This window comes from Capra hircus, chromosome 2, assembly GCF_001704415.2.
Source record: "Capra hircus breed San Clemente chromosome 2, ASM170441v1, whole genome shotgun sequence".
Lineage (NCBI taxonomy): Eukaryota > Metazoa > Chordata > Mammalia > Artiodactyla > Bovidae > Capra > Capra hircus.
This window is the reverse complement of record NC_030809.1, coordinates 70,619,707-70,763,885: the sequence shown is the minus strand read 5'-3', so window position 1 is coordinate 70,763,885 and position 144,179 is coordinate 70,619,707. Positions and strand designations below refer to the sequence as shown.

Sequence of the window (144,179 nt, the reverse complement as noted above, 5' to 3'; positions counted from 1 at the left end):
CTGAAGCTTAAGTTATCAGAAAAGAGAAGCTAAAATCAATCACAAGATATTCATAGGGGAGCTGAGAAATCGGCGGGCAGATATAGGAATGGTGGCAGGGCAGATGGAGGGATGCTGAGTCATGGCAGTATGGGCTCTGAACTTGCCAAGACAACAAGATGACTCAGAGCAGCAACTCTTCACTGGATGCCTCCAGTTCCTGAATGACTGCCAGTGTTCACGAGGACTGACTCCATCACTTTTCCCAAATTCCAAGAAGATTCTTGAGAGTCTTTACTTCCACGGATATCCTCACAGTACTTCTACTTCCAGCCCTCAAATGAATCATTGTTCTTTGCAATGAAAGATATTGACAACATCTCAGGAATAATAGCACTGGCTAATATTTATTTAACACCTATGTGACAAGCACTAAGGGGTTAACTATACATGTTCTTGCTTATTTAATGTTTTCAACAATCTATGAGGCACTATTATTATTATTACCAATCTATAGGTGGAGATCCTAGTTTAGAGAAGTGATCTTTCCTACTCAAGGTCACACACTGCTTCTGTGGCAAAGCTGGTTCTGTCTTCAGATTTGTACAACTTCAGAACCCAAACATATAGTTAAATCTAACTCCAGCCAAGTCATTCTCTTTCTTTGGGGTCATGTTGTGATCAGAAAGTGGGATTCAGTTACTTCAAATCATAAAATTTTATATGTAATGATTAGAATTTATAGGGAAGAAAAAAAGATTCATCATGAATTTTACATGCACTAAAATAATATAATCACGCATCTTCTGAAACTTTGGAAACTTCATAAAAGGAAAGTTCTGAAAAATTTGCCCTGAGTAAAACATAGTAAAGGAAAATTAATTACTAATTTCAGATGCAAAATATGTGCTAGTTGTTATTTTAATTACTATTTAAGGAAAATATGTATTTTTCTAGTTTAACTCTGACCTTAATTTCCCTAAACTAATTTTCCTCACAACATCTTAAGCTCCTCAACAATGAATTCTCTACAAAGAGGTTTTTAGAAACCAAACTTGGGTATAGAAGAGAAACTACTTTGCATTAGAAAAAAAAAGAGAGAGAGAGAAATGAAACTGTAGAGTTTAAAATATTTATATGCAAGGGAAAGAGGCTTTGAAACAGAAAGTGCAAGATCCAACTCTTTCAATTATGCTAAAGAAATAACTAAGATTTATTTCTCAAAAATTGAGAAATTTAGCAGAGATGTATATTCTTTCCTTCACTGCTGGAGTCTCCGGCAAAATAATAGATGCTCAATAAAAATATATTAAATAAAATGAAAGATGACCAAACTCAAGATACTGAGATTACTCTCTGGATTCTATCTCTAAATTACATAAGAATTTGAACACGACATTTAGCAACTTTGGGTACAAATCTTATTTATTTATTGTGAGATTTTTTTGTTTATTCAAAACATATTGCAAGAAGATATGTTCTATCAAAATTAACAGCACAGTACCGATTTAGGAATAGGCAAAAAAGTTAATGGAGAAGACTAGAAGACAGATTTTTTTTTTAATTAAAGTATAGTGGATTTACAATGTTGTATTAGTTTCAGGTGTACAGCAAAGTGATTTAGATATATGTATCTATATATATATACACATATATAAGCACATATGTATGTGTTCTTTTTCAGATTCTTTTCTATCCCTCCCTCCCCACTCCTGTCCCCTTTGGTAACCATAAATTTGTTTCTATGCCTGTGAATCTGTTTGGTAAATAAGTTCATTTGTATCATACTTTTAGATTCTACATATAGGTGATATAATATTTATCTTTCTCTCTTTGACTTACTGCATTTAGTATGGTAATCTCTAGGTCTATCCATGTTGCTGCAAATGTCATTATCCTTTCCTGAGGCTTTTCCATTATATGTGTGTGTGTGTGTGTGTGTGTGTATATATATATATAGATAGATAGATAGATATGTCTATACATATGTATATATGTCATGTTTTCTTTATCCATTCAACTGTCAATTGACATTTACTTTGCTTCCATGTCTTGGCTATTGTGAATAGTGCTGTATGTAAATGACCAATAAACATAAAAATCCACCAATTATTGGTATAAGTTTATATAACCTTTTGGAGGCCACTTTGGCAATATGTATCTTTTCAAATTAGAGTTTTGTCTGGATAGAGGAGTGGGATTGCTGGATCATAAGGTACTTCAATGTTTAGTCTTCTGAGGAACTTCCATACTGCTCTCTATAGCGGCTGAACCAATTTATATTTCTACCAACAGTAGAGGTTTCCTTTTTCTCCATACCCTCTTCAGCATTTATTATTTGTAGGTGTATTCAGCATGTATTATTTGATGATGGCTGTCCTGACTGGTGTGAGATGATATCTCATCGTAGTTTTGACTTCCAGTTCTCTAATAATTATCGATATTGAGTACTTTTCATGTGTCTGTAGGCCATCTGTGGAATTAGATTCTTGTATATATGTGTATGACAATTTAATATATATGCATGTGTGTGTGTGTGTGCATCTGTATTTATTATTTCATAAAGGCTGCATACCAAATCATTATGTAAAGTAAAATTGATTTGGGACAGCCGGTTATTGTTTAAAGAAAAAATAATGCTAATTATCTTTCATATCACAAACTAAGCTAAATTTCAGATAGATCAAAGACCTGAAAATTAAAAAAAAAATTTTTTTTAATGTGGACCATTTTTAAAGTTTTTATTGAATTTGTTACCATATTGTTTCTGTATTATGCTTTGTTTTTCTGGCCTCAAGGTATGTGGGATCTTAGCACTCTGATCAGGGATCAAACCCACCCCCTTTATCGGAAGGTGATGTCTTAACCACTGGACCACCAGAGAAGTCCTGAATATTTTTTTAATAAAAAAGAAAGTTATAAAACTACTAAGAACAAAATTCATAGAAATGTTTTTATAATCTCAGGGTGGTAAATTCACTTCTCAGAATAACATTAAGCCCATAACAATAAAGAAAATGAATAAATGTGAAAAATTATAATTGTTTTTCATGTAACAGTACTATAAACAAAGTTAGGAGGTGAATGGCAATCTAGGAACTCAGAATTATAACAAAGAAAATAAATAAATCATTAGCCATAATATAGAGGGGCTGTAAATCAAGAAGAATCATAACTACATATAACATAGTAACAAAACAGGAAAAGGAATTAGCAGCAAATTCAGAGAAGAAATGATAGAGTTAATATATATATGAAAATCTACTAATGGCAAATATGTAAGTGACCAATAAACATAAAAATCCACCAATTATTGGTATAAGTTGATATAACTTTTGGAGGCCACTTTGGCAATATGTCTCAACAGCATTGATCTAACTAAAAATGAAGGTGCAGAGGAAAGAGCACTGGTTTTGAAGTTAGACTGAACTGGGTCTGACACTTGCCTTTGCGATTTACCAGCTGTGTGGTCCAGAGTGAGTTGCTTAACCTATCTGAGCCCTTTTCCCCCTCCTCCAGATTTCCTGCCAGCTTCGATTAGACTTGAGGAATGATTCGAGGCATATACCCTGAGAAAATAATAATTTAAAATGATACATGCACCCCAATGTTCACTGTGGCACGATTTACAATAGCCAGAACATGGAAACAATCTAAATGCCCAATAACAGATGAATGGATAAAGAAGATGTGATACACATATACAATGGAATATTATTTAGCCATAAAAGGAATGAAATTGAGTCATTTGTAGAGATGTGGCTGCAACTAGAGTCTGTTATACTGGATGAGGTAAGTCAGAAAGAGAAAAACAAATATCATGTATTAATGCACACATGTGAATCTAGAAAAATGGCACAGATGAATCTATCTCCAGGGTAGGAACAGAGACTCAGATGTAGAGAGCTGACATATGAACGTGGTGGGGGAAGGGGAGTTCAGGACAAATTGGGAGATGTGGATTGACATATATACACTAATGTGTAAAATAGATAGCTAGTGAGAAGCTGCTATTAATATAAAACTCAGGAAAATCAGCTTGGTCCTGTGATGACCCAGAGGGGTGGGATAAGGGTAGGGGTGGGAGGGAGGCTCAAGAGGGAGGGTATATATACATATATATATATATAGCTAATTCACATTGTTGTACAGCAGAAACTAATACAACATTGTAAAGCAATTATCCTCCAATTTAAAAAAATAATCTATCAGAACCAATTTTTCATGAATGGATAAACAGCTTTCAAAATTTTATATATAGAAATGTTTGCAGAGGGTAAAAATTAAAAGAAAGAAAGAAACAGAGAAAGAAACAAATAAAGGATAATTCTAGGATAACTGAAAAATGAAGATATAAAAATTATTCGCAAGCAGACAATACACCTTAAGAAGTGAATAGTAAATTGATCAGATTATTAAAGAGACATTTTCTTGGGTCTGTCAGTTTATCTGCGTTCATTCTTAAAATATTTTTTCAAATATCAAAGCAGTATATGCACACCTTTATAAAAAAGTATCACTGATGCTGAAGAGCTACTGCAAAAGGTAGGAATACCTGCTGCTACATCCCAGCCCTACCCCACCCCTTTGTCTCTACCCGAACCCTAGAAGACTCAAACTTGAGAATCAACTAAGTTTAACTTTTTAACAGCTACAGTTTATTTTTTATTTTATTCTTTTGGGTGGTTACTTCCCTATCTCTCAGTAATACAGTCATATCAGGACTTTTTGTTTATCAAATAGACTTTTATCTATGGACTTCCTTCACATTTTGATACATGAGTACTTAGCTCGCTTACATCCTCCCAACCCCTCAACAGGAATATCTCATTATTTTTAATTCTACTATTGTAATTTTCAGGAACGCTCTTTAGTTCCTCTTTGCAATTTTCTTACTCTATGTATTTTTGCTTCCTGTTCCATTAACAATGACCTATAGCTCTCAACCCCTCACTTTGTACAGGTCCCCTCCCCTTCCACTTCCAAAGTTCTTTTACTGCTGTCCTCTGTAAGATTTCAATGAAAAAGTTCAAAGGACCAGCATAATGGAATAAGAAGTTCAGGGAATTCCGTGGTGGTTCAGTAGTTAAGACTCAGTGCTTTCACTTCCGTGGGTCTGGGTTCAGTCTCTGGCTGGGGAACTAAGATCCCACAAACTGTGTAGCCAAAAAAAAAAAAAGGGTATTAAAAAAAAAAAAACAAGAAGTTCAAACGACATTACAAAAATTGTGAAACAGTTCATGCACACAGAAAATAATAGAGACTAATATAGAATATTACATATATATATATATATATATATCCACCACTCAGCTTTATCAGAACTTAACACCGTACATATTTACTCCCCTTAAAAAAAAGCACTGCCAATCCATTAAGGGCATCTATACTATTTCTCTTTACTAGTGTTTATCATTACATCAAAAACCTATCTCATTAATTCCATGTTTACCATTCTAACACATGATTTTATATTTTTAACACATAATTTGACATCTATATATATGATAAACATATTTACATATATTCATATATATTATATATCCATGTTTGTTTATTAATGATGACATTTTCAAAGTAAAAATTTGCTAGGAATTCAGGAGCACTAATGTTTCTAAATTCTGAGATTTTGGGGTAATTCTTATTGCAAGGCAAGCAAAAAGTTCCAGGAGCATGACTCACAAGGCACACAGTCTACCATAAAAGGGTAAAAAAAAGTAGCTGGGTGGTTTATGAGGAAGGCTACAGTACCAAAGGACAGAATTAGGAAGGTGATTAAAAAAAAAAATTTATCTATTTAATTATTTATTTTTTGCTGCATGGGGTCTTAGTTGTAGTACTCAGTCTCTCTAGTTGTGGGATGTGTGGGCTTAGCTGCCCCATGGCACGAGGGATCTTAGTTTGCCAACCAGGAATGGAGCCTGCATCCCCTGTACTGCAAGGCAGATTCTTAACCACTAGACCAGGTAACTCAGGTGGTAAAGAAACTGCCTGCAATGTAGGAGACCTGAGTTTGATCACTGGATTGGAATGAGCCCCTAGAGAAAGGAATGGCTACCCACTCCAGTATTCTGGCCTGGAGAATTCCATGGACTACAGTAGGTGACTGATACGCTACTGCAGAAGAGTGGGGAAATAACTCCACAAAGAATGAAGAGACAGAGCCAAAGAGAAAACAATGCCCAGCTGTGGATGTGACTGGTGATGGAAGTAAAGTCTGATGCTGTAAAGAACAACACTGCATGGGAATCTGGAATGTTAGGTCCATGAATCAAGGTAAATTGGAAGTGGTCAGACAAGAGATGGCAAGAGTGAATGTCAACATTTTAGGAATCAGTGAACTAAAATGGACTGGAATGGGCAAACTTAATTCAGACGACTATTATATCTACCACTGTGGGCAAGAATCCCTTAGAAGAATGGACTAACCCTCATAGTCAACAAAAGAGTCCAAAATGCAGTACTTGGGTGCAATCTCAAAAATGACAGATGATTTTGTTTGTTTCCAAGACAAATTGTTCAATATCACAGTAATCCAAGTCTATGCCCCAACCCCTAATGCTGAAGAAGCTGAAGTTGAATGATTCTATGATGACTTACAAGAACTTCTAGAACTAACACCTAAAAAAGATGTCTTTTTCATCATAGGGGACTAGAATGCAAAAGTAGAAAGTCAAGAGATACCTGGAGTAACAGACAAGTCTGGCCTTGGAGTACAAAATGAAATAGGGCAAAGGCTAACAGAGTTTTGCCAAGAGAATGTACTGATCATAGCAAACATCCTCTGACAACACGAGAGATGACTCTACACATGGATAGCACCAGATGGTCAGTACTACTACCGATATCAGATTAACTATATTCTTTGCATCTAAAGATGGAGAAGCGCTATACAGTCAGCACAAACAAGACCAGGAGCTGAATGTGGCTCAGATCATAAATTACTTATTGCAAAATTCAGACATAAATTGAAACAAGGAGGGAAAACTACTAGACTATTCAGATATGACCTTAATCAAATCCCTTATGATCACACAGTGGAAGTGAGAAATAGATTCCAGGGATTAGATTTGATAGACAAGTGCCTGAAGAACTATAGATGGGGGTTTGTGACATTGTACAGGAGGCAGTGATCAAGAAAAAGAAATGCAAAAAGGCAAAATGATTGTCTGAGGAGGCCTTACAAATGGCTGAGAAAACAAGTGAAGCGAAAGGCAAAGGAAAAAAGGCAAGATGTACCCATCTGAATGCCGGATTCCAAAGAATAGTAACAAGAGATAAGAAAGCCTTCCTCTGTGATCAGTGCAAAGAAATAGAGGAAAACAATAGAATGGGAAAGACTAGAGATTTCTTCAAGAAAATTATAGACACCAAGGAAACATTTCATGCAAAGATGGGCACAATAAAGGACAGAAATGGTATGGACCTAACAAAAGAAGAAGATATTAAGAACAGGTGGCAAGAATACACAGAAGAACTATACAAAAAAGATCTTAATGACCCAGATAACCATGACAGTGTGATCATTCACCTAGAGCCAGACATCCTGCTTAGCTATTTCAAATCCTAAAAGATGGTACTGTGAAAGTGCCAGCAAATCTGGAAAACTCAGCAGTGGCCACAGGACTGGAAAAGGCCAGTTTTCATTCTAATCCTAAAGAAAGACAGAGCCAAAGAATGTTCAAACTATCACCCAATTCCACTCATCTCACACGCAGGCAAAATAATGCTCAAAATTCTCCAAATGAGGCCCCAACAGTACATGAACCGAGAACTTCCAGATGTTCAAGTTGGATTTAAAAAAGCAGAGGAACCACAGATCAAATTGGAAACATCTGCTGGATCATAGAGAAATCAAGAGAGTTCCAGAAGAGCATCTACTTCTGCTTTATCGACTATGCCAAAACCTTTGACTGTGTGGATCACGACAAACTGTGGAAAATTCTGAAAGGGATGGGAATACCAGACCACCTTACCTGTCTCCTGAAAAATCTGTATGCACGTCAAGGAACAACAGTTAGAACTGGGCATGGAATGATGGACTGGTTCCAAAATGGGAAAGGAGTATGTCAAAGCTGTATATTTTATCCCTTTTATTTAACTTATATGCAGAGTACATCATGAGAAATGCTGGACTGGATGAAGCATAAGCTGGAATCAAGATTGCTGGGAGACATACCAATAACCTCAGACATGCAGATGACACCACCCTTGTGGCAGAAAGTGAAGAAGAACTAAAGAGTCTCTGGATGAAAGTGAAAGAGGAGAGTGAAAAAGCTGGGTTAAAGTTCAACATTCAAAAAACGAAGATCACTGCATCCGGTCCTATCACTTCATGGCAAATAGATGGGGAAACAATGGAAACAGTGACAGACTGTATTTTCCTGGTTTCTAAAATCACTGTAGATGGTGACTGCAGCCATAAAATTAAAAGACACTTGCTTCTTGGAAGAAAAGTTATGACCAAACTAGACAGCATATTAAAAAGCAGAGACGTTACTTTGCCAACAAAGGTCTGTCTAGTCAAAGCTGTGGTTTTTCCAGTAGCCACTTATGGATGTGAGAGTTGGACTATAAAGAAAGCTGAGCACCAAAGAATTGATGCTTTTGGCTTGTGGTGTTGGAGAAGACTCTTGAGAGTCCCTTGGACTGCAAGGAGATTCAACCAGTCAATCATAAAGGAAATTCATCCTGAATATTCACTGGAAGGACTGATGCTGAAGCTGAAGTTCCAATACTTCGGCCACCTTATGCGAAGAACTGACTCATTAGAAGAGACCCTGATCCTCGGAAAGACTGAAGGCAGGAGAAGAAGGGGACAACAGAGGATGGGATCGTTGGATAGCCGATTCGATAGACATCAGTTTGAGCAGGCTTCAGGAGCTGGTGATGGACAGGGAAGCCTGGCATGCTGCAGTCCATGGAGTCACAAAGAGCCGGACATGACTGAGCAACTCTCACTTTCACTTTTTTTCAAACCACCAGAGAAGTCTCAGAAAGGTAATTTTTAATTTTGCACCAAGACAGATTTTAGACTGGGCCATCCATGCAAAGAAATGAAGTGCTGAAGTTCAAGAGGATGTTCCCCTTTGGGGTTTCCTTGCTATGCTCCCAGGGTGGGTAGAAAGAGAGTATCAGGGAGTGTGAGGCAAGGCTGATCCTAAGGTGCCTAGGATAAAGTACAGCTCACACTTCACAGAAATGAAAATTAAGGAGGGAGCACTGACCCATTTTCAGCTTCTGTGGACCAAAAAAGTCACTATTCATAGCTAGAATGTATCACCAGAGAAGCATAGATAGCATCTAGCAGTTAAACATTTGAACTCATGCTAGAAAAGCAGAAGCGAGAGTCACCAAAGAGAGCCCAAACTCAGTGGCATGGAGGCATAAATGTAGGGACACTCATCTTTCTTCATAGATAAATGGAGTACATTTTTAGAAGCAATTTTTAAAAGTGACCTGAAATTCCCTTACTATATGGTGATTTTGTTTCTTTATGTTCCACCCCAATTTTATCTCTCCATGCCCCCATACACACAATATATATATATTTACATTTTGCTACTTTTGAAATTTAACCTGTTTTCTTCAATACGCCATCAGTCATCAGACTTGCACTGTCAGTGTCTACGTCTGGTGGCTATTGTTTCCAGTTACCTACAATTATAAATATATGCCAACAAGCACAGTTGGTATTCTCAGCATAAGTAGGGGAGGAGATGATAAGAAAAAATTGTAAGAACTTTTTTTAAAAAAGGAAAAAGTTAAATGTGAATGATTTAGAAGTTACCTTTAAGAGCCAGTTGATTCAGCAGAATCGGCTTCTTATTCTTATATATTAATTATGTACATTTTAGCAGGTATGCAGTTTGGCCCAGGGAGGATTTTTAATTTTTGAAATTTGAAAACATTTAAAAATACGAAAAAAAAACCCCATAGATGACAGTGAAAAATTCACAGATACCCAGAATTAATGAACGTTCATCATATTTTTTTCTTAAATACAAGAATATTCCTGAAAAGTTGACATCTCTTTTAGGCTCTTCTGCAGTCACATGGGTAGCCTTTTAATGACTGTAAGGAATAATAAGGCAACTTAGTCCCAAAGTAGTTCACATAAATGGTGATAAAGGACTGATAAATTGGAGTGGTCCATGCAGACAGCCTTTATCTTTTAATGGATCGCTATTTCTAACATAATTACAATAAGACTCTGTGTTTGTATAATGCATTACAGTTTGCTAAGCGCTTTTGTGGTCTATATCATAGAAGGATGTGAGGTAAGCTTCAGCCAAGGATGCTCCATTCCCTCAAAATGGATATGGGATGATGAAGTAGCAGTGGCAAGGGAAAGTTCCTATAGGAACCACACAGAAAGCAGATTTTGGAGTTCAGTTAGGGAATCTTTGCTAGTTTCCAGTACTTCAAGCTCTCCTTCCATTAAAACACGAGCAGGACCAATCCCTTCTCCTTGGATCAGTGTGACTTGGAGACAGCTCAAGGACAGATGGTCTGAGATGAGTTGAAACTGAAAGTTCTATTTTACATACTGTACTAACAGAAAATACTCTTAAAGGTGATCAAGAAAGCAGTGCAGGGCATAGAGCATTTCCTCACAATAAAGATGACAACATGCTCCGAAGTCCAAGCTTACTTGGAAGTTGCAGAATTGCATGGAGCTTTGAAAGTAACAACAGGGGCTGTGTACTCAGACCATACAATATGGGCCTCTCCAGGTATTTTTTGTAAGGGATCCTGGGGCAATGTTGCTGGTTACAGGATGTAGGCTGATGGCAAACTCTATGACAAGTGTGGTGAAAGAAACAGAGCAGAAAATAAGAATGAAAAAGCAAAAGTATTTAGTTGTTCAGTCATGTCTGGCTCTTTTGCAAGTCCATGGACTGTAGCTCACCAAGCTCCTCTGTCTATGGAAGTCTCCAGGCAAGAATACTGGAGTAGGTAGCCATTCCCATCTCCAGGGGAATCTTCTTGACCCAGGGATCAAATATGGGTGTCCTACAATAAAGGCAGATTCTTTACTGTTTGAGCCATGAGAGAAGCCCCAAATAAGGATAGCAGTCTTCAAAAGGAAGAAAGGAAGGTATTTAGGGGATTCAAGTCAAATGGTATGTGTATACATATATAAAATACATACTGATCCCAGTTTCAGCTTATTTAGAAGAAGTCATCATTTATATCTACTAGGTAGAAAAAGCATAGATTCAACTATATTTTAATGCTTGAACTTATGTGAAAGAAGCAGGAGAAAGACTCACAATAGAGCAGAGTATTTGTAATATATTCATGTACATATATTTATATACATGGACATGCACATGTGTGTGTATATATGCACACACACACACAGAGACATATATATTTGTAAAACAGAACTTCATGAATTGAAAAAGTAAAAAAATTAGGACAAACCAGAAATGTCAATAAACTCCATAATATACCTCACATTCACAAAATAACTGCCAGTTAGACCCAACATAGAGATTGTAATTAGCATCAGTATTACCCCTGTTGTGAAGACTTTTCTTAGCTCCCTTTCCTCCCATTAGAGCTGATGATTTCCCCTCTATGTATGACCCAGAGCACTTTTCACTTTGAGCCTTTTTTAGCCTCAGTCACCATCATCATAGCTTGAATCATAGGTTTCTTTTGTTCTTCCAAGTAGGCTTGAAGGATAGGATAAGGAACATGTTCTACTCACTTTAATACTCTGACATCCAATGCAGTATTTGGACAATGTATATATTCTATTCGTGCTTGTTGAAACTGAGCCATTGTCTCTCACAGAGAGATTTTTGTCTTGTGGAAGCAAAATCTTCTGACCTTCCAGTCCAGTTCTCTCAACTTGGTTCTTTCCTTTAGGCAAAGAATCAACATCTATCAAGCTAAGTTATTTGCCTTCTTCTGTAGGGGAATAAAGATGATGAGTTTTTCCCCAGAGGCTAAGACACTAGTTTTTCTTACATGGTGTTAAAGGGGAAAAAAAGAAAGACTATTGGAGACCTAAGACTGACTGATGATTGGAAAACCAGGAAACTCGACTCAGACAGAGGAACAGGCCTTAGGAGCCCCTCAAGGATGAGATTTAGGGAAGGAGAAAGCAGGTGTATCTTTTAAAGCAAAAACACTCCAACTGTTTCCACCCCATATTAGGAAAGCAAAATGTCTTGTGTGATGTTGGTTGGCTGGTGCTATCTGAATCTACTGCTTGTATAATTATGGGGCTGGTCTTCTTTGGGAATATGGTATATATTTGGGCCATTTTGAGATTACGGTATGTAGGCACCTCATGATCTGCCTGATGGTGATGATGGAATCCACTGAGGTGTCAGCAGGCTTGGTGGACTGGTCAGAGTTTAGCAGTGCACACAATTACCCTGGGGGTGTGCAGGTAGCCTTCCCATCTTTACTTTTGTAAAGAAAATCAAACCCAGTCCTTGTCACATAAATTGTGAGTGACTCCACTTTTCAATGGTCTTCCTTCTCTGAGGTAAGGAAAGGAATGGACATTCATTAAGTGCCCACTGTATATCAGGAACACTAGTGTACTTAGAAACTTTACAAATGACATGAAGTAAATATCACCACTTTATGGAGGATGCCACACAGCTATTAAGTGGTAAATTAGGGTTCAAAGCCCGGTCTAGTCTAGCTTAAAAATTTGGTTGATAGTTGATAACCTCTGATGTACTTCAACAGCATCAACAGGCCACAGAACTCTCACACTATTAGTGAATGACCTGGGCAGTAAGTTATAACATAGAGACCCAGAGGTCCATCCCAATGTGGATTTTTTCTAGGTCTTAGAGGCCCTGTGTTACTTTGTTAAGTGCAAGATGAGAAATTTAGACAGTCAAGACAACAGACCAGTAGCATAAAATGCTCTCTAATTAGATGGAAAGTGAAAAAACAAAACTAAAAACAAAACAAAACAAAAACTAAAGTGGAAATAGCAAAACGCTGAGAGTTTTTAGGGCATAAGAATCTAATTAACCATGTCTAATGTTTTATTGATTTTGATGGTAGAAGAGCAGCAAGTAAAAATACATCAAACAGAAAGTGCCCATTATGATGCAACTCACTAAAATTCAAAGGAAGCAATAATGCATCTGAAAGTGTTTTAAGGGCATAAAGTGCTATATAACTGTGAGGGGTTATTTGAACAAGAAAGCTTTTCTAGGAGAAACATGAAAAATTGGTATTTTTGCCTCTCCTCTTAGATCGACAGCAATTTTGAGAGTTGCTCTTTGCTGAAGAAACAACTTATGCTTATTTTCTCAGTTTGGCAGGATCAGGTAGAGAACAAAATTAGCCTTCAGGAGGAGAAACTCTCTGAGTCTATGTGAGGCTTCACAACTGTATTCTGAACTGTGGCCAAAAAGGTTGGTTAGCACTTTTAAAAGTATTTTTAGAAAAAATATATAGTGAATGTGATCATCTAAATTAAACATTAATGGCATGCCTAGAGACTTTCTACAGCGAAATATTTTTACTTAAAAATATCAATTTTTATTTTATGCCGTGTACATTTTCAATCTGCTCTCATCTGAGTTCTTTCTGCCCTGTCAACCCTGTTCTTACTCCCACCCCCTCAATCTCTGGTTCTTTCTTCTCTAGCCTTACATCTCTCATTGTACTTGGGAGAAATGTGATTTTACTCTTCCTTTCTCCTAGAACTGTGTCTTCTGATTCTCTGAAGTGTCTGATCAAACACTTTCCCTCTGAGTCTGAAAGCACATTGTGCCGTCTTCCCTTCTCCTTGTCCCCACCACCTTGGAGCTTCAAGTTCCCACAATTTCAAATTTAGAACATTTTGCTGTTCCTCCTACGAGGGAGCTTAAAATGCCTCTAATTACACTGTTTCCCAAGTCTCTCTTCTCCTTTGCAATTTAGATATAGCACAGCAGAACAGTCTGCCTGACTCTCCTCTCTGATCTGTCATGTCCTTTTGAACAATTTCTGTCCTATGTTAGTCTTATCTCAATAAGGGCCCAGCGCCTCTTCCGTGTCCAAAAGGACTGCTCACAGGTAAAGTCAAAGGGCCAAGAAGCTGCTAAACAGCAAGAGGCTTTGCTGTTTAGCCAGTGCCATGTTGCTATTCAATTCCTGGCTGAAAATAAATTTCAGTCCTATTTACCTAAAACATTTCCTTCTATTTCCTATGATTGCAAGTTCTTATTTCAATCTGGATGTGCCCACAAGTGTAAAGTAAGATAAAAGGTCAACTGTTTCCACTGGTCCAACGTAGCCTTCTTCAAAGAGAATGGGGTCTAGGGACTTCCCTGTTAGGACTCCAAGATTCTACTACAGGGTTCATGGGTTTGATCCCTGGTCTGGGAACTAAGATCCTGCAAGCCACATGGTGCTAGATAGTTGATACATATCCCCAAGTTTGAGAACTACACGAAAAGCTATGGTGAGAAAAAACAACAGACATAAGTGGCAGGACAGTATTTTGAACATTAACTGATATTCTCCTCATTCCCACATGTTCTTTCCTCTTAGCTCTACCCCTCCCAGCACTCTCACCCTCAGGCTAATTATTTTGCCTTTAGGCTTTAAGAAAAGACTAAAAGGAAACACAAAGTTGATACCTGATGTTTTTGTGTTTCAAAAGAGACTTCAAAATCATAAATAGGAAAGAGCTGAAGAGAACAGTCTACTGAAGGTGAAAGATTCAGTTCAGTTCAATTCAGTCGCTCAGTCGGGACCAACTCTTTGCAACCTCATGGATTGCAGCACGCCAGGCCTCCCAGTCCGTCAACAATTCCTGGAGTTTATGCAAACTTATATCCATTGAGTCGGTGATGCCATCCAACCATCTCATATGTCGTCGCCTTCTCCTGCCATCTGTCTTTCCCAGCATCAGGATCTTTTCAAATGAGGATCTTTTCAGTTTTTTGTACCAGGTGGCCAAAGTATTGGGGTTTCAGCTTTAGCATCAGTCCTTCCAATGAATATTCAGGACTGATCTCCTTTAGGATAAACTGGTTGGATCTCCTTGCAGACCAAGGGACTCTCAAGAGTCTTCTTCAACACCACAGCTCAAAAGCATCAATTCTTTGGTGTTCAGCTTTCTTTATAGTCCAACACTCACATCCATACATGACCACTGGAAAAACCATAGCCTTGACTAAATGGGCCTTACTTGGCAAAGTAATGTCTCTGCTTTTTAATATGCTATCTAGGTTGGTCAGAACTTTCCTTCCAAGGAGTAAGCGTCTTTTAATTTCATGGCTGCAGTCACCATCTGCAGTGATTTTAGAGCCCCCAAAATAAAATATGTCACTGTTTCCACTGTTTCCCCATCTATTTGCCATGAAGCGATGGGACCAGATGCCATGATCTTAGCTTTCTGAATGCTGAGCTTTAAGCCAACTTTTTCACTCTCCTCTTTCACTTTCATCAAGAGGCTCCTTAGTTCTTCTTTGCTTTCTGCCATAAGGGTGGTGTTATCTGCATATCTGAGGTTATTGATATTTCTCCTGGCGATCTTGAGTCCAGCTTGTGCTTCATTCAGCCTGCCATTTCACATGATGTACTCTGCCTATTAGTTAAATAAGTAGGGTGACAATATAAAGCCTTGACATATTCCTTTCCCTATTTGGAACTAGTCTGTTGTTCCATGTCCAGTTCTAACTGTTGCTTCTTAACCTGCATACAGATTTCTCAGGAGGCAGATCAGGTGGTCTGGTATTCCCATCTCTTGTAGAACTTTCCATATTTTGTTGTGATCCACACAGTTCAAGGCTTTGGCGTAGTCAATAAAGCAGATGTTTTTCTGGAACTCTCTTGCTTTTTCGATGATCCAGTGGATGTTGGCAATTTAATCTCTGGTTTCTCTGCCTTTTCTGAAACCAGCTTGAACATCTGGAAGTTCACGGTTCATGTATTGGTTAAGCCTGGCTTGGAGAATTTTGAGCATTACTCTGCTGGCGTGTGAGATGAGTGCAACTGTGCGATAGTTTAAACATTCTTTGGCATTGCCTTTCTTTGGGATTGGAATGAAAACTGACCTTTTCCAGTCCTGTGGCTGGGTTTCCAGATTTGCTGGCATATTGTGTACAGCACTTTCACAGCATCATCTTTTAGGATTTGAAATAGCTCAACTGGAATTCCATCACTTCCACTAGCTTTGTTTGTAGTGATACTTCCTAAGGCCTATTGACTTTGCATTCCAGAATGTCTGGCTCTTGGTGAGTGATCATATGATCATGATTATCTGGGTCCTGAAGATCTTGTTTCCATAGTTCTTCTGTGTATTATTGCCACCTCTTCTTAATATCTTCTGCTTCTGTTAGGTCCATATCATTTCTGTCCTTTATTGTGCTCATCTTTGCATGAAATGTTCCCTTGGTATCTCTAACTTTCTTGAAGAGATCTCTAGTCTTTCCCATTCTGTTGTTTTCCTCTATTTCTTTGCACTGATCACAGAGGAAGGCTTTCTTATTGCTCCTTGCTATTCTTTGGAACTCTGCATTCAGATGCTTATATCTTTCCTTTTCTCCTTTGCTTTTTGCTTCTTTTCTTTTCACAGCTATTTGTAAGGCCTCCCCAGACAGCCATTTTGCTTTTTTGCATTTCTTTTTCTTAGGGATGGTCTTGATCCTTGTCTCTTGCACAATGTCATGAACCTCCATCCATAGTTCATCAGGCACTCTGTCTATCAGATCTAATCCCTTGAATCTATTTCTGACTTCCACTTTATAGTCTTAAGGGATTTAGGTCACATCTGAATGGTCTAGTTGGTTTCCCTACTGTCTTCAATTTATGTCTGAATTTGGCAATAAGGAGTTCACGATCTGAGCTACAGTCAGTTCCTGATCTTCTTTTTGCTGACTGTATAGAACTTCTCTATCTTTGGCTGCAAAGAATATAATCAATCTGATTTTAGTATTGACCATCTGGTGATGTCCATGTGTAGAGTTGTCTCTTGCCTTGTTGGAAGAGGGTGTTTGCTATGACCAGCGCGTTTTCTTTGCAAAACTCTGTTAGCCTTTGCCCTGCTTCATTCTGTACTCCAAGGCCAAATACTCCAGGTGTTTCTTGATTCCTACTTTTGCATTCCAGTTCCCTTTAATGAAAAGGACATCTTTTTTGGGTGTTATTTCTAGAAGGTCTTATAGGTCTTCATAGAACTGTTCAACTTCATCTTCAGAATTACTGGTTGGGGCATAGACTTGAATTACTGGAGACTGAATGGTTTGCCTTGGAAATGAACAGAGATCATTCTGTCATTTTTGAGACTGCATCCAAGTACTGCATGTTGGACTCTTTTGTTGACTATGATGGATATTCCATTTCTTCTAAGGGATTCTTGCCCACAGTAGTAGATATAATGGTCATCTGAGTTAAATTCACCCATTCCAGTCCATTTTAGTTCGCTGATTCCTGGAATGTTGATGTTCACTGTTGCCATCTCCTGTTTGACCACTTCCGATTTGCCTTGATTCACGGACCTAACATTCTAGGTTCCTACACAATATTGCTCTTTACAGCATCGAACTTTGCATTTATCACCAGTCACATCCACAACTGGGTGTTTTTGTTTTGGCTCCATCTCTTCATTCTGGAGTTATTTCTCCACTGATCTCCAGTAGCATATTGGACCTACCAACCTGGGGAGTTCATCTTTCAGCATCCTATCTTTTTGCCTTTTCATACTGTTCATGGGGTTCTCAAGACAAGAATACTGAAGTGGTTTGCCATTCCCTTCTCCAGTGGACTACATTTTGTCAGAAATGTGAAAGATTAAGCTTTTGAAATATCAAAGCCCATGCCTTGAAAGGACTATGTACAGTATGTAAGAATCAGACTTTTCTGTTCCTTGGGACTAGGAAGGGTCTGGATCCAGGAGAGCCAGTGAGGAAGTCAGTGGTGAGTAGACTTAAGGGTTTCAGAGAAAGTGGTCTGTGAGGTATACATCCTGCTGAAGAGCAGAGAAGATGTAAGTCCCACGAGCTGAGGACCTATGGCTGATTTATCTTGAAGTCTGACAGAAAACAACAAAATTCTATAAAGCAATTATCCTTCAATTAAAAAAAAAAAAGCAGTAAGATCCCAGAGTTCCCCATTCCTTGCCAGCCGGGAAGGAATGGCTGGAGAGAACTGGGCCAGCTGGGCCAGACTATAACATAAATTGTAGCAATATTTGGGATAATATGTAAAACTTGCTAAGCAATACTTGTTTTTTCTTATAATTAACATAAAAGCATTTTCTATTAATGCAAAATAGGATTACATTCCATGTTGTTAATACAAAGATATGTACTCACAGCCCCTACTGAAGATTACTGTAAATTTCTTCTTTAATATTAATAAGAAATATAGACACTCGTAAAGGAACTGTGGGTTTTCCAGGTGGATCAGTGTTAAAGAATCCTTCTGCAATGCAAGAGAGGCAGGTTCAATCCTTGGGTTGGGAATATCCCCTGGACAAGGCAATGGCAACTGACCCCAGTATTCATGCCTGAGAAATCCCATGGACAGAGGAACCTGGTGGGTTATAGTCCATGGGGTTGCAAAGAGTCAGGCATGACTTAGCGACTAAACAACAACAAAGGAAATGCAAACTTGGTAGCTACTGCTGTTTCATAAGTGATAGGTGAAATTAGGAAGATATTTGAACCACTCAAATGAACAATGGCTTTAAATCTATCCCTTCTAAAATTATTATTAGGAGCCATTTTTGCAGGCATCACAATTTTTTTTTTAACTCAAGAGTGTGGACTATTGATAGCACAGCTATCATATTTAAGAAACACTTATACCAAACTTACAGTGAGAACTAAAAAGATAGGAAAACTGGACTTCATGTGTTGTACTCTAAAATATAGTCAGTTTTCATTATGCATGGTAGTTATATTCTATAAAGTTGCTGTGAACATGAAATTAGTGAATAATGAACCACTGCTCCTACGGGAAATGCAGGGTTAGGTTCATGTTGGCCTCTGGTCACAATATTTTTGTCAACTGAACTCATAACCTTGTTTCATGTGTGTTTCTGTTTAAAGACATATTATTTAATGTTGATTAATTAACATTGAACTCACAGCCAACAATACTATAATTTGTGTCTGAAATAAGTCTATCTAACAATATTTTCTCCATAAAACACATCACAGTCCCCTTTTGCTTAGGAGTGGGAGACAGCACTTTCACGCTATGTTTGAGGGCCATTTTAAATAGCAAAGTCACCACAAAAAGCACAGAAATTTGAAAAATAGCAATAAATAGAGCACAAAAAGGAAACTGGTTTATAGTATGAGACCTAAAACAAGGCCAAGTGTCACCTGTTTGACCTCACCTGGGAATATGTATAATTGGCAACTCAAATATTTATTTTTGCCCCTCTGCTCATCTCTGGGAATGACAGTGAAATGCCATGGATATTCATTTTGGCATTGTAGATAAATTTTTAGTCATAAATACAAAGCCCTGAATAATGAGGTACTTTGACTTGGCTTCCATTGCCATAAACCAAATAAACAAAGTCTTACTTGCTTAACAAAATAGGTTATTTACTTTTAAAGTTAATATTTGTAATGTGAGGCCTCATAGAATGCTGCTGCTGCTGCTGCTGCTAAGTCGCTTCAGTCGTGTCCAACTCTGTGTGACTCCATAGACGGCAGCCTACCAGGCTCCTCCATCGGATAAGTATAATTAATGCCCAAACTTTGCTACTGATTCTGAGAGTGACCTTGGGCAAAGGGGCTGAATTTTTGTGGGTATCAGCTTCTTACTCATAAAGTGATAGTCTTGGACTACATATATATATATGTGTGTGTGTGTGTGTATATATATTCATATAAAGAAATATTTTAAAGCTATTTTTAGAACTCACACAGAACAACAACACACATTTAAATGTGTTTAACATCAGGAAAACATAAGAAATAGCACTCTGGACAGATGGAAGACAAGTGATATTATAGGAGATTCTTTTTTATGCCTTTTGCTTCTTGAGTCATGAAAACATGCTAGCTATATGAAAAAAGTAAACACTAAAATAAAGAAGAACTGGGATTTAAGAATAAGAAGAAAGAAGGAGTAAAGAAGGAAGGAAGTAGGGAGGGAGAGAGAAATTAGAAATTAGTAGGCATTTGATGTTCTGTATGGCAATGGGTGGGCTTCCCAGGTGGCGCTACTGGTAAAGAACCCACTGCCAGTGCAGGAGACATAAGAGACATGGGTTTGATCCCTGGGTCAGGAAGATCCCCTGGAGGAGGGCGTAGCAACCCACTCCAGTATTCTTGCCTGGACAATTCCTATGGACAGAGAAGCCTGGCGAGCTACAGTCTATAGGGTTGCAAAGAGTCGGACACAACTGAAGCAACTGAGCGTGCACACATGGCAAAGGGCAGATACTATAAGCTCAGATTATACGATGATAATTAGGCCTCAAGGTTTTATTTATATATTTTTTAATAAATCAAGTGCTTATTAGGCACTTACTGAATATGAGGAACAGTGCTAGAACATTATTCTAATTTTTTCCTTGTATCTATTAAATAGGTATTAAGTTAAATCATATGAAATTGCAAATATTCACTGATTTTTTTACCCACAAAAACGTCAATTTTATATATTCAACCTAATGTTAACATACCCATTTTAATGATGAGGAACCTAAGGCTCACAAACACTGACTGTCCAGTGGCACACACAGCTTGTAAGAGAGACTCCTAATCTGAACCCAGATTGAGTATCAGGTATACATTTCAGGCCATAAAAGTTCTTGTAAAACAAATGTTTAACTTTCTTTACATATGTGTGTGTTAGTCGCTCAGTCATGTCTAACTCTTTGTGACACCATGGACTATAGCCTGCCAGGTTCCTCTATCCATGGACTTCTCCAGGAAAGAATACTGGAGTGGGTTGCCATTTCCTTCTCCAAGGTATCTTCCCAACCCTGGAATCGAAGCCAGGTCTCCCACCTTGTAGGCAGATTCTTTACCATCTGAGCTACCGGAGAAGCCCTTCTTCAACTATGTGTGACCTTAAATGCCCACCAAATGGTAGAGATTTGATTATAAAAACAAAGGCAAACATCAGGATGATATTTCTGCCCACTAAGGAATACCAAAGACTGTCAGCAAGTCACCAGAAGCTAGGAGAGAGGACTGGAATGGATCCTTCTCTTACAGTCCTCAGAAGCAGCCCTGCCAACACCTTCATCTCATTCTTTAGTTGCCAGAACTTGAGACAACACATTTCTGTTGTTTGAGCCCCCTAGTTTGTGGGTCCTTTGTTACACTGGTGACAGGAATCTAACATACAGCCCATCACTGGTTGAAGAATAAAACTTATCCCCCTTATGGCTTCTCATTCTGCTATATTTCAACAAAACCAGAAAATAATTTACTTAAAAGATTGACATAATGAACTGAATCCTACCCAAGGTTATGAAACCATAGCATCAACTTTTCCCAGAGTACAAAAGTCTGATTTTGAAACCTACCTCAAAGGATGGATCATTCCTAGGCCATCAGGGCCACTGACAACTGTCCTGGACTTCCTTGCCATTAGTGTGGCTGCTTTTGTGTCATGGAAAAATTAATGCAGAGAGAGAGTTTCTTGGGGGGAGAACAGAAGTCCCCATTGTTATTTAACATTAACAATGGTAAATGTATTTTGTTACCTACACTGGGTGCTGTCTTTCTTTCTTTTGTGCAGGCAAATATGCTTGGGATTATTTTGGACTCAACGTGGGCATGGTTCTTTGTTCATTCTGCTTCATTCCCCATGGTTTCCCTATTGATGGGAGATTACTAATGAATAAATATAAGAAATAAATCAAAGTCCCTTAAAAAAACCAAATGACTATGTTTCCATTGCATTATATATTTCCAATAGCATGTTCATTAGCTATTCTAGACCTCTGCTGGATATTTTGGGATGTGAACCTTGAAATACCTACATGAGTTCTGTGATGATGACGATCACTTGGTTCTTTGCCTAACAATCTGTCTAGTATTGTCTCTGGGGACCAGTCAGAAACCAAGTGAGATAGTTCAGTTGAGGGAATTTAATAAGGAACTGGTTACAAAGGTGCTGGATGGGCCAGAAAGCCTAACTGGGGAAAGAGGGGAAGCCCAGTGAGAAGCAATAGCAGAAAGCCTCTACCCTCCACCTCTAGGGTTTGGAGAGACCAACAGAGGGATTGAGTTAACAGATCCCTGGAGTCATTTACCCCAGATTTTTCCATGACACAAAAGCAGCCACACTAATGGCAAGGAAGTCCAGGACAGTTGTCAGTGGCCCTGATGGCCTAGGAATGATCCATCCTTTGAGGTAGGTTTCAAAATCAGACTTTTGTACTCTGGGAAAAGTTGATGCTATGGTTTCATAACCGTGGGTAGGATTCAGTTCATTATGTCAATCTTTTAAGTAAATTATTTTCTGGTTTTGTTGAAATATAGCAGAATGAGAAGCCATAAGGGGGATAAGTTTTATTCTTCAACCAGTGATGGGCTGTATGTTAGATTCCTGTCACCAGTGTAACAAAGGACCCACAAACTAGGGGGCTCAAACAACAGAAATGTGTTGTCTCAAGTTCTGGCAACTAAAGAATGAGATGAAGGTGTTGGCAGGGCTGCTTCTGAGGACTGTAAGAGAAGGATCCATGATGGTCCTAGAATGGGAATCACAGAGGAGAAGCAGTCAGTGCGGGAGAAGCTTCCGGATTCAGAGAAAGAGGCAAATACCTTGGCTTCTCTTCTTCTGCTCGTGTTCCTATTTTATCTTTTTATCTTTCATTATCCTAATTCTTTTTTGGCATGGGCCAGTGAGTCTAAGAAATGAAGTTGGCAGCAATCAGCTTCCTTCCATACAGACAGAATAAGAGAATGATAAAGAATGAATGAATTTGACAGCAAGTAGGCCAATGACTAGGCTTTCCTGGTAGCATTAGTGGTAAAAAACCAAAAAACAAAAAACAAAAAACCCACCTGCCAACGCAGGAGACCTAAGAGATTCAGGTTTGATCCCTGGGTCAGGAAGATCTGCTGAAGCATGGCATGGCAACCCACTCCAGTATTCTTGCTTGGAGAATCCCATTGACAGAGGAGCCTAATGAGCTATAATCCATAGCATCACAAAGAGTCGGTCATGACTGAAGCATCTTAGCACACACATGCAAGCAAATGGCCAGCACATTAAGCCCTTAGTACAGTATGTTATATTGTGCTTTGGGGTAGCAAATGGTCAAAACAGGTCAGAGAAGCCAAAACCAGAGATTGGGCAAAGCCAGTGAGGTATGATAGATACTGCATACAGATTACAGGGTTATGGGACTTCCCTCGTGGTCCAGTGGCTAAGACTCCAGGCTCCCAAATGCATGGGGTCTGGGGTTGATATCTGGTCAGGGAACTAGATCCCACATATCACAACCAAACTGAAAAAAAAAAAAAAAAAAGGAATACAGAGTCATAAATAGGAGTTGAGTCAATAAGGAGAATCAGCACACACACGTCATAAATTATAAGTAGAGACGTATAAAACAGTCTCCTGGAGATCAGAGGAAATAAGAAGCCACAGATTTTCATGATAATTAGGCCATATCATGCGGATAGAACATCAACACACACAGGGTAGTAACAAGGGGTCAAATAGGCTGACAGAGAGTACAATTCATTACCTGCATTACAGCAGGGATCCATTCCAAATAAAAGGTTTGAAAGGTAGACATTCCTCTATTTGCTTGGAACCTGCACTTTGAAATCACTGTATTAGTTTAGTTACTTGTCATTGCTTTCTCATGAGAGTAGATTATAAAGAAAAGTTGTAACTATTTGAGTTTTCTGTTGATTGCAAACTCTACAAGTAGGATGTTCCTGTTAGGTACTCACAAGCCATTTATCTGGAGCAAGGAAGGCAAAGATAATGCGGAATAAACAAAAAAAGGAATCATCCAGTCAATGGATAGAATGAAAGTTTACATATAGAGTTATGTAACCATCAAATTCGTCTTACATTTTCTGTCCTTGTATTATTTCTTTTTCATGAGCTTGAGTAACGCTTTTCTTATTTATTCTATATAGTATCATATGAGAAAAAGATACTTTAACGTGATCATACTACTCTTCTTAAAAATAATGTCTCTGCAATCCACTCCAGTATTCTTGCCTAGAGAATCCCATGGACAGAGGAGCCTGGCGGGCTGCAGTCCATGGGGTCACAAAGAGTAAGACACGATTTAGCGACTGAACAAGAGGTTATTTCTGGGGTTGCAGGAGAGGCCTCCTGGGGAAACGGTGGAGAGAGTCACGGGTTTCTCTGAAAATTGGCAAATGAGCCTCCTTGCAGCCCGCTGACTGGCTCTTCAGGCTATGTTCTCTGGTCGGCTGATAAAAAAAAGAGAAAAATCTCTCTGGATCCACAATGTTTATTTAGATAAAATGAAATGAAAATTGTTCCTTGTCTTTAATTAATTAGATTGAATGTTTTTAAACTATTTTTTTGTTAACCAAGCTCTTTTTTGGTGGAATCTAAATTAATATTTATAGGAGATGCCTGATCCACTAATTATACAGACATTTACAATAATTAATATTTGGAAGAAAGCAGTGTATTTTGCATACTCTCCTTTATCATTATAATGTACATTTTGGAAAATAATAAAGGAAGCATGTGAATTTCAGAAATACTAGTTTATATAATCATACACATACACACAAACACACACAAAGGAGGCCAAAAATCTATACAGATATAATGAGGCTGCTGTAGCTATAATTATAGATATTAATAAAATTCATTCACCCAGAAATAGAGGCATCAAATATGTGCAGGCACAAGGCTAGGCTCTGAGAACATGTACATATACATAATTCCTACCTTCAGGGAGTAAATAAGCTAGAAAGTCTAAGAAGCTACTACAGCAGCTATGAGAGGTGACTATTGCCAGGGCCCACAGGTAGCACAAAGAAGAGAGGTGTCCCTAGGGAGTCATCCACAAGTTTTCAACCTCAAGGTTGGCAAACTGGAAGCTCTGGACCTTGGACAGCCCAGTGCCAAGCTTTGGTCTCCTGCCCATGGCAAGTTCCAGCCTGGTTTCCATCCTGAGCTAACATCACACTGCTATACACAAAGCTGTGCCTCCTGCTCACCTCTCACTCCCAGAACTCATGGGCACCCTTTACAAACTTAATTCCACCCCCTGCCTCCCACAGACAGACATACTTTGCTTCCCACATCAAACAGGTCATCTAGTGCTGATGACTACATTTCTCAGAAACATCTCTGAACATCTGCTTCTGCTACAGTGCAGGTACCTGCCATTTCTTAATTTGTTCTATCACAATGGTCTCCTGTTGGGTCTCTCCATCTCCTGTTTTGATCTGCTCTTTTGCAACTTTGCACTGGCAAAGTGCTCTCTTTCCAAAACACGTTATTCTCTTTCCTGGTACCCTCTGATAGACCTCCACTGTCCACAGACAGTGGCTCTCAGACTTGGATGTACCCCATTATCATGTTAGGGAACTTCTTTTTCCAACAGATTCCTCTTTAACTAAAATTTCCAAAGTGGGGCCTTGGCAATCGGTATTTTTAACAAGCTCTTCAGAAGCTATTTACTGTCAGCCTGGTTCCAGTGGAGGGACCAAGGTTTTGGAACTGCAAGATAAAGTCCAAACTTAGCACACAGTGATTCACATGGACTCTTCCCCCGTACACACCCCATATCATGGTCACGGTTGTAACCCACTTCTGAAACTCCCAGGGTTCTTCTAAAGCCTCTGTGTCACTGCTTATCTATTCTTTCCAGAATTACCTGGCACTCCTTTTTCATCCTGGAAAGCATTTCCTAAGCCCTCTTTAAAGCTTTCCTTGATCTCTCAGCTAAGTGAGCTAAGGGTCTGCCTTTGTTTTGAAAAGCCTTGTGCAAATCTCTTCTCGTAGCGTACTTTAATTTTCACTTGTCTTTCTCTTACTGTACTTTGACTCCTTCAGGGGTGGAACTGCAAATTACTCATCTCTTTAATCTTAAGAGTCCAGCCTTGTTCCTGATTTATAACAGGGACATAACAAATAATGAACAAATAGACTAATGAATGAGCAGAATTCTGGTTACACTATGATAGAAACTGGCTGTGTATTGATCATTACTCTTTATGAACTGAATAATTCTGTATCTTTCAACAGAATACCATTAAGCAAAGCTAGCAGAAGCTCATCAGCATTTGAGATAAAATGGAAATAAACAAATGCTACTACAAAAAATATAATGACTTCTCTCCATGTGCAGGATTGAGGGAATCAATAAACATTTAGATTAATGTATTGTTTGGCAGATGTCCAATGTTTTTTATTTTTCATTTGCCTTTGTGTTCATTTATGGGCTGGCAATATAAATACTGGAGAAGAAAAAGGGCAACCCACTCCAGTATTCTTGCCTGGAGAATCCCATGGACAGTGGAGCCTTGTGGGCTACAGTCCATGGGATCACAAAGAGTTGGACATGACTGACAGTAAACCAATATAAACATAAACATGCAATTCATCTCTTCCTTTTTTGCAAAGTCAAAAATATTTTTCAGTGTATTTCTATTTTTTCGGCTTTTAGTTGGTAGCATTTTTGTTTCAATGAACATACCATGAACCCCCAACCACTAAGCAAGACACTGACACTTAGTTGTATCAGTTTATAATTTAATGTAAGTGCAATTTTTAATGGACTTCATTTGTTTTTTCTTCCCTTACATTCATTCTCTGGGTAGTAAATGCATATTTTTCCCTTTGTGACTACTCCTCCTCCACTTTCTAGACACGTGGTTCTTTTTGGTGAGACTGGTTGGGGACGGGGGACATGTGACCCAGGCTTGGCCAGTTGGAGTCACAGTGAAGAGCTTAGGGAAGATGCATGGTCCAAGGCAGCCAAGGAGAGTTAGTCCTTGTTCCTTTGCCAAGACTATTAGAAAAGATGTTCTCCCTGCACTGGGACTGATACACTGTTAGGACATAAGCCATTTTTGCCACTGTGTGAGTAAAGCTGCCTAAGAATGAAGCCAACATGATAACAAGCAAAGCCAAAAGAGAAAGAGAGGCAATTTCTGATGATACTTTTGAGCCTTTGCATCCAGCTGTGACTAAACTGTTTACTGCTTGAGATTTATACTTAGTTGAGCTCTACTCACTCTGAAGTAAAAATATCCTTTTTATTCTTAAACTGGCTTAAGTTTGAGTTGTCTCATTTACTATCGGAGAAGGCAATGGCAACCCACTCCAGTACTCTTGCCTGGAAAATCCCATGGATGGAGGAGCCTGGTAGGCTACAATCCATGGGGTTGCTAAGAGTCGGGGACAACTGAGCGACTTCACTTTCACTTTTCACTTTCATGCATTGGAGAAGGAAATGGCTACCCAGTCCAGTATTCTTGGCCTGGAGAATCCCAGGGACGGGGAGCCTGATGGGCTGCCATCTATGGGGTCGCACAGAATCGGACACGACTGAAGCGACTTAGCAGCAGCAGCAGAATTTACTATCATATGTGTCTTGATCATAAGACACTATATCTGATTTTATAGCATCACTGAACTTATTATACAAGAATTGCGTGGATTTTCAATAAAGCTCTTCTCGTCTACGAATCCCTAGAGATATACTTAAGTAGAAGGAATCTACCAGTTTGTTGTCAGATCTTAAATAAATCATTTAATTCTCTGTACTTCAGCTTCCTCATTTGCTAAACTGGGGAATTATACAAAGTTCTTTCTGCAGAATTATTATTCTATGGAAAAAACACTGACACAATGTTAGAGCAACTGACTGCTATTGAGGATCATAATTCTCCAACCATAAATGCTGCCATGGCATACAGTTAGTGTCAGGGGCTGGAGGAGGGGGACGGTAGAGAAAGAAGGAGAAGAAAGTCCGATAAACTTCATTTTGGATAAACCCCAAACAGTCAAATATTTATCACAGTATCATTATTAGCTTCTTCTGTAATTGGGAGATGAGTTCCAGAAATGTGAGAACTGTCACAGGTTGTCAGATTTACCAAAGGATGAAAATAGATGTGTCAGGGAAAAAATGCATTCATAATTCAGTTTCTTCTCATCAAACTGGAGCCAAATGCCCAGTTTTCAATTGAGAGAAGCCTAAACATTTTTCAGATATGTGTTTTGAAGAGATGGCAATGCCTGAGACAAACGTAGAAAAAAGCAATGACTATTTAAAAACCTGGGCTGCTCTAAAACCAGGAACAGTTTTAATAAAAACCAACATAATACATTAAACTAAATGTAATGACACAGTGGGTTACATTGCAACTTCAAAGAACTCAGAATGCACTTCTTTTTATCTTTCGCTTAAAAAATAATCAAGGTTCCACTTCCTGAAACATTTTTTTTCTCATGTGCATGTGTTTACATGACTTCCTATTCATCCACACCTAACAAAAATCATTGCAACCTATGATGTGTTTGTGTTTTCTCTCTCAAATTTGTATTTTTAGTTTTAGGTGTTAATACATAGTGATCTGCTCGTAAGACACACTGAACTTGCTCAGGCTGCATTATCCTGAAAGTTTTCTATGACTATGTTGTGATATTTGCATTGGATTTCCAAGTTGGGTAACTCAGCAATTTTCCTCCTGCCTTATTAGATTTTTCTTAAATTACAAAAATTAATGTATATTCATTGTAATTAGAAAATAAAAAGTTATACCAGAAGTTCAATGTAAAATTTAATCTTCCTTCAATCTCATCTGTTAGGTCTCCATTGCTTCATGTGCAACTTTCTATATAGTTTCTGTTTATACCACATATAAACACATACATACACCGGGCTCATTCTTCCTTCCTTTCTCCCTCCCTTAATCCTCCCTTCCCACCCACCCCCCCCACCCCGTTTTCCAAATATTGGATCCCACTATAAATCAATGGTCACAAACTAGCGGCTCACAGTCAGGGAAAATATTTTGTTGGCAAAAGATTAGGGAAATTTAACATGAACAATCTGCACACCCATTCCTTTGTGGCAATGATGTTATTGATGCTGCACAGGGTTTTTAATTTAACATGGTCCTTTCCAGTCCCTATTATTCACGCCTCTAATAATCCACCTTTTTACATTACTGGCCTATTACCTATAAGCATTTGAATTTATATCCTCCTGGTATTACTTACCAAATTGCTTTTTGGATTTAACATTATGTCATGGTATTATCGATTAGAATTAAATGCAGTTGCATATAACTGAAAATGCCAAATGATAGCGGCTTAAATCCTACCGGTTTCTCTTTTTCACATGTAAAATAAGTCTGGAAGTCTGTGGGCCACAGCCTAGATGGCACTTCAGAGTCATAAGCGACCTGAGCTCCTCCTATTTTTCCTTTCCACCTTCCTTGGGACATGGCTTCCAGTCTCAAGCTCAGTTTATCATTCCTACTGGCTAAGAACTCTAGTCACTCAATCTTGATCTGTGTTACAGGCAGTAGAAAACTGGAGGACAAAACACAGAATGATGCTTCTCCTGAAACAGCCTTCTTGAAAGGCGTTTTCCAGAAGTCCTGTTCAAATACTTTCACTTAGATCTCATTAGCCATAACTTTACCACACAGCCACACCTAGCTACATAGAAGGTGGAGCAATGTCCTTGACTGGGAACATAAGCACCAGAATAAGATCCGGGTACTGCTATCAAGGAGAAAACTAACATATCAACCTCTGCTCCATATCCCTGCAGGTTAGTACAGACATATGGCCGAGACTGCCAGGGTACCCTTTAAGTTAAAAGAAGTTTCAGCTTTAACCTGTTCACAGAGGTACTTGAAATGAAGGCTATATTTCTAACTCTTCAAAGTTTTAAATAATACTTCATGATCATAACCTTCTCTTCCTCCATCATCAGAGCTTTTTTTTAGGATTCACCAAATGGGATTCCTAAGACTAACTTAAGCAAAGTTTGTTGTTTTTTTTTTTTTTCAGCTTATTTTTAATTGGAGGATAACTGCTTTACAATGTTGTATTGGTTTCTGCCATACAAAAATATGAATCAGCCATAAGTATATTTATATCCCTCCTGCTTGAACATCCCTGCCACCTCCTACTCCATCCCACTGCTCTAGGTTGTCACAGAGCACTGGGTTGAGCTTCCTGTGTCATACTGGAAGTTTAAGTTTTAACAGATACTGGTGGTTCACTTTGCAGGAGGCTATGGCAATTCATTTTTAAGAACTGACACTATGTTAGAGCAACTGGCATACACTGTTCAATACATGTCCATTTTTTGATATATATTCTCAGCACTGGAATTTTTTTTTTCTTTTTAAATGTTGTGAATCATGGGTGAAAAATGGTATCTGTCATTGTCTGATTTGTGGTTCCCTTACTGTCAGCAATGAAAAGCCTCTTTGTCTATGTTAATTGTCCAGTTAAATTTCTTCTGTAGGGAATTTGTGTTAAAACCCTTTGCCAATGTTTCTGTCGGATTATTTGCCTTGTTCTTACCATTTTGACTTTGTCATACATGATATAAATATTTTTCTAATCCCGTAATTTCTAAAAAAAATCTTTAGCCACTGGAAATTTATGTAACCAAATCTTTCCATGAATAGTGATGGATTTCTACTTTTACTTAAGAAAACATCTCTTCCACTTTCAGATTATTTTCCTAAATTTTCTTCTGATTTTCTAATATATTTTTATCTTTATTATCCAACTCATCCAGTCAACTATTTGTTAACCACTTACTATATGCCAGGTCCTCTTCAAATTCCAGTGGGGATGTTTTCCTAGTTGGTAAAGATGGACAATAATGCAATGAACTGATATAAAACATGAGGCATTTCACCATAGAATTAAAACATGGTGATGTGGTAGGGTGAGGTGGGCTATTTCAGATTGAGTGACCAAGAAAAGCTTCTAAGAGGAGATAAGATATAAACTGATTCAGGAATAACTACTGATTAGCAGAGAAGATGCAGGTGGGAATGGGCTTGGGATGTGTGAAGAGCTGGAAGGCTGATGTGGCCAATGGCTCAAGGAGAGGAGAAAAATTTGAGAGGGAGGCAGGACCAGAACATTGTGGGTTTAGCAGGCCAAAGAGAAGTAAAGATTTTATCCTACATTGAGGATTTATAGTCCATATAGACTTTGTTTTTATATGTAATATGGTATGCGTGTAGGGGGAGTCTAACTGTCCATTTGCTTTCAAATGGAGAGTTCTATTTTAAATAAACTATTCATTATTTGCAGGTGGTGGTGGGAACTAGGGTGATATTCTACAGAATCTCACCCCATTTCAAACACTGTACAGATAACATTACTAAATAAAATATTTTTTCAATTGAAATTAAACATAGAACAAGTGTAATTTTTGTTTTGTGTTGTTTTGCTTTTTTTGTTTTTGTTCTTGTTTTGGATTTTGGCCATGCAATGTGGGATGCAGGATCTTAATTCCCTGACCAGGGAATGAACCCATGCCCTCTGCTGTGGAAGTGCTGAGTCCTAACCACTGGATAATCAGGAAAGTCCCCATGAGTATATAATATTTTTATCTCAGAGCTGTGACTATTCAACAAATCTTTCTAGAACTGCTTTTTAGAAACATGGTCAGAAGCAGTTTTTAAGTCATCTCGAGTTAGTACAGATCAGTCACTCAGTCATGTCCGACTCTTTGTGATCCCATGGACTGTAGCTCGCCAGGCTTCCAAGTCCATCAAAAACTCATGGAGCCTGCTCAAACTCATATCCATTGAGTCGGGGATGCCATCCAACCATCTCAGACTATGTCGTCCCCTTTTCCTCCTTCCCTCAATCTTGCCCAGCTTCAGGGTCTTTTCCAATGAATCAGTTTTTTGCATCAGGTGGCCAAAGTATTGGAGCTTTAGCTTCAACATCAGTCCTTCCAATGAATATTCAGGACGGATTTCCTTTACGATTGACTGGTTTTATCTCCTTACAGTCCAAGGGACTCTCAAGAGTCTTCTCCAACACCAGAGGTCAAAAGCATCATCTTTGCATTCAGCTTTCTTTATGGCCCAGCCCACAAATCCATACATGACTACTGGAAAAACCACAGCTTTGACTAGATGGGCCCTTGTAAGCAAAACAATGTCTCTGCTTTTTAATATGCTGTCTAGGTTGGTCACAGCTTTTCTTCCAAGGAGCAAGCATCTTTCAATTTCATGGCTGCAGCCACCACCTGCAGTGATTTTGGAGACAAAGAAAATAGTCTCTCACTATTTCCATTGTTTCCCCATCTACTTGCCATGAAGTGATGGGACCGGATGCCATGATCTTAGGTTTTTAAATGTTGGGTTTTAAGCCAGCTTTTTCACTCTCCTCTTTCATTTTCATCAAGAGGCTCTTTAGTTCCTCTTTGCTTCCTGCCATAAGAGCGGTGTCATCTGCATATCTGAGGTTATTGATATTTCTTCCGGAAATCTTGATTCCAGCTTGCACTTCATCCAGCCCGGCATTTCACGTTATACTCTGTGTGTAAGTTAAATAAGCAGGGTGACAATATACAGCCTTGACATATTCATTTCCCAACTCAGAACTAGTCCATTGTTCCATGTCCGGTTCTAACTGTTGCTTCTTGATCTGCATACAGAGTTCTCAGGAAGCAGGTAAGGTGGTCTGATATTTCCATCTCTTGAAGAAATTTTCAGTTTGTTGTGTATCACACAGTCAAAGGCTTTGGCGAAGACAATAAAGCAGAAGTAGATGTTTTTCTGGAACTCTTTTGCTTTTTCTATGATTCAACGGATGTTGGCATTTTGATCTCTGGTTCCTCTGCCTTTTCTAAATCCAGCTTGAATATCTGGAAGTTCTCAGTTCACATACTGTTGAAGCATAGCTTGGAGGATTTTGAGCATTACTTTACCAGCGTGTGAGATGAGTGCAATTGTGCGGTAGTTTAAACATTCTTTGGCATTGCCTTTCTTTGGAATTGGAATGAAAACTGACCTTTTCCAGTCCTGTGGCCATTGCTGCATTTTTCAAATTTGCTGACATATTGAGTCCAGCACTTTCACAGCATCATCTTTCAGGACTTGAAATAGCTCAACTGGAATTCCATCACTTCCACTAGCTTTGTTTGTAGTGATGCTTCCTAAGGCCTATCTGACTTCGCATTCCAGGATGTCTGGCCCTAGGTGAGTGATCATACCATTGTGGCTATCTGGATCATGATCTTTTTTGGATAGCTCTTCTGTGTATTCTTGTCACCTTTTCTTAATATCTTCTGCTTCTGTTAGGTCCATACAGTTTCTGTCCTTTACTGTGCCCATCTTTGCATGAAATGTTCCCTTGGTATCTCTAATTTTCTTGAAGAGATCTCTAGTCTTTCCCATTCTAATGAGATCTCTAGTCTTTCCCATTCTAATGCCTTCCTCTGTTTCTTTGCACTGATCACTGAGGAAGGCTTTCCTACTTCCCCTTACTATTCTTGGGAACTCTGAATTCAGAAGGGTATATCTTTCCTTTTCTTCTTTGCCTTTTGCTTCTCTTTTCTCAGGTATTTGTAAGTCCTCCTCAAGACAACCATTTTGCCTTTTTGCATTTCTTTTTCTTGATGATGGTTTTGATCACCACCTCCTGTAGAATGTCATGAACCTCTGTCCATAGTTCTTCCGGCACTCTATCAAATCTAATCCCTTGAATCTATTTGTCATTTCCACTGTATAATCATAAGGGATTTGATTTAGGTCATACCTGAACAGTCTAGTGGTTCTCCCCACTTCAATCTACGTCTGAATTTTGCAATAAGGTGTTCATGATCTGAGCCACATTCAGCTCTTGGTCTCGCTTTTGCTGACTGTATAGTGCTTCTCCATCTTTGGCTGCAAAGAATATAATCAATCTGATTTCAGTGTTGACCATCTGGTGATGTCCATGTGTAGAGTCGTCCTTTGTGTTGTTGGAAGAGGGCGTTTGCTACGACCAGTGCATTCTCTTGGCAAAACTGTTAGCCTTTGCCCTGCTTCATTTTGTACTCTAAGGCCAAACTTGCCTGTTACTCCAGGTATCTCTTGGCTTCCTACTTTTGCATTCCAGTCCCCTATGTTGAAAAGGACATCATTTTTTGGCATTAGTTCTAGAAGGTCTTGTAGGTCTTCATAGAACTGTTCAACTTCAGCTTCTTCAGCATTACTGGTTGGGGCATAGACTTGGATTGCTGTGATATTGAATGGTTTGCCTCAGAAATGAACAGAGATCATCTGTAATTTTTGAGATTGCATCCAGGTACTGCATTTTGGACTCTTTTGTTGACTATGAGGGTTAGTCCATTGTTGTAAGGGATTCTTGCCCACAGTAGTAGACATAACAGTCATTGGAATTAAATTCGCCCATTCCAGTCCATTTTAGTTCGCTGATTCCTAAAATGTTGATGTTCACTCTTGCCATCTCCTGTTTGACCACATCCAATTTGCCTTGATTCGTGGATCAAACATTTCAGATTCCTATGCAATATTGCTCTTTACAGCATCAGACTTGGCTTCTATCACCAGTCACATCTACAACTGGGTGTTGTTTTTGCTTTGGCTCCATCTGTTCATTCTTTCTGTAGTTATTTCTCCACTGACCTCCAGTAGCATATTGAGCACCTATCGACCTGGGGAGTTCATCTTTCAGTGTTGTGTGTTTTTGCCTTCTTATACTGTTCATGGGGTTATCAAAGCAAGAATACTTGAGTGTTTTGTCATTTCCTTCTCCAGTAGACCATGTTTTGTCAGAACTCTCCACCACGACCTGTCTGTCTTGGGTGGCCCTACAGAGCATGGCTCATAGTTTCATTACGTTAGACAAGGCTGTGGTCCATGTGATCAGTTTGGTTAGTTTTTTGTGATTGTGGTTTTCATTCTGTCTGCCCTCTGATAAATAAGGATAAGAGGCTTATGGATGCTTCCTGATGGGAGAGACTGATTGCGGGGGAAACTGGGTCTTGTTTACTGGGCGGGGGCATGCTCAGTAAATTTTAATCTAATTTTCTGTTGATTGGTGGGGCTGTGTTCTCTGTTTTGTTTGACCTGAGGCCAAACTGTTGACCCATGCCTCCACTGAGACTCCTGGACACTCACAGGCAAGTCTGGCTCACTCTCTTGTGGGGACACTGCTCCTTTCTCCTGGTGCACACTAGGTTTTGTTCATGCCCTCCAAGAGTCTGTTTCCCAAGTCCTGTAGGAAGTTCTGTACTAAAATCCCACTGCCCTCCAAAGTCAAATTCCCTTTGTTTTCTCCTTCCCTTTGCCCGATCCCAGGTTATAAATTTGTTTTGGGTCCTAGAACTTTCTTAATAGTGTGAGAATTTCTTTGGTATAATTGTTCTGCAGTTTGTGGGTTGTCTGCTCGGTGGCTCTATGGTCAGGCTAATGATGACCTCCTCCAATAGGGCTTATGCCACATGCTGCATTACCCAGGTCTGCAGCAGCCAGAGCTCCTGTCCTCATGTCAGGCCACTGATGACCTGTGCCTTCGTGCGAGACATGCAAACACTCAAGGGCCAAGATATGCCACCAATGAAGATATTTAAAGGAATGTGCAAAAGGCTCTGAAGGCAAGTCTGAAGGAAACCTTCTAAAAATATCTTGCATGATGGTAGCATTAAAAGAGTAACCAGATGGGCCCCAAGATAACTTCTGTGAAAAGGGGGACAAACTTTAAAACTTTAGGTGTGTACGATAAGTAAAAGAGTCGTTGCTTTATAATTTAAGCATATTCCTTTTGATCTTTTCATATAGTTGTTTTATAATTTGCAACATGCTTTTTAAAAATTTATGCTTTACAACAACTCTGTGAGTTACATATTCCTACCATTTTTTAAAGATGAAGAAACAGATTAGTTTAAGAAGCCGACATTCAAGTCTCTTGATTCCAAGGTCAGTGCTCTCTCTACACACTAAGCTATTTAAGGTCACACAACTTGAGAAAGGAGAAGCCACAGTTCATAGCCATCATCCCTTATGACCACTGGGGTGCATGGACATCCTGACCATTTATCTATCTGCTTTAATTAATGCTCTCTATAGATATGATTGGTCTGACAACTTGCAAATAGTCACCTGTGCAACAAGTACCCAAGTTAATTAAAAAAAAAAAAAAAACATTGTTTCCCACTTTAAAATAATGGAAATGGAGTGCTGTGAATTTCTTGGACATTTTAAAATTTAGAGACATTTGCTAAATTGATGTTAAAGAACAGGAATGACCTAGGAAATCTCATGGTAACCTGTAACCAGTATAGCAGTCAAAATTAAACAGTGCTTGTGGCATTATAACTTAAGAGTCCTGAAAAGGGGTCAGAACTGGGTTTTGATCTGGACTGTGTTCCTTAGTTTCTCTAAGATATTGGGAAAATCATTTAAACTCTCAGGGCTTCTGTATCACTTAGGGCTCTTAAATTTATGCAAGTAATGGAAACTGACTGCTGTTAACTTAGGCAAACGGGGATTTATTGGAAGGATACTGTAAGATGGACAAATGCTTAAAAGGCTAGGAACTGGGTTTGGAAACTGACAAGAACAAGGCACCTGGTTGACCTGAACTAATAGGAAAACCAGGGTACTAATAGGCAGCAACGAATTTAGGGCAGTCAAGCAAATCCCACCCATCCGCCACTGCTTTCCTTTTCATATTGATCAAGGATCATCCCCAAGAGGCCTTCTAGCTCTGACATCCTCTGCTTCTCGGTATTTGGAGAACAGTAAGCAAAGAGCGACTGAACTGAACTGAAGCAGGAAGAGGGATGCATATGCAAACAGGGTGGTCAGAAATGCTTTGGCCGGATATGCCTCAGAAGGTTCTGCATAGCTAAAGAAGGCTGAGCCACCACAGCGGTACAGACGCTGACCAATGTGGCATGTAGCAAGCAGGAAGTGGAAAGGGTCTTAAGCAGGCAACGCGTTTGGGTAGGTGAGTTATGAGGAACCTCCACAAATGACAGTTTTCACAAGTGCTGGAAACTGAAACACTTCTAACAAGTCACTCCCTTTACAGACAAGGGACAGGTCTTGACTCTGTGAAAGAGACTCCAGCAGGTTTCCTCATGCCTACGGAATGACATACAGTAACTACCATGAACACGAAGCTCATATTTGAATGTAATACACTGGTATACATTAAACAGTCTCTTGAATCAAACATTGAAAATGGGTAGCCCATGGGTCAGGTATGCTCTTCAAAAAATTAGTTACCAACAGATAAAAATACAGGTGTTTCCAACTTTTCTTGAAAAAAAAAAAAAAAGGGGGGAGGTTTTGGCAACACAAGGCCTACATTCTTACACAGCAACAATTTTCTACTGTCTTCTGTGGGCTCTCCATGTTGCCACACCCTCCTCATAGCCCTCTTCACTTATGAGGCTGCCTGCCTGGATCATGGGAGCATTCTAGTTTCTGAACACTGATGTAATTACTTCCATGACAACCTACCCAAGGCCAGCATTTTGGACAGCCATTTCGAGGATCTATCACTGCGGGCTTCCCTGACCAGGAGAATTTTCCTGAGTTCAAGTTCCAAACCTCTGTTCTTGAGACCCCTTTGGTAAGATCCCTTTAGTCCAGACATACTACCTGTCATACTGGAAACAATCATTTGCTCAACCCCAACCAAACCACATCTCCGTCTTCTGTCAGAGCCAATCTTCAGGCATTTGCTCTCCCCCCAAACCTTAAATACTCGATGGTGGAAAAGGCAGCAAAGAACCCTCATATACCACCTTCTATGCATAGTGAAAAAACAGAAGGCACCTGAACAAAGAACCAGTTCTGTTTGACTTATTGGAAGACAAATCTCTGAGGAAAGCTGCCCCTGAGAATTATTTATTTGTTTGTTTGTTTATTTCATATGAGTAGCTGTGGATGTGCTGGGCACTAGTGGATGGTAATGATGATGATGCCGCTTAGTAAGTCTCCTTTGTACACATCCAATCCCATCTGGATGCTACTCCTCACATTTTCTATCTCTTAATGCCAACATCATATACGCTATATAAGCATTCACTTCACTCTTAACTTTGTAGAATCCATTCCTTACAAAGCAGGCAGAACATTTCCTTAAGTCTCCGATGGATTCCAAGTTGCTTTTAGGCTAAACTTTAAGATGCTTTAAGAAGTCTACAAATCCTCGCATGATTCGATTCCTCCTTCTCTCAGGCTTTGCCTCCCGTTCTGTCTTCTTCCCTGGCTCACTTCGCTTTGAACACTTAGACCTTCTTTAAATTTGTGGAAGAAAAAGGGCTCATTCTCACCTCAGGGCCTTGACTCTTCTCACTTCCTGGAGGGCTCCCCTTCTTCCTCACTCTCCTCCCTATCTCCTATCATCTTCCAGCCCTCAGTTTTTAAATGCTTCCCCGATAGCTCAGTTGGTAAAGAACTAGCCTGCAATGCAGGAGACCCCAGTTTCATTTCTGGGTCACGAAGATCCACTGGAGAAGGGATAGGCTACCCACTCCAGCATTCTTGGGCTTCCCTTCTGGCTCAGCTGGTAAAAAAAATCCGCCTGCAACGCAGGAGACCCTGGGTTGGGAAGATACCCTGGAGAAGGGAAAGGCTATTCCCTCCAGTATCCTGGTCTAGAAAATTCTATGAACTGTATAGTCCATGGGGTCACAAAGAGTCGGGCATAACTGAGAGACTTTCACTTTTGTCAGAGAAGTCTCTCCTAACTTTTGTTTCCCTCCTATTCACTCACCTCTCCTCCCCATTTCTCAGCGCCCTCTGCATTATAATTTCTATTGCTCTTAATACAGTTTGTATGTTTCGCCACTAAACTGTAAACCCGGCAGTGCAGAGAACTTGTTCATTTTGTGCCTACTGAATATTAATGGTCAGCATAGTCCCTGCCCTAATAGAATGGGTGAGCAATTCTTATTTGCCAAATGAATGAAAAGCTTAAATTCCATTGCCCAGGCTGGTCTAACACCACTCTATGTTATCTTCTGGAGCAATTAGACATCCTTTCTTAGGAAAAATATTATTTCAGTCACCTATAAGTGAATCCACATGGTTTATCAGAAGATAAACAAGAAGAGAAAAAAGCTACTGGGGGGAGGTCCCAGACCAACACCTAGGAACTGGGTAGAAATGCAAATTACTAGGCCCCACTCCAGACCACCTAATCAGACAACTCAAGGGATGTAGCCCAGCAGTCTGTGCTTTAACAAGCCTTCCACGGAATTCTGATGCACACTTTGAGAAGTTTAAATGTCATTGTTCTAGGCTTTCTAGTTTTTAATTTTTTTTAATTAAAAAGTTTGGTCCTTAATCCGTGGTTTCATCCTGGAAGTAGAATAGTACAATCTAAAACTACCCCGGAGAGTACTTTTTCCTCCTCATTCAAAGCCACCAAAGGCTTATTTGTGTAAGGGATTTACCTGTACATTCCTGTGAGGTGTGCCTTCCTCGTGGGCACAGGCCTGCCCTCGGGGCGGCCTACAATCTAACCCTTGTAGTAACACTTGTAATGTGCCACGTTGTAACAATGCGTAAGTGTAACTGAAGAAAAAAAAAAAAAAACAGTACCAAGGCAGAGGAGCCACGGTGCAAGCCTTTGTTCCTCTCTCCTCCAACGGCTCACCCTCCGTCTGATATAGCTCTTTTCCAACCAGAAAAGGAGCCGCTCAAGATATAAAATCGGATGGGTGCCGCTGACAAGGTTTTCAATTAGGCCGTTTTCGTCGGAGCACCGGAAGATAGTTGTGGCTGTGGAATGCGATTCCATCGCTTCCTCAACCTAGCACAGAAGTAATTGCAACGAAAAACCCCTTCCAGCTTCAGAAGGAGAATTGGAGACTCGGGCAGACCTACCCAACCCTACCTGGAGAACACCCGAAGTGGACTATCTCACCTTCGGAATGGGAGCGGCAGCCGGCGGCGCTCCTCAGTGCGCATGCTCTCTCGCCCCGCCCGCTCGGAGCCGGAAGGGGGAGCGCTCGAGGCCTAGGCCTGTCCTGGCCGGGGCGTCGGCACTGGCGGCCATCTTGGCTTCCCGGGGAAAGGCGGTGTGAGGGGAAGAAGTTGTAGGGTGGGGGCAGGAGTGAGGAGGAGGGGAGAGAGAGGGGGAGGAGGCCGCGGCGGGGCAGGGCGGGGACTGCCTGCCTGCCCGGGTTGCGGAAGTGGTAGCCGCTGACCGAGCCTGCTTCTCTCTCGCTACTGCTTCGGCTTCCCGGCTCCCCCCCAGACGGAGAGGGTGGCCCGGCCGTGGATGGTCAGATAGCTTCTACCTCCCGCCGCCCATCCCTGGCCCCAACCGGCACGGAGCAGACGGCGGCAGCAGCAGCAGCAGGCGAGGAGGAAGATGGCGGGACGGCTGCCGGCCTGTGTGGTGGACTGTGGCACGGGGTAAGGGGGCTGATGGGCGGGGGTGGGGAAACTGAGGCGGAGGCAGGAAAATGGCGGGGCCGGGAGGAGGCCGGGAGATGAATGGAGCGGCAAGGTGCTGCCGCCGGCTGTGTCAGCCCGGGCCGCGCCGGGTGGCGAGGGGTGGGGCCCGCAGTCAGGGCCTCCCTCATCCCCCGCGCTTCACCCTCTGGGAGCCGGGCGGCGGCGCGGGGCCCAGAAACCCCCGGGGAGCGGCTTCCTCCGCGCCACCCCTCCCGGCCCTTCCCCCACCGCGGTGGGCAGCGCCGCCCGAGGGGCTGCGGGGACGGTCGCCTCCCCGGGGCCCGCGGTCGCGTGGGGGTGGTCTTCGAGCCCCGCACAGCCGACCCTCCTTTGCCCGGTGCCCTTTCCTGCCCGTAGGTTTGGAGACCTGGGGGAATGGAGCGCGGGGACTGGCCGGGCAAAGGAGCGAGAAAAGAGAAGCGCTCCTTGTAGGTTTTGCAAGATTGCTGTGACAACATTCTACCCGGGGTGTGGGAGGGGAAGGGGAAGAATCGGACCCTGAAAATGGGAACCTAGATCGGGGCTTTCATTGGACCACCCACCTCCTCTTCCTTTTACGACTCCCGGTCTTTTCCATCTCCCACTACGTTCCTACCGGCCAACCAACTCACATTTTAATTTGAGAGAAAGATGTCATGTGTTACTTCTCTTGCCTCAAAAAAGTCCCCCAGTGAGCAAGCGCGCTGCAACTTCCTTAGTTTTGTCAAAGCCGCTTCCTGCTTTCAGTCTTTTATACCCTTATAAGGTAGTTTTTCGTTTCCAACCTGAACACATCTTATTAGAACTTTCAAAGTCAAGCAGTTTTCAAATAGGCTGAGGTACTGGTGCTAGGTATGAATTTCTGTGAACTTAAAAAGTATATTTGCGTTGCACTGAGAGGAAGGAAGGGAAGCACCCAGGAAAATTAAGTTGTATAGGTTCATTCTGTGACCGTGTCTTAAGGAGAGAAGGAAGGTAATAGAGTTGTAAAGGGAGGTACTTGCTTTTCAAGGAGTTATTATGGATCTGCAGTGTAGTTTACTAAAGTATATAACGGTGTGGAAGTGGTCGTTCCTTTTGTATTAATAGGCGTTTATAGCACACTTTATACTATGGTAGAAAATATTGCCTGTGTTTTAATGCAGAGTGACTGCTTTATGTTTCGCTATTGGAAGTGTTTTCTTGTGCTTGTGAATGCTGTGCTGATACATGATTACTTCTCCAATTCCCCCAGTTTTGGAGGGGGTCGTGAGAAGTAGATTGTCAGCCTTTCCCTTCCCTTTTTACTCTTTAGCGAACTATCGTTACTTAAAGGATGGTATACTCACTCAAGTTTGTTCTGTGTGAAATTTCTCTATATTCCTCATGATCATACCTTTATGAAAGTGTGGCAGTTTGTAAAATCCCAGCCGTGCAGAAGGAAATAACCGATTTATTAATATAGTAATAAACCAGTGTCGTTTAGCCATGAAACTTTTATGTAGATTTTTGATGGATGGCTGATTATTTTTCTTAATCCAGTTTTATTTCCTTGAATCAGTATTTTTTTTTCGCGCCTTCCTTCTTATTCCAGTTGGGGAGTAGGTTTATGTTTAGGGTCAGTTTTAAAATTAGATTTGGCAGCTTGACTGAGAAAGAATTTTCAAGTATGTTTTGTTACAGTGAAAAATATTGCTACATAGTTAATATTCTGTGCTTTAGTAATTATTGCCTTGTCGATAAAATTAGTGTAGATAATTGTTGCCCTAATGGTAATATCTTAAGTAAGGTGTTAACTTTTTCTCATTTAATTTTTTCCCTTTTGAAATCTTGGTTACATTTGAATTAGTATGCTGGGTATTTCTTTGAGGTTAACTATCCTTAAGTGTCTTTCTGATAGGGCAGCCTTGAATTTAAAACACAGACTGAGTTACCATGAGGTGTGGGGGAGAGGGGTTCAGTCCGTACTTAGGATGCTGCCCAGTCTTGGTTGTTGAGCTGTGTCCGACTGCTTGCGGCCCGGTGGACTGTAGCCTGCCAGGATCCTCTGTCCATGGAATTTTCCAGACAAGAATACTGGAGTGAGTTGCCGTTTTATACTCCAGGGGATTTTCCCCACCCAGGGATCGAACCTGTGTCTCCTGCATTGGTAGACAGATTCTTTACCAGTGAGCCACCTGGGAAGCCCCTTATACTTAGGATATTTTTGCTTTAATGATCAGTTATTGATTATATTACTACATTAGTTTTATCTCATAGGGAGAGGTTTGTGTTAGCTGGACAGTCATGATTTAAATGAAACTGATCTAAGAATTCTTCTTACTTTCTTTTACCATCTGTCACTGTCTGAAATTCCACCTTTAGAGATCCGTTTATTTATTTGTTTATTTTTAATTTGATTGCCCATGCGGAATGTGAGATGTTAGTTCCCTGAGCAGGGAGCGAACTCTTGCTCCCTGCAGTGGAAACTCAGAGTGTTAACCATCAGGGAAGTTCCAGATATACACTTATTGTGGTTTTCAGAAGGCATTTTGGTCTTTCTTGTTGCCTATTAGTACAAATCCTGGAAAGTTACACCTTCAACTTTAATAGCATATAGAAGATAGCTCATTGAAATTGGACCTTTGATAAACACATGTAAATAAGCCCTTAATAGAGAGTTTTATGTTCCAGAGTACTGTAGTTTTCCAGATGCAAATTATGCACCTACAATGTGTGTGTTCTTTTGTACTTTAGAGAATGCATTCATCAACCACAATTACCCATTTACATAAGTGAAAAATTACAGTGAGTTCAGATACTTATTCCATTTCATTATATAAGATAAGCAAAAGGTGATGAAAAGAGTGGCCATCTATGAAATTTGGTGGGCTTAGGTAACAAAAGTTGTAAAAGTTAGGAAACAGTGACGTTTAATCCCCAAATTTAGAGATCCTCCAGTGATCCTTTATTTCAGCATAAGATAAAGAATCACCTAAGCACAGATCATAGAAGAAAGTAATGCCTTTTAAAGAGAATTTAGAAAAAAATACTTCTTTCATATTGATACCATGTCTACATACTTTTGGGTGGAATCTGTATTGGAATAGTAATGTAAAATAAAATTTGGGAACAGATTATTATTGGTAGAGTGGGTTGCTTACGAACTAAGGTGCAGACTCAAATGGGCTACCAGTGGTGAGGAAAACTTTTTTTTAAGCATTTAAAAGGTATTGTAATACTTGTAAAGTTAAGACTATCCTAAGTTATCTTTTGCATATTTTCCCCCAGAATTCTTCAGCATTCAAGCCATATAGAGGAACTGCTTACATGCTTTTATTTTGTTATAGCTTGTTTGCAGAGCTGTGCATTGTGAAATTTCTTTCCCCTTTAATGTCTTTCCTTTTTTTTCCCTAATAAATACTGTGTTGGTAAATTATTTCCATTGGCAGAGTTGTTATAGTATTATTGTACATATATCCTAGAGCTCTTGGATATATTTGGATTTAGAATCAATTAAGCAGTTTTCCTAGTTGAGTTAAACTTCTTGGTCATCTTGAAATGTAAGCACAAGTATTTTGTTGGAGTTGGTGGTTCGTCTTGTAGTCACATTCTAGCTAGTGTTCATGTTTGAGAGCAGTGAGGAAGAGCTGAGTGGGTGGAAGAAAATATAATTGGGAAGTCCGTGTTTCTTACATAAATTCTGTATGTAGTATGTAATAATAACGCTATTTTTCCAGTTGTCTTGAAGAGCAGAAGCAGTCACAGTATCTAGTTGTTACCAAAACATTCATTAAAAGTCTTACTACTTCATGGGTCTTGTTTTGCATGCTGTTTGCAGTAAACATAACAGACATGCTCCTGTTGAAAAGTCAGATTCTTACTTGGTCTTGTCTAAAATCTTTTCTTTCCTTTCCTTCCAGTCTTCTTCTGCCTGCCAATTTTGTGTTGGAATATTGACTTTGGATTGGGTATATGTTGTATCTAATGAACTTTTCAGCCTTATTGTTAAAGAGTTTGGAAATTTTACTTTTAAGCACAGAAGGGAAAGATCCACTAGTGGAGGATCTGTTGGTCAGGCTTTTTACTTAACTTATTTAATCTTGTGATAGCTATTTTTACCTCATCTTACAAGTGAGAAAATAGAATAGAGAATTTACTTTTTGATATCATGTAGTTAAGTGTGAGAGTTGCTATTTGTATATAAGTTTATTATTATTATTTTTTTGGTATTTAAGCCCCATGTTCTCTCTGTTAATACTGTGGGGACTCTTCTTAGGAACTGTGTACGTTGATTATTTGTATTAGTAAAGTTAACTTTATTCTTTCTTAAAGTAATCTTATTTAAAAAATCCTAGCCCTACTAATTCGGAGAAGGCAGTGGCACCCCACTCCAGTACTCTTGCCTGGAAAATCCCATGGATGGAGGAGCCTGGTAGGCTGCAGTCCATGGGGTCGCTAAGAGTCGGACACGATTGAGCGACTTCACTTTCACTTTTCACTTTCATGCATTGGAGAAGGAAATGGCAGCCCACTCCAGTGTTCTTGCCTGGAGAATCCCAGGGACGGGGGAGCCTGGTGGGCAGCCATCTATGGGGTTGCACAGAGTCAGATACGACTGAAGCGACTTAGCAGCAGCAGCAGCAGCAGCAGCCTTACTAATTAGAGAAATCTTTCTGTGCAAATCTGAATTACTTTAGATTTTTCTTTTTCTGGATATGTGGATTCCCTGACTTAATTGTTTTGTCACTTTTAGAAATGATTAAATTTAATCTCTAGAAAAAATTTACGCCCCAGGTTTTATCAGGAAATACTAACAGCTAACATTTACCAAGAATTACGTGTCAAGCGCTGTGCTAACTGTTCTGTGTTATCTCCTTTACTTTTCATATTGGCTTGAGAATTATTACCTCCGTTTTTAGACTGGAAAATGTAGGTTTAGAGACGTTAAACTACTTGACTCAAGGTATTGTAGCAAATACCTGTGGTAGAGACACTGTACTATGTAAGTCTCCTTACATAGAGGATGAGCTTTTGACAATTTTGAATCATTTTGATATTTTTTAAAAGAGAAATATATGTTGTTAAAAAGGCAGAAAGCAGTGTAACTTAAGAATTACTTGCACAGGTGGAAAAAGTGGTGTTGTCATATCAAGGCTAACTATATACTTAGCAGGAGGCTTTCCTGGTGGCTCAGTGGTAAAGAATCTGCTTGAAGTGCAGGAGACCCAAGTTCAGTATTCTTCCCGGGAGGATCCTATGGACCAGGAGCATGGCGGTCTATAGTCCATAGGGTTACAAAGATCTGACATGACTGAGCAACTAACACTTAAATACTTACCAGGTCAGAAACTCTTGGAATTATAACGAAAATGTAGTACAATCAGCTCTCAAGAATCTTAATGAGAGAAGAGTGAAAAATCATTAAAAAGAAATTAGAGGAGCTTTGTTGGTGGTCCAGTGGTTAAGAATCTGCCTTCTAGTGCAGAGCATTTGGGTTTCTAACCCTAGTTGGGGAACAAAGATCCCACATGCCTTGTGCCATAGTTAAGACCTGACAGCCATAAGTAAATAGATATTTTTTAAAAAAGGAATTTAGAGGATGTATAAGACTGTACTTAATCAAATGTTAAGATATTTCCTTTTCTGGCAGTAGTAATTCCTGTCCTGTAGGTTAGTAAGGAAAGAAGAATTATTGTGGTTAGGATTAGTCAAGGAACTTGCAGTGAAGATAGGGTATAAATTCTTCCTTTAAGGATTTGGATTGAGGCAGGGAAAGGAAAAGCATATGTCGTGGGGAGGGGGGAGCTGTCTGTGTTTAGCCCTCTTGGCATATGTTGCACCACTTCCCCTACCTTATGGATTGAAATCTGTAATGACAGTCCAGATCTAGATCATGTAACGCGAAAAGGTGCGGACATTCACTGAGCTCTTCTTGTGTATCAGGTGTTCATTATATGGCAGGAAAGCTTTGATCAAAATCATTTTACTTGATAGGACGACATAATCTAGTACACAGATAAGTGAATGTTGAAAATAGGGTTTTTAGAGTATTTTTGGAATGGAATTTAGTTGGACCAGGTGTAGAGATATTTGGGGTGAACTTACTGGACTTGCTACATAGTAGGAACCTGAATCCTTGTTGAATGAATGAATGAATGAATGAGTGAATGAGCAATAATTAGGGATATGGTTTTTAAAAAGTGCATCAGAAACACCTTGTGCCCAGTGGTTCAGAATCTTATGGGTTGGGCCTAGGCACATTTATTTAAATGGGCTCCCTGTGTGATTTTTAAGCACTCCTCTCAGTACCTGCTTTGCAGGAATTCTGAAATAGGGTGTTGGCAGTGGGAATGGAGAAGAGATCAATTTGGGAAAAGTTGCTGCTTTTGTACCTTTCTTTTGGCAGTTACATTGTTTTGTATGTTTTATTTATGGTTAGCAAGGGCTTTGAGTCAGAGCTATTTTTGAGTTCAAGCTCTACCATTTTCTAGCTGTGTGACCTTGTACACTTCAGATTGTACAGATACTGTTTTTGTCACTTAGAGATCATAGTATCTTATGGGGTTTTTGTTTTTTGAGATAATGCATGAAGATGGGTCAACCCAGTGCTTGGCATATAGTAAGAGTTCAATACATTGTGATCATTACAGTTATCAGTTCAGTTCAGTCGCTCAGTCGTGTCCGACTCTTTGCGACCCCATGAATCACAGCACGCCAGGCCTCCCTGTCCATCACCAACTCCCAGAGTTCACTCAGACTCACGTCCATCGAGTCATTGATGCCATCCAGCCATCTCATCCTCTGTCGTCCCTTTCTCCTCCTGCCCCCAATCCCTCCCAGCATCAGAGTCTTTTCCAATGAGTCAGCTCTTCGCATGAGGTGGCCAAAGTACTGGAGTTTCAGCTTCAGCATCATTCCTTCCAAAGAAATCCCAGGGCTGATCTCCTTCAGAATGGACTGGTTGTATCTCCTTGCAGTCCAAGGGACTCTCCAGAGTCTTCTCCGACACCACAGTTCAAAAGCATCAATTCTTAAGCACCCAGCTTTCTTCACCGTCTAACTCTCACATCCATACATGACCACTGGAAAGACCATAGCCTTGACTAGACGGACCTTTGTTGACAGAGTAATGTCTCTGCTTTTGAATATGCTATCTAGGTTGGTCATAAATTTTCTTCCAAGGAGTAAGCAAGCGTCTTTTAATTATCAGTTAGCTCTCTCTTTTTATTGAATTGAAACGTTCTTAAGAAAAGGAACACATTGTCTTATGCTTCTTATTTCCAGCAGGCTTTGTCTACCATAGTTTTTTGCTCAGTCACAATATTTTTGTTGATTTGAAAGATGGAGGTATAGTTAGGGCTTGGCATTTGTTTCTGGTGTATTGTAATAGGAATCAATGAATATTCCAGATTGTGAGTTTGGAGTGGGACATGAAGGAGTTGGTTTTAAGAAGCTGAGTAAGGTTGAAATTTGCATTTGTGAGCCATAATTGGAAATGTTCCAAGAGAAGTTAGAGATATAGGAACTTTAGGAATGAAGGTGGGGATTTGGCAGTCACCATTATAATTTTTAAATTGAAGCTAATAAGATGACAAAGAGAGAACAGAAAGCTTGAATATTTTTCTTTTTTTAAAAAAAAATCTTGGATATGTGGTCTGGCTTCTTGAACATCACAAAAAGAATAAGAAGCTCTGTGGCTAGACATGGTGAGTGATCTCATCCCACTTCTTAAGAGGCAAAGTGCTTAGAATAGTTTAGCTCAAGGTGGGTTAAATTTTACTCCACAGTGTTTCTCCTAGTCCAGAATGCTCTAGTCTGAGGGATGGTTAAAATGTTTCTTTAGGCAATATATTTTCTGAAATAAAATTCCCTTGTAATAAAAGCATTGGAATGCTCACTTGCAGTTCTTTAGGAACTTGTAGCCTCTTTTATGATACTGTGGTCTATAATAGACACTAACATAGAGGTAAGAGCAAAGCAGTTAAGTAATAATAGCATTACATTAAGATGCTTTCTAGCTTACCAAGAGCTTAATAATTCATGAGTTATTAAGGAATGGTGCAAGATAGGGTGATGTTATTGGATTAATGTTTTAAATTTGGTTCTTAAGTGTGGTACCCATTAATACTATTTTGTGTGTTGCTTGTTTTATGTTTTGTGCTTGGTCACTCAGTTGTGTCTGACTGCAGCATCATGGGCTTGTAGCTCGCCAGGCTCCTCTGTCCACAGAATTTTCCAGGCAAGAATACTGGAGCAGGTTGCCATTTCCTACTCCAGGGGATCTTCCCGACATAGGGATCGAACCCGCATCTGTTGTGGCTACTGCATTGGCAGACTGATTCTTCGCCACTAGCACTGCCAAGAAAGTGCTTTATATCTTTATGTGTGCCTTTGTATCATAAAATATATAAAATGTGCCTGCATAACTGATTAATACCAGTGAAGAAAGACAAATAGTATCTTAATTTTTTTCAAAGGACAAAATTTTATGGAATTTAAATAATTTTCTTTCAAAAGCTTCCCAAACTGTTCATTTAAACACAAGTCATTCTTATATATTCCTTGCAACCAGGAAGAGAACAGCCTTGAATATATCTGATTACGTACTCTTTTTCACTCTTACTCCTTCTCTTCTTCCTACTTATAAGCCATACCTCAAAGAATATTTTCTTCATTTGTTCCAGTGCTGAGCGTTTTATCTTTAAACATTCTCCTTGAAGGCTTCTTGCCCTTTGTGAAAGTGTGATACTTTTGAGAAGAATGTCTTTTAACACTTTTTCGGTTGTAGTAATTAGTGTGAATGAAAAGTTGCTAGAAGGAGGGTACGTCTTCAAAAGGGGAACCAGGATGCAAAATACCTTACAGTTTAGAGTTGGTTTGGAAGCTGTCTAAAAATATAAACTATGTTTTTAATATTGGTCTATGATAAAACACAAATGTTTGCCTACTTAAAGTTTTAGAGTTGAGTATAATTAAATACAGCGCACTTTTTCTTCTGCTATAAACGTTTAAAAAATTAGGTTACTTTGAGGCTATAAAAATAGTATTTAATGTGTATTTGTAACACTTCACTTACATTTTAGTGAATTAAGAAAAGTGCCTAATTACTCACAGAGTTTTGGAGCTGAAAAAGACTTTGAAAAATAATTTAATCCACTCTTTATTTACAAATTAAACAGAGGTCCAGAGTTGAGAAATGTCTTTCAGGGCCCTTGTAAGGGTTTTATTTCTGAGATAACTTTTTATAACAGTTTCAGAAACCTTGCTAAATGAGTACTATTTATAATTATCTTTTTAAAGATGAGGAATGTGAGGTATGGTGAGCTTAAGTAACTTGCTCAGTTAAGTAGTAGTCTAGAATTGAGCCCTGTGGCAGTCTGACTCCAGGGCCCACTGCTGTACTACCCTAACTTGGGATATATTCACCAGGGATAGTTAAATTGTTCACCCAGTTTTGTGAATAGTGTTCAAAGTTTAAGTTATGTATTTAGAAAAGTAAATTTCTACTTTTATTTATTTATTAAAAAAACTTAAAGGATACTATGTGTTTATATATGGTTTCGCTGGGTCATCGTTGCTACTTGCAAACTTTCCTAGTTGCGGCGAGTGGGGGCTACTCCATCGCGGTGGCAGGCTTCTCACTGCGGTGGCTTCTCTTGTTGCAGAGCACAGGCTCTAGGCACATGGGCTTCAACAGTTGGGGCTGGCGTGCTCTAGAACGTGGGCTCAGTAGTTGTGGTGCATGGGCTTATGTTGCCTGCGGCATGTTGACTCCTTCTGGACCAGGGATCTAAGTGGTGTCCCCTGCATTGGCAGGTGGACTCCTATCCACTGTACAACCAGGGAAGTCCTAAATTTCTACTTTAGAACTGTATTTTTTGGTGAGCGAGGCAGGACTGTGCTGGGGTTCCTTGCAGGGCACAGGCTTTCCCTAGTTACGGCCCCAAGAGGGTTCCTCTAGTTGCAGTGTACAGGCAGAGTTGCCCTCTGCATCTGGGGTCTTAATTCCCTGATCAGGGATCTAACCCCAAGTACCCTGCATTGCAAGCTGAATTCTTAACCATTGGATTGCCAGGAATGTCCCAGAACTGCTAATTTTGAACAAATATGAAATATATAGGGAGGTCTTTGTGACCAGTTCATTGATTTTACTAACCAGAAACACATGTAAATTACATAGCATAGAATTATTCATTTAGCCTCACAAATATTATAAGGACATATATTGTATTTAACATAATAAAACTAAAAATTGTTGGTTAATACAGGACAGCTCAATTAAGGAAATGATGTCTAATTACGTATAACTTTAAAATGAAGATGAGCATATTTGTTAAGCTGTAATTTGAAGATAAATAATTGATGCATTTAAAAATTCCTTTCTCATTAATGATGGCATAAAACACAGACATGAAATGGTTGAACCTAAGAGTAAAAAGACGCTTACTCTTGGAAGAAAAGTTATGACCAACCTAGATAGCATATTCAAAAGCAGAGACATTACTTTGCCGACTAAGGTCCGTCTAGTCAAGGCTTTGGTTTTTCCAGTGGTCATGTATGGATGTGAGAGTTGGACTGTGAAGAAGGCTGAGCACTGAAAAATTGATGCTTTTGAACTGTGGTGTCGGAGAAGACTCTGGAGAGTCCCTTGGACTGCAAGGAGATACAACCAGTCCATTCTGAAGGAGATCCGCCCTGGGATTTCTTTGGAAGGAATGATGCTGAAGCTGAAACTCCAGTACTTTGGCCACCTCATGCGAAGAGTTGACTCATTGGAAAAGACTCTGCTGCTGGGAGGGATTGGGGGCAGGAGGAGAAGGGGACGACAGAGGATGAGATGGCTGGATGGCATCACTGACTCGATGGACGTGAGTCTGAGTGAACTCTGGGAGTTGGTGATGGACAGGGAGGCCTGGCGTGCTGTGATTCATGGGGTCGCAAAGAGTCGGACACGACTGAACGACTGAACTGAACTGAAGAGTAAAACTAGCCTTAGAATCTAGGACTATAAAAATAATTTTTGTATTAGACTCAATACACATTTAGACTTAATACACATTTTGTGTTAGACTTAATACACGTTTGCAATGTGTATTAGGAATACAGTCTTAGGAGTGAAGTTTATGATCATAAGACAGTAAATGGTGGACATTTCACTCATGACTTTTTGATTCTATGGTCTGTGTTCTTACCTCCCTGCTAGTGTAAAAGTATTAAGTTTTAGCTCTAGAAGAATTGAAAGAATATTTCTGTTGATATTTAGGAGTCCAGATTCCTCCAATCAATGGTCTTGTACGTGTTTTTGTGTCAGGTTAAATAGTGACTTTCATGTAGTGAGAAGAGCATTGGAGGAGACTGGAAATGCTCTTTAAACAGTCGGTAGTTGTCTTTATAGCTAACATTCCCGATTAACTAGATATTACCTTCTTGTTCTGAAAATGCCTTAACACTACAAGTATAAAGAAAACCATAGCTAAGCTGAGAATTGAGGTATTATGAAATTTGACATTGGGATTCATTTGTATACCTCTTTTTTCATTTAAAACTTGAAAATCATTTGTTTATTTTGTAAAAATTTCTCTGTGTATGCTTTACTTTGTTTTTATAACATATTAAAGGTGGAAGCTGATAAAGTTCTAGGGTCTAGGGTATTTTATTTGTTTTGTTGTATGGTTTATAATTGTTGAAACATTTACAGTTAAAACTCTACTGCTGTTTTTCCCTTATGTAGTCTATAGAGTCAAGTACACCATACTTAGTATAATAAGTTCAATTTATTCTTTTCTGGAATGATTTTTGTTCTAGCTTTCTATCCATTTCATTTTTGAAATGTGATTTTTTTCAAAGATTCTCTTTAATATTCTCATTTAATGGTTTAATATCAGCAACTAATTGAGATCTTTAAGTAGTTTTTCCTGTGATATGTTTTTCAAAACAAAAAGAAAAATGAACCATTGTATTAAGTAAAAAAAAGTACTTTTTGTCAACTTGTGTTTTTAATAAGGAAACATGAATTTGTAGAATTAAAAGTAATACCCAACATGTGGGGTGCTATTGCTTTTATTTACAAGCATCACTGATTTCACTGTTTAAAAATATTCTTTCATAAATAAATTTATTCCTTTTAGAAAGATATAGTGAATAATATAACATGTACCCCTATTTATCAGAATCATTACCTGGTAAAATTTTATATTTGTTTCATCTCTTTGTTTTTTAAGAATAAGAGAACATTATAAATGACTCTCCTCAAGCCCACTTTTCCCCTGCCCAGAAGCATTTAGGACTACAATAAATTAACCATTTTCTGTATAAAATTCTTTTTTTTTTTGCTGTTCATTTCTATCAGTCCAGGTCTTCCCTCACTCCTGACTTGATTACATTACCACTACTGTTCTTCTAGTCACTTTGATATAATTTCAGAAGTGCTTTTGAACTCTCTTTTATTATATTCCTTTCTCAAAAGCAATTTCTAACCTTGCTGCTCAAAACCAGCATTGTAGATTTTTTCTCATAGCTACCACAGTCCAGGGAGATTTTTCTGTATATTTAACTTGCTTCCCTGGGCCACAAAGGAAAAAATTTGGTTTAATTTTTCTGAGTATTATATTGCCCTTGTCAATTTCATAAACTTAGTGTAGCTTTGACTTTTTTATTTTATGGTCTCTTTAAAAACCATTTGAAATGACACTTTCTTTTTCTAAGTATAGGAAAGCTTAAAGAAGAGTCATGATTTCACTACCCAGGTAACCCAGTGACGTTTTAAATTAAAGTAATTTAATTTATATGCCTGTCTGTGTGCGAATTATCTCTGGAATACATAAATGATTGACTCTAGGGGTCACAACAGACTGGTTAGTAGATCAGCCTCGTAGGGAAGCTTTTTGTGTGGTAGAGATACTAACTTTAGTACTTCCTGTTTTATTTATTAAAATTTTTATCATGTGCTAGTGTTACTTATTCAGAAATTCTTTTAAAAATAATTTATGTGTATGGTTAGGACTATTTAAGACAAGTGTTATTTTGAAAAACAAAATTCTGACATCCTGCAAATAGCAGGATGTAAGTAATCAGACTTTACTATTTCTTCTGTAGACTTTCAAAAGAAACCGTGTATGTATATTCTAGCACTATATAATAGAATTATTCTTGATGTGTAATTTTATTTCTACTCTACATGTATGTGTAAATTTTTGTTTACAGTTGACAAAAATACTTGACATGAAAATATCAGGGTATTCACAACATGTATTTTTCCCTGTTTAGAACTAGGTTTGAAAGTATTTTTGAGACATTGTAAAGTAACAGTGTAATGTAATTAATACTAAAATACATATTCATGTACATGCACAGGCACATACATACACACACACCATTTATTAAGAAATAGCAAGTTGGAAGGCTTTAGGACTCTTACTAATTTGCCTGGGAATCATGCTGTGAAAATCAAATGTTTCCAAAAGGACTGATGAAAATGGAAGATTTGAAAAGGACCTTTGAAGAAAGAAATGATTAGGATAAAACAAAAACAACAATGAAAAGAGGATAGAGCATTTATAAGTGCTAGGATTTATGTTTCTGTTCCCAAATACAGTTTTCAAGACTTTATAATAGTTATTCTTTCTGCTTCAGACATAACAGAGTGTATTGCAGGAGATGAGGATTAAGAAAGAGAACTGTGGGTATCTAGATGAGTCTGAGAAGGTAAATAGGCATCAGATCATACATAGCTTGTTGAGGAGTAGTCTTCAAACCAGTGAAATTCATTGAGGTGTTCTGAAAAGCAGAGCCTTGGTTTTTTGTACTGTTAATCCATGTATGTGTGTGCAAGTCGCTCAGTTGTGTCCAACTCTTTGTGACCCCATGGACTGTGTACACAGTCCATGGAATTCTCCAGGCCAGAATACTGGAGTGAGTAGTCTTGCCCTTCTCCAGGGGATCATCCCAATTCAGGGATCAATCTTAGGTCTCCCCCATTGCAGGTATATTCTTTGCCAGCTGAGCCACAAGGGAAGCCCCTGCTAATCCATGCTTGACATTTAACTGTTAATAGGCACATACATTTAAGACTGTTACGTCTTCTTGATGAATTTATCACTATATTATCATAAAACTTCTCTATCTTTGGTATTACTCTTTTTCTTAAAAGTTTCATTTGATGTTAATATAGCCACTTCAGACTTATGCCTACTATTTGCCCTCCATCCATCTTTTTAAAGTGTGTACCATGCAGACAATATATCCTTGGGGCTCCCTCTCTCTCTCTTTCTTCTTTTCTTCTCTTCCTTTTTCTTTCATCTATTCTGATTGTCTATCCCCTTTAATTGGAGAATATAGTCTATTACATTTAATGTAACAATTAGTATAGTTGGATTTGGGTATGCCATTTTATTTTTTACTTAGAGTGAATAATTTAAAACTTTATGCACAGTAGAACCCTTGCATCTCGGTAGATTTATGAATACTAACTCTCTTGCCATTCCCTATACCTTACTGTCCTTCTATGGTATAGTTATCATAGGTGGTAATATAACCCCACAAGACAATTTAATTTTTGCTTTAAATACTCAAAAGTATGTCAAAAATTAAGCAGAAAAAAGTCTCATTTACCAGTTTGCCATTTCTAATGTTTTTCATTAATACCACAGTTTCCCCTCTGGTGTCATTTCCCCTCAGCCTAAAGAACTTTCTTTAGCTCAGGTTTGATGGCAGTGGGTTTTCTTTTACAGAAAAATGTCTTTATTTCACTTTCATTGTTGAAGGATATTTTCACTCTCAAAGATTTCTGGGTTGACTATTTTTGTACCTCTTTCAGACTTGAGGAATATTACTTTTCTGTTTTTTGACTTGCATTGTTTCTCATAATAGGAGAAGGTGATGGCTCCCCACTGCAGTACTCTTGCCTGGAAAATCCCATGGTCGGAGGAGCCTGGTAGGCTGCAGTCCATGGGGTTGCGAAGAGTCGGACACGACTGAGTGACTTCACTTTGACTTTCATGCATCGGAGAAGGAAATGGCAACCCACTCCAGTGTTCTTGCCTGGAGAATCCCAGGGACGGAGGAGCCTGGTGGGCTGCCGTCTCTTGGGTCGCACAGAGTCGGACACGACTGAAGTGACTTAGCAGCAATTTAAATTTTTTGTTCCTGTTATTGGGGCATTTTTCTCTGGCTGCTTTTAAGATTTTTCTTTATCTTTGATTTTTAGTAGTTTAATTATGACATCCCTAAGGTTTCTTTGTGTTTTTTTCTGTGTTTCTCCCCTCCCTCTCTGCTACCCTACCCACTTCCCTCCCGTCTTCCTCCTTCCCACTCTTCAGAAACTTCATTGTGTCACCTTTCATTTTTTGTTCCCTAAGTCTCTGGGGTCTGTTCTTTTCTCTTTGTGTCTATCTTTTTAATGTTTTTCCTCTCTCTTTTCAGATTGGATAATTTTTACTGATTTGCCTTCAAGTTCACTGATTATTTCCTCTGTTGTCTCTATTTTGCTTTGCTCATTCGGAGAACTTTTTGTACCTGGCATTGCATTTTTCAGTTCTGTTATTTCCATTTGCTCTTTTTACAGTTTTAGAGTTTCTTTGTTATTTATTATCAGTCATTACTACTTCACTGTGATAGTTACAGCTGCTTTCATGGCTTTATCTGATAATTCTAACATTGAATTATTTCATCTTCTGTTGAATGTCTTTTCCTTGGAAAATGGGTTACATTTTCCTGATTATTCATATTAATATAATAATTTTGGTGTGTATGAATTAACCAATCTTTTTTTAGTTGTTCTCTTGTTGATGAATATATGCTTTGCTTCCAGTTTTGGGCCGTCACAAATAATGCTCTTGTGAACAAATGTGCACATATCTTTGTGCAGACATATGTTTTTATTTTTCTTGGGTGTATACCTAGAAGTAGAATCGCTGGATCATATAGTAAATGAATGTTGAACTGTTTTCTAAAGTGGCTGTTTACAAATGATTTTGATTTTCTGTCATTTCAACTAGAAATGTATGAAATTTATCTCAGTGTACTTTTAATTTGCTTTTCTTTTTTTAAGCCCTGTGGAGTTGAGCATCTTTTTGTTTGTAGCCATTTATGTTTCTTTTTCTTAAGTAGTGTCTTTTACCTTTCCTTCCTTTATTTCCTCCTCCTTTCTTTCCCTTGTTGTCAACACCTTCTAGTTTTAGTGTTTACATGTAGGTCTTTGATTTATTTTGAGTTGTATGTGGTATAAGATTAAAGTCCATGTTCATTAATTGATTTCCAGTTTTCGTAGCACCATTTCTTGAAAAGACTGTCCTTTCACTGAATAGTTTTGGCGCCCTTGTCAAAAATTATTCAACTGTATATGGCAGGGTTTATTTCCAGGCTTTCTTCTATTCCAGTTGGTCTATATGTCTGTCAGGCCACACAGCTTTGGTTACTGTAAGTTTGAAATCAGGAAGTGTGAGACCTCCAACTTTGTTCTTTTTCAGGATTGCTTTAGCTATTCATAGTCCCTTGAGATTCCATGTGAATTTTCGAATTGATTTTCCATTTCTCCCCCCAAAATTGTTGGAATTTTGATAGCAATCACATGGATCTGTAGGTGGATTTGAATAAATAGCTTGCTGTTGTGCAAGTTTGACCCATGTCTGAGTCTTGTACCAAATAATGTTATCCAGATGGCAAATTTAAGAAAAATCCAAGCTATTTAATCTCATGTCTGTCTGAAGGAAGATTTTTTTTTCTGAAGGTGTTACCGAGCAGTGAGGCCAAATGAACCGAAACATTGAGTTTGGAGCAGAGAAAGGTTTATTGCAGGGCCATGCAAGGAGACTGGTACCTTGTGCCGCACAAACCCTTAACTCCTTGAAAGGTTTCAGCAAGGCACTTTTAAAGGCAAAATGATGGAGTGGTATGTTGGCAGCTGTTCACATACATCAGGTTATTTCTCTAAGCCTCTAATAAGACAAGGATTTCTGCAGCTTTTTATCTCTGTATGAATAAGGAGGTATTATACTCTAAAAGTTCAAAGAAGCCTTGAGAATCTGTTATCCTGTATATTTCAGATTATAGGCAACATTTTTTTATTTTTACCAAAGTGCGGAGTTAGCATGACTAAGCATAGGAGACCAAGCACAAAGATTAATAAAGTATATAAAAGGAACATCTCTAATATGGAGTCAGATTTGTTCTTCCCTGTTACAAGGGAAGTTTAGAAAGATTTTTATGTGTTTATGTGTGTGAATGTTTGAAATTTAGTATAATTTAGTTAACTGTTATTTTCCTAACATGCTTAATTATATAAGTGACTTTTTGAATACCCCGAAAACTTAGTAGAAAATTGTAAGGGCTGTGGAAAAATAAAGTGTAATGACAGAATCTATGAATTCAAAACAAAAATTTACCTTGTAAATATAAGGTTAGAAATGGTGTGCTGTGATATTTGGTCAGTATTTGTTTTTAAGTCTAAGGAACAGTATTATAACTAAGAGAGGCATGTGTGTATGCCTAGAGAAAAATTTTTTTTAAACTTTTAACTCTTTATTTTGTATTGGGTCCAGAGAAATTCTTAATATGAAAAGGTTTGATTTGAAATGTTTCCTTTACTATAAAAATTGAATTAATTGTGAGAAGGGAGTTTCTTTGAGTTAGAAAAAAAATGAGAGAAACTTTGGCATCTACTTACACAGTGTTTCTTCTCTGTGGTGGCTGGAGAATTTTGACAGCTCATTGTAAAAATACCTTAAATCAGTCATTTCAAGTGAAAAACCTGATTATATTTAATATTAGGTTAATGAAAAGCTAGTTTATATTTGAAAGTTCTAAACAAATTTAGTACTTAAAGTCTTTCCTAATTTTTTTCTTATATTTATATAAAGAAAATTTAAGTGAAGTTTTAAAGCAAACCTCTTACAGCTATATTCTCAAATCCCCTCCAGTTTATTTATATGTGCTCTACAAATATTACTGTATCTTCTATGCATTGATATGTAAAGGGTTGGAAAGCTTTTTAGAAGCTAAACAAGTTGTAAAATTACATAAACTAGGACATTTCCCCTTACATTTCTTAAAAATGGGTGAAAATACTGTCCTCTATGATAATCTCAAATATTATTATATAGTGGTCTATATCTGGTATATCTAGACTAGATAATTTTGTTCTTTGGGGGTATTATTTAAATCCAGGGCAGTAGAACATTGTGTATGTGTATTCAGTTGCTTGGTCATGTCCTACCATTTGCCACCCCATGGACTGTAGCCCCCCCAGGTTCTCCAGGACTGTAGCCCCCAGGGTCCCCCAGGACTGTAGCCCCCCAGGCTCCTCTGTCCTTGGAATTTTTCAGACAAGAATACTGGAGTGGGTTGCCATTTCCTACTCCAAGTAGAACATTAGTAAATGTATTTGGCTGCTGTTCCTCCCATTCCCCCAGTTAAAAAATTATTTTGCTAGGTTGTTTTAAATTTAATAGAAATGATTAAATGTTACGGTGTATCCATATAGTTGATATATTATCTGTAGTTACATTCATGTTTGGGGGAAGAACACACTTGTTTTGATTATGTCTTGGCTTTTGTATTAAGTTTATTATATCCTTCTCTCGGTGTTTGTTTTGAGAGTAGATTATTGCTGAATAAGCTCAACCTAGGGAATTTTACTTTGACCAGGAATGGAGTATTGATTTACCTGGTGAACTTGTTAAATGGCAGTTTCTTATGGTAATGTGGTTTCTGCTTCAAGTTTCTTACTGTTATTCTTGGGAAATGGTATTTACACACATAAAAATAACATATGTTCATCAAGTGATTGAGAGAAGTTTAATTGAAGGAAAGGATGACTCTTAATTAAAATGATCAGGAAAGGCTTCATGGAAGACTCCTAAGCTGTGATCTGAGGTCTTTGAGAGGGTGCAGTGAGAGCACAGATAATATGTGAGGGGGAATGTGCAAGTCATGTAGGGGAAAATGAGTAATAGGTACAGTGGGCTTTGAGTTGGGTTCATGGAAGTGATGGGAGACACTTTTAAAGTTGAATTGAGGGTTATTTTGGAGAATCTTAATACTTAGCCGAAGGAGTCAGAGTCATAATTTTTTATCTACAAGGTACTTTATGAACTATTTACAGTGGATCATTTTATAGACGCAGAAACAAGTTCTTAATCTTGTGGATCATAGAGCCTCATTTGAAGATTTCTGTTAGGCAGTGACTTTTTAGGGAGATTATCCTCCTTTGTCAGGGTCATAGAACTGGAAGAAAGTCATTCTGTTCTGTTAGGGTATTCTTGTGTATAATTGCTTGAACAGCTTTGGGAATAAAATGGAAGAGACTGGATGAAAGAATAATTAGTATTTATTTTTCCACTGTGTTGGTAAGACAGTAGTGTCTTTTAGGGTTTTATAGCCTCAGGCAGCTTTAGACTAACTTGTTTTAACCAAGTCTTTGTTTTGATAAGGTTAAAGTAGTTCTTTTTTTCCTCTGAATGGGGTGGGACAAGATATACTGTTGGCCCTCTTCCTTTCAGTGTCATGGTAGCCTCTACTTTATCCAGTACTGCTTCCTAGGTGGTGCAGTGGTAAAGAGTCTGCCTGCCAATGCAGGAAGTATAAGAGAGGTGGTTCGATTCCATGGGTTGGGAGTATCGCCTGGAGTAGGAAATGGCAACCCTCTCCAGTATTCTTGCCTGCGAAATTCCATGGACAGAGGAGCCTGCCAGGCTACCATCTGTGGGGTCACAAAATTACTGAGCGACTGAGCACACACACATACCCTCTTACTTCAAGTAGGTTACTGTTAGTTTTAGTGAGTTCAGTGGGAACAGATTATTCATATTAGTTGATGGTGGTTTTGTGCGTTTGAATAATTCTTAGTTTTTTGTACCCAAGCCAGAGGGTGTGAGCAAGTGGTTCAATCATGCTGACCTCCATCTATTACAAGAGTTCTATTCTACCACAATTGAAGGTTTTACGTTAAGAAGAGACTGATTTAGAAGTATAAAAAAATGTGGGCATTAGCCCTCTGCGACAACCCACACTCTTGTCTGTGGAGTATGTTTTTCCCAAGGCCAGTCTTGCCTTTGAGATGGTTCACACTCTGTCTGGAGTATGTTTCTCTCTAAATAAATCGACTTCTTACCTTAAAAAAAAAAAGGCAGTGAAAGCATTGAAAAAATAGATATAAGCACTAATCTGAAAAATCTTCTACAGACTAACTTTCATTTATGAATACAGGGATAATTTGTATCATAGTGATAAGCTGAAGAATTGATGCTTTTGAACTGTGGTGTGGAAGAAGACTTGAGAGTCCCTTGGACTGCAAGGAGATCCAACCAGTCCATCCTACAGGAAATCAGTCCTAGGTGTTCATTGGAAGGACTGATGTTGAAGCTGAAACTCCAATACTTAGGCCACCTGATACGAAGAGCTGATTCATTTGAAAAGACACTGATGCTGGGAGGGATTGCGGGCAGGAGGAAAAGGGGACGACAGAGGATGAGATGGTTGGCTGGCATCACTGACTCAATGGACATGACATGGGTTTGGGAAGACTGTGGGAGTTGGTAATGGACAGGGAGGCCTGACGTGCTGCAGTTCATGGGGTCGCAAAGAGTCAGACACGACTGAGCAACTGAACTGATAAGTATTTGAAAGTTCAGATATCTGCATGGCCTTTATCTGATTATTGGGGAATGGAAATTTTGGAGAGAATGCACGAAAAGAGTAGAGTTGACATGTATTAAGTGTGTCCTTTATGACAGGTGCTGTGCTTATGGTTTACCTTGTTCTCCTATTAAGTACCCTGAACAGTCATGACTTAGTGCACTTTATTTTATAAATGAAGGAATTAAGACTTAGAAATTATTAGTAAATGATACTGTACTCACAAGGGCAGAGGTAATCAACTATGTGGGAGGTTGTGAAAGTTTTCATATAAAAGCAATGGTATATAACCCGGAACAGTGTTGATAGTGGCTCTTTGACATGGGATGAGTTGGTCTTTTTGGAAATTGTTAGTATTTTTATGGTTTGGTAGTGTGGTGTGGTGTCAGGGCTGCTGGAAGAGGTTGTCAGGAACCAAATATTAAAGGGGGTCTTTTGTATGTCCTGCAAAGAAGTTTTATTTATTTTTATAACATATACAGTATGGAATCTTTGTAGAGATTTGGTCAGTGGAGCAGTATCACATTGTGAACAGTTTATGTTTTCCCCTTATTTTTAATGTTTTAGTCTGTTTAGCACTTTCAGATCTTGAACTTAGTTTGGGGGCTAAAATGTACCCCAAAGAGATATCTTCCCATCATATTAAAAAATATTTCTGCTGAAACTATTAAAATCCAAGAATATCACAGTAATTTACCTGCCTACTGTTTAGCATTGTTTGAATATGGAGTCAGACTCTCTGTGGAGTGTGTTTCTCAGAATATTGTAATGTAAATACTTTCTTTTTAAAGCCTGCTTATAGCCAGAAAGTATCCAGCTGTCTCCTAAGTAGCCCCCAACATGCTGCTTGTGGAAGCTCCGCTTTTCTAGACATCCTTTTTATTATTTTGTTAATGTAAGATGTTGTTGGTTAGTCGCTAAATCGTGTCCAAGTCTTTTTGTGACCCTGTGGACTGTAGCTGGCCAGGCTCCTCTGTCCATGGGATTTCCCAAGAATACTGGATTGGTTGCCATTTTCTTCTACAAGGGATCTTCCCGACCCAGGGATCAAATCCATGTCTTCTGTATTGGCTTTACTGCTGAGTCACCAGAAAGCCATTGTAAGACTGTAGGTTGAATCTATTATGGCAAACACTATAAAATTTATACTTTGTTTTTGAATAGTAATGAATTCAAATGGTATGAAATAATACGTGATTAAAAAAAAACCTTTTTATCCTTGCCTGTTACTTAGCTCTGTTCTCTAGAGACAACCAAAATTATGATTTTCTTAATCTTTTCCAGAGATATTCTCTGCTTATACAGTGAAATATGTTTTACCTGTACCCTTTACTTTTTCACAAAGGTTCGGTACCTTGATTTTGTTCAGTTAACAAAAGCATTTTGGAGATTGTTCCATATCTGTACATAAAGAGCTTTTTCAATCACTTTTTGAATAGCTACCTAATATTCTGTGGTTTAAATAGCATATTTAATTAGCTTCTCATTTGATGGCTCTTTATTTTCACTTTTGCTTTTATACGCAAGATTGTAATGAAACACCTTATTATATGTTATTTTGTATGTTATGAATATCCCTATACGATCAATTTCTAGAAGTGCAGTTTCTTATGAAAAGCTCTGTGTACTCAGTTGCTCAATCGTGTCCGACTCTTTGTGACCCCATAGACTCTAGCCCTTCAGGCTCCTCTGTCCATGGGATTTTCCAGGCAAGAATACGGGAGGGGGTTGCCATTTCCTCCTCCAGGGGATCTTCCTGACTCATTCCTTCGTTGGGAGGCAAATTCTTTACCACTGAGCCACCTGGGAAGAAATGGGACAAAGAAAGACCCTAAAGCCCCATAGACTCCTGCTTGGTTTTAATGATTAATAGCCAGGTAGCCAGTTGCCTAGCTTTATAAAAAGTAAGATTGTAGTTACTAGCTGCCAGCAGATACTGTTTGATAATGTCCAGTGGCATCCAAGCCTGACACATTTCAGAAAACTCAACTTGTTAGCAATGCAAAGACTAGTCTGAAATTACACCCATTGTGTCACCTCATTATTTCCGTGGATGTCTGAACCATAGTTGCTCTATTTTGACTTTCAATATTTTTCCTATTAGCCAAAGCAGATATCATCTTTAACAATGTTAGTGTTTCTCTGTGTATGAGAGGATGCAGGAATTGGGACTCAAAATCTTTTCCTGAAGATGTCCAACTCTCTGAAGGCCTGTTCTGCCAGTTTTTCCAGAGCACAGAGTGCCTGATTCCTGATCTCCACCCTAATCTTTCAGTGATGTTGAAGGTCAGCAGCTGCAGTGGCAATGATTTAATCTTTGTAGAGGTAGATGGCAGTTGCCAGTTTCCAGTTGGCAGGGTCCCTTCATGTCATAAATTGGACCGTGATTTGAGGCTGCCATTTTGTCCTTTTGTGCTGAGAATGCTCATTCCCAAGTCTGGCAGAGATATTGCTTATAGGCCGCTCGGTGTCCTCTTACTGGACTAAGTCATAAAACAGTATCCAAAATTCTTTGCACCACCTGTATTACTAGCCTTTCGATCCTAGAAAATATTCCGTCTTGTTGCTTCTTCCATATCTAGAGTTACACTGTTAAAATCATTGATCTCATATGGAACTATATATTATTTTATCAGAGGCTTAATCACCCTTTGGTAATATAAGAGATGGCAGTTTTGTAAAACAGTTGAAATACAAATAACAAATAAAAGCTATGGGTACTTATAATTTTGAAACTTCAGTTCAATTCAGTTCAGTCACTCAGTCGTGTCTGACTCTTTGTGACCCCATGAATCACTGCACGCCAGGCCTCCCTGTCCATCACCAACTCCCGGAGTTCACTCAGACTCATGTCCATTTAGTCAGTGATGCCATCCAGCCAGCTCATCCTCTGTCGTCCCCTTCTCCTCCTGCCCCCAATCCCTCCCAGCATCAGAGTCTTTTCCAATGAGTCAACTCTTCGCATGAGGTGGCCAAAGTACTAGAGTTTCAGCTTTAGCATCATTCCTTCCAAAGAAATCCCAGGGTGGATCTCCTTCAGAATGGACTGGTTGGATCTCCTTGTAGTCCAAGGGACTCTCAAGAGTCTTCTCCAACACCACAGTTCAAGAGCATCAATTCTTTGGCGCTCAGCCTTCTTCACCGTCCAACTCTCACATCCATACATGACCACTGGGAAAACCATAGCCTTGACTAGATGGACCTTAGTCGGCAAAGTAATGTCTCAGATTTTGAATATGCTATCTAGGTTGGTCATAACTTTTCTTCCAAGGAGTAAGCATCTTTAATTTCATGGCTGCAGTCACCATCTGCAGTGATTTTGGAACCCAAAAAATAAAGTCTGCCACTGTTTCCACTGTTTAGCCATCTATTTCCCATGAAGTGATGGGACCAGATGCCATGATCTTTGTTTTCTGAATGTGGAGCATTAAGCCAACTTTTTCACTCTCCTCTTTCACTTTCATCAAGAGGCTTTTTAGTTCCTCTTCACTTTCTGCCATCACGGTGGTGTCATCTGCAAATCTGAGGTTATAGATATTTCTCCCGGCAATCTTGATTCCAGCTTGTGTTTCTTCCAGCCCAGCGTTTCTCATGATGTACTCTGCATAGAAGTTAAATAAGCAGGGTGACAATATACAGTCTTGACGTACTCCTTTACCTATTTGGAACCAGTCTGTTGTTCCATGTCCAGTTCTAACTGTTCCTTCCTGACCTGCATACAGATTTCTCAAGAGGCAGGTCAGGTGGTCTGGTATTCCTATCTTTTTCAGAATTTTCCACAGTTTATTGTGATCCACACAGTCAAAGGCTTTGATATAGTTAGTAAAGCAGAAATAGATGTTTTTCTGGAACTCTCTTGCTTTTTCCACGATCCAGTTGATGTTGGCAATTTGATCTCTGGTTCCTCTGCCTTTTCTAAAACCAGCTTGAACATCAGGGAGTTCACGGTTCACGTATTGCTGAAGCCTGGCTTGGAGAATTTTGAGCATTACTTTACTAGCATGTGAGATGAGTGCAATTGTGCGGCAGTTTGAGCATTCTTTGGCATTGCCTTTCTTTGGGATTGGAATGAAAACTGACCTTTTCCAGTCCTGTGGCCACTGCTGAGTTTTCCTAATTTGCTGGCATATTGAGTGCAGCACTTTCACAGCATCATCTTTCAGGATTTGAAATAGCTCCGCTGGAATTCCATCACCTCCACTAGCTTTGTTCATAGTGATGCTTTCTAAGGCCCACTTGACTTCACATTCCAGGATGTCTGGCTCTTGATGAGTGATCACACCATCGTGATTATCCGGGTTGAAGATCTTTTTTGTACAGTTCTCCTGTGTATTCTTGCCACCTCTTCTTAATATCTTCTGCTTCTGTTATGTCCATACCATTTCTGTCCTTTATCAAGTCCATCTTTGCATGAAATGTTCCCTTGGTACCTCTGATTTTCTTGAAGAGATCTCTAGTCTTTCCCATTCTGTTGTTTTCCTCTATTTCTTTGCATTGATCTGTGAGGAAGGCTTTCTTATCTCTTCTTGCTATTCTTTGGAACTCTGCTTTCAGATGCTTATATCTTTCCTTTTCTCCTTTGCTTTTTGCTTCTCTTCTTTTCACAGCTATTAGTAAGGCCTCCCCAGACAGCCATTTTGCTTTTTTGCATTTCTTTTCCATGGGGATGGTCTTGATCCCTGTCTCCTGTACCGTGTCACGAACCTCATTCCATAGTTCATCAGGCACTCTATCCATCAGATCTAGGCCCTTAAATCTATTTCTCACTTCCACTGTATAATAATAAGGGATTTGATTTAGGTCACACCTGAATGGTCTAGCAGTTTTCCCTACTTTCTTCAATTTAAGTCTGAATTTGGTAATAAGGAGTTCATGATCTGAGCCACAGTCAGCTCCTGATCTTGTTTTTGTTGACTGTATAGAGTTTCTCCATCTTTAGCTGCAAAGAATATAATCAATCTGATTTTGGTGTTGACCATCTGGTGATGTCCATGTGTAGAGTCTTCTCTTGTGTTGTTGGAAGAGGGTGTTTGCTAAGACCAGTGCATTTTCTTGACAAAACTCTATTAACCTTTGCCCTGCTTCATTCCGTATTCCAAGGCCAAATTTGCCTGTTTCTCCAGGTGTTCTTTGACTTCCTACTTTTGCATTCCAGTCCCCTATAATGAAAAGGACATCTTTTTTAGGTGTTAGTTCTAAAAGGTCTTGTAGGTCTTCATAGAACTGTTCCTCTTCAGCTTCTTCAGTGTTACTGGTTGGGGCATAGACTTGGATTACTGTGGTATTGAATGGTTTGCCTTGGAAACAAACAGAGATCATTCTGTCGTTTTTGAGATTGCATCCAAGTACTGCATTTCGGACTCTTTTGTTGACCATGATGGCTACTCCATTTCTTCTGAGGGATTCCTGCCTGCACTAGTAGATATAATGGTCATCTGAGTTAAATTCACCCATTCCAGTCCATTTTAGTTCGCTGATTCCTAAAACGTCGATGTTCACTCTTACCATCTCTTGTTTGACCACTTCCAATTTGCCTTGATTCATGGACCTGCCATTCCAGGTTCCTATGCAATATTGCTCTTTATAGCATCGGACCTTGCTTCTATCATTAGTCACATCCACAGCTGCCTATTGTTTTTGCTTTGGCTCCATCCCTTCATTCTTCCTGGAGTTATTTCTCCACTGATCTCCAGTAGCATATTGGGCATCTACTGACCTGGGGGGTTCCTCTTTCAGTATTGTATCATTTTGAAAAAGCAAAAAGCTTCATACTGTTCATGGGGTTCTCAAGGCAAGAATACTGAAGTGGTTTGCCATAATTGAAGTTATGGGATTTTGTATAATATTCACCCAGAATGGAATCTAACTTTATAACATAGAATTCTAAGAATTAAATTCATAAATTGCAAGATGTTAGTGAAATACTTATAAAATTCTTTTTGTTTTGTTTTTCAGGTATACAAAATTAGGATATGCTGGAAATACAGAACCACAGTTTATCATCCCTTCCTGTAAGTATTTCTTTTAAATCATAAGTAAGCTGACTGAATATCTTTTTGTTGATAAAAGTAAAAAAATTAAGTAAATAATCATTTCAACATTCTATAAGATTTAGTGCTTTAGAAACATGATTTGCCAAGTTCTAAGTGTGGCCTCATTTCCATATCTCTGACCATTTATTTCAAATCTCTTTTTAGCTCTTCATTTACTAAATCTACCAAATACTTTTTTAAAGACAAAATGAATAAGCTGGGAATCTGCTTTGAGGATATTGCTATTAGTAATGTGTGTGTGTTACTATTAAGTAATGCATTTCTCATCACACAGCTACAAAGACCATCCTTTGGTTTGTGCTCATGATTTTTGCAGGGCTTGTGCTTGTTGACATCCCTAACAAAAGCCCATCTTCAAAATAAGGATGGCATCTTATCTTTAGAGATGCAGACTTCAGCTGTTCTCGAATACTTTATAACCTTACTTAGGTTATTTTTGTTCTGGCTTATGTTTGTTAACTTCACTTTAACTGACTGTCCAGTTTCAATAATTTATCTTTCAGATGTTTTTAAAAAATACTCTCAGACTTGGTTTATTTGTGCTCTTATTTGTTAGCCTGGGCTATGTACCTGGTCCCTGATGGACATATTTTGGACATCTGAGTGTTAGACGGTCACCTTTTGCACATTGTATAGTAACATTTCTCAACTACCTGACCTACCGCCAGGTTAAGACTTCAGCATATCAGACGACAAACTTTTTGAGCCATTCCTTGGTGGTGCTAACTTCTAGGTGGTTTAATTTTGGAAGTATCACTAGTATTTGTGTGACTGAATATTTTTGTGTATTCTTACTGATTTATGAAAATGAGAAGGAAGCGGAAAGATAAACATACAGAGAATAGTGAAAGCAGCTTAGGATTCAGAGTCTGTGATACTGAGAACAATGTAGAAATTACTAGACTTGCCTGAACTACAGATCTCTGGACTCAGTTGGGCACTCATTGGACATGAACGAGTAGTTTTATTGTTTATGTATGGCAAGAACAAAGTTAAATGTGTGAAGATGTGTCAAAATTATCTCTAAAGGGGGAGCTATTGTATATTTATTTCATTCCCTAGAAACAGACCTGTTTGACTTTTGCACTTCTGATAAACTTTTGATATATTTTTCTAGGGATTGATTATCTGTGAATTTAGGTTATTACCTAAATCTAATGCTTCAATACATGGAATGGCTTTTAGCTGACACTTATGAAATAACTTATTCATAGGAATATAGTGGTGTTAATTTGTAGTACTGTTGTTTTTATTCTCTATTCAAGTATATTTGTTATCTACATGGAGGGACAGATTTGCTTTTTTTCACTTTTGTCCCAACATTACATATCAATATATTGATAGTTTGTTTAAGATTTTGATGACAAATATTGGCTCTGTGGCTGACTAAAATAGAGTACTTTTGCAAACTAGTACTTGTTGTTAGTTATGTTTGAGTTTAGTTTTATTCCATGTGTATGCTTATATTAGTTTCCCGAGGCTGCCAAGGCAAAGTACCAAAAGCCAGATGGCTTAAAACAGCAGAAACTTGTAGTACTGCAAGCAAGAAGTCCAGAATCAAGGTGTCAACAGGGCCATGATCTTGCTGACAGCTCTAGGGGAGAAATCTTGGCTCTTAAAACTTCTGGTGTTTCCTGACAGTCCTTGGCATTCTTTGGCTTCTGTGTGCATCACTCCAGTCATATAGCTAACCCTGTGTGTCTTCACATTGTTTTTCTTCTGCACATGGATATGCCCCAATTCTGTATTTTTATAAGATCACCAGTCATTGGATTGTAGCCCATCCTAATAACCTCATTTTAACTTGAAAGACCCTATTTCCAAATAAGGTCACATTCTGAGGTAGTAAGAATTGGGACCTAAACATATCTTTTTGGGGGCACACAACTCAACTCTTAAAATGCTGATTTTGTAATCTCTTTAATTTGTAATTTTTTATAAGGCATTGTATTGTGATTAAAACATTTATTTCAGGAGATTCCTGATGTGTTAACTCAGATTCTTACAAAATTTGCTTTTGCTTATATGCTTAAGTGCTGTATTAAGTCTTAGTTGGAAGCCCATGTAATTTTGATATTTTAAACTTTTGTTTCTCATCACCATTGTATTCTTCCTCTATTTCATCTTTTTGCCAAAATTTGCAATTTTAGTTTTCATTGTCTTTCTTATGAGACATTGCAGCATGTTAAAAATCCATTTGTGTATGAAAGAAAAGATTTTTGATTATGGGGTTTTTTTCACCCAACTAGTTTTAATGCTGCAGGTGTAGTTTTATAATGAGCAGATATAATCATTGCCACTGATGAACATGGATATTTGATCTGGAAAACCTGTGGATATGGTTCAAAGTTATTTTCATAATCTTTGTTTCTAGGAAATTTGTAGTGACGCGTCTGGATGTCTATGTGCCTTATGCTAGAGAAGCAGCATTTAGAAGTAGATTGAATTTAGGATTTCCTTCTGTATTTTCTACATACCTTATTAAGGATATAAATTGTTATTAACTGAAAGTGTAACTGTTTGAATGGCCCATCAGCTTAAGTGTATGCATGTTTTTGTTTTTTGTTTCTTTTTAATTTTTGGCCACTCCTCATGCAGGGTCTGACCAGGGGTTGCACCCATGCAGTAGAAGAGCTGAGTCTTAACCACAGGACCACCAGGAAAGTCCCCATGCAGATGTTTTGAATGAAGAACTGTTTAATTTGAAGGATTCAGACATTTACAACTTAGTTAAGAAATTTGTGTTTTAGGTCTAGAACTGTATGCTGTTTTTAGAAATTATATAAGGAGATTGCTATGTGTTTTACCTGAATGATTTGAAGTTTCCCTTTGTATATGTGGATTAAAGTTTAACAGGTCCTTATGCCAGTGTTAAAAGTAAGCTAGTTCACAGTAGTGCAAACAGTATATGAAAAAAGTTTTAAAAAAATATCTCCCCATGCACTTTTCCTACTTTTATTACTGGTTTTCAATTTTTTCTTTCTGATTGTTCATCAAGCCTATGTTGACTTGGTGGAATTACAGTTTTACTCAGACCAAAACAGAGTTTACCTAGTTTTTAAGAACATAACTGAAACATTCCCACAACAGTACCTCTCTTTTGGGGGCTTTTTATATTTGAGGCCTTGTTTCTGGGTGGAAGTTGAGATTTCATTGTATTAAAGGAATTTTGTCATTTTTTTATTAATGACCTTTTTGCTTTAATTTAGCAGTTTAAATATACTAGATCATGTTCTATGTAATAATACTTCACTATGAAAAAATACAAGTAAAAAATTCATCTCACTTGAAAAAAATAAAATTTTTTACATGCATAAATAACTTCTATTTTAAAGGTATTGCTATTAAGGAGTCAGCAAAAGTGGGAGATCAAGCTCAAAGGAGGGTGATGAAAGGTGTTGATGACCTAGACTTCTTCATTGGTGATGAAGCAATAGAAAAACCTACATATGCAACAAAGGTAAATTTTTATGATTTGTATAAATATAAATTACATTTTATTTCAAAAAATTAGTTCGTTTAGTAATTTTGCCACTCAATTACAGGACTAATACTCTCAGCCTCTTCCCTTGTGACTTCTTCCAGCCTTGCTTTAACTGCATTACTTTTCCCTCCCCCCAAAGAGGAATATTTTAGCTCCTTCGAGTAACTGGTATTTACTTTTTCAATCTCAGAGTCATCAATGTGATTGACTTTCTCTTGCCTCCACATTATCACACCTAGAAATACTTCCCATCTTTATTCAGACCCACACAGTTTTTCTCCTGTTGAAGCCTGTGTCATCTGAAAGGGCACTGTTTTTTATCTTTTTCTTGTTTGTTCCCTACCCTTCATCCTCCTGCTCCTTTTTTATTGAGATATAATTTACATGCTATAAAATAGATAAGGCTTAGTTATACAGTTAAAAAAAAATTTGTGACTGTAATCATAAAAGTTCAGGATAGAGAACAAATCTAGTAACCCAGATACCTTCCTTGTGTCTGCTCTCAGAGTCACTATCCCCACCTGCACCAAAAGGTAGACACTATTAAAACTCACTTTGCCTGATCTGCACATTTCTTCCTTTATACGTCTTTTCTTCACTTCTCATAATTTATTCATTAACAAAAAAACTACCATGTATAAACAATTTTATTTAAAGTGCTGAGATTAAATAAGAAAAATGGATTTCCTGACTTCAAGACTATTGTAATGTGGAAAGAAAGCCCTTGAAGAAGAAATTATAAGTGGTTTGCATTTATACAGATATTTGGCTCTTGGAGCTTATAAACAAGACAGACCTGGAGATAAATATTTGGAAGATATTAGTGACCTTTGGAAGGGATAAGATTCTCTAGGGATAGGCCTATGACAGAGCTTGATCAATGCACCACTGAGATTTGGATAGAGGAGGAAAGCCTACAAAGGATTCTGAAAAGGCATAGTTAGACTGGGTAAACAGGAAAGAACTGTAGGTCACTGATAAACAGTGTGGCATGCTGCTATCCAGTGACCTAGAGCCCATATGTTACTTGCTGTCTTTAGTTGCAAGGATGTTATTTGTAACCTTAATAAGAATAGTTTTAGAAGACTAATGAGCCTGGATTAAAGTATAGGTTGGATTGTGAATGGCCAGCAAAGTAGGCCAGGAAAAATGAAAGGATTGTTCCTGTGAGGTTTGGCTTTGATTGGGAAGGAGAATAAGTGTGGGCATAAGATAGAAGAGATGTTTAAATGCTTAAATGCTAATGTGAGAGAATTATTAGAAAAAGAGATCAAAGCAGCAGGAAAGACAGACTATAATACAGGTCGATGACAAAGCTAGAGGGATGGAATCCAGAGCACAGATGATTTACTTCATACATGGAGGATCTCTTAAATTATAAGCAATTGAAAAGGAAAAAAGAAGTAAGTGTGGAATCAGTTTTACAGATTTGGTGAGGAAAGTCAGTTTGGCTTCCTGACTTAGCTCCTGCTTTCCTTGTGAAACACATGATGACATTTTCTTTACTGCTCAGGAAATAGAGGGGAAAAGTGAAGTCTGAGTGATGGGGAGAATATTTAAAGTCATTACTGTGGAGAGTAAAAATGAACAGAGTGGGGAAACAACAGCTTGCCAGGTATATTTATGTCCATTTGGGAATAGTAGTTATGAATTCTTAGTTTTATCAGCCAGTTCTATGTGGTTTGTATGATCAGCATTCTGGATATAGGTTAAGTTTAGGGTAGGATCATGCCAAGTTGGGTTTTGGTAGATGGAATGATAAAAGGAAATATGAGCAGAGTAAGGGAGCCCGAAGTCTAAACTGTGTGTTGTGAGGAGGGATGGGTTTTGGCTAGAGAAAAAGTATATTAGCCTGTGGACTGCAAGTCTAGAGAGATGTAGTGAGGTGCTGGAGTATGCTAGAAGGATAAGAAGTTGTGATCAGAGAGAGGGTGTACTTGCATTTCAGAAATTTAGAGATGATGATGATACTAAGATATAGACTGTGGCCAAAATGGAAAAGACACCTTCAGAGGTGGTGAAGTCAGTGGTCTGAGAGGCCAGAGTTCCTCTGCATTGATTCGTTCTCTTAATACACTTTCAGGTCTTCCAGATGCAGCAGGCACACTCAAATGACAAAACTTCTTGCAGCCCTGCCTTCTTTCCTCCGCATTTTAGTTGTTATTTTATTTTCTTCTTTGTCCTTTTAAAAACAAACTTATTTTGATAAGCTCTTTGTTAAATCCAATTATATCTAGCAGTCTTTATCCTTCTTGATTTGTCTTTCTTTCACAAGATTACTCTGCTGGCTCTCTTCCTAACAGAGGCTATTCTTGTTGTTACTGTTCATTTTTTTCCCTGTACTGTCACCGGCTCTTCTTCCTTTGCCTACTATTCAAATATCAGTATTTCCCAGGTACTGTCCTTGATTCTCTCTTATTTAAGACCTTTTGTAGATGATCTCATCCACACCTTCATCTGCCGGCACGGCTTAGATCTCTACCCAATTCCTTGACCCATTTCCAGCTGCCTACTGTCACCTACCTATTCTCTGGCTCTTGAGTTTAATATATTCAAAACAAAATTTTTTATATATACTCCACCCTTGCTATTCCAAGATAAGACAAATTACATCTTTGGTTATCTTGATTAATAATAGATTCTTTTCATCCTGATTTCATAGTTAGAAGCCTATTGATATCTTTGAGTTTTTTCTCTTAGTGACAGAAATCTTCAGTCTGGCCTAACATCATTTACAGCACAACTGGGGCTCTTATTCTCTTTTGTTCTTGTAAGATTCAGTTCAGCTTTCCCAATGCTACTGTTAATTATCTTCTTAAAAACAAAGCTATTCTTGTTTACCCTGATAGAAAATTTCTACTGATGTTCTATTTCTTATAGAATAAAACACCAATACAAGGCAAGTAATAGTTTTTGAGAACCTGGTCCTCTTCATGTAGAAGCCATCTACCTATCTACACCCCTTTCCCTAAAGACACAGGTGTTTTTCATTGATAACTGTTGTGTCTGTATATTATGTAGTGTCTGTACATATTTTTTGCTATTCTCTACTTACATTTCCTTCTATCTCCCACTCTGAAAACAAAATTAACAAGGTTGTTCCTTTAAGAAGATATGGCCTCCTCAGTCATAGAGAAATAAGAGCCTTCATATTTTCCCTCTGAAGGCAAGTTGTTCATCTTGTCCTAGCTATTTTATTTCTTTAAAAGCTAATAGTGTAATGTTTGTATCTGTTATATTTCTTTCATTAGATAGATTCTTACGGCAGGATGTTCATGGCCTTAGCATTTGTGCCAATGATTCATAGTAGGTACACAATGATATATGATGAATAAATCAGTAAATAGCATTTAGAACATTAAAATATGTAAACTCCCAGTAATGTTATAAAATGAATGATGTAATAAGTACATTTTTTTCCTTTCCTAAAGCAAAGTGAGGAACTGCTTTTCGTAAAGCAGTTCAGTCGCTCAGTCGTGTCTGACTCTGCAACTCCATGGACTGCAGCATGCCACGCCTCCCTGTCCATTACCAACTCCCAGAGTTTATTCAAAACTCATGTCCATTGAGTCAGTGATACCATCCATCTATCTCATTGTCTGTCATCCCCTTCTCCTCCCACCTTCAATCTTTCCCAGCATCAGGGTCTTTTCCAATGAGTCAGTGAGGAGTAGAAGTTACTTTTTAAGTGTAATGCTTTAAGAAGTATATTAGAAGGCTTTGGTGAAATGTGGTCATTAGAAATGTATAGATAAGAGGTTTAATGATGACTAAATGACAGTAGGATATTTTCTTCATTAATGTATTCATCCTTAGGTACTGAGTGTATATTTATTCTAAGTGCATGGAAGTATATTTTAAAAAATGTTTCTTTTGTAAAATTTTGGATTATTGCCTAAGCTTTTACTTTGCTTGTTTAAGGAATTCTTCGTATAGTCAGAATACTAATTTTTGCTTTAGTTCTATGTGTTGTGAAATTTTTATTGCAGAGGTTCACAAACTTTCTTAGTACCTTCAGTGTCTCAGTAAAAGTTGTGACAGTTTTTTGTCACTTAGAAAGAAATTTCTAACAGTCTGTTTGTTAAGTAGGAACGTAGCTACTTGAAAAAAATGACACTTCTTTGAAAGGAAAATATTTTTAATTAGTTACTATTAGAATGCATGTGCCTGTCAGGTAGGTCACAGTTTCTCACACCTTGAATTAGATTTTGTATCACCATCCTCATTCTTAATTTACTTTTTACATTTCTTATTTTATGGATTTTTGAAGGGAGGGATTTAATTTTTATCATAGCAACTGCTGGTAATCCAGTTTTTCAAAGAAGTAATGTTACTGACTGATGTTGAAACTGTACTGTTTTATTAAACTAGTAGATATGTAGTGTCAAACTGATTCTGAGTATCACCAAATTTCCCTGGAAAATTTAAAATATTTGCAATGTATTTTTGAATTTGCTGTAGTTCTGCCAGGTTCAGTTTTGAAACTGAGTCTATATAGATATGTATGACTTGTCCTACAAAATTTTGCTTGCTTGATTTACGACTATTCTTGCTATTTACTTACCGTTTTTTATATATTAGATATGCAACAAATATTTGTCAGAGCTAATAAATTAAAGATTAAGCAGATTGTCATAACCAGTAATTTTCACAAGCTGAATTTTAATGGGGTATGTTTCTATTATAAAATTTTCAAAAATCCAGAAAGACTGGTATAATCTTTCATCTAGATTGAATAGGTTTTAACATTTTGACATATTTGCATTATTTTTTTAAATAGAAACATCTGAAAATATGTAGAAATCATTTCCTTTATCTCTAGTTAAGTATGCATTGTCATTACACCTAAGAAATGCTTCCCTCATCTACTATTTACTAATGATCTGTTTATTTTTTATATTAATAAAGATTTGATTCCTGTTTTATATTTTTGTTTTAATAGTGGCCAATCCGCCATGGTATAGTTGAAGATTGGGACTTGATGGAAAGGTTTATGGAGCAAGTGATCTTTAAATATTTAAGGGCAGAACCTGAAGATCATTATTTTCTTTTGGTAAGCACAACTTATAATTTCAGTGAGGAAATTTTTGAAGAAGCTTAATGAGAATGTTTTCATTACATCTGTACGCAATAGGCTATAATTTATTTGTCATGTATCTAAAAACATTGTGATAAATCTGGATCATATTTAGTATCTTTAACTGTAAATTTGAGGGGAAAAAGTTGGAAACATGACACTGTTTTTTAAATTAAAAAATAGCAGGTGTGATTTTTATTTCATTTATGATTCTTGCTAATAAAATATGTAATTTAGTTTTTAAACTTTTTTTTAATCAAAGCAATGCATGTTTATAACTTTAAAAATTTAATCATTATAGATTTAACTTTAAGAAACAGCACTTTCCTTCCTAACCTCTCCCTACTCTTAAACACTTGATTCCCCAGAGGCACACACTTTAAAATTTTAAAGAGTTTTCCCTGATAGTTTTCTCATGTATTTCATTTGTTATTTTAAATATTAGATACTGTAACTTCCTACTAGGAAAGACGAGTATTTTGTTCTTTTCCTTTTGTCCCCCCTCCTTAACACAATATCCTTATCTTCTTCTTCTTTCTGTGATATAGTTATATCATAATTTTGGGTAAAATTAATATTTTATATTTTATTATGGTGATTGTGAATATATATATACATATGTGAATATACATATACATAAATACAAAGTTTAAAGAACGTTGCAGTGAGCACCTACAATCTAGACTCAGCATTCAATTTTGCTGTAATTGTCTTAGAACATCTGTTTGTTTGGTTATCTTTCTATTACTGCATCTTACTTTTTAAATCACTGCAAAGAGTTGGAGATTGAGTCAATTTACCCCTAACTAGTTTAGCATACATTATCATCAACTAGAGTTTATTATTGTGTACATTTTTTTCTTTTCTATAAAACTTACTTTCTGTAAAATCACACATCTTAACCCTACCATTTTATTGGTTTGACCAGGCATTGGCAAACTTTGTCTAAAGGTAGATAGGAAAGATTTGTGGCTTTGTAAACCATGTGGTCTCTGTTGCAGCTGCTTAGCTCTGCTGTTGTAGTAGGAAAGCAACCATATGCAGTACTTAAATGAGTGGCTGTGGCTGTGTTCCAGTCAACTTTTATTTACAAAAAGAAGTGGTAGACTAGATTTGGCCTGCAGGATGCATGATGTATTAATCGTTGCCTTCTCTAGTTTTGACAGATGCATATGTCTGTGTAACCCAAACCCTTATCAAGATACAGAACATTACTATTAAGCTGCAAAGTTATCTCTTGCCCTTTTCCAGTTAATCCCTACCCCCATCTCTTGGAGGCAACCCTTGTTCCAATTTTTGTTCCCACACATACATTTTCCTTATTTTTAAGTTTCATATAAGTAGATTTGTATAAAATGTGCTCTTTGGTAAGATTTCATTCACCATAATCTTGATATTCATACATGTTGTTGCATTTGCTGCTTCTTTTTGCTGGGTCATACTCTATTGTATAAATATGCCTCACTGCCCATTTCCCTGTTGAAAATCACCTGGGCTGTTCCAAGTTTTTGATAGTTATGAATATTTTGGGTATTGTGAATGTTCTTATACAAGTCTTTTGTGAACATGTTTTTATTTCTCTTGTGTAAACACCTAGATAAGGAATTGTTGTGCCATAGGGTAGCTGTATGACTGATTTTAAGTTTCAGAACTTTCCCCAAAGGATTGTACCTTTTTTCACACCCACCAACAATGTGTTATTGATCCGGTTACTCTGCATTCTGTCTAACATTTGATATGTGTCAGTCTTGGCCATTCTGGTGGGTGTGAGCTTTCTCATTTTGGTTTTAATTTGCATTTTTCTGACGACTGATGACATTGAGTACTTTTTCATGTGCTTATTAGCTATTTGTATATTTTCCTTGTGAGATCTTCTGATTAAATTTTATTTTGTATAGAATTCTGTTTTTCTTGGAGTTTATAATTTAACTGCCTTGGTTTTTTTAGTTTGCTTAATTTTACACATAACTATTACTAAATTATCTCCAAATTCTTGAACATAGTCCCAAGCCTTCCTAAATAAGTTTAAATACATCAAGTAGTTTAGAAGTTAAAGATCTGATCCCAGTTAATTGAAAAAAAATTTTTATGGTGTCTTTTAAAATCTAGAACATGATTTTATTTGCAGTGAATTGCAAGTTGTGCTCATTAAATTTAAGGACTTTTTCCTTAACCCCAGGTCAAAAAGATAATTCTGTATTTCTTAAATTTAAAGTTTTACATTTCAAGTTTAAGTATTTGAGATAACAAAAAGAATTTAATAGTCAAATCAGACTCATGAGAATAAAGTATTATGTAGTTTCAAGCTTGGTGATATAAAATGATTTAGGTATTCCTGAGGCAAAAGTGAACCATGAAGTTCAGGATTTTGGGTGCTGTTCCTTAGGTCCTTTCTTACCTCACTGGGATATGTTCTGACCCAGACTTACCCCATAGATTTCTAAGGGATATGGTGTATTCAGTCACATAATTTAAACTGAAGAGAGCTATGTAAACATCTCCATTTTACACTCTTGTTATATGTATGTATAGATCTATTTGAATTCTCTACAGTTTTTCGTTAGCCTGTTTGTCTTTGTACCTCTGAGTTTAATGATTTTTATGTAAATAGAGTGTTTGAAATATATTATTTCTCACTTACAAATTGTCTATAAAGTTACCACAGTAATCTGATATTGCCTATTTAAATGTTATTTAATTTCATAGACTGAACCTCCACTGAATACTCCAGAAAACAGGGAATATACTGCTGAAATAATGTTTGAGTCCTTCAATGTTCCTGGCTTGTACATTGCTGTACAGGTAAGCAAGTTTAGATGTCAAAATAAACATGGTTCTTAAATTTTAACCTGGTTTAATTTAACCTTAAAATATTTGTGTATTTTTCTTAATTTCAAAACATATCATAGTTTTCTGTTGAATTGATAATTTATTTCATTAGAACAGTGGAACTATTTAGTGAGTAAAAGAGAAGTGTTAAAAGGAAGTAAGTTGTTGGGTTTTGGATAAATTAATAAGGCCTTTTGGAAAACAGAAATAAGGGAACTAATATTTATTTAGAGTTCATGTAAAAACTTTGTATACACATTTATTTACCCTTATAACATTCATTGTGTCCTTTTTTGTAGTCTGTTTTGAATTAGTTACCACTACATATGTTTGACCATCGTCGCCATTGTGCTCCTCTGTATACTGTATATCACAAATCCCTATAATGTTTTGTCGAATTTAATTTGTATGGAAATAAATCTGTATGGAAAGTGGAATAGTTTCTCTCCCCTCTTAGGAACAGAGCTTACTTCTTACTTGTTTCTTAACCCTGTAGCAAATGTGATCCCTGGCATATCACAAATGCTTAATAGGTATATAAATTATTGTGTGGTTCTGTTAGCCCATAATGACTATGGTGTGATCCAGTGTTAAAAGTAAGAGGATGGTCTAGTTACCTTTCTAGATTCTTTTCAGCTATTATATTGCAAGTAGATAAAATAAAGCCAGCTTAGTACTGTTTTTAATTATATTGTTCGAGGCTTGGATTTATATGAAATTTAGTTTTTTTAATTGAACTAGTTACATTAATTTCTTTGTAAATGGAAAACCATACTTTATTGCTTATGCCAAGATTTTTTATAGAAAAACATTTCATCAACTTTGTTTTCCTAATTAAATCACAGTATTTGGAAATGTTCAGTGGTCTGTTCTCTGGTTATATTGCTTGTTACATATTCCTGAATGCATGTTGCATTTAGAAAATTTGGAGCTAATAATATAAGAGTGATACTTGTGTATAGCCATGTATGTATTGAATAACTAATGATTGGTGGTTGTGTGCTTCTCTACCTTACTTTTACTTTTGTGTTTGTTATAGGCTAGGCCATATACATAGAGTTTAAGTCCTATACTGTATTATCTCCTGTTAGTCTCCTATATGTTAGTACTGTAGTATCTCATGTTAGTCTTCCACTTTTTTTTGGCTATAGGAGGAAAATGGCCCTCATTAAAATATGGAAACTTTATAAATATGCCCCTAAAAACTAATTTAAGGCTTTAAGTTGTCTTAATAATATATAGGATATAAACAATTTTACTGTATAATGTAAGTTATTTCTGTGTATTTCCTTTCCAAAGATATTACATTTACAATTGAATGAAGTTCTACAATAAAAAAAAATTTTTTTCTATTAACTCTTTATTTTCTTGCCTGCCATATTTCTTTTTGTTCAAGGCCGTTCTTGCCTTAGCTGCATCTTGGACCTCCAGACAAGTAGGAGAACGGACATTGACCGGTACGGTAATAGACAGTGGAGATGGTGTCACTCATGTCATCCCTGTGGTAAGGATATTTTAAAATTACTGAATAAGATAGCAGTTAACATCTAGCAAAGTTTAATTATATGGATTAATGCCACCTTTTAAAAAAACTTGAAGTACTTATTTACTATAATTTGGTCATTGCTCAGCTATAGTTGTGTTTTGCTCACATTATTAGAATTTTATAAACAAATTCCTTTTTTTTTCTTTTTTGCTATAGGTTTGTACTGTAGTTAAAAATAATTAGAAAATTATTAGAAGTTTCCAATTTGTAGTTAGGAAATGATGAATTACAGTGTCTGGACTGGAAATGTGCTTTTCTTGTCTTAAACATGGAATTCAGTTTTCCAGTTTGGATTTATGTTAGCCAGTGAATGTGCTAAGTCACTCAGTCATATTCGACTCTTTGCAACCCCATGGACTATAGCCTGCCAGACTCCTCTGTCCGTGGGATTCTCCAGGCAAGAATACTGGAGTGGGTTGCCATTTCCTACTCCACAGCCAATGAATAGTTTTTCTTATTCTTCTTAATTAACAGATTTCATACTTGTGTTAGCTTTCTACTAAAATGGCAGTTAGTTGAAAGCACATGACCATCAGTGACTTTTGGGGAATTACATTTTTTGAATTAAAAAGCTCAAGTTGTGTTTGTGCTTTGCATGGATTTAATCAAGCACATTAAAAAAATTCATCAGATTGGATTATTTGTGAGAGAAAGCATTTTTCTGCCAAAGCCTTTCTACTTCTAATTTTTATGGACAAATAAAATTTTTTCATTGTGCCCAATAGATTCAGAATTATTACTTGAATTCATACTGATTGGGTTGGTATATATAGAAATGTTTCTCTTTTAGAAATTTTTTATGTTAAAGAATGAAATTGTTTTGAACTTTTATTTCTTCATTATTCTTATTCCTCATTTTAATGCAATGGGCAACCTCTGTTGACAATTACATCCTCAGAGTGATTATTAGGTTCAGTTCAGTTCAGTCGCTCAGTTATGTCCGATTCTTTGCGACCCCATGAACCGCAGGCACGCCAGTCCTCCCTGTCCATCACCAACTCCTGGAGTTCACTCAAACTCATGTCCATCGATTCGGTGATGCCATCCAGCCATCTCATCCTCTGTCTTAGGGTAGATGTCATAATTCACCCTCCTGATATCATAATAGTTTTAGTAGTACTTGCCCTTTTTTTAAAAAAGAAAGAAAGTTTTTTGAGACGTAATTCACACGCCACACAGTTCATTCATTTATAGTGTACCATGCAGTGTTTTTTGTATATTCATAAACTGCATCATTACCAGAGTCAATTTTAAAACATTTTTATCACTCTAAAAAGAAACCTTGTATCTTTTAGCATTCACTCTCCCTCCTTACCTTTAGCCCAGCCTACCTTTTCTGATTCTATAGTTTTGCTTGTTCTGGATATTTCATATAAACGGAGTCCTGCACTCTTGTGACTGTCCTCTCACATAGTCCAGTGTTTGTAGCATGTCTAGTACTTCACTTATTATTATTGCCAAATAATATCTTTTTATATGGCTATTCTACATTTTATTGTATTGCAGTGGGGAATATTTTAATATCTTGGATATTAGGGTGTGTCTATTTTGATAGCTTTTTATAATTTAGTTTGCGTATTTTTCTTATTGCTACATATTCTTTTCCTTTTTTTTTTTTCCAGAATGAGAACAATAATAGCAATCTTTAATAGAACTGTTCTGAGGATTAAATAATGGATACATGTATGCTGCTTAGAGATACATAAAGATTCTTAAATTGTTCATTTAAAATTCTCATTTTAACCTCAAGATCTACATTGTAGGTTATATTATCCTTTAAGGACCTCAGTTTACTTACTTATAAAATGCAAATGAGTTCCTTAACATCACCAAGTAGGTCATGGTGCTAGGATTTGAACTTGTTCTTCCTGACTGCAGCCTTTTCTTAATATCTACAGAGTTAAGCAATAATGTTTTTATCCTTATAATTAATATTTGAGTAGGTAATTTGCAAAAAAGAAGCTACCAACTTGGAACAGTTTTATGAAGCATATTAAGAATTGGGTATTCCTATTATTTTTTCCTGCATTCTTTTGAATTAATGGAGTGTTTTTTATAATTTCATTTTATCTTTTTTACTGACTTGGCTATGCTGTGTATTTCTTTGTTACTGTCATTTGGTTTTGGTGAGTTTTGCTGTATGGTTTATAGTAAACATCTCTAACTTACCATAATCTAATAATAATATTCTACCTTTTCATAAATAACAATGTTAATGAAATTTAGTTTTGTTACATTATTTTTGTACTTGTGAGTGTTAGTAGTAAATTTATGAATTCATTCTGTAAAATCAAATTATTTGGAAGTATTATGGTGCATGGACTATGTCAGGCTTAAGTTGGTACCTACTTCATTATAAATGATAGAAAATGTGTGTTAATGATTAAATTTCCTACAATGCAATTTAAAATTTTTTCTGAAATTATAGTAAATTTAAAATGATATCCTATTTGAAGTCTGTTATATAAAACCTTTAATACTTCTAAAATTCACTATTTCTTTGTTGTTGAGTCATTTCAGTCTTTGTTATAAACTCTTAGCAGTGGGATAATAAATCTAACTTGCCATTCTTATTCATGGTGTCTGTACAGTATTGTAAATTCTGTGGTAAGTTAGCTGTAAAGAATACAGTTGACGAATAAAGACTAGAAGAATTTTCCTGGAATGAAGCAATACTTAAGGATACAAGTGTAGTAATCTAAGAAATTGGTCTTTAATGATTAGTTTAGGTGATTGTTGAAAACATTGAAAGTAAATTTGACACTTTTTCCCCATCTAGGCTGAAGGGTATGTGATTGGCAGCTGTATTAAGCACATTCCAATCGCAGGACGAGATATAACATATTTTATTCAGCAATTGTTGAGAGACCGAGAAGTAGGAATTCCTCCAGAGCAATCCTTGGAAACTGCTAAGGCAGTGAAGGTAAAAAATAATGCTGTGAATATAATTCAGTTAGAAATTAAAGTTATGTTTATATTTATAATATTAACAGGAAAAATTCTTAAGAACAGTAGTTTAAAAAAAGCTTTTGTTACCAGTTACAAACCACTATTCTTATTTATATTTTTTCTCTGTATTTCTTATAGGAAATTTTGGGAGCTTAGCAACTTGTTGCTTGCTCTCACCACATTTCACATTTGAGAGGACTAACATATAAGGACATTTATACAAACTGACTTCAACATAGTTACTGTCTTTAGTAAAATAAATGTAGCATGCCTTGGAGGTACTGTGGGTTCTGTTCTGACCCACTGTGGGAAAGGGAGTATCACAAAAAAGCAAGTCACAAATTTTTTGGTTTCCCAGTGCATTTAAAAGTTATGGTTACACTGCAGTCTATTAAGTGGCAATAGCATTATGTCTATAAAATGTACATACTTTAATTTGGAATCCCATACTTTAATTAAAAAATATTTATTGCTAAAGCATGCTGTCATCTGATAATGCAGATGCCAGATATCTTCAGTTTGTAAAAAATAGACTATTGGCGAAGCACAGTAAAATGGGGTATGCCTGTAATTAGTTCACTTCAGAGTCCTCCCATCTCAATTTTCACTGATTTCTTTATTTCTGATTCTAACAGTTATCTGTTACAACAAAATTTTTGGTGTCATTGATTCACTGGGCTATAGGATAGATGCAGTGGTTGGTTCAAATGATATGGCAGATAGAAAAAAAATGTGAAGGTTGTGTAAGGTATTTTAATAATTTGTAGGCTACACTAGGGCTTATGCAAAATACCAAAATATTTAGCATTGCTTTTTAAAATTTATCATTTGTCAACATATCTAAAAAAAATGTTTTAAAATTTCATATATGTTTTTGTATATGCTTTTCATAAAAGCAAAACTTCCCAGGTAAAAATAATTCCATTGATTTGACAGTCTTTGCATGATTATAGTGTTTTCCTTGCTTATCAGAGATTAGGAATGAAAATGAATTTACTACTTCCTAGATAGTAAAGGAATTTGTTAATGGTTGCCAAAAGTCACCTCAGAAATTTTATTTACTGAAGCATAGTTGCTCTAATATATATGTTACAGGTGTACAGCATAGTGAGCCATAGCTTTTAAAGATCATACTTCATTTAAAATATTGGCTATATTCCCCATGTTGTACAATATATCCTTAAAGTTTATTTTATACCTAATAATTAGTACCTCTTACTGTATTATAATTTGTGTGGTTATGTCAGGTATTTATTCTGCAATTCTTTGTGTATTTTATGTTTTCTCTTTTATAAAATATAAAGTCCTTTAATTATTGAAACAGTATAAAATTTTGTATGACATTAATGAGTGCTTTCATGAAGTAGCACTAAAATATTAGAAATTGACTCTTTGTTAAGTCTTATTCTATTTGTATGTGAAGCCCAGGAGATGAGCTGTTTATTTGTACTATACATATGATAACATCCTAACATAAAATTACTTCATCTTAGTCTCTGAATTTTATTTTCTGAAGATATTTTTTCATTTGATTTTAGTTAACTGAAAATAAATACCATTCTGTTTTGCTTTTCCTAAAACAAGAGGGAAAAATTACTCTTCGTTTTCTAGGAGCGCTATAGTTATGTCTGCCCAGACTTAGTAAAAGAATTTAACAAGTATGATACAGATGGATCAAAGTGGATTAAACAGTATACTGGAATCAATGCTATTTCAAAGAAAGAGTTTTCCATTGATGTTGGATATGAGAGATTCTTGGGACCTGAAATCTTTTTTCATCCAGAGGTAAGTTTTGTTTCTTTTTTTAAGATAGACTTGTTTTGAATTATGCTGCAGAAAATATCGGTTAATAGTATCAGAGAGAGTTAATCTCAGGAACTTTTCTTTTGAATACTAAAGTGCTATAGTGAGTAATCTTTACATCAATGTATGTTCTCATCAGCACTGTAAAGTATTCCTATGTATATAGATTTTTGCTGGGTCATAGTATATGTTTGGCTTTACATTTTTGCTAATCTGATGTTTATGAAATGGTATATGTAATCATTATTTTAATTTTATTTCTTTCGAAATTTCTGATTTCAGTGTCTTTAATTTGAATTAGAGACCAGAATTTATTATTTCTAGAAGTCCTTTTATTTTTTAACTGAAAAGTTTCTTAATTTTTAATTGTGATATTTAAATCAGTAGTGGTCTAATCTCTATCATGTGTCCAACTTACTTTTCAGTTTGCTAACCCAGACTTTACCCAGCCTATCTCGGAAGTTGTAGATGAAGTAATTCAGAATTGTCCTATTGATGTCAGACGTCCTCTCTACAAGGTCAGTGTTTATAGCAAAATTGTTATTCTAAGTCACACTTTAAAAAAAAGTGTTTATTTTCTCTCTGTTGGTGAATGTAGATTTAAAAACACGTCTAAACTTCTCTTTATGTAAAAGTTCTATTTATTTATTTTTCTCTACTAATACAGAATATTGTCCTCTCTGGAGGTTCAACCATGTTCAGGGACTTTGGACGTCGTTTGCAAAGAGATTTGAAAAGAACTGTAGATGCCAGGCTGAAATTAAGTGAGGAATTGAGTGGTGGTAGATTGAAGGTAGGTTTTCTCAATTATTGGTGGAAAGGTTGATGGTGCCTTGATTATTGTATTGGAAATGTAGAATGTCTGCCAGCTTTCTTTGGAAGGTAAGAGGAGCCTGAGGTACCTAATGGAAAGTGGTTAATTTTATAGATTAATATCCATGATATTCTTGGTCATTCTATTCCTCTAGGATATTACCTATATTTCTGGAAAATACGACAACCAACTGCAGTATTGTTGCCTGGAGAATTCCATGGGCAGAGGAGCCTGGTGGGCTGTCATGGGGTCGCAGAGTCAGCCATGACTGAGTGACTAGCAGTTTCACTTTCATAGCTATGAGAGAGATTTTCTTAATGTTCATCTCACAAATAATTTACATATATAATTTACATATACTTGTTGCATATTCCAGGAATAATATTCTTTATGAGTCTACAAAATATTAAATACCTTTTATAGCAGGACAACAAAGCAGAGTTGAAAGAGAGAGACTGTTGTGTGATTTCACCTGTTTTCACACACTGACTTTATCCTCTCCAATAGCAGCCTCATAGTGTGAAACTAGATTGGTGGTACAGCAAAATAACCTTTCAATTTCTGTCCTGTAATTCTGGGCTTGCTGTCAAAAAAATCAAAATTAACTTCAAATTCTCAGATGACTGCTTTCTATATTTATAAGACAAATTTTCAGTAAATTTTGTTATATTTTCATTATATGTGGGATATTGAAGCGAAACATTGATTCAGAGGATATGTTACTACGTAAAACACATTTATGCAACTTGGAAAATTACCAAGAATGAGGGCTTCATCCGAGACTATCAGTCACCCAAAATTACTTGAAAGTAGTAGATACAGCACTCTGTGGTTTACTGCTGTTTGAAGAATTGCATGATAGCTGACTGCTTTCAGCCCCTAAATTTTGATTATCTTTAAACTATTCCTTCAGTTCAGCTCAGTCGCTCAGTTGTGTCCGACTTTGCGACATCGTGAATTGCAGCACGCCAGGCCTCCCTTCCATCACCAACTTCCAGAGTTCACTCAAACTCACGTCCATCGAGTTGGTGATGCCATCCAGCCATCTCATCCTCTGTTGTCCCCTTCTCCTGCCCCCAATCCCTCCCAGCATCAGAGTCTTTTCCAATGAGTCAACTCTTTGCATGAGGTGGCCAAAGTACTGGAGTTTCAGCTTTAGCATCATTCCTTCCAAAGAAATCCCAGGGCTGATCTCCTTCAGAATGAACTGGTTGGATCTCCTTGCAGTCCAAGGGACTCTCAAGAGTCTTCTCCAACATCACAGTTCAAGAGCATCAATTCTTCCACGCTCAGCTTTGTTCACAGTCCCAATTCTCACATCATACATGACTACTGGAAAAACCACAGCCTTGACTAAACAGACCTTAGTCGGCAAAGTAATGTCTCTGCTTTTGAATATGCTATCTAGGTTGGTCATAACTTTTCTTCCAAGGAGTAAGCGTCTTTTAATTTCATGGCTGCAGTCACCATCTGCAGTGATTTTGGAGCCCAAAAAAATAAAGTCTGACACTGTTTCCACTGTTTCCCCACCTATTTCCCATGAAGTGATGGGACCGGATGCCATGATCTTCGTTTTCTGAATGTGGAGCTTTAAGCCAACTTTTTCAGTTGCCTCTATCACTTTCATCAAGAGGCTTTTTAGTTCCTCTTCACTTTCTGCCATAAGGATGGTGTCATCTGCATATCTGAGGTTATTGATATTTCTCCTGGCAATCTTGATTCCAGCTTGTGCTTCTTCCAGTCCAGTGTTTCTCATGATGTACTCTGCATATAAGTTAAATAAGCAGGGTGACAGTATACAGCCTTGACACACTCCTTTTCCTATTTGAAACCAGTCTGTTGTTCCATGTCCAGTTCTAACTATTGCTTCCTGACCTGCATATAGGTTTCTCAAGAGGCAGGTCAGGTGATCTGGTATTCCCATCTCTTTCAGAATTTTCCACAGTTTCCTGTGATCCACACAGTCGAAGGCTTTAGCATAGTCAATACAGCAGAAATAGATGTTTTTCTGGAACTCTCTTGCTTTTTCCATGATCCAGCGGATGTTGGCAATTTGATCTCTGGTTCCTCTGCCTTTTTTAAAACCAGCTTGAACATCAGGAATTTCACGGTTCACTTATTGCTGACGCCTGGCTTGGAGAATTTTGAGCATTACTTTACTAGCGTGTGCTGCTGCTACTGCTGCTAAGTCACTTTAGTTGTGTCCAACTCTGCGACCCCATAGACGGCAGCCCACCAGGCTCCCCCGTCCCTGGGATTCTCCAGGCAAGAACACTGGAGTGGGTTGCCATTTCCTTTTCCAAAGCATGAAAGTGAAAAGTGAAAGTGAAGTTGCTCAGTTGTGTCCAACTCTTCGAGACCCCATGGACTGTAGCCCACCAGGCTCAGGCTCCTCCGTCCATGGGATTTTCCACACAAGAGTACTGGAGTGAGGTGCCATTGGCTTCTCCGACTAGCGTGTGAGATGAGTGTAATTGTGTGGTAGTTTGAGCATCCTTTGGCATTGTGTTTCTTTGGGATTGGAATGAAAACTGACCTTTTCCAGTCCTGTGGCCACTGCTGAGTTTTCCAAATTTGCTGACATTGAGTGCGGCACTTTCACAGCATCATCTTTCAGGATTTGAAATAGCTCAACTGTTGGAGTACAGTAAAAAGTGGTGGTTTAGTTTTTAATGACTGATTGCAGCTAAATAAAAATGTTTAAATATTTTTATGCTTCATTCACATTTCTAACTAAGAACTGAGAGTTTTTTTTTTCTCTCAGTGATGTCAGCACTGTGCTAACATATTTAATCATATAGGAAAAATCATACATACTGGAGTACTCCACCTCCTTCTCTTTTATTTTACTCAGTAGTTATTTTTATGGATCTTTATAACATCTTTATATATCTGTATTTAAATCTTGCTTTTTTTTCTGTCAATCCAATTTTAAATGACAGTCAAATAGCGTTTTTTTAGTAACAAAAAGCCATATCTTTTTCTGATACATAAATTAAAAAAAAATTTTTTATACCAAAATAATTTCATACTGTAAAACTGTTGGCAAATTCTAGTGGAATTCCTATATATTCTTCTCCTAGATTTCCAAATTTTAACATATTTGCTTTATTTTTCTATTTTTATAAATATATGCATGTATACAAATAGACGCATGTATCTTCCTGAACTATTAGAGAGTGAGTTGCAAATGTAGCCTGTTACCCCTAAATGTTAGTGTATATTTCCTAAAAACAGGCCATCACAATTATCAAAACCAAAAAATATATATATATATATATTCTTTTTTTTCTAGTCTAGGGTTCAGTCCAAGATCATATGTTTGAATTTGGTTTCATTTCCCTCGTCTGGAAAAAGTAGTCTTTTTTTTTTTTTTTTTTTTTTTGTCTTTTATAACTTCAGTATTTTTGAAGACTACAGGAAATTTATTTTGCAAGCTGTTTCTCAGTTTGAGTTTGTCTGATATTTTCTTATGATTAGGTTCAGATAATGCATTTTTTGCAGTAATAGTACAGAAGTGGATGTTGTATTCTTTTTACTGCATTGTATTGCCAGATGCATGATTTGTTTTATGTTAACTTTGATCACCTGGTTAAGTGTGTCAGGTGTCTCTATTATAAAGTTATTGATTTTTCCTTTATATTTAATAAGAATCTTATAGGATGATGCTTTCAGATTATGTGTAACTGTCTTGTTTTTCATCAAAGTCTCAGCCACTGCTTATAGCATCATATTTTGTTATTGCTGTAGTAGTTGCCAAATGGTATTTTGCAAATTCCATTATTTCTTCTTTGTTTCATAGTCTCATTTTACTGTAAGAAAGAGTATGTTTTTCCCCCTTATTCGTTCATTAATATCCCTGAATTCCTGATTTCTCAGTTATTCTCTAGGTGCTATCATTAATATTATGATATAACATATCTTTAGTACTATTATTAAGTTTGATGCTCAGACTTTCTCATATTTGCCTAGTAAGAATCCTTCAGAGGTGGCTTTTATTCCTTTTGTTGTGGCCCCAGTATTCTGCAGGTACATCCTAACTTTCTGAAATAGCAAGATATTGCAAGTTCATCTTGTACTTTCTCTTCTCCAGTCTTGAAATCAGCCATTTTATTTCAAGGCACCCTTGTTCCTTTTAGTGGAGAATGCTTTTCTTGTCTTACACATAAAATAGACAAGCAACAAGGATTTTACTGTATAACACAGGGAACTATATTCAGTATCTTATAGTAACCTCTAATGGAAAATAATCTGAAATCTCTTTATCTATACAGATATGAATTACTTTGCTGTACACCCAGAAACTAACACAATATTGTAAACCAACTGTACTTCAATTAAAAGAAACCAAGATTTGGACACTAGATATATATTCAGTTGTTACTGAGGGGTCAGTGCATCTAGGCCTTGTTGGCAGTCAGATGTAGTGTGTGTGTGTGTATGCATATAAATCTAGCTCTCTGTATAACCTAAAAACTACAGTTTCATACTGATAATAGAAGTTCCAGAGTACTGTAAGGTTCATTCTAGCCTTATACCTTCCCATATTTGTAATGCTCTTCTCTGATGGTAAGAAACCAGCCTTATGTTTGTTGTTTGCTCAGTCCTGGAATACATATATAGTAGTTTCAGAATTATTGATACATGCCACTGTGAGAGATAGACTGACTAATGAGAGTTCAGTGTTTGCTTAGTTTTTAGCTTAACCCTGAGGGCGTAGTCCTAATACTGTGGTCATGGGTTACCTGGATTAGTTCTTTTCCCTTTACTGTGGTTATATTTTTTTTAAAAAATAATAAAATTAGCTTAATTTGTTTCTGTTACATTGTTTTGCCCTATGTACACCCCCACCTTCACATCTTTTTTTGTTTGTTTATTTTTGAGCATGTACAACTAAGGTTAACTAATACAGGAGTTGTTATATGAGTTTACCATTGAACTGATCTTACTATATCTTTTATAGCCAAAACCTATTGATGTACAAGTCATTACACATCACATGCAACGATATGCAGTTTGGTTTGGAGGATCTATGCTGGCTTCCACAGTAAGTGAGATGAAGCTTACTTTAAAATTTGACTTTTTTGTTTTAAAGATAAAATAATTTATCAACTTAAACAATTTAGAGCAACAAGAGAAATTTCTTAGGTTTTTATGTAATATTGCACAGGAAAGTTTTAAAATTGGACACACATAAACATAGTATTTTTGAAAAGTGGAATTCATTTGGACTTACTGGTTTTTGGGGGTGGTTTTTTTGTTGTTATTCTTGCTAGACATTTTTTGAGTGAGCACTTCTTTTTAAAATTTATTTAATGTAGTTTTTTTGACTGTGGTGAATCTTCATTGCTGCACGTGAGCTTTTTCTAGTTTTAGCAACTGGGGGCTGTTCTTCATTGCAGTGTGCAGATTTCTCATTGTGGTAGCTTCTTTTGTTGCAGAGCACAGGCTTAAGTCTGTAGTAATACAGGTATCAGAAGGTCATTGTTTTTTCTGTACAAATATTTTAAAATATTGAGTTACCACATAAGAAGTATGATGTTCTAAACTGAGTCAAGGGAATTAATAAGTTACCTCTCCCAAACCAAAACATCTTAAAGTCCCTTTGAAAGATACTTTAAATGTTAACATCCTTTGCCTAGTAAATAGTGGTATTCTATCCTGTAGTACATGGAGAAGGAAATGGCAACCCACTCCAGTATTCTTGCCTGGAAAATCCATGGACGGAGAAACCTGGTGGGCTACAGCCTATGATGTCGCAAAGAGTTGTACACGACTGAGCGACTTCACTTTTTTAGCTTTATCCTGTAGTACACAGTATAAAATAAAATGTAAGAACTTTATTTGAATTATTGAAAACTATACAACCTTGGATTTCAATAAAAGCATTTAAAAATAAGAGGTAAAAGTTATTTTCTTCCTTAATTTGAATTGTCTTCATTTGTGATGTCTCTGTCACCTAGTTGAGTGTGTAACTTTCCCCTTGAAGAAATGAGGTGATAGACTACGGAACAGTCTGTCTATACCAGACCTTCAGTGAGGAAAGCAAGTTCATCTAGAAGTTTTTGGAGCATGACCTAGAATATATCGCCTGTAACTTATATGAATGCTGCTGCTTTTCTTGTTTCAGTGTACAGTGTGGGAAAGCCACAACAGAATAGTTGGGCATTTGAGATTCAACCTTCCATTCCATTCAGTTTTTTCAAAATTGAAAAGTTTCAGGTGAAACAGATGTTGAGGAGGGGGATTGGAGAGACTTTTGTCAAATGCTCATTTTCAGTTTTGGTTACACACTTGTAGCTGATTTTGAGTCACAGTTGCTAGAATTTCAAAGCTTTGTTCAGCTACCATGAATGGACTGATAAACGTTTTAGATTTAACATATTTATCTTAAAGCATGTCGAAAAGTGTTACATTTTTGACCTTTCCAAAAATCTGTTTTCATTTTCAGCCTGAGTTCTACCAAGTATGCCACACCAAAAAGGATTACGAAGAAATTGGACCTAGCATTTGTCGTCACAATCCAGTGTTTGGAGTCATGTCGTAAAATTGGCTTCATAGTTATTGGGGTTAGGGAGGTGGGGAAGAAATAGTCTTTCTGATTACCTGTTTTGTCTGGATGGCTGGTTTTAAACCTGACTTGAAATAATAAGACCAAACATTAATTATACAGGAATATTTTAATAAGTATATCAACATGCGAATGTAGAGGAGAGCCAAAATGATTAAGTGTTTTTCTTTAGATTGAATATTTGAATCTTACGTGTATCAAAAAGAAGTGGGTTTTAGTTCTTTCTGTGCCCTGGTATTTTGTATATTATTGAATTATCCAAGATTTGATGGGATTTATCAGTATGTAGATAGCTCTATAATGCTTGAATTGTACACTTTGAAGTGTGCAATGCAAGAGCTTGTTTATATTTCATACTTTTTATACTTTGAGGAAAAAAAGTCAAAGAAAAACTAGTATTTGAGGGTAAAAAAAAAAAGTGACCAAGTAAAGGATAAATACAAAAAATAGCCTGTGAGACTTGGCGTACACACACACTCATGGGATTCCAGTTATTATGAAGTGCTTCCACCCTCCTGTGCCCCCCAGTGGTTTTCTTTGCAAGTGCTTTTGGAACTAAGAAGCTAGTGTCTTGGATTAACTGATGCCTGCTAGTGCTTTCTGATTACTCGCATTCTGTTTTCTCGCTTTAAAGGAAAAGTAAAGACAAGACTGTTGGACCAGTATTGCAGTTCTGTAGTGTCATTTCTTATTAAAAAATGAATAATTTGATTACCCAAATTGGTATATTTAAAGCCTAACACCATTCTAATAAAGGCACAAATTTCTTTTTAATACTTGTTTCAAGCTCTTTAATCTTTATAAGTTAACTAATAAATCTATTTTCTTCAAACCTCTGCAATAGTTCTTTAAAATCTCAACAGTTGGTTAGTGAGCTGACTTTTTTATGTGCTCTAAACAAATAATTGTGAACTTTTAATATGTTGAGTGCTTTCATTTTGATAACTGGATCTCCATTTGATACTTTCATTTGTATAACCCATTTGCAGTCCAGAAATTTTTTTAGTGCCAGTCCCTGACATATGGAAAGTTAATTTTCATTACATTTTAAAATATCTGGATCATGAAGAACAAGTGATGAAAATAAATTAAAACTGAATTACCTTTTCTAATGTTTTTTTTTAGAAGCAGTGTCATTCTACTTTGTGTTTATATATTTATATGCTTTTTATTTCTGTTGAAATAGTAGAATTCATTGAAATCTCTATATATATGGTAGAAAATTTCTTGTGAACTTGAAATTTTGCCAGTTATTTATAGAAGACAAATGAGAGATGTTTTATAGGCTTTTAGAACTTAAACAGTAATACTAGTGAACACTTGAACTTCATTATCCATGAAAATAACACACAGGATTAATATTAATATATACTTCTGTCCAAATTTTAAAGAACAATTAAAGTGTTTTTGTCTTTAATATAGATCTGAGGAGTAAACTTTAGTTTTTATTTAGAGTGAATATGGATGTTTAAAATTATGTTAATCATTTATGTGAATCTTAATTCTTTGAGTGTGACAGTCAGGAACATACTGTATGTTGTAAAGTGGTAATCCTGTCAGGATGAAAGATCTTGTTTTATTTGAAAAAGTATTTCATGAACATTGTTAAAAAAAACTGTTCAAGTACTACCAAAGAGTACATAGTGAAAGATTTCTTTCCTACCCTAGCCTGTCTCATTTTTTCTCATCATTACACTCTTAGAATGTCTTTTATGTCCTTGTAATTTTCTGTGCATATAGGAATGAATATAGCTCCCTTGTTTTACAGAAATAAGAGCTTACTATATATACTGTTCTGCACTTTGCTTTTTCAAAGATCTTTTGATATAGAACTAAATTAATAAGCATTAAAGATTTTATCCTCCTGGCCCAAAACAGTATTATTATTAGTATTGTCATAACTGTCTTTTCCATCTGAGATGATTGAATAGTAAATAAATAAACTTGAGGGTCAGAAATTTTGTTTTAAGCTTAAACTTACTTGGGGAAACAAGAAGTCTCTAGCCTTTCCTGTATGTTTCCTGGTGTATAATATGATAGAAACAGTACTCTTACGTCCTTTACATCTCTCCTGTCATTGTATATCATTAATTTATTGCACCCTTGGTTGTATATGTGTAGAGGTTGGCCAAGGTGATTAAAACCTATAACACTGATAAAAGAAACTGCATAAGCATGTTACATGGGAAAAACACCAGACTGAAGCCTGAAGCCAGTTGTTGAAATTTTTATTCTAGTTCTACAGATTGATAATACAACTCCTTCAACTTTTATTATTGTTGTTATTGTTAAAACATGAAAAAACTATTTATATAATCATGGACATATTGTTTGAACTTGCTGGACTTTAATTCAATTTATATATAAGATAGTAGTGTTACCTGGAGCTTCCATGGTAGCTCAGCTGGTAAAGAATCACCTACAATGCGGGAGACCCTGGTTTGATTCCTGGGTCAGGAAGATCCCCTGGAGAAGGGATAGGCTACCCACTCCAATATTTTTGGGCTTCCCTGGTGGCTCAGATGGTAAAGAACTCCCCCCCGCAATGTGGGAGATCTGGGTTCGATCCCTGGGTTGGAAAGATCTCCTGGAAGAAGGCATGACAACCCACTCCAGTATTCTTGCCTGGAGAATCCCCATGGACAGAGGAACCTGGCAGGCTGTGGTCCACGGGGTTGCAAAGAGTTGGACACAACTGAGCGACTAAGCATAGCACAGCACAGTGTTAACCTGGATTAACGATGCAGTTTTTATGAGTTGTGACACTATAACCTAGTCTTTTTGATTAATCTGTTTGTGGTTGTAACGGTGTTTGTAAAGGTCTCTTTTTTGATAGGCAGGACTTTTAATCAATTGGAAATACTAACGGACGGAAATAAAATAGATGATGGCTCTCTCTAACATGATGTTTACTCTTTGGTAAGTATAGCTTACCCTTAAAATCTCTAAATGGTGTATACTGCAAGTAATCATCCTGTTCTGATCCATCTTCCTTTTTGATAAGAGATAAGGCAGTTAATCTATTCAGGTCCCTTAATATACATTTTTTGGTTTGTTTTCAAAGCTACTTTAACAAATGGAAATAAATTGTTCTTGCAGTTTCTAGAAATACCTTCAGAAATAAAATGAACTGTGTGGATAATAGGCTGTTATGTTCTCTATTCTTAATCTCTAGAGAAGTCCTAGAGAATATATCTATATGAATAAAAACTTTCAGATAAGGGTGGTACTAGAGTACTTGTAACAATGTTGAGGAAATTATTTGTAATGTAAAAGCTTATTTGTGTCATTGTAGAGTGCTGTTATAAATACTGGACTTTCTGTCACTAGTGAAGTCCAGTGAATTTCTGATTTTCTTACCATCCCATCTCTGACTCTTGTGACCCCGTACTCCCTGATATTTTGTAATTCATCATCAGTAAGCTTGAGTACCTTGGATAGCCCTTAGGCAGTCTCTTCTTTAACTGTTAGCACCAAGAATCTCAGCTTTGGTTAATGGGGACTAAATATATTAGCTAACATACAAACCAAAATATGCGCCGACTCTAGGAGTGAAGCATTCTCTCATTCATATTGGAATCCTGTGCTTTAGAATATGTTTCTGTATAATAGCACTTAGTCTAGATAGGTGGCCTGGTGCAGAGTTGTTATTCAGAGTTTATAAGGAACTTTCACAGCAAATTCAGAAAATAACGACTTTATTTTTATAATTAGTTCCATATCACATCTAAGCTAACCTTAAGCAACAATAATTAGATCTGCTTGTAAATATGAAAAGTTTTTAGACATTAGTGGAAAAGGATTTCTGCTACTCATTGTTAATAACACCTCAGTACTATATAAGTGTTCATCTCTCTTCCACATTTTCCCCCAGCATTCCAGAGTTTTCTTTATAACCTGCTTGGTCTTGGTAGAACCTTGACAAAAACAAGTTAAAATCTATGGTTGTCTTTGGTATTCTCTATGCCATAATGCAGTTTAACTGATACATTTTTAACTTGGAGCTGAAAGGAAATAACACCTATTTGAATTTAGAATTACTTTAACATTGTTCCAGTGTCACAGGCACAGAAAAAAACAAAAAAAGAAAACTAGAAATGAATGATTTAGAAAAAGTGGCAATTGGAAAAATACCTGAAAGAAGAAAATAAGGAAATTAAAAATTAGGAAGAAGAAAAGTATTGTTCTTTAGTTTTGATTTTGCAAATTATTATTCTTGTACTGTTTTCCAGTGTTTCTTCACTTTTGGTGATTTTTATATATTACATTTAAAGCTAAGATGCTGAGTCAAAATAGTTTTAGTTTTATTCAGACACTGCATCTCATTTATACTCTATATAGTGCATCAAATCTGGGGCCTCTAATCTCACAGGCATTTCTTGACTACATACTGTGATTCAGGCACTGCATGAAGGTGAATAGAACATCTGCCCTGAGCTCAGAGGCTAATGTATTAGTAAAGATGCTCTCAGAGGAGTGAGGAATATTTTGCCCAGAGTTTTGCAAAATATCATGTTAACTTAGAATTTCTTTTTGTAAAGATGGTGGTAGTGGTAGTGGATTTTAGGGAGAAAACTCAGGTGAAGTGGAAAATACACACACAATGTAAGTCTGCTAAGTCACTTCAGTCCTGTCTGACTCTTTGTGATACCATGGATTGTAACCCACCAGGCTTCTTTGTCTGTGGGTCTCTCCAGGCAAGAATACTAGAGCGGGTTGCCCTTTTCTTCTCCAGAGGATCTTCCTGACCCAGGGATCAAACCCATCTCTTAGTCTCTTGCATTGGCAGGCAGGTTCTTTACCAACAATCCGACCTGGGAAGCCCAATATAAGTGTGGCTGTGGTTTAAAATTAGCTTCCCTGATGGCTCAGAAGGTAAAGAATCTGCCTTCAATGCAGGAGACCCAATTTGATTCCTGGAGTGGGAAGATCCCCTGGAGAAGGGAATGGCTGGCTACCCACTCCAATATCCCAGCCTGGAGAATTCATGGACAGAGGAGCCTGGTGAGCTACAGTCCATGGGGTCACAGAGTAGGACACGACTGAGTGACACTTTCAACACTTTATGGTTTAAAATTAGTATTTTCTGTGTGCCTGAGATTCTTAAAATACTGATAAATGTTATCCAACAATGGTTGACAAAAGTGAAATCTTACAGTAGGGTTTGTCTTATCCATATGCTCTTTCTAGGGCATTACAGTATTTCTTGGCACATTGTGGTGGTTAGGCAGTGTCTGATAGATGACTGAATAAAAGCCATTTTCACTTTGAAATGAAAACTTGAGTTACTTGAGTATATAGCTTTTTTCGTTAAAAAATATCTGTATCAGAAAACTTAAGATTGAATTATTAATGTTTTTTAATGCCAGTAGTTTTTGCCTTAAAAGTAAAACAGTGACACTTTACATAAAACAGTGGGGAATTATTTAAGTGATCAAATTTTCTGAAGTAGATCTTCAGTAGTTCCTTAACTAGGTCTTTGATCATTTTGAAATCTGATGTAAATGACCATGTCTCTGAAAATCATCGCATTGTACAAGGCTAATTGAAATGTCCTGAAATGTTTTGTAACAGTCAGTATCAACAGTAAAAAAAACATTGATTTCTAGCTCTGGTTTTTATTGATCAGTTATGATTTGTTCAAATTTCATTTTAAACCAATTTATTTAGAGGTGATGACTTCAAAATTGCCTCTGTTTTTAATTAATAAGTCAGTGGTATGGTAGGCTGTTAATTTATTGGAGGTTTATTAGAAAGTTAATACTGAATTAGAGCCACACAATCTTTCTCTTATTGGCCATACATGATATCATTCCCAAACAAATTCTTAATAATCCATTGTTCAGAAGGCTGGGCAGTAAAAAAAAATCCGAGACTTGTTTTTGGTGCCATGATGCTTAGCTGAGATATCACATACATTCATGAGATGATGAAAGTACTTCACAGGGCACTTAGTATTGAAATACTACTGGTCTTTCCTGAGATCCTGAAAGAAGAATAAGATTTTGGTAGTTGGAGAGTAGATGGGGAAGATGTTTTAGTTATAGAAGAAACAGCCTGTGAAGTGATGAGTAGTTGGGCAGAGAGTGAGCATGTGATTGTAGACAAGTTTGAAGAGTGGGGCATAAGATGAGAAGGTGTCTCCTTCAAACACTGACTTAAAAGTTGATGCACTTAAGGTTGATATCACACCCAGATTGACATTGGTATCACTGGGGAATTTTCAAAGTTTGGTCTACTTAAACTCACTTTATAGATGAGGAAACACATTGACTGTGTGAGACCACTTCAGTAGTGGCAGAAGACTTGTTGGGAATGATATTTGTTTATATTGAATAGCATATGGTTTTTTTTCCAAAATTTATTTGGCGACATTGCTTAGCCTCTCAGACGACTCATTCTCTTGGGAGAGCTCCTACCAGCACTCTTGTGCTAGATGCTGTTTACAAGAGGAAGGTATTAAATGACTCATTGTCTACCAAGTTGTGCATGGTGCCCGTAGTTACTAGGCCAAAGGGCTGAATGAATATTAAGAGCCTATCGGGATGTCTATTTGAGACAGAATTAGATGTTAAGAGGCAGTGGTCTTTAAAAAGAAAGGAAAGGACACTTCATATTCAGAACAAGCTTTGGAATTTTAAACTGTCCCAACATAGGTGAAATGGCATATTTGAGCTCTTATGCATTTTGGCCATGTAGCTCTAAAATGCTAAATTTATGTACCATATTTCAGCTCTCACTAATACAGAAATTTAAATTTGTCAGTGGCATAACTGTATTTCTATTTAGTACCTGAACTGGTTTTAAAAACAGAGAAAGCATTTTTAGACTACAAATAAAAGTGGTTTATGATAATGTTAGGAAGTTAGCATGGCATGTAGGAAGTGCTCAAATATTTCTTGGAAAAAAGATCTGGTTCAAAAAGGACTTGTGGAAATGATATTTCTGATCTTGTCATTGTTTTGATCCAGTAATTTAAAAGAATACTTACGATGCGGGCAGGGGATATCTGTTTTAAAAATAGGTCACAAATTTGGCACAAATTAAAAATTTACATATCCATTTATAGCTGTCTTTAAAATTCATCTTTTGCAAGATGATTCATTGAAAAAGTAGTTCAACACTTTATGTATATTTTATATTTTAATAACTTCAAGGATTTGCTAATGATTTCACATTTGGATTGCGTTTGAGTTGTATGTCTGAATTCATCTGTCACTGATATATCTAAAAAAATACATATATGGTTATTTGATCTGAGCATTACTATTTTCCTACCTAATTTTCTTTTCCACCTTTATAAAATGGAAGTAACAACGCTGGACATTATTCCTTAAGGCACTGGAAGAATGAATTAAATGGTTTTAAGTACTTTTTCCCCAAGGAAAAAGATAACGACTTCTTAAAACCCCATGTAGGAGACTACACTTAATCTTTAGCATTTTTGTATTCTTGAAATTGAAGGTACTACTTGTTTTTACCTATTTCACAAAGAAGACACATGACTTAAAAGACATTTAACAGATGGAAGGAGTGGCAGAGGTAGCTTTTGAGTTTTAGTCTTTCAATCCATCCACTAGATGTCTCTGTCTTCTCCATTAATAAATGAATATATTTCAATTAGATATGCTGCTGTCAAGAGCAGTTTGGATCTGGGTTATACCAAAAACATTCACTTTCCCATTTAAAGGATGCCATTTTCAGCATGACTTTTAAAAATGAAATATTCCTCAGGCTGTTTTCATCATTCAGAGTGTGATTTATTCTGCAGTATTTGTTTGGAACATTCTGTATGCTAAATACTGTTCAAGATGCAGGGACTATAATAGCAAAACAGAAGTGGTATTTGCTACCTGAGACTCTTCTTTAAGGTTAGGCTTTGTTCAGTTTCTCTTTAGTGATGTAGATCATTGGAAAAATGCCAAGTTAATTGCAAAGTCAAAGAAGTCTAAGATTGGTTACATCTCATGTTACAAATACATGATTTGTTGTCTTAAATACATGCAGACTTGAGACACCCACCAACTTAAGTTTTTAAGGTTAATATATAAAGGGTAAATGAAGGTTTCTTACCAGAAAAAAAAATTAAAAATTACCTCCGTTTAGCAGTATGTGATCAAGAACTCCTTGAGGTGGTGTGTTTTACCCATCAAACTGAACCTTGGGTGACAATAGCATGAATTGGTTTGGCCAGTTGCTTTTCCTATTTTAGTCTGATCTGAGGTACTGTGCTTTGGCCTCAGAATTGTGATTTCAGTGTTATATTCCAGAATGTATTCAAGGTATGTATACCCTTTTCTGGACATTGGTTAGTCCTTTGCAACAGAAAATCTCAACTTTTTTTTTTTTTTTTTTTTTACTGCCATCATAAAATTACAACAAGAACTGGGAATTTATGGTGTTCTTAGACCAGGGGCTGTGTGCTCTATGTCACCTACATTCTTGGCAAGATCATTTCCCATTCCCCAGCAGCTTTCCTTCTTAGGCCCTTTATATTCTCAAAATGAGCACCAATAGCAAAAGGAGATGATTAAAGTTCCTTCAGTATTAATAAGTGGCCTTGAGCCTTAGTAGCAAAGAAATGAACTGAAGTTATACTTTATCAAAGAAGGAAGCATTTTTATTTCCTTATGTGCTGTTGGTTTTCTCCCAGTGCTTCCTCTTAAAATGTGCAAGGTGAACTCCAGTGGAATAAGCCTAAAGCTAACTCTTAAAAGAATGCTTTATTGTGAGTTAGAGGGCTGGCACTTCAGATTGAGATAGAGCTACCTGAAGTTTAATGCAAATGTTTTACGAAGTGGAATAAATGCCTGTGTATTGTCTTGACAATACATAGATACTAGGATTTTAAGTGACCTTGAGATACTCTGGAGAAAGAACTTGCACATTGCACCAGGCAGGAGATCTCTGGCTCTGTGACACAGCTGCAGTAATGCATGTCTCTTGTCTCCCAATTTCAAGAAGGGGCTCTACAAATTGACTGAAAACAATCTTTCATGGGGAGAGGCCTTGCTGACGTCTGTCACATTTGTCTGTTTTGAGATCGGGGCCAGTTGCCCTAGATGTGGCTGGTCAACAGGGCATGGTAGAACATTAGTACTGTGCTTAGTTGCTCAGTCATGTCCAGCTTTGCAACCGCATGGACTGTAGCCCACCAGACAACTTTGTCCATGGGAATTCTCCAGGCAAGAATGCTGGAGGGGGTTGCCGTGCCCTCCTCCAGGGGGTCTTCCCCATCCAGGGGTTGAGTCCAGGTCTCCCACATTGCAGGTAGATTCTTTACCATCTGAACCACCAGGAAAGCCCAGAACATCAGTAAAGAAGTCTTGTGTTCACCACATTGTAGTACATTTACCCTAGAATTATTAAACTCAGAAATTCTAGTGCCATGTCTTTTTATGTATGCAGACAGCATGTCTTGTGAACTACAGCTTTTTGTACTGTCTGCTGGTTTACACCCACCAGACCAATTCATAGACATGCCCTACCAGTGTGTTAACATTTCATGATGCAGTGAGTGGAAAGTGTTCTTAAGACACAAAAGCCCTTAAGAGTGACTTTTGAAACAGTTTGGTGGTGGTTTCAGGGGCTCTGAAGAGCTCCAGCACCATAGTCCTTTACATCAGCACAGAAAGAATTCAGCAAGAGGCAAAGTGATAGGTAAGAAATGATTTATTAGAATAGGGCACTTCTGAGGCTTACAAGTGGGTGGGTGAGAGGATGCTGTGCTCTGAGAACTTACTGGGCTACAGTTTTATAACCAAAGGAAAAGTGGGGAGGGGGAGAAAAACAAAATTTTTGGTGTAGGTGTCATAGTTCCATCATCAGTTCCTCCTGCAGGTTGAGCCAGGAAGTTTTCTTGGCCATACATGGTCAAGCTAAGACCACATATTATTGTTTTTCATGTGTGCAGAGAGCATTTCCTAGGCATCATTAACTTATAAGCCCACTGGGCAGGATGCGGGGCTCATGCCACCATTGTGTTATTGTTTGGGGCATGTTTTGTGCTTCATGGTTTTGCTGCTAAGCAAGCCTGCTTGGTTTTGTGGTTAAGCAAACCTACTTTGTTGAGTAATCGGTAATGTATAAGAGTTTCCCCTGTATAATGTATATAGTCCTATATATATATATATATATATATCAGACTATTGGGTCTTCATTGCTGCATGTGGGCTTTCTCTAGTAATGGCCAGTGAGGGCTACTCTGTTGCGGTACACAAGCTTCTCATTGAGGTGGCTTCTCTTCTGGAGCCAGGCTTTATCTGTGAGGGCTTCAGGGTTGCAGCACATGGACTCAGTAGTTGCAGAGTGCAGGCTTAGTTTTTCTGAAGCATGTAGACTCTTCCTGGACTGGGGGTCAAACCCATGTCCCCTGCAGTGGCAGGAGAATTCTTATCCACTCTACCACCAGGGAAGTCCTGTATTTTTTTAGTTAACAGTCCCCTAGTGGGTTTAACCATTTATTCATCTACTTTGTCCCTTTACTCTGTCCCTATCACATTGGGGTAAGAACAGGTTTCCGCTCCATGTGGTCTCATTATATTCTCTATAATGGGTGTGATTATCTAATGATGACACATTGGAGCTGAGATGATGTTATATACATCATTTGAGCAATAGAAACTTAATAGGCTATGCCTTTTCAAGCAATTAATGTGTGTCTAAGGTAGGATAAGACAGGAAGAAAAGGCTGATTACTGTCCCCCGTTCATAAAAAGAGCAAAATCTAAAAGTTGCAGGTTGAAAGTATCACCTTATTTGTGTGAGCAGGATTTACACAGAAGGCTAACCTGATTCCTAGCTGCCCATTTCCTTTGAGAGTTCTTTTTGTAGGTGCAACTTTGCCAAGTGGATTCCTGTTGAAATCATGTTAAATCACTGTTCCTTCCACCTGAGGAAGACTGGCCTGCCTTCACTTTTGAAAGTGGGAAGGTCTTTTGTTGTAGCTTTGTAACCTACTGCTTGACTAAGCCTCATCTTAGTTTTGGTTGGGCATGATGTGCAATTTTTGCTGAACTTGAAATTTTGCTATTGTTAGGTAACCAAATTCAATCCAAAAAATATGTTTGAGCATTCATCACGTAGGAGGCACTGTGCTAGACAGTGGGGACACGGGGCACTTTGTATGTGTAGCTTTACTTGGAGACAGCCCTGAACTAACGTTACTAAGCAGAGGCAGGACACTGCATTGCCCTTCATGAGACACAGATAAAGCCAGCTGCAGAGTTAACAGGAACAGTGTTTCTCTCTTGGATATGCTGCAAGTGTAATATAACAATCTCCTTAAAATGTCTACTGCTTTTTTGCTCATTGAGAAACTTTGTTTTATAAGTGTTACAGACCATCAGAAATTTTGTTACTTAAAATTTGTCAGTAAGATGAAATATTCCACTTTTGTGTCATTTACTTTAATACAAGTTGCCATGGCTTCCAGATGAGGGGCAGAGCTTCAAATAAGGGTTTAGGAACATGTCATGGCACTTGTCAACTCTAGTTCCCAAGGATACAGAACCCAAGGTCCATTTGGTAGTCCAGACCTTATGTTCAGGCCTTTATGGAGCCCTGCCTTGCTCCGAGCCTATCACAGGGTTGATTTAATGAAATTTCATCCTTTCCCCAGAATTTGTAATTTCCACATTTCCTCCATGTGCAGGTATTTTTACAGTAATGGGTATTGTCAGACTGGTGACTTTGTCAGTTTATTGGTTTGCTCCTGGAAGTCTTAACGGTTTTGGGGCTAGGACAGAAATCTATTCTAAGTATAAAACACAAAAGGACAGAGAATCTGATTTTAACTGAGGATTCAGGATTGCTTCAAGAAGGCAATTGAATTAATAATTTATTAGATGTTCTCACCTTTTAAACAGTTCAGTATTACAGATACGAGACTAAGTAAATTGAAGTGATTTTTCCACTTTGACAGTTCTCAATTTAGCATTAAATATATGTATATGTAATGCATTTACATACTATATACAGTAATATATACCTGTATCCCGTGTTTTCACTTCTAGTGGTTTTATATATAGATAGATAACTTCTCTTCCACAAAGTAATACCTCTTCATGGAGAGTGGAGCTTGTGCTTAAAATTCCATGTAAGTTTTTTTCAGTGTCTTGACCAGCGTTGTGCATATAGTAGGTGTTCAGTAAATACTTTGCAAGGCAAATATCGTATGATATGGCTTTTATGCAGAATCTTGTAAAAAATGATACAGTTGAACTTAAAAAACAGAAACAGACTCACAGACTTAGAAAAGAAACTAATGGTTACCAAAGGGGAACGGTGGCAGGGGAGGAATGAATTGGGAGTTTGAGACTGACATATATACACTATATTTAAAACAGGTAGTCAGCAAGGACCTACTGAATAGCACATGGAACTCTGCTCAGTATTCTAAAGCAAGTTAAATGTGAAACAAATTAGAAAAAGAATAAATGTATGTATATGCATAGCTAAATCACTTTGTGGTACACCTAAAACTAACACAACATTGTTAACCAACTGAACTCCAGTATAAGGTAAAAATTAAAAATAAGTAATAAAACATTTAAAAGATAAACACTTTACACATGGAATCAAAGAAGTTTCACATCTTAGCTATTTCCTTGAGACCTTCCCCCAAGTTTGAAACCTAAGGTATTGTGGCATCCTCTTCCTCACATTTCTATCTCTGTATAAAGTACAAGTTACCCAGATAGTGAGGCGCTGCGCAGTTGAAGCCTGTCTAAATGTCAGTGGATAGATGTATTTATCATAATGTGCGGTAAGTGCAAATAAGCCCCCTGTTAGTAGTATCACTAGAGATAAAATCGATACACAGGAACTCGAAGAGGTGATAAGCTGTCAGATTGCTCTCTAAGGAAATACAGAATGTCACTTGTAGCTGAAAATGTGCAGAAGTAAATGCACAATTTCTCACTCCAACCTGATTTGTTTTTCAAACCTCTGTGTATTTACTTTTGTTCATTCATCACTTTGGTTGAAATAAACCTTTAATTAAAAACAGCTCAGGAAAACACTGATGGCATTAATAGATCTCAACGCAGCAGCAGCGCAACAACAGTCTGAATTCACTGACTTGCCTTCCCGGCGGGCCTTGCCCTTTCTGTAGCGGCTGGTGGAGAAGCTGAAGTCCCTGGCTTTTAGTGGCTGCTGGGGCATCTATGTCCTTGATCTACCTATACCTAAAGTAACACTTTCCCTTGAAACTTGGCTATTCAAGGATTCATAAAACCAGCAGAAGTAGGAAGTAATAAACCTTTTGAGTAACCAGAAAGGATTGGGTAAAAGCCCACATTCTGACACCTTGCTCTTTCCTCATGGTTGTGCCCTAAAATTCATGCTTACCTGACACGTGGTTCTGAAAGCTCTCTGTTCTAGTGTTTCGTCCCTACTGAGTGTTAATATATTAGATTTTTGAGCTAGTGTTCCTGTCCCCACCTTCGTCTGGACTTACTAGGTTGTTTGATGAAGCCTGATCACTTCAGTGATGTACACCTGGAACAGTTTTATGTTTTCCCACTGAAGGCAGGTGAAGGAACCAGAAGAGAGTCTGTCTCAGTGTTTGCTGTTGCACTCATTGGTGTAATGCACTGTGTATGTGAAAAACAATGAAGATCCCCAGTCATGATCCTAAGCTTCTTTGGTTTTGATAATTTTTCCCCAGTAAGATTCAATTCTGTTCAATAAGTATTAAAAAATAGTTGAAAAGGGAAAGTGTAAAAGATAATGTTTAAAGGATTTTTTGCTACCTGAAAAATGAGGCTGACAAGTAGTTGAAAATATAACTACTGAGAATTCCTTGGCAGTTCAATGATTAGGACTTTGTGCTTTCACTGCCCAGGGGATAGGTTCAGTCCCTAGTTGGGGAACTAAGATCCCACAGGCTGTGAGACATGGCCAAATTAAAAAAAAAAAACAAGATGGGGCTTCCCTGGTGTCTCAACGGTAGGGAATCTGTCTGCCAATGCAGAAAACGTGGGTTTGATCCCTAGTCTGGAAAGATCCCATGTGCTGTGGAGCACCAAAGCCCATGTGCTACGACTATCGAGCCTGTGCTCTAGAGCCCGGGAACTGCGATTACTGAAGCCCAAGTGCCCTAGAGCCCATGCTCAGCAACAAGAGAAGCCACTGCAATGAGAAGCCTGCACAGTGCAATGAGGAATAACCCCTGCTTCCCACAACTAGAGAAAAGCTCCCTCAGCAATGAAGACCCAGCACAGCCAAAAATAAAAAATTGCAAAAAGAAATTTAAAGATAAAAACTGCTATCTGTTAACACCAACTCTGTGCTAGGCAGTGTTTTGGATTGTTGTTCAGTTGCTCAGTCACATCCAGCTCTTTGTGACCCCACGGACTGCAGCACGATAGTCCTCCCTGTCCTTCACTGTCTCCTGGCGTTTGCTCAAACTCATGTCTGATGATGATGATGCCACTGAAACATTCCACCCTCTGTCATCCCCTTCTCCTGCCCTCAGTCTTTCCCAACATCAGGGTCTTCCAGTGGCTGGAGCTTCAGCTTCAGCATCAGCCCTTCCAATGAGTATTCAGGGTTGATTTCCTTTAGGATTGACTGATTTGATCTCCCTGCAATCCAAGGGACTCAAAGAGTCTTCTCCAGTGTTTTGGATACTTGACACTTAATCCTCACAGTCACTCCATGATTTGGGTGCCACTAACTCCATTTACAGAGAAGAAAAATGAAGCTTAGCAAGGAGGAAAGACTTGACCAAAGCAGGCTCCATTGGGATACAAGTAACAGAAAAATCAAATTCAAATAGATTAAATAAGAATATCACCTTGTGTGGAAGCAGTCTATAGGGAAGTAGCTCCAGGAGTGATTAACCCGAGAGTCCGCTGGCATTGTCCAGAACCCCATTTTCCCCATCTATGTTGTGCCATTCTCAGCAGGAAATTCTGTGTGTGGGCTCTCTTCCTGTGGGTGACAGTGAATAGTTGCTGTTTCAGGCCTGTTATCCAGACACCATCCTATCCAGCAGCAGAAGAGACAGCTCATCCTGGATCATCATTTTTTAAGAAAAGGCAATTTCCTACATACCTCCCAGAAGAGTTCTCCTTACGTGTTCCATGGTCAGAATTACAGCATGTGTCCATGCTGAGTGGATTTCAGTGTTTGACTTTATGAGAGCAAGTGTAAGAGTGTGTCTCCCTGAGACAAATCAGGCTGCGTGGAAGGGGTGTGTGTGCACACCTCAGATCGCTGGATACACATTCAACAATGTTCCCTCGGACCAGAGCAGGGACCTATCCCAAAGCCTGTGCTGGCCTCCCGTATTCCCGAAACTCATATGTACATAAATACTTCCTGTGTATGGCTCTTACGAAAAATGTGACTGGAGCAGATCCCAGTGTTTAAGAGATTTACACTTGTAATTACATTTGGGTTAGGTAAGTATTAACATTTGTTCACTTTCTCTGAACATTGGCCAAATGGTGTGTGGAACAACTGTGGTATTGAAGAGTGCAACTTCCTGGAAACAAGACAACGTAACTCCTCTGACTGGTTTTAACAGTCTCTTCTTACAGAACATCCCTCTCACCGACTCCTTAGTGAGGAGTAGCTGTGGGCTCGAGTTTGAGAAGGCAGACAGATTGAGGAGGCCCTTAAATTTCATTCAGGCCAAGCAAGGAATGCTTTTCTGTAAGGAACCTGGAGTCACTGAAGACTTTAGCCAGAAAGACATGCACATGTGCTGAGTCGCTTCAGTCATGTCTGACTCCGTGTGACCCTATGGACTATAGACTGCCGGCCTCCTCTGTCCATGGGATTCTCTGCAAGAATACTGAAGTGGGTTGCCATTTCCTCCTCCAGGGGTTCTTCTCAACCCAGGGGTCAAACCTGTGTCTCCTGCATTGGCAGGCAGATTTTTTACCATTGACCCACCTGGGAAGGCCATGCTTGTTCTAGAATTTCATATAAATAGAATCCTTCAGCTTTCACTCAGTACTCTATATGTGAGACCCCTCCACAATGTTGTGTATATCAGCATTCATTTTTGGTGCTTAGTGTTACTTTTGTGTTGTTGAATAGCATTCCACCTCTTTATTTTGTAAGTTGTTCCCTGCCTCTCCTCCTCTTTCCTTGGAAGCAGCTCCTTCTCTTTGTTCCCTTCAAAAGCATTAAGTGTGCTTTCTCCAATAAAAGCCAGAAAGATTTTTATTAGAGACAAGGATGTATAAAGTGTTTGGCTGTTTTCATGGAATAAAAGAGGGAAATGGCAACATAAAAACATACAAAGTAATCTCAATAAATTAGGCTACCACTTAATTCTCCAGAAAAGAGCCAGTTCAGCCTTAAGTTAGAGTGGAGCCTGGGAACAAGCTCAGGGGAGTAGTAATGAAAGCTGGTGCTGAACGGGTGTCAGTGGAGCTTAGTGCATCATTAGACCAGGCAGAGGTGGAGGAAGGACCATGCTGAATAGTGTAGCCTGGGTGGTGGTGGAGATGACTGGGTTGGGGGTGAGGAGGCAGGGTGAGAGGGTGGATTTGAACTCAAGTTCCTAGCAGAGGACTTCCCTGGTACAGTGGTACAATGAATAAGAATTCACCTGCTAATGCAGGGGACATGAACTCAATCCCTGGTCCAGGAAGATCCCACATGCCATGGAGCAGCTGAGCCTGTGCGCCACAACCACTGAACCTGAGTTCTAGAGCCAGTGGGCTGCAACTATGGAAGCCCATGTGCCGTGGGCCTAGAGCCCATGCTCCGCAGCAAGAGAAGCAACCACAATGAGAAGCCTGCACACCGCAACTAGAGAAAGCCTATGTGCAGCAACGAAGACCCAGCACAGCCAAAATTAAATATAAGGAATTTAAAAAAATAAGTTCCCAGAAGAGGTAAGAGCTAATAGGATGGAAAGAAAGAGGGGGCAGGTTAAGCCTGGAGAAGAATGATGGCTGGGTCCTCTTCTTGAAAAGCAACAAAGCAGGAGAGGATGAGTGACATATTCCCGAGTGCGGATGGTGCAGCCTCAGCTCCAATGCCTGTCCTCAGCATGACACTGCTCCTTAAGAGATTTTTTTTGTTCTGTTTACTCTGGACAGGTAAAGTTGATAAAAGGTCCCACTTCGTGTTCAAGGACGTTGGATTTAAGTGCAGCACGTGTACAGGAGGCCTCTCCCAACTGCCCAGGGCTAGATAGTAGAGATCACTTTCCCCAGAGTCAGTCTGTAGCCTGTCTGTCATGTGGTGGCAGATGGCAGCAAGCCCTAAGTTAAGAACCACACCATGATGTGTTATCAAGAGACACTAGGCACACATTCTTTGATCAGATCAACCAGGGATGGAATTACCTGGCTCTACCAATTGTGATTAACATTGGCTGCAAAGATTGGCAAGATGAACCTGGGACATGCCAGACTTTGAATTCAGGAGCCCTTCTGGTTTGTAATCATTATCAGAATTGTATCTGCAGCACAAAAGGGGCTCCTAGCAGACCAAATGGGCTTCACAGTGAATGTGATGCTGCAAGTGTACAGTTTGTTCCAGCCAGAGTGCTTCTGTACTTCTTGAATGCATGCCAGTTGGTGATACAGGGAGGCAGTGATGCTGTGATGTTTTCACTTGACCCCAGGTTGTGTTCTGGAGGGTTGAAGTTGCCAGAAATCTGGCTATGTCTGAAAAGGAATGTATATTTTTTAAAACCCTAGCAAGTATCCTCAGTATGGGCAGTTAATAAGCTCAAATATACACATTAAAATTTTCATAAGTATATTTTTGACTTTCTAGGCAGAGGATACTGTTCTAAGACTGCTCTGCTCATTCACATTGTGGAGACTTCCTTATCTGATATGGATTTTATCATTGATACTTCTAGGAAAAACTGTCATTTCCCACCTCCCTTACCCATAACCCGTGGATCTTAGGATTTTTGTCGTTTCCTTCTGAAAGGAATGGCCCCACTCTAGTATTCTTGCCTGGAGAATCCATGGACAGAGGAGCCTGGTGGGCTACACACAGTTAACAGGGTCGCAAAGGATCAGACATGACTGCGTGACTAACACTTTCACTGTCTGTTACCGGTGCCTCTACTTCTGTGGGTGCTGTAGCCATTAACCTAAAAAAGAATAAAGGATATGTCTAGGAGGCTGTCTTTCTGGAAGACATCTGTACTCAACGACACGAGTTTCTCTAAATGTTTAGAATTCAACTCCTAAAATTCTATCAGTGCCCAGAGAATGGGGAGAACTAAAAACTGGAGGCTGTAAGAGTGTCTACAGCAGCGTCTGCCTCCCTCCTCCCTCCTACTGCGGTTCTGGTTGTTGTTGTTGTTGCTTCCCCATATGTAAACTCCCTCTGCCTGGAGGCAGATGGGCCCCCTGCTGAGCGCCTGGAAATGTGCTCCAGGCCTCTGAGAACTTGTCCTCTGACAGATGGTGGCAAATTAAACTGGCAATTGAAAAAAAGATCGTTTCCAGGCCCTCTGCTGGGGAAGTGATTCCAGAGGGGGAGAGGCAGGGAGGACAAATACCTAAAAGTGGCCAAAAAACATTTGGTGCTCGGCGGCATCTATTTGGCCAGTAAGCTCTTCCTGAATGCCTATGTAGGAGGAGCTGCTCCAAGCACTAGAGGAAAACATAGAAATCACCAAGACCGAATTCTGTCCTTTATCTAGTAAGACTGACAGCACCTGGAGGGGTGCAGGGACAACTCTAGGAATGAAGGCTTCTCTAAGGGTGAACGGAAAACTGCAGCCACCCTACAATAAAGTGGTAATGTGTATTGATGGATAGCTCTTGATGGATACACAAAGAGGAAGGGAGAAACAAAATTCCAAATTCCAGGGTTGGAGATGACACTTGGCAATCTCAATTTAAAGGTTGGGAGGGACTTCTCCGGTGGTCCAATGGCTAAGACACTGTCCTCCCAATGCAATGGGCCCTGGGTTCTATTCCTGGTCAAGAAACTAGATCCTGCATGCTGCAACTAAGATCCAGTACAACCAAAAAAATAAATTAAAAAAAAAAAAAAAGTGGAGAAACCAAAGCCTCTTTTCAGCAACATGGAGTGGTTTGTTCAAGGTCAAAGTCACTCAGTTATCTGGTACTCAGTGATTACTACTACTGCTACTACTACTACTGGTAGTACTCATACCATAAATAATAGTACTAATAATGCTATGAATGGGAGTGGTAATAATAGTACTAACAGTGATACTAATAGCTAAGATTATAGAGCACTTACTGTGTACCAGCCACTATCCTAGGTGCTTTGGGTGTATTATCTAACTGAATACCCACAGCTGGTTATGTTGCTTTTCACCTCCATTTCACAGATGGAAAAACTGAGGCAGAAGAGTACAAGCAGCTTGCCCAAAGTCTTAGAACCAGAAAGTGGTGGAAATGAGATCTGCCCCAGGCAGCTGGGCTGCACAAAGTGTACTCTTCATTTCTGAGCCACAGGGCCCCTCAGTCTGTTAGGGGAAGCACACTGATCGAAACCGCCCACCCTGGCCAGGCACCATAGTAACCATTTGCAGGAGATGTTTTATGACTGGAGATCCTGATAAGGAATACGGAACTAATAAGCCACCACCACCAGGAAGAGTATGGGAAAGGTCGAAAGGAGACACCACGTGTCTGTCCACTTCCCAGAATCCCTCTGGCTAGCATCCATCTTGGCTGAGCGATGCATGCCCCATGAAAGACTCTGAATTCGAGTGACTGGCCAAAGACCACCCGGAAACTAATCCCATCACCATAAAACCCGAGACTGCGAGCCACGCGGCAGGACAGTTCTCCTGGGTTCCCTTACCCTACTGCTCTCCACCCGGGTGCCCTTTCCCAATAAAATCTCTTGCTTTGTCAGCACATGTGTCTCCTCAGACAATTCATTTCTGATTGTCAGACAAGAGCCCAGTTTCGGGCCCTGGAAGGGGTCCCCCTTCCTGCCACAAGTCCAGTGTTCCTCATCCAGGGCTTCTCATCCAGTGCTCCTAGTCCTTGAACTAGGCATGTCCAAGGCACTGAGAAGTCATTGAGCCAGGGAGTGACTTGGCAAAAGAGATATTGAGAGTTGGTTTTTGTGGTTTCAGTGGTCTGGGTGGAGTAGGGAAGAAATGGAGAAGGGAAACCAAGTGAAAGGCTGTCTAGATGTAGTTGAACATCTGGGCCACAGCAGGGATAGAGGATTGCACTGGACAAGAATGATGTTAGCCATCACTCAACTCACAGTAAGAATTAGCCAGACCACTGGCTTATCCTCTTCGAAAACAAAACTCTGACCTGTAGAAGGAGGGAATGGAGAGAAGGTAAAGGGCCAAAAAGGGGAGAAGTAGTACAGTAAAGAGAAGGGGCAGAGAGCAAAAGTAGAAATGGAGTGGATATTGATGGCATCCCCCCTATTTCTTACTCCCCACCCCGAGTCCATAGAAAAACTGTCTTCCATGAAACCAGTTCCTGCTGCCCAAAAGTTTGGAGTGTAGACTGCCTGTCAGGGTTGCCCACTTTGGGCCAGGATGTCCCAGTATTTATACCCTTGTATCTGTCAGTTACTGGGTGAGGGTCTCCAGAATGCCTGGGACGAGGAAGCCCTACAGACCTCCCAACAAGGGTCGGGGGGAGGGATAACAAGTCCTTCCCCGAGGGCGTCTCCAATCTCTGAAAACCAGCTGGTGGTTGCCTGGAAGTGAGGTAGCCCCAGGCAGCTGGGCTCCAGAGTGTGTGCTCTTCCTTTCCTAACATGATGTTTATTCCATTAAGGTCTATGCCCACGAGGGGAGTGGGCCCCAACCTTTTGGGCACCCAGGACTGGTTTCATGGAAGACAGTTTTTCTATGGACTCGGGGTGGGGGGTGGTTTGCTTTCAGGATGATTCAAGTGCATTACATCTATTGTGCACTTTATTTCTATTATTATTACATCAGCTCGTCCTCAGATCATCAGGAATTAGATCCTGGAGGTAGGGGACATCTGCACTAGGAGATCACATCTTTCTCATTCTGTTCTTTCTTACCCTCATGCAATGAGAAATGGCCACAGGTACTCTGGGAGATGGTGATGGACAGGGAGGCCTGGCGTGCTACGATTCATGGGGTTGCAGAGTCGGACACAACTGAGCGACTGAACTGAACTGAATTGATTATGTAAAGTAAATTAAACCATCCCCTCAAAACCAGGAACTATAAGTAAGAAATAGGGGAGATGCCATCAATATCCACTCCATTTCTACTTTTGCTCTCTGCCCCTTCTCTTTACTGTACTACTACTTCCCTTTTTGGTCCTTCACCTTCTCTCCATTCCCTCCTTCTACAGGTCAGAGTTTTGTTTTCGAAGAGAATAAGCCACTGGATTGGCAGCTGAGACTGATTTGGGCAGTACAGAAATTCAGCTCTCCATCTACCCAGTCCTGCCTCTGCCCCCTCCCAGACCTTGCCCACTAAACTTCAGAGGCACTTCCCAGGGAACACAGGGACCCTCAGAGAAGCCTCTGACTGCCTTGTCTGCCTCCACTGTGGCCTGACTGCTGTGATGGGGGGTAGATGTCTCCTTCCTGCACCACCATGCACTTTCTCCCCCAAACCGTTTACATCATGGAAGATATTTGGAGAAAACCTGCTTTTTGGGTGGGCAGAGGTGTAGCACCTCCCTTGCTGGAACCTTCAGACAGGCCTGGGCAGTATGGTTTAACTCACTGTTGATCACAGATATTATATATTATATAGAGTATAGAATCGCTCAGAATTTTTTGATTAGAACTAATTTTTTATCTGTGTGCAGTCCTCAGACTCCCCCAGGTGAACTCAGAGGTCTGGCAGCTCAGGATCTACGGATAGATCATCAGACTCTGTGTGTGTGTGTGTTTGTGTGCGCGTGCATGTGCACGTGCGTGCATGCGTGCGTGTGTGTGTGTGTGTGAACCACAAATAACCACAGAGCACAGGCAGGAGGGTCTCTCTGCCGCAGACTCTGCTCTGGGCTGGCGTCTGCTTGCAGCTGGCCAGTCTTGGTCGTCTTCCTGTGCACGACGTGGCAGCAGTTGCCCCTCAGCACCTGAGTCCACCTCACCGCAGATTTAGTTGCACCAGTTCATGATTTCTGAATACCGATTCCCAATCCCAAATCCCAGGAGGGAGAGAATCTGGCTGCCTTCCTTTAGTGACATGGCCATCCCGGTTCAACATCTGTGGCCGGGGTCTAGGGGGGTGCAGAGTCTCAGAGGAAGGGGCTGAGGTGAGCTGGGGAGAGGGCCCCTCCCACCCCCCTGCAGAATGATTAACTATATATAATGTGTGAATCTGTCCTTGGAGGGTTGAACGAGGGATGACTAGATTTCTCAAGATATTTACAACTCTCAGAGATGAATGCCCATGATAAAGAGAAGCAGAATTATATGTCAGGAGGGACAGAATAGACAACGAACAGCTTTTTGATTTATAGCTGTCCCCACTTACCCATGAAGGGATGCCTTCCAAGACCCCCATTGGATACCTAAAACTGCAGATCGCAAGTTCTGAAATCTAATATGATGTTTTTCCTGTACATGCATGAAAGTTAAAGCGTTAGTTGCTCAGTCGTGTCTGACTCTTTGGGACTCCATGGAATGTAGCCCCAGGCTCCTCTGTCCATGAAATTCTCCAAGCAAGAACACAGGAGTGGGTAGCCATCCCTTCTCCAGGGGATTTTCCCAACCCAGGGATGAAATTCAGGTCTCTTGTATTGCAGGCAGATTCTTTACCGTCTGAGTCACCAGAGAAGCCCAATACCTGTAATAAAGATTAATTTATAAATTAGACACAGTAAGAGATTAACAACAATAAGTACTAATAAAATACAATTACATAACAATATACTGTAATAGATAGCATATTAAAAAGCAGAGACATTACTTTGCCAACAGAGGTCCATCTAATTAAGGCTATGGTTTTTCCAGTGGTCATGTATGGATGTGAGAGTTCGACTGTGAAGAAAGCTGAGTGCCGAAGAATTGATGCTTTTGAACTGTGCTGTTGGAGAAGACTCTTGAGAGTCCCTTGGACTGCAAGGAGATCCAACAAGTCCATCCTAAAGGAGATCAGTCCTGGGTGTTCATTGGAAGGACTGATGCTGAAGCTGAAACTCCAATACTTTGGCCACCTCATGCAAAGAGCTGACTCATTGGAAAAGACCCTGATGCTGGGAGGGATTGGGGGCAGGAGGAGAAGGGGATGACAGAGGATGAGATGGCTGGATGGCATCACCAACTTGATGAGCATGAGTTTGAGTGAACTCCAGAAGTTAATGATGGAGAGGGAGGCCTGGCGTGCTGCGATTCATGGGGTCTCAAAGAGTCGGACACGACTGAGCGACTGAACTGATGCTGCAATAAAAGTTAAATGAATGTAATCTCTCTCAAAACATCTTACTGTACAAATTGAATGCCTCTTCCATCTTAACTAGGTACTTAGGTACGTGTGGTGGCTCTAACTTCTGCAGTTTGAGGCGTGACAGCAAAACGAGCACGGAGTCCTTCTTCCTTTCTCACAGTTTCACAGACAGATTTATTCTTTCTGTGCTCTTAGCAATCTCTGCATATGATTTTTCCCACTTTCCTCATTAAGTAGAAAACTTTCCCCTTTTCACTTGAAGAGAACACTTCAGTTCAGTTCAGTTCAGTCGCTCAGTCGTGTCCGACTCTTTGAGACCCCATGAATCGCAGCACGCCAGGCCTCCCTCTCCATCACCAACTTTCGGATTTCAGTCAGACTCACGTCCATCGAGTCAGTGATGCCATCCAGCCATCTCATCCTCTGTCGTCCCCTTCTCCTCCTGCCCCCAATCCCTCCCAGCATCGGAGTCTTTCCCTATGAGTCAACTCTTCGCATGAGGTGGCCAAAGAACTGGAGTTTCAGCTTCAGCATCATTCCCTCCAAAGAAATCCCAGGGCTGATCTCCTTCAGAATGGACTGGTTGGATCTCCTTGCAGTCCAAGGGACTCTCAAGAGTCTTCTCCAACACTTCAGTCTTTGGAATATCCACCTGAATCGCCAGCATCACCACTCTTGCATTTTTGGGCCATTACTAAATAAAAGTGACTTGAACTCAAACCCCAGGATATCACAGCTGTTGATCTGATACCCAGCCTGCTACAAAGTAACGAATGGGCAGACTTGCTGAACCTAGAGCTGATCCGCTTATGGGCGGGATTTAAAACTTCGGGAGATTTCAACACCCTGCTCAGTGGTGCGTGATTTAAAACGTAGTTCAGTTCAGGTCAGTCACTCAGTCATGTCCGACTCTTTGCAACCCCATGAACTGCAGCACACCAGGCCTCCCTCTCCATCACCAACTCCTGGAGTTCACTGAAACTCACGTCCATCTAGTTGGTGATGCCATCCCGCCATCTCATCCTCTGTCGTTCCCTTCTCCTCCTGCCCTCAATCCCTCCCAGCATCAGAGTCTTTTCCAATGAGTCAACTCTTCACATGAGGTGGCCAAATATTGGAGTTTCAGCTTTAGCATCATTCCTTCCAAAGAACACCCAGGGCTGATCTTCAGAATGGACTAGTTGGATCTCCTTGCAGTCCAAGGGACTCTCCAGAGTCTTCTCCAACACCACAGTTCAAAAGCATCAATTCTTCCTCACTCAGCTTTCTTCACAGTCGAACTCTCACATCGATACATGATCACTGGAAAAACCATAGACTTGACTAGATGGACCTCTGTTGGCAAAGTAATGTCTCTGCTTTTCAATATGCTAACTATGTTGGTCATAACTTTCCTTCCAAGGAGGAAGCGACTTTTAATTTCGTGGCTGCAGTCACCATCTGCAGTGATTTTGAAGCCCCCAAAATAAAGTCTGACACTGTTTCCACTGTTTCCCCATCTATTTCCCATGAAGTGATGGGACCAGATGCCATGATCTTCGTTTTCTGAATGTGGATCTTTAAGCCAACTTTTTCACTCTCCTCTTTCACTTTCATCAAGAGGCTTTTTAGTTCCTCTTCACTTTCTGCCATAAGGGTGGTGTCATCTGCATATCTGAGGTTATAGATATTTCTCCCGGCCATCTTGATTCCAGCTTGTGCTTCTTCCAGCCCAGCATTTCTCATGATGTACTCTGCATTAAGTTAAATAAGCAGGGTGACAATATACAGCCTTGACGTACTCCTTTTCCTATTTGGAACCAGTCTGTTATTCCATGCCCAGTTCTAACTGTTGCTTCCTGACTTGCATATAAGTTTCTCAACAGGCAGGTCAGGCGGTCTGGTGTTCCCATCTTCTGAAGAATTTTCCACAGTTTATTGTGATCCACACAGTCAAAGGCTTTGGCATAGTCAATACAGCAGAAATAGATGGTTTTCTGGAACTCTCTTGCTTTTTCAATGATCCAGCGGATGTTGGCAATTTGATCTCTGGTTTTCTGCTTTTTCTAAAACCAGCTTGAACATCTGGAAGTTCACGGTTCACGTATTGCTGAAGCCTGACTTGGAGAATTTTCAGCATTACTTTACTAGCATGTGAGATGAGTGCAATTGTGATTTAAAATGTAAGGACTGTTTATTTCTGGATTTGGTATTTAATATTTCCTGTTAATAGTTGACCGTGGGTAATGGAAACCTGCGAGAGCCAAGCTTCAGGTAAGGGGATGGCTGTCATCGTAAACTGGAGAAAGGAGGCCGGGAGACAGACTCTGTTTGGTGCTTCTGATTGGCTCTGAGAATAGCTGTATGTGGCGTTAGATATTTAAGGGAATGGATCTGTATTTGGGTGATAAGCTGTCGTTAAGTCTCGGAGTGATGTTTCCATTGGCATTCTGTCTGGCGAGCTGCAGTCAGATGCTCCTTTTCAAGCCCTGGACATGAGCAGTTTCCCCAGTATCCACCAGATGGTATCTTCCTACCAGATATTAGGTTTCAGGCTGAGGAACTCCACGTGGTTTTTCTGCCCTGCAGACACGCTACAGATTTCAGACGCCTGTCAGCTACAGTGGAAACACAAAAAGTCAGAAAGACTAAATCCTGAGGCAAAAGGGTGTAGGGGAGCCTATAATAGTTTTATTTTCAAGAATATGAAAAAGAAGTCTAGTGTTCTTTTTGTGGTGGGGCAGCTGCTTGTGGAGAGTGGACCAGAGGCCTAGCAAAGGTCACGTGTGAGGTGAGGGCTGTGGGGTGAGCCCCCTGAGAGGATCGGAGCCCCTTCCATGATGTCTCTGTGTCATCCCACGAGTTGCCAAGCGCCTTTTGGTGGCGTTTCTCTGAAATTATAACCGGTCAACGTGTTAAAAACAGCCTTTGTTGGAGAGACTTCTGAGTTCCTTCATCACTTTTCATCCCCACTCCTGGGTTGTTTAGTATCCCTGGACTGGGGAAGGTCATGATGTTTACTGCTGGATGATTATTCTGTCCTGGTGCCTAGTACTTTCCTGCTTTTAGCACTGAGAGCAAAGCAAAATCATATGGTTAGTGATCCTGGTTGACTGAAATGTTCACCCCAGAGAAAACAGAGCTTCACACATGTTCAGTGAGCTGGGCAGTTGAATGGGCATTGGGATACCATTTCTTTTTGATATTTATCTTTTGTTTACTTATTTGTTTGGATGCACCTGGTCTTGGTTGCAGCACACATGATCTTTGGTCTTCCTTGCGGCCTGGGGGGTCTTCTAGTGGGGGAATTCGGGATCTGTAGCTGCCGCATTCAAACTCTCAACTGTGCCATGTGGCGCCTAGCTCCCTGACCAGGAATGGAACCCGGGCCCCATACATTGTGAGTGCAGAGTCTTAGCCACTGGACCACCAGAGAAGTCCCAGTATTTTCAAATCATGAGTCACTTTATTGCTGGTATTTTCTTAGAAGACCCCTTAGCTCCATGTAGCCAGAGGGAGGTATGTCAGGAAAGGCAGAGTACTGGAGAAAAGGGCTCTTTTCTTGGCTTTTGGGTTTCAGAAGTTTAGGTCTTCTCTGATCGACTTGGGAGCACAAGTGGTAAATAGACATAGTGGTCCCAGGCTGGAAAGAGGGAAGGGAGGGGTGTGGGGTGGCGAGAGGGGGCACTGGTGTGCCTGAAGCCAGGGAGGCCCTGCTGTTCTCATCTACCCTCAGCCAAGTTCCCCGGGGAGGGCTGGGCTTGTGGGACCTCAGAGTGAATGCCTGAGCCCCTAGGGAGGAAACAGGAAGGGTGTGAGGGTCTCAGAGCAGAGAGGGCTGTCCCCTCGTCCCAGAGCAGAAGGCCACAGAGATTCAGGGGACTTTGAGAGGCATAGAAACAGCAGGGGCAACTGAGGCTGCTGAGAGGTCCGTTGTGGCCAGGGCATTCAGGCCCACCTCTGCCTGCCTGCCAAAGCCTCTGGCCTTTCCTTATCATTTCTCTGTTTCCTGCTACTTGCCTGATACTTTGGCCAAACTGGACTGGGCCCTGTGCCCTGTACTTGCTGCTTGAGCCCTTGAGTCAGGCTGTATCTTGACTGAAATAGGTCTTTCCTTTCCTGTTTCCTGTCAAAACCTTACCCTTTATTCCAGGCCCAGCTCATAAAGCCTTTCCAAGTCTTTCCAAAACCAGCTGTCAGCTCTTTTTCAACTCTGGCAATGGTCTTGGAGTACTTTTACAGACAGCCTCTTGGCGTTTGGTATTCCTTTGAGTCCCCGTGGCACCCTTGGTAGGTCTCAGCCAAGGTCTGTCGATTTGTTGGGTGCAGTCAGTGCTGAAAGTCATGCTGTATTCCACGTGCACTGTGGATAGTACCTCTTGAGGTGTGACAGAAGCAGACCTTTATGATGTGGGCAGGCACTTCGTGTCCTGGCTGCTCTGGTCCTCTGGATGGAAAGCTCTGTTATCAGGGCCAGAATATCATGGTACTTATGGGTTCAACCTGTGATTTTCCAGAGAGCTGGGGGAAGAATAACCACTGGGGCCTTCTGTCTGGGAATCTGGTCCTCTTGCTCTGGGGTGGCTGTTCTGTCTCCCTAGTAAAGCATACTGGCATCATCGAGCCCCTTGGATGGCCTGACTTCAGCGTCTTGATGACTGCCTCTCATTCCCAGATCTTCTGCTGATGCCTGAAACCCATAAACTGGCCACACACATCTGTGTTCTAAGATTCGAGATTGAACATGGAAGGCAGGTTTTTCTGGGTGAGGAAAAAAGTGATTTAAATTTTCACTGAGGTCTAAGCTGTTGATAGTAGAGTTTTTCCTGAGAATGGCTTTCCAGTAGGAGGAGGAGGGTGGGCTGGAAGAGAGCCCTAAGCTGGCCTGTTGACCAGGAATGGGGTTGGCAGGAAGAAAAGAGCAGTGGGTGGTGGGAAAGAAGGCCAGGGACCCAAAGATGAAGTTTGTCTCCCTACCCCCTTTTGTATCCTGGGCTCTGTCTCATTCTGACATTCTACAGAAATGGATCTCTGACTTTTGATTTCAAAAACCTAAAAAGTATTTTTCTAGAATCATTTGCAAATACCAAAAGGTTATCATTATTTATTTGATTAAATAAGAATGTTAACAATAAAAAAACCTCTACCACATATTGCTGCCATCATTTCATAAAAGAAAGGATGTTTTAATGATAAAATATGTTTTGGGAAAGACAATCTCAGATCAAAGTGTGTTCCTTCAAATTGAATGAATACCTTTACAGAAAAAAAAAAAAAAGACCACTTTGCCTCCATCTGTCTCCCTTTGCTGTGGGCCCAGAAAAATGTTGGCAGGGTCTGGCATCCAGGTCCAACTGGTTTTTTTTTTTTCTTTTACTCTATTTTACTTTACAATACTGTATTTGTTTTGCCATACATCAACATGAATCCACCACGGGTGTACATGAGTTCCCAATCCTGAACCCCCCTCCCACCTCCCTCCCCATATCATCTCTCTGGGTCATCCCAGTGCACCAGCCCCAAGCATCCCATATCCTGTATAGAACCTAGACTAGCAATTCGTTTCTTACATGATATTATACATGTTTCAGTGCCATTCTCCCAAATCATCCCACCCTCTCCCTCTCCCACTGAGTCCAAAAGTCTGTTCTATACATCTGTGTCTCTTTTGCTGTCTCGTATACAGGGTTGTCATTACCATCTTTCTAAATTCCGTATATATGTGTCAGTATACTGTATTGGTGTTTTTCTTTCTGGCTTACTTCACTCTGTATAATCAGCTCCAGTTTCATCCACCTCATTAGAACTGATTCAAATGTATTCTTTTTAACGGCTGAGTAATACCCCATTGTGTATATGTACCACAGCTTTCTTATCCGTTCATCTGCTGATGGACATCTAGGTTGCTTCAAATGCAAATCAAGACCACAATGAGGTACCATTTCACACCAGTCAGAATGTCTGCGATCCAAAAGTTTACAAGCAATAAATGCTGGAAAGGGTGTGGAGAAAAGGGAACCGTCTTACACTGTTGGTGGGAACGCAAACTAGTACAGCCACTATGGAAAACATGGAGAGATTCCTTAAAAAACTGGAAACAGAACTGCCTTATGACCCAGCAATCCCAAGGCTGGGCATACACATCAAGGAAACCAGAATTGAAAGAGACACGTGTACCCCAATGTTCATCGCAACTGGTTTTTGAGAATCACATCCATCTGGGTTCTGAAACCTAACCATGGTTTACTGTTTAAGATGCCATGCTGCCCCCTGGTGGTCCAAGGGAGTAACTAGCAGCTAAAAGGGTCTCAATATATTAATATTTAGGGCTGCCTCCTGAACTAACTAACTAGGGTGTCCTCCTGTTGATTACGGTATGTTTATTTCACCAACCAGCCACTAAGGGTGGGGCTGCGTAGGACACGGTCACATGAAGATGAAGAGAGCCAGGCCCTTAATACCAAGGAGCTTTCTTGCAACACTGACGTTTCAGACGAAAGTTAGCGAAAATGTTTGGATTTGTGTGTTGAAACATCACTCCCTGCCAAGGTGGTTTTACTTCAACTCTGAGTCCAGAGGCCCAGGGTAGTCACTGACCCCTGTGTGGTGGCATGCAGTCAACCTGTCAGCATCCAAGCAGTCCTGTGAACTAGGGTCCAGTGGCCACCTGGAGCCTGATCTCCATCTCCACCTAGAAACCTAAGCTCACAGGGGCTGAAGAAGCTGGAAAGTGAGAGCACTGACTAATGTAGCCACGGTGTTTCTCACACGACATTCCTGCTTCCAGCTCCTCAGTGTCTGTTTTTTCTTGTTTTGGTCACACTGCGTGGCGGGTGGGATCTTGGAACCCAGACCAGGGATTGAACTCATGCCCCCTGCATTGGAAGTGCAGATTCTTAACCACTGGGCCAGCAGGGAAGTCCTGTTCCTCAGTGTCTAAATCCTACTTATTAGGCCATCCCTAGGTCAGACAAGTCCACCTTTCTCTTGAAATCGTCTGTTTCTCCTCCAAACCCACAATGACCTCTCTGCCCTCAGGACTAATCAGGACTACTCTCTACCATCATTTTTTTTTTTTTTTTCTTGTTTTCTTTTTCAAGTGGACAAGTGATTCCTGGATGACTGAGGCAGTATTTTATCAGGTTCCTCTCCATCTCTGCTTCTCAAATAACATCTCAGAGCCTTTAATTTTCTTTTATTATGTAGAGGAGCTGCTCACTTCCTTTCAAATATTAGGGCTGCACTTAAGACTAATCAAAATATTTTTCATCAAAGATGAGAAATTAAGTCATTTTAGGCAATTGGGCTGTAACAATCCCCAAGTCTCTATGGCTTAAATTAATGGAAGTTTTTTCTTCCTAATGCTACATGGCCCGTGCAGGTCATTTGGGAGTAGGGTTGCTCAAATTAACAAAGAAAATACAGGACAACCAGCTAAATTTGAATTTCAAATGATCAATCTGTTTTTTTTTTTCTTTTAGTGTAAGTACGTCTCCAGAAATACATACTAAAAATTATTACTATAATTACTTGAAGTTCAAATTTAACTGAATACCCTGTATCTTATCTGGCAACCCTACTTGGAGTTACCTGTTGAGGTTTTCTGTTGTCCTGGTAATATCTCAGTCTTGGCGAGGAAGAGATTGAGAGTGACATTGGGAAGGATGAGAGGATGAAAAAGGTGGTACCCCTACACAGCCCATCCTACAAAACAGGACTGAGGCTCAGGTATTGAGTAGATTAAAGAGGGCTGTAAATTCTTGGCTACTCATCACCTTGAATCTGGGCCAGCTTTAGTGGTCCAACAGAATGTGACTGAAGCGACACTGCATAACTTCTGAGGCTCGGTCAGAAGAAGCCTTGAAGTTCATGCCTCAGTTTCTTGGGACACAACCTCAAAGCCCCAGTTGACTGTGCTAGAAGTATGACCACCCTGAGACCACCTTGAGCTGCTCCAGTTGACAGTCCAGCTGAGCTCAGCTTTTCAGCCATTCACACCAAGGCCCCCCAGGTATGGGTGAAGCTGTCTTGGATCCTACAGTTCATCCTGCATGTGTGCGTGTATGCTAAGTCACCTCACTTGTATCAGACTCTTTGTGTCCCTATGGACCATAGCTTGCCAGGCTCCTCTGTCCATGGGATTTTCCAAGCAAGAATACTGGAGTGGGTTGCCATGACCTCCTCCAAGGTTTCTTTGCAACCCAGGGATTGGACCCACGGCTCTTAGTTCTCCTACATTAGCAGGAGGGTTCTTTACCACTAGTGCCACCTGGGAAGACCTCAGTTCATCCTACTCACCATCTAAATACCACAGACTGGTCTCAGTTGATGCCACAAGGACCTGAAACATCCCTTAGCTAAAACGTGGCCTGAATTCTCAACCCACAAAGTCACAAGATATAATAATATGGCTATTGTCCTAAAGGCACTGAGGTAATGAAGCAGATTATACACACTTAACGCTCACTCTCAGGTACCTGATTTTCTTTTCCCTTTTCCCAGATCCTTCATATTGTGTGCCTGGATGCTATAACCAGATTTCATCTGTGAGGAGGCATGGTTAGCCTGGAATCTCCATCTTCAACAGAGATGCTCCAGGTAAACTCTTCTTTTAAGTATTGTTTGGTCTATACTACAGGTACAATTTTGTTGTCAGCTTAAATCCAATAAGTAATCAACCAGTGTTGAGTAAGCATCTTCATGGGGAGGAAAGTGCGCTGGATGGTGGTGGAAGAAGACTCTCTCTGTACATATCATGTAAAACATCTCACTGCAGTTTAACAAGTACACATGCATGCATGCTAAGTCGCTTCAGTCGTGTTTGACTCTTTGTGACTCTATGGACTGTACTCTCATGCTTAATTAATTTGCTTTTTACCATTACCTTGTGAAGCAAATATCATTTTATTAAACTGAGACGTCAACTGAAACCAGGTCACATAAGCAGTAAGTGCCAGAGATGGGATTTGAACAAAGACTTACCCACCAATTCAGATCTCCTGTTTACTTGCTGATAAACAGGAGACCCTAGGTTCATTTCCAGCAGGTGCCTTGACTAAGCATTCCAGCTCTCTTTTGGGCTTCCCTGGTGGCTCAGATAGTAAAGACTCTGCTTGCAGTGCAAGAGACCTGAGTCGGGAAGATACCCTGGAGAAGGAAACAGCTGCCCACTCAGTATTCTTGCCTGGAAAATTCCATGGACAGAAGAGCTTGATGGGCTACAGTCCATGGGATTGCAAAGAGTCGGACACGACTGAGCGACTAACACTTTCACTTTACCCACCAATTATTTTCCATGATGTGAAAGCCTTAAAAGACAGATGCAAACCTTCATTCTACAAATAAGAAGATTGAGAACCAGGAAGAAATAGCATCACTACTGTGCTTTATCACTAACCACAGATCTCTGGCTAGGAACACTCCAGCCTGGCCTCAAAAGCTCCCTTGAGTGTAGACCAAAGATGTACTGAACGAACGTCTTCAGAACTGTTGCCTTACGAGGGGTGGCAGAGAAGATGAAGTCTCCACTGCCATTTCCCGTGTTTCCAAGGAACACGAGCCCTCAGTCACTCTGTTTAGCTCCTGGCTGGGGGAATGTGGGAGCTATAATTAGGCTGATGAACAGTTCATGGGCAAAAGGCTGGATTGGTAACAAGAGCTTTTTGGAGAGAGCATCCTCCCACAAAACCATCCACCCCTGTGATCTGGGATGGATCACAGTTTCATCTTTGCTCCAGAGCGTGGAAAAGCAGAAAAACAGTAAGTTGGTGGTACTGTTTCTGAATCATAAGTTACTCAAAACAGCATTCCTGGCCTTTTCAGGATGTGTCAGTCTGCCACGGTGTCCAGATCCATGTCTGTGTTGATCATTGGCTTGGAGAACAGTGAAGAGGCCAGTGTGGAACATGAAGTAGGTACAGACAGAGAGGGACCCTGTGTGACATGGACGAGAATTCCAAATGGAGTCAGACACTCTTAAGTTGAAGGCTCTCTGGAGATTAAGTATTTATGAAGCACTTTGTATCCACAAAGAGAATTTCAATCATTTCTCATCTAAAAACACAATATCACTGGTGACACATGTATTTGTGTTATGGCTGATGCCCCAAACTTGAGTTGCTGCCTGTACAAAGGGGGACATCTTCATGCACTTGAGATCTATTTTTAATGCTATTGTGAAGGAAGAACAGGAATTTTGGACACATATACATGAGTCTTGGTCCAGACCCATCATGAAGTGGGTTGCCATTCCCTTCTCCAGGGGATCTTCCCAACCCAGGGATTGAACCTGGGTGTCTTGCATTACCAGCAGATTCTTTTCCATCTGAGCCACCACAGAGGCTTCAGTCATTACGACGCAAACCTGTCATTCTCTCATATGGCACTTGTGGAAGTTCTGGCTCTCATGTTGACAGGCAGCTGTGCAAGGTGGATTCCTCGGACGAAACTCTGGTAACTCTTCCCTCTTTGTTCCACAACTGGGTGGTTGGCCTTGGTGTAGTGCTTTGTGTTTGAGATGACCAGCTGACTGGACTGAGGGTGATTGTGAATACGTATGGCTGAGAAGACCACACCAACTCATTTTCGTCTAGAATTTAAGGTGAACACTGCTTTGCATTGTGGCAGTTGAAGCTGTTTGCAAAACCAGGGGCTGATTGTGGCTCTTTCTAAAATTACCAAGAAGACTCCAAGAAGTGTGCCTACATTTTAGTTTTCCTCTAATGGTTCAAATGACCCCATTTACAGATAGACTTCTCTCCTTAATCTAGCTTCTCTCTGCAATTGTCTAAAATACTGCTTTGCTTTTTAGTTAGATTTGTTGAACATAAGCTTCCTTGGTGACTCAGTGGTAAAGAATCTGCCTGCTAATGTAGGGGACATGAGTTTGATCCCTGGGCCAGGAAAATCCCCTGGAGAAGTAAATGGCAACCCACTCCAGTATTCTTGCCCAGGAAATCCCATGGACAGAGGAGCCTGGTGGGCTGTAGTCCATGGGGTTGCAAAAGAGCTGGACATGACTGGGTGACTGCACAACAGCAACAACAACAGCAGTTGACCATAGTAGCTAAAAAGAATTTTATAGACCATCTGGTATAAACCTCTTATTTTTCTGGTGAAGGAACTGAGATTCTGAAAAGTTAAAAGGAACTGGAGTCCATGTTTTCCAAAACTTCCTTCCGCTGTGTATTTCAGAACCTCGTGCTGTTGGATGTTGTTAAATGTGCTCCCCCAGCTCCACTGAATGCTTTTGTGTTGGACTTTTCTATATTCCACAGCATGTCTTGTACAGGGTTCATCCACAGTACAGTCAATTGGCAGTTGACTGGTAATGGCTGCCAAGAGAGCCCTGTTGAGGAGGAGTCAGTAAGAACCTCTCAGGCTGGAGAAACTGGTCAAATTTCTCCTGAGATGTGACCTCTACTCAGAGGACTTGAACGCCCCAGCTCAAGTGCCCTCCCTCCTCCATCTTCTCCCACATCCATCTCCTTTCCTTGCTTGTCTTCCTCTTGCTTGCATTATCTGAAATACTCTTTCTTGTATATTGCTTTCTTCTCCCATTAGAACATAAGCTCCAAGGGACTTCCAGGGGTTAGGACTCTGTGCTTCCACTGCAGGAGACAAGGTTTGATCCCTGGTTGGGGAACTAAGATCCCACAAGCCATGCAGTGCAGCCAAAATAGAAAAAAGCTCCAGTAGGGCAGGGATCATGTTTACCTTGTCCATTGCGTATCTGCTGTGCCAGTTAGGGCGCTGACATGTAGGAAATGCTTAGCAAATACTTGTGGAAGGGATGCCAAACGCCATAGTTGATTAGAGAGGTGTTACAGGTAGTGGAGGGACCAGTCATGATTTCAGTACCAAGCTTTTGTTATCGCAGGATTGGTTAATAATGGCCAAACAATTCTGGATGCGGAACTGGTTTCCTTCTGACATCCAGCTTGATTCTAGCCCGTCTCCTGATGACCAATTATTAGGTACTCTGGAAATAGAAATTTATTTTCATCACTAATAAGAATTTAAAAGGAGAAGGCACATTTTCTGCTGTTATTTCCTTTTCTCAAGAGCATAATAGTGTCATATTCATCATAGAACATCTCTGACCTAGCACACTTCTTTGCAAAATAAATATTTATTCACTGACCATTTGTGTTTTTCCTGTGTCATTTTTAGAGGGATTTTCAACCTTCTTGTGAATCTAGAATAACGTCACCAGGGACACCCTACATAGTACACAGTACATAGGGCCCATTGATGTGACTGATTGAGACTCAGATGTGTAAAGGCATGAGCAGAGTTCAGGTAAATATCCAAATTAAACTGTCCTAAAGCAGAGTGAGCAGCGTCCATTACTTTTGCACTGAATATTGGCTATTCTCATCCATTCCCTCCTGCAAGTCAATATCTGAAATTGGCTAGTGTGAGAAAGGAGAGGTTTGAGAAAAATAAAAGACCAAAGAGAGATTTAGCGCTTAAATATATTTGGAATTCATGGCTCTTTATTTTTATCTCCTTTTAAAAAACTGTGGTACATATGAAAACATTTGTAGCAGGTAGAGGTTTTCAGAAATTGGCTCTTTTTTAACCCAGTCAATACTGTTGTTTCATGTCAAAACCAAGACATGATTCAGTGCCCTGGTACATTTGATTTAATATTCCCTAGGACTTTAGGGTTGTATGCCATCTATACTCCTAAATTTGATGGTGTCAATATGACCTGACATTTAATTATTTGCATAGCCTATTTAAAATTAAAATAGCAACAGGCTCGGAGTTCTTTTCAAGCTTTAATACACTCTCCTTTTAAAAATATATTTTTCATAAATTACTGTGCTGTCTGGCAGGCCATCACATTCTTTAGTTCCTGTAATAAAAGGGGAATGGTGCTGTGTGGATGTGAAATGTGAAACGTGGAGGAGAACACAGTAGTTAAACAAGAGTGGACACTGATCAAGTCCATTAATCAAAGCGCCTTTTAAACCTCTGCACATTGAAAACACTAGCATCCAGGGATTGATTAAAGAGGAAATATAAAATGGCAGAAGAGGCCCAATAGCTGCCCAGGCAGGTCACATCTGAGAGCCTCTGATTAACAGAATGTTGCTTTCAGTGGGATTTGTTTTCCCTGGGTTATCTTTTGAAGTGTATTTGCAAAGAAACAGTGGGTCTGAGCTATAGTGTCTCCTTCTCATGACTATGGCAAAATCACCAAATCAACATTACAGAGGCTTGCAAAACTCTTCAGATCAGCATCTTACATTTTTCTATCATCAGGTTACTCTCATGACATCCTTGTCACATGAATAACTTCTCTAGTCTTTTAATTACCTCATTCCAGTGTCCCATATCCAAGGCCGCAAGGATTCCTTAGCATTTTTGAAGGATATTTTATTTTAATTTTTTTTAATTGAAAAAACTGTTTTTTGATGTGGACAATTTTTAGTCTTTATTGAATTTGTTACAATATTGCTTCTGTTTTCTGTTTTGTTTTTTGGGGCCTTGAAGCGTGTAGGATCTTAGCTTGCTGACCAGAGATTGAATCCAAACCCCCTGCATTGGAAGGCAAAGTTTTAACCACTAGACTACTAGGGAAGTCCTGAAAGGATATGTTAATCTTAGAGGTCATTGTCATTGGTGCCATCTAGTCATTCTTCATTGTTGTTCAGTCACTCAGTTGTGTCCAACTCTTTGCCACCACATGGACTCCCTGTCCTTCACTATCTGCTGGAGTTTGCTCAGACTCATGTCCAGTGAGTTGGTGATGCTATCCAACCATTTCATCCTCTGTTACCCTCCTCCTTCTGCCCACAGTCATTCTTTGGTTTGTTCATTATTTTATTCACCAACTCATTCAAATATATTTATTGAACATTATGTCTAAACACAGAATCACATGTGAGAAGAAAGGCAAAAAGATTTCATGACTGTTCTCTGGGTGCTTACTGTATGGTGGAGAGAGAGGTCAACATTCACTATATGACACGGCAAGGTCTGGCTACCCCAGGCTATCTGCGGTACAAGAGCAAGGAGAAAGCAACTCTGAAGTCTCCACGGGTGGTGCAGGGGAGGGGTCTCAGGGAAGTTCTCAGGTAAGAGAGGAGTTGGGGGCTTGGAAGCACAGTGTGAGCAAATGCACCTGCAAGGGAGTGGAGGCAACAGAACACGACTTGCTCGAAACAGCAAGTACAGCAAGAGTGAGTTAGAATGAAGCATTTGGGTGTGGGCAGGCAGGTAGGAGCTGGGTTGTAGAAGATTCCTATGCCAGGGGATAAGGGAAAGTCATCTTAGGATTTCCAGTGGGTGAGATGCATTAGATTTCCATGTTGGAAAGACCATTCTGCTGCTGCATGGATGATGGGTGGGAGTCCGGAGAGATTTGAGCAACAGAGAAAACTAGAATCTGAGCCCTAAGTGTGAGATAAATGGCTAGAACATGAGCTACTAAGAGGAGTGGCAAAGGGAATTTGAGATATGTTCGGGAAATCTCCAGGGCTAATACAAATTAGGCCAGATATGGTGAGAAGGAGAATTTTAACTTGTTCCAAGGTTGCTTTTACTTTAATCTGCTCACAAAACCTCAGGGAGGCAGCTAATATGCCGTTTGTGATTTTAGGATGAAGGAGGGTCTCCCATGGCCTCCCTTGTTTCTAGATGTATTTTGGATGTTTTGGCAGCCAGTGTGGTGAGATGTCTGCCAAGTCAGAGAGGCCAAAGGCTGTGAGTTTCATGACCCAGGACACACTGGCACCTAGCACCACTGCTAGCTTCATGCAAGGCCTGTCACACTAGGGTCTGAATTCTGGGTCCTGAGATTCTGAATGGAGCAGTTTCCCCCTTTTCATATGTGTTTTGTTTTTCTTTATCCTAAAGTAAGTCTGGAGATGGGTAGCAGTTTTAGGATATTTGAGTTTGAGCTGTGTGTGAGACTCATGGATGATTTATTTGGGTCTGGAGTTGAAGCCTGAGTCATCATTTAGACTTTAGAAAAAGATGGGGTGGAAAGCATTGCTATATGTGAATGATGGAGAATGTGCAAGGCATCAGGACAGAGCCCTGGAAAACATTTGTATTTAATCAGAAGAGGAAATTTATGAACTGAGTGTTGGTGCTCCCTACCCTTGCCCCCAAATTCATATGTTGAAAGTCTAACTCCCACTGTGCTGGTATTGAAAGATGGGGCCCTTGTGGGTGGGGTTGTCATGATGGCGTTAAGTGGCCTTGTAAGAAGAAAAAGGGAGAGAGCTCTCTCTCCCCTCCAAGTATATGCACCAAGAAAAGACTAAGGGCGCACAGAGAAGATGCCATCTCAAGCCAGGAAGAACACTCTCACCAGGAATTGAGTCAGCCCGCTTGGCTTGGACATCCAGCCTCTCAAACTGTGAGAAATAAACTTCTGCTGTTTAAGCCCCTCAGTCTGGGGTATTTCGTTATGACGTACTACTGTGTGCTTAGTCACTTCAGTCATGTCCGACTTTTGGTGACCCTATGAACTGTAGCCCACCAGTCTCTTCTGTCCATGGGATTCTCCAGGCAAAATTACTGGGGTGGATTGCAGTGTCCACCTCAGGGGGTCTTCCTGGCCGAGGGACTGAACCCACATCTCTTATGTTTCCTGCATTGGCAGGTGGGTTCTTTACCACTAGCACCACCCGGGAAGCCCCCTTCGTTATGATAGGTCAAGCTAAAACAAGGAGGCTATGAAAAAGAATGAAAGCATGATGAAAAGGCTAAAGGGAGAAGCCTTCCTGAAGGTAACTTCATAGAGGTCAAGGATTAGACAGATTTAAGAAGAAAGGGTTCTCCAACTGTGTCAGAGAGATCCACATCACAGGTGTCTACAGGGCTCTGTCTGTTTTAGGCTTAAAGCCTTGTGCTGTCCACGTGTGCATGACATGTGTCTCTTTCAAGTAGGATAAACTGATTAAGAAAAGTGTAAAGTGTATTTCCTGCTTGATTGTACCTATTATGATCACCAACAAAGTTTTGATTAAAATTTTATGGCTTTTTCCCTCTATATTGCAATTGTAGCAACTGTTCATTATAGGAAAAACAGAAAATTTGGATTAGCATAAAGAAAAAAAACATTTAAAAAATCTTCCATATTATTATCATCCAAAGAAACTGCTTATAAAATTTCAATTTGACATACATATTCATATATAGATGGATATGTATGTATATATATATTAATGTATGTATTGTATAAATACAATCGGATTGTATTATTTTGTAACCTGCTTTTTTCAACATAATGAACTCATTTGATACCAACAAATATTTCTCCACAGAATAATTTCTTAGATGGTTGTAACCAATCTCATGCAGTTGGACATTTAGATTGCTACTATAAATGATATTGTAATGACTATCCATAGAGCCCCAAATTAATTCACATTCTTAATTAGTTCCTTTGGTTAACTTCCTTAAAGTAGAATTGTAGGGTCATAAGTGGTTATGCTTTAAAGAGAGCACAGGATTGTCCCCATGCTGGTGTGCTCTATGTATGAAATATGAAGAAATATTCTTCTAAGTCAGAATTGGTAGAGTGAGACTAATTTGTCACCATTTTGGGGGAGACTTATATGCAGTTTGCCATCCACATTTGTGTAAATATAAACTCAGCTCAGTAGCAATTTATGATGGCAACTTTTAGTTCTTTTACAGTGAGGAAGTGGCTCAGTTCCATTCAGTTCAGTTGCTTAGTCATGTCTGACTCTTTGCGACCCCATAGAATCCAGCATTCCAGGCCTCCCTGTCCATCACCAACTCCCGGAGTTTACTCAAACTCATGTCCATTGAGTTGGTGATTCCATTCAACCATCTCATCCTTTATGGTCCCCTTCTCCTCCCACCTTCAATCTTTCCCAGCATCAGGGTCTTTTCTAGTGAGTCAGTTCTTCATATCAGAAAAGTATTGGAGTTTCAGCTTCAGCATCAGTCCTTCCAATGAACACCCAGGACTGATTTCCTTTAGGATGGACTGGTTGGATCTCCTTGCAGTCCAAGGGACTCTCAAGAGTCTTCTCCAACACCGCAGTTCAAAAGCATCAATTCTTCAGTGCTCATCTTCCTTTATAGTCCAACTCTCATATCCATACATGACTATAGGAAAAACCATAGCTTTGACTAGATGCACCTTTGTTGGCAAAGTAATCTCTCTGTTTTTTAATATGCTGTCTAGGTTGGTCATAACTTCTTCCAAGGAGCAAATGTCTTTTAATTTCATGGCTGCAGTCACCATTGGCAGTCATTTTGGAGTCCAAGAAAATAAAGTCTCTCACTGTTTCTATTGTTTCCCCATCTATTTGCATGAAGTGATGGGACCAGATGCCATGATCTTCGTTTTCTGAATGTGGAGCTTTAAGCCAACTTTTTCACTCTCTTCTTTCACTTTCAGCAAGGGGCTCTTTAGTGCTTCTTCCCTTTCTGCCATAAGGGTGGCGTCATCTGCATATCTGTGGTTATTGATGTTTCTTCCGGCAATCTTGATTCTAACATGTACTTCTTCCAGCCCAGCGTTTCTCATGATGTATTCTGCATATAAGTTAAATAAGCAAGGTGACAATATACAGCCTTGACGTACTCCTTTTCCTATTTGGAACCAGTCTGTTATTCCATGTCCAGTTCTAACTGTTGCTTCCTGACCTGCATATAGGTTTCTCAAGAGGCAGGTCAAGTGGTCTGGTATTCCCATCTCTCTCAGAATTTTCCACAGTTTATTGTGATCCACACAGTCAAAGGCTTTGGCATAATCAATGAAGCAGAAACAGATGTTTTTCTGGAACTCTCTTGCTTTTTCCATGAGCCAGTGGATGTTGGCAATTTGATCTCTGGTTCCTCTGCCTTTTCTAAAACCAGCTTGAACATCTGGACGTTCATGGTTCATGTACTGTTGAAGCCTGGCTTGGAGAATTTTGAGCATTACTTTACTAGTGTGTGAGATGAGTGCAATTGTGCGATAGTTTGAGCATTCTTTGGCATTGCCTTTCTTTGGGATTGGAATGAAAACTGACCTTTTCCAGTCCTATGGCCACTGCTGAGTTTTCCAGATTTGCTGGCATATTGAGTGCAGCACTTTCACAGCATCATCATTTAGCATTTGAAATAGCTCCACTGGAATTCCATCACCTCCACTAGCTTTGTTCATAGTGATGCTTTCTAAGGCCCACTTGATGTCACTTTCCAGGATGTCTGGCTCTAGGTGAGTGATCACACCATCATGATTATCTGGCTCAGGAAGATCTTTTTTGTATAGTTCTTCTGTGTATTCTTGCCACCTCTTCTTAATATCTTCTGCTTCTGCTAGGTCCATACCATTTCTGTCCTTTATTGAGCCCATCTTTGCATGAAATGTTCCCTTGGTATCTCTAATTTACTTGAAGAGATCTCTAGGCTTTCCCATTCTATTGTTTTCCTCTATTTCTTTGTATTGATCACTGAGGAAGGCTTTCTTATCTCTTCTTGCTATTCTTTGGAACTCTGCATTCAAATGGGTATATTTTTCCTTTTCTCCTTTGCCTTTCACTTCTCTTCTCTTCACAGCTATTTGTAAGGTCTCCTCAGAGAACCATTTTGCCTTTTTGCATTTCTTTTTCTTGGGGATGGTCCCGATCGCTGCATCCTGTGCAATGTCAGGAACCTCCGTCCATAGTTCATCAGGCGCTCTATCTATCAGATCTAGTCCCTTGAATCTATTCTCACTTCTACTGTATAATCATCAGGGATGTGATTTAGGTCATACCTGAATGATCTCGTGGTTTTCCCTACTTTCTTCAATTTAAGTCTGCATTTGGCAATAAGGAGTTTGTGATCTGAGCTACAGTCAGCTCCCAGTCTTGTTTTTGCTGACTGTATAGAGCTTCTCTATAAAGAAAGTGGCTAGAACCCCACAATCAGTGGGAATAAGAAAGGAGCCTTTCAGGCTATTTTGTATAGTTTTTCTGCCTATCCACATACTCCAGTGATTTGTGCTAAATTCTTAGTATTTACTTGTATACTTGTCCAAAGTTCTGTCTAAAGGCAGTGAGTTTTTCCTAACTAATTTCAATGGAAGATTTTTACTACTTCCTAGGTGCCTGCTTTTAACTACTGATGAGCAATGGCTCTGTGAGGTGTGTCCTCTGTCTTTCTGAGGAGAAGTGCTGTACTCTGTGATGTGATGAGTGGTTTTGGGTATCATGGTGGTCAAGGAACAGTTTATTTGTTTTCATCAGTTTTTATTGGAGTAGAGTTGCTTTACCACGTTGTGTTAATTTCTGCTGTACAACAAAGTGAGTCAGCTAGATTTACACACATATCCCCTCTTTTTTGGATTTCCTTCCCTGTTAGGTCACTGCAGAGCCATTGCATAGAATTCCCCAGGGTATACAGTAGGTTCTCATTAGGTTATCTATTTTATGCATAGTATCATTATCTATCTATCTATCTGTCTATCTATCTATCTATCTATCTATCTATCTATCTAAATCCCAATCTCTCCAGGAGCATTTTAAATCTGTTCTGCTGGAAAGAGTTCCATCTAGGTGGCAGTCTGAACTGAAAATGGATCCTTCTTGTGCTGTATCGCAATGACTTCCCATGGAGAGCTTAGAACATGACTTTCTGTGTTCCTGAAGTGAACACTTACCAGAAACCCATCATGTACCAGGCACCAGTTGATGGCACTTGCAGGCCAAACAAATAACACTCTGTCCATGTGAAGCTTCCATTCTTGTAGGAGATTCAGACAGAAAGGGTATAAATAGTAATCAAAGTAATATTGCATAATTTTATTTTATTGAAGTAGTGATGGTTTAAAATATTGTGTTTGTTTCAGGTGTATAGCATAAGGATTCACCTTTTTTTTTGCAGACTACATTCTATTAAAAGTTATTATAAGATATTACATATGTGCATGCTCAGGTGTGTCTGATTCTTTGTGACCTCATGCACTGTAGCCCACCAGGCTCCTCTGTCCATGGGACTTTCCAGGAAAGAGTGGGTTGCCATTTCCTCCTCTAGGGGATCTTCCTGACCCAAGGATCTAACCCAAGTCTCCTGTGTCTCTGGCATTGGCAGGCAGATTCTTTATCACTGCACCACCTGGGAAGCCCATTATAAGACACTGAGTATAGTTAATTCCTAATGCTATACAGCAAATCTTTCCTTTTTTTTGCTTCTTTTCTTTTCACAGCTATTTGTAAGGCCTCCCCAGACAGCCATTTTGCTTTTTTGCATTTCTTTTCCATGGGAATGGTCTTGATCCCTGTCTCCTGTACAATGTCACGAACCTCTGTCCATAGTTCATCAGGCACCCTATCTATCAGATCTAGTCTCTTAAATCTATTTCTCACTTCCACTATATAATCATAAGGGATTTGATTTAGGGCATACCTGAATGGTCTAGTGGTTTTCCCTACTTTCTTCAATTTAAGTCTGAATTTGGTAATAAGGAGTTCATGATCTGAGCCACAGTCAGCTCCTGGTCTTGTTTTTGTTGACTGTATAGAGCTTCTCCATCTTTGGCTGCAAAGAATATAATCAGTCTGATTTCAGTGTTGACCATCTGGTGATGTCCATGTGTAGATTCTTCTCTTGTGTTGTTGGAAGAGGGTGTTTGCTAAGACCAGTGCATTTTCTTGGCAAAACTCTATTAGTCTTTGCCCTGCTTCATTCCACATTCCAAGGCCAAATTTGTCTGTTACTCCAGGTGTTCTTTGACTTCCTGCTTTTGCATTCCAGTCCCCTATAATGAAAAGGACATCTTTTTTGGGTGTTAGTTCTAAAAGGTCTTGTAGGTCTTCATAGAACCGTTCAACTTCAGCTTCTTCAGCATTACTGGTTGGGGCATAGACTTGGATTACCGTGATATTGAATGGTTTGCCTTGGAAACGAACAGAGATCATTCTGTCGTTTTTGAGATTGCATCCAAGTACTGCATTTTGGACTCTTTTGTGGACCATGATGGCTACTCCATTTCTTCTGAGGGATTCCTGCCTGTACTAGTAGATATAATGGTCATCTGAGTTAAATTCACCCATTCCAGTCCATTTTAGTTCACTGATTCCTAGAATGCCGATGTTCACTCTTGCCATCTCCTGTTTGACCACTTCCAATTTGCCTTGATATAAGCATCTGAATGCAGAGTTCCAAAGAATAGCAAGAAGAGATAAGAAAGCCTTCTTCAGTGATCAATGCAAAGAAATAGAGGAAAAGAACAGAATGGGAAAGACTAGAGATCTCTTCAAGAAAATTAGAGGCACCAAGGGAACATTTCATGCAGAGATGGGCTCAATAAAGGACAGAAATGGTATGGACCTAACAGAAGCAGAAGATATTAAGAAGAGGTGGCAAGAATACACAGAAGAACAATCCAAAAATATCTTCCTGAGCCAGATAATCACGATGGTGTGATCACTCACCTAGAGCCAGACATCCTGGAATGTGAAGTCAAGCGGATCTTAGAAAACATCACTATGAACAAAGCTAGTGGAGGTGGTGGAATTCCAGTGGAGCTATTTCAAATCCTGAAAGATGATGCTGTGAAAGTGCTGCACTCAATATGCCAGCAAATTTGGAAAACTCAGCAGTGGCCACAGGACTGGAAAAGGTCAGTTTTCATTCCAATCCCAAAGAAAGGCAATGCCAAAGAATGCTTAAACTACCGCACAATTGCACTCATCTCACACATTAGTAAAGTAATGCTGAAAATTCTCCAATCCAGGCTTCAGCAATACTTGAACTGTGACTTCCCAGATGTTCAAGCTGGTTTTAGAAAAGGCAGAAGAACCAGAGATCAAATTACCAACATCCACTGGATCATTGAAAAAGCAAGAGAGTTCCAGAAAAACATCTATTTCTGCTTTATTAACTATGCCAAAGCCTTTGACTGTGTGGATCACAATAATGTGTGGAAAATTCTTCAAGAGATGGTAATACCAGACGAGCTGACCTGTCTCCTGAGATATCTGTATGCAGGTCAGGAAGCAACAGTTAGAACTGGACATGGAACCACAAACTGGTTCCAAATAGGAAAAGGAGTACGTCAAGGCTGTATATTGTCACCCTGCTTATTTAACTTCTATGCAGAGTACATCATGAGAAACACTGGACTGGAAGAAGCACAAGCTGGAATCAAGATTGCTGGGAGAAATATCAATAACCTCAGATATGCAGATGACACCACCCTTATGGGAGAAAGTGAAGAGGAACTAAAAAGCCTCTTGATGAAAGTGAAACAGGAGAGTGAAAAAGTTGGCTTAAAGCTCAACATTCAGAAAACGAAGATCATGGCATCTGGTCCCATCACTTCATGGAAAATAGATGGGGAAACAGTGGAAACAATGTCAGACTTTATTTTTTGGGGCTCCAAAATCACTGCAGATGGTGACTGTAGCCATGAAATTAAAAGACGCTTACTCCTTGGAAGAAAAGTTATGACCAATCTAGATAGCATATTTAAAAGCAGAAACATTACCTTGTCAACAAAGGTCCGTCTAGTCAAGGCTATGGTTTTTCCTGTGGTCATGTATGGATGCGAGAATTGGACTGTGAAGAAAGCTGAGCACCAAAGAATTGATGCTTTTGAACTGTGGTGTTGGAGAAGACTCTTGAGAGTCCCTTGGACTACAAGGAGACCCAACCAGTCCATTCTGAAGGAGATCAGCCCTGGGATTTCTTTGGAAGGAATGATGCTGAAGCTGAAACTCCAGTACTTTGGACACCTCATGTGAAGGGTTGACTCATTGGAAAAGACTCTGATTCTGGGAGGGATTGGGGGCAGGAGGAGAAGGGGACAACAGAGGATGAGATGGCTGGATGGTATCACTGACTCGACGGATATGAGTCTGGGTGAACTCCGGGAGATGGTGATGGACAGGGAGGCCTGATGTACTGCGATTCATGCGGTTGTAAAGAGTTGGACACGACTGAGCGACTGAACTGAACTGAACTGAACTGATACAGTAAACCCTTGTTGCCTTCCTATTCATGTACAGTAGTTTGTATCTGTTAATTCCATATTCCTAATTTTCCTGCTCACCCTCCCTGTCCATGTTGAATATCACACAGGTTTAAATATCATGGTGACAATAGAACTGACTCATGCAGTAAGTGTAGCAGAGGTAATGATGGCAGTGACACACCATTGGGTTGGCTGAGGAGGTGATGTTTGAGTTGAAAACTAGGTAAGGAGAAGAAGCCAATTTGGAAAGATTTTTAACTTCGGAGTGTTTAACGGAGAAGAATGTTTAATGGAGAACAGAAGTGCAAGACTCCCTGGGAGTTGGTGGTGGTGGGGGTCCTAAGATGGTGGAGGAATAAGACGGGGAGACCACTTTCTCCCCCACAAATTCATCAAAAGATCATTTGAGCACAAGCAAATTCCATAAAACAACTTCTGACTGCTGGTGGAGGACACCAGGCACCCAGAAAGGCAGCCCATTGTCTTCAAAAGGACGTAGGACAAAATATAAAAGATAAAAAGAGAGACAAAAGAGTTAAGGACATAGACTCCTCCCGGGGAGGGAGTCGTGAAGGAGGAGAAGTTTCCAAACACCAGGAAAGTCTCTCACTGGGGTTCTGTGGGGAGTTTGGAATCTCAGAGGGCAACATAACTGGGAGGAGAAAATAAATAAATAAAACCCACAGATTATGCGCCTAACCACAACTCACAGCAGAGAAGTAGCTCAGATACTCGCGTCCACCACCAGCAAGCAGGGGCTGAACACGGAGGTGCGGTCTGCATTACTTAGGGTAAGGACCGGGCCTGAATGCCCTGAGGACAATCTGAGGGAGCTAGGGTGAGATAGCAACCCACACTGTGGGACAGCCAGAGAGGAAAATAAAAAAAGAGAGAGAGAGAACTTTCCCCTGAAAAGCTCTAACCTAAGGCACTGCCCGGCCTTCTCACAGAACAAAGGACTGAGTGAATACCAGAGGACAGCTAGCCAGCTGTGGATCGGCCCATTCCTCACCAGAGGCAGAGAGGCAGGCGGCTGACAGCCAGAGCCAACGAGGGCCAAACTCGGCCCCAGAGATGGCATCCTCTACCAAACTGCGAGCAGGCTCCCAATTGCTAATCAAGTCTTCCTGGGATCCTGGATGGTTGAAGTCTGCCAGGATGGTTGCAGCCTGAGATCAGCTCCCCAGAGGAGACACATGGCACATCTGAGACGGCGCTCCCGCTGTGCACCCAGGAAACCAAGCGACTGGCCCCAGGCAGGTGATAAGACGTACCACCCCACCTGGGGAGAGTGCACTCACCAAGCACCTGGTCGCCTGAGCTGCTCGGACCTGGGAAGGGCACAAAACGCAGGCCCAACTGAGTGTGTGCCTTTGTGGAGTACCCGAGAACCTGAACCTGAGAGGCTTAGACTTGGGAAGTTCATGCAACCCAGGGCCTGCTTTAGACATTTCCCCTGCAGAGCAACCTGGAGCTTGAATAGTGTAGACTGGGAAAACACACACTCCACTAGCGGGGGCAAACCCAGTGTGGCCCAGACAGTGCAAGCACTCTCCACACATGCCACTGATATTTGTTTGCAGTGTTCCTCCCTCCTCACAGCACAACTGAACAAGTGAGCCTAAATAAGTGACCACCTCCGCCCTCTTGTGTCAAGGTGGAAATGAGACACTGAAGAGATTTGCAAACAGAAGAAGCCAAAATAAACAAAGGGAACAGCCTGGAAAGTGACAGATGCAACTGATTAAAACCCTGGAGTTAGCACCGACTACATTGGAAGGGGCCTATAGACCTCAAGAAGAAGTATAAGCTGGAACAAGGAACTGTCTGAAACTGAACTGACCACACACTGCCCACAACAGCTCCAGAGAAATTCCTATATTTTACTATTATAATTTTTAAAAAAATTTTAAAAATTTAAGCCCTTTATTACTCCTTTAATTTTCATTTTTATAACCTACTACTACCTTGCAAAAAAAGATGCTACTTTAAAGCAAATTTCATATATATATATTTTTATAATTGTTGTGATTTCTTTTTTTTTATATTGTATTTTTGAGAGTCTAACCTCTACTCTAGATTTTTAATCTTTGCTTTTTGGTATTTGTTATCAATTTTGTACCTTTAAGAATCCAATCTTCAGTATCCATGTTTACTAAAGATTGTGATTACTGGCTTGACTGACCTCTCCCCCTTTTGACTCTCCTTTTTCTCTCCCAGGTCACCTCAATCTCCTCCCTCCCCCTTCTCTTCTCTATCCAATGCTGTGAATCTCTGGGTATTCCGGGCTGTGGAGGACACTTAGGGAACTGATTACTGGCTAGATCTGTCTCTCTCCTTTTGACTCACCCTCTTCTTCTCCTGGTCACCTCTATCTCATTTCTCCTTGTTCTCTTCTCTGTGTAAATCTGTGAACCTCTCTGGGTGTTTCAGGCTGTGGAGAGCACATAGGGAATTGATTACTGGCTAAATAGCTCTCTCCTTTTTTGATTCCCCCTCTTCTCCTTCTGGCCACCTCTATCTCCCTCCTCCCTCTTCTCTTCTCCATATAACTCTGCGAAGCTCTCTGGGTATCTCTCACTGTGGAGAATCTTTTCTCCATTAACCTAGATGTTTTATCATCAGTGCTGTATGGATGGAGAAGTCTTGAGGCTACTGTAAGAATAAGACTGAAAACCAGAGGCAGGAGGCTTAATCCAAAACTTGAGAATACCAGAAAACTCCTGACTCCAGGAACATTAATCGACAAGAGCTCATTCAAAAGCCTCCATACCTACACTGAAACCAAGCTCCACCCAAGAGCCAACAAGTTCCAGAGCAAGACATACCATGCTAATTCTCTAGCAACACAGGAATATAGCCCTGAGCATTAATATACAGGCTGCCCAAAGTTACACCAAACCCATAGACACCTTAAAACTCACTACTGGACACTTCATTGCACTCCAGAGAGAAGAAATCCAGCTCCACCCAGCAGAACACTGATGCAAGCTTCCCTAACCAGGGACAAGCCACTCATCCAACCTTACCCACAGGGAGGAACCTCCACAATAAAGAGGAACCACAAACTTTCAGCATACAGAAAGGTCACCCCAAACAAGCAATCTAAACAAGATGAAAAGGCAGAGAAATATTCAGCAGGTAAAGGAACATGATGAGTGCTCACCAAACCAAACAAAAGAGAAGGAGATAGGGAGTCTACCTGAGAAAGAATTCAGAATAATGATAGTAAAAGTGGTCCAAAATCTTGAAAACAAAATGGAGTTACAGATAAATAGTCTGGAGACAAAGATTGAGAAGATGCAAGAAAAGTTTAACAAGGACCGAGAAGAAATAAAAAAGAGTCAGTCAATAATGAATAATGCAATAAATGAGATCAAAAACACTCTGAAGGGAACCAACAGTAGAATAACTGAGGCAGAAGATAGGATAAATGAGGTAGAAGATAGAATGTTGGGAATAAATGAAGCAGAGAGAAAAAAAGAAAAATAATTAAATGAGGACCACCTCAGAGACCTCTGGGACAATGTCAAACACCCCAACATTCGAATCATAGAAGTCTCAGAAGAAGAAGACAAAAAGAAAGGCCATGAGAAAATACTTGAGGAGATAATAGTTGAAAACTTCCCTAAAATGGGGAAGGAAATACTCACCCAATTCCAAGAAATTCAGAGAATCCCAAACAGGATAAACCCAAGGCGAGACACCCCAAGACACACTTTAATCAAATTAATGAAGATCAAACACAAAGAACAAATATTAAAAGCAGCAAGTGAAAAACAATAAATAACGCACAAGGGGATTCCTATAAGGATAACAGCTGATCTTTCAATAGAAACTCTTCAGGCAAGAAAGGAATGTCAGGACATACTTAGAGTGATGGAAGAGAAAAACCTACAACCCAGATTACTGTACTCAGCAAGGATCTCATTCAAATATAAAGGAGACATCAGAAGCTTTACAGACAAGCAAAAGCTGAAGAATTTAGCACCACCAAACCAGCTCTTCAACAAATGCTAAAGGATCTTTTCTAGACAGGAAACACAGAAAAGGTTTATAAACTCGAACCCAAAACAACAAAGGAAATACAATGGGATCATATTTATCAATAATTACCTTAAATGTAAATGGGCTGAATGCCCCAACCAAAAGACAAAGACAGGCTGAAAGGATACAAAAACAAGACCCCTATATATGCTGTCTACAAGAGACCCACCTCAAACCTAGGGACATATACAGACTGAAAGTGAAGGGCTGGAAACAGATAATTAGCACAAATGGAGACCGAAAGAAAGCAGGAGTAGCAATATTCATATCAGATAAAACAGACTTTGGAATAAAGGCTGTGAAAAGAGACAAAGAAGGACACTATATAATGATCAAAGGGTCAATCCAAGAAGATACAGCAATTATAAAAATATATGCACTCAGGATAGGAGCACTGCAATATGTAAGGCAAATGCTAACAAGTATGAAAGGGGAAATTAATCATAACACAATAATAGTGGGAGACCTTAATATCCCACTCACACCTATGGATAGATCAACTAAACGGAAAATTAGCAAGGAAACACAAACTTTAAATGATATAATGGACCAGTTAGACCTAATTGATACCTATAGAACATTTCACCCTAAAACAAGGAATTTAACCTTTTTCTCAAGTGCACATGGAAACTTCTCCAGGATAGATCACATCCTGGGCCATAAATCTAGCCTTGGTAAATTCAAAAAATTTGAAAATATTACCAGCATCTTTTCTGATCACAGTGCAGTAAGATTAGATTTCAACTACAGGGGAAAAAAAAAAAAACTATTAAAAATACAAACATATGGAGGCTAAACAACATGCTTCTGAATAACCAACAAATCACAGAAGAAATCAAAAAAGAAATCAAAATATGCATAGAAATGAATGAAAATGAAAACAAAACAACCCAAAACCTATGGGATTCAGAAAAAGCAGTGCTAAGGGGAAGGTTCATAGCAACACAAGCTTACCTCAAGAAACAAGAGAAAAGTCAAATAAATAACATAAATCTACACCTAAAGTCTCTGGCATAGTCAATAAAGCAGAAATAGATGTGTTTTCTGGAACTCTCTTGCTTTTTTGATGATCCAGTGAATGTTGGCAATTTGATCTCTGGTTCCTCTGCCTTTTCTAAAACCAGATTGAACATCTGGAAGTTTACAGTTCATATATTGCTGAAGCCTACTTGTAGAATTTTAAGCATTACTTTACTAGCATGTGAGATGAGTGCAATTGTGTGGTAGTTTGAGCATTATTTGGCATTGCCTTTCTTTGGGATTGGAATGAAAACTGACGTTTTCCAGTCCTGTGGCCACTACTGAGTTTTCCAAATTTGCTGGCATGTTGAGTGCAGCACTTTCACAGCATCGTCTTTCAGGATTTGGAATTCCATCACCTCCACTAGCTTTGTTTGTCTTTATGCTTAATAAGTCCCCCTTGACTTCACATTCCGGGATGTCTGGCTCTAGGTGAGTGATCACATTATTGTGATTATCTGGGTCGTGAAGATATTTTTTGTATAGTTCTTCTGTGTATTCTTGCCACCTCTTCTTAATATCTTCTGCTTCTGTTAGGTCCCTACCATTTCGGTCCTTTATTGAGCCCATCTTTGCATGAAATGTTCCCTTGGTATCTCTAATTTACTTGAAGAAAACTCTAGTCTTTCCCATTCTGTTCTTTTCCTCTATTTCTTTGCATTGATCACTGAGGAAGGCTTTCTGATCTCTCCTTGATATTCTTTGGAACTCTACATTCCAATGGGTATATCTTTCCTTTTCTTCTTTGCGTTTCACTTCCCTTTTCACAGCTATTTATAAGGCCTCCTGGAACAGCCATTTTGCTTTTTTGCATTTCTTTTTCTTGGGGATGGTCTTGATTCCTGT

General features: G+C 39.2%; 1 protein-coding gene across 1 annotated transcript; it reads left to right on the top strand.

Annotated features, from left to right (window-relative positions):
- Nucleotides 39,854-93,126, top strand: ACTR3 (ARP3 actin related protein 3 homolog). Its single transcript, XM_018062016.1, has 12 exons — nt 39,854-40,283; nt 66,852-66,907; nt 70,285-70,409; nt 75,376-75,486; nt 78,217-78,312; nt 79,736-79,843; nt 82,665-82,808; nt 84,446-84,619; nt 85,063-85,155; nt 85,305-85,430; nt 90,415-90,498; nt 91,903-93,126. The coding sequence occupies exons 1-12, from the start codon at nt 40,240-40,242 to the stop codon at nt 91,996-91,998; spliced, it is 1,257 nt and encodes a 418-aa protein (XP_017917505.1). The 5' UTR covers nt 39,854-40,239; the 3' UTR covers nt 91,999-93,126.

Excerpts from the sequence above, each read along its gene's own strand:
- ACTR3 (XM_018062016.1), top strand. The coding sequence starts at position 40,240 with ATGGCGGGACGGCTGCCGGCCTGTGTGGTGGACTGTGGCACGGG. Across the intron at positions 70,410-75,375 it reads AACCTACATATGCAACAAAG|TGGCCAATCCGCCATGGTAT; the intron begins GTAAATTTTTAT and ends TTGTTTTAATAG. Across the intron at positions 85,156-85,304 it reads TCAGACGTCCTCTCTACAAG|AATATTGTCCTCTCTGGAGG; the intron begins GTCAGTGTTTAT and ends CTACTAATACAG.